The 144,179-nt window shown below is 36.1% G+C and overlaps 3 protein-coding genes across 4 annotated transcripts; 2 read left to right on the top strand and 1 right to left on the bottom strand.

Annotated features, from left to right (window-relative positions):
* Positions 1-18,464: 18,464 nt before the first annotated feature.
* robl (dynein light chain roadblock) lies at positions 18,465-52,020 on the top strand. Its single transcript, XM_090383752.1, has 4 exons — positions 18,465-18,542; positions 42,550-42,625; positions 46,199-46,366; positions 51,947-52,020. Exons 1-4 carry the CDS (start codon positions 18,537-18,539, stop codon positions 51,988-51,990), a joined length of 294 nt encoding a protein of 97 aa, XP_090239878.1. The 5' UTR covers positions 18,465-18,536; the 3' UTR covers positions 51,991-52,020.
* A 6,710-nt stretch (positions 52,021-58,730) lies between these two features.
* Positions 58,731-84,703, bottom strand: ppl (glycine cleavage system H protein, mitochondrial). Of its 2 annotated transcripts, XM_090382756.1 has the most exons (5): positions 84,516-84,703; positions 66,404-66,483; positions 64,061-64,124; positions 63,287-63,418; positions 58,731-58,933 (listed from the first exon to the last, which is right to left on the bottom strand). In XM_090382756.1, exons 1-5 carry the CDS (start codon positions 84,643-84,645, stop codon positions 58,836-58,838), a joined length of 504 nt encoding a protein of 167 aa, XP_090238882.1. In that variant the 5' UTR covers positions 84,646-84,703; the 3' UTR covers positions 58,731-58,835. The 2 variants fall into 2 exon arrangements, with proteins under 2 accessions (XP_090238882.1, XP_090238883.1); XM_090382757.1 differs by lacking the exon at positions 63,287-63,418.
* Positions 84,704-96,186: 11,483 nt separating this feature from the next.
* Positions 96,187-142,788, top strand: LOC150078637 (glutathione synthetase-like). Its single transcript, XM_090382726.1, has 12 exons — positions 96,187-96,352; positions 104,461-104,641; positions 108,141-108,216; positions 118,601-118,740; positions 119,147-119,189; positions 124,945-125,018; positions 128,203-128,364; positions 134,103-134,169; positions 136,685-136,876; positions 137,449-137,530; positions 142,221-142,410; positions 142,616-142,788. Exons 1-12 carry the CDS (start codon positions 96,247-96,249, stop codon positions 142,737-142,739), a joined length of 1,437 nt encoding a protein of 478 aa, XP_090238852.1. The 5' UTR covers positions 96,187-96,246; the 3' UTR covers positions 142,740-142,788.
* The last annotated feature ends 1,391 nt before the right edge of the window (positions 142,789-144,179 follow it).

Genomic DNA, 144,179 nt, shown 5'->3' on the forward strand with positions numbered 1-144,179 from the left:
ACAATGCAATGTTGAGTCTGTTTGGTGTGACATAAGCACTTGGAAAAGAAAAATGAGAGTAGGTGTGTGTTATAGGCCTAATCAGTCTGATGAGTATAATCAGCAATTGTGCAGAGAAATATTGGCCAGTAAATTAAGAGTGTCTTATAATGGGGGATTTTAATTTCCCGGATATTGACTGGAATTCGTAGGTTGGTCACTCACACACTAGCAAGGCTTTTGTGGATTTATTCGATGATGGTTTTCTACAGCAGCACGTTTGGGAGGCAACTAGAGGGAGTAATACTCTTGATCTGATTATTAGTGGTGATTCTTAATGCATCAAGAATTTACAGATAAAGGATCCACTAGGTGACAGTGATCACAGTGTGCTGAAGTGGAATTTACTCAGAGGTAACTATCATCAAATCTAAAGAGAAGGATTTTTGCTTTCGTAAGGGTGACTACGGTGGTCTGAGACAGTATTTAAATTGTATACAGTGGAACCAATGGTGATATTTCCAACAGCAAATTCAAAATGGGAAGCATTCAAAGAATTAATCATGGAAGCTACTAGGCTTTTCATACCAACAAAAAAATATTATTCAAGATTTAGGCCTAAATGGATGTCAGATGAACTAATTCGACATGTGACAGAGAAGAAAAATGCATGGGATACATATAAATTAACATGTGACACAGAAGGCTATGATAAATATAAGCTGGTTTGTAAACAAGTTACAAAGGAGGTTAGGCAGGCGAAGGCAGATTATGAGAAATCTTTGGCAAAGGATGCAAAGAAAAACAGCAAAGAATTCTTTACTTATGTAAACTCTAGAAGGAAGGGGATGAATCAGATTGGTCCACTTGATATCGATGATTCAACTGTTAATGATCCTGCTCAGGTAGCTAACAAACTAAATGAATATTTTGCATCGATATTCACACGTCAGGAGTTATTCAGGGAGGGGAATGCCAGAGGTGAATTCAACTCTGGCAGTAAGCTAGATAATCTTGTAATAACAGACTAAAGTAGAGGAGAAATTGTTGAAGATAAACACAAGAAAGGCACCTGGGGTGGATGGAATCTATTCAGTTATATTAAAGGAGGTGGCAAAGAAAGTAAGCAAACCCTTAGCCATAATTATGAGAGCTTTCCTGGACTCAGGGGAGGACCCATGGACTGGAGATGTGCAAATGTGACCCCAATCCACAAAGGAGGATCAAAGGGAAACACAGGTAATTACAGACCTGTTAGTTTAACTTCTGTTCCAGGATTAATGGGGGCCACTGGTTAAAGAAGCATTGCAGGATCATCTAGACAAGACTTCAGTTAAAGCTCGGATACAGCATGGGTTTGTTAAGGGGAAGTCTTGTCTGACTAATTTGATTGCATACTATGATGTAGTCACAAAGGAACTGGATGCAAAGAATAACTTTGATATCATATATTTGGATCTTAGAAAAGCCTTTGCACAAATTGGAGCAGTGTGGCATTGGAGGCAAATTGCTGCTATGGATAAAGGGATGGTTGAGTGGGAGAAGACAGAGAGTGGTGATCAATGGACACTGCTCTTCATGGACTAATGTTATTAGTGGAGTCCCTCAGGGTTCAGTGTTGGGTCCATTGTTGTTTTCTGTATTTATAAATGATATTGATGATGGTATATCAGGCTTAATGTCTAAGTTTGCAGACGATACGAAGGTTAGCACAGTTGTTAATGACAGTGCACTGCTGCAACAGGATCTAGAAAAGTTGAGCAGATGGGCTGAGAGGTGGCAAATGAAGTTTAACATTGTCAAATGTAAAGTACTATATATGGGAAGCAGTAATCCCAGAGTAACGTATCAACTCTGTGGTACCACACTGACGGTAGGGAATGAAAGGGACCTGGGGGTGGTTATGCAGGCAAATATGAAGTTCTCTGAGCAGTGCAGATGGGCTGCAAGAGTAGCTGTATTGTCAATGATATATAGGAATTTTTCTAGCAGGGATAAGGAGGTGATTATTCCCTTGTATAAGGCAATGGTCAGGATACATCTAGAGTACTGTATACAGGTGTGGAGGCCTCATTTCAAGAAGGATGTAGAGCTGCTGGAACGAGTACAGAGAAGGGCAACAAGATTAGTGAATTGAACAAAGGGTTGCTCTTATGAAGAAAGGCTTAAGTTTTGCAAATTACAGTGTCTGCAGACTAGGCACCTGCGAGGTGATCTGATTGAGGTGTATAAAGCCTTGAATGGTTTTAGCATGCTCAATACAGATGGGATTTTTCCTCTTGCTCAGAATAATCGCCCGAGAGGGCATAAATTCAAATATTGTGGAAAGACGGTTGTAGGATAGATGTGCAGAAGTTTGCCTTTAACCAGTGAGTGGTTGATTGCTGAAAAAAAACTTCCATCTGTCGTAGAAGTTTATAGCTTAAATAGATTCAAGGCAGAACTTGACAACCATTTGGAGTGAGTGGATGGGTGAAATAAGGGGGGTTTTTTTTGGGTGATGCTATATAAGCTTGCTTTCTTGCATCATGTGCCTTTACCAATGCTAAAAATCAAGGTACAATTTAGATAATTCAGCATAAACTGTTAACCTATCTTGAGGTTAACAATTTATACCTTTTCAATGATATCTAAAGTTGTGTGAATCTAAGTCAAGGAGTATACAATTAATTACTTTTTGATAATGAATATAATTATTTACCATATTTAGTAATCAGCCTTGAGCTATGACCACTGAAATGTGTGTGCATCACTATACTCATCACTTGGCTATGTTCTGTGCTTAATTTTATCTGAGCCTTTTGCCTTGCCTCTGGGCTAAAAAAGCCAATTTCAACTTTCTCCAAAACGTTTAACTCTCTTAACAATGACTTCATTATTTGTAAGCTTTGTAAGAATCCAGAAATTTGTAAGCTTGACTACTGTTCCAATAGTCGAGCTTACAAATTTCTGGATTCAGGTGAGATCCATAAGGATCTCCTCTGCCTCCAGAAATGCTCTCATAATTATGACTAAAGGTTTGCTTACCTCTTTTATTGCTTCCCTAATGTAACTGAATAGATCCCATCCACCCCGGGTGTCATTAAGTGTTTGTCTACATTTCAAAATGAGCCACTGACCAAATTTTCTGCATTTTTTTCATATATTGGCAAAAATTCTTGTATGAGCATATTGTGAAATGGAGAAAATTACTGTTCATGTAATGGCTTCCATGCCATTGCAGATGTTTATGCTACCTGACAAGCTTCTTTTACTTGAGGTAAGAGATACTTGTACAGCACAAAGTATCTCTTCATCAATATTTGCAGTTCGTGCAAATCTGCTTCCACCATTGTTTACTCATAATGGTTTCAGCATACACAAGTTGTCTCTTCGCTGGATAATTATTTTAAGATTTGATAATCGTCAAGTTATAAATCTCAACATATTTGCCATAACTGGTAATAAATTCTTACGAACCTCGCCATTAATTTAGGAATGCCAGAAAGGGTTGGTGAAGCATGAGAAATCTTGCTGTGGAGACAAGATTTCTCATGCTTCACAACATGTTTTACAACTCAGTAAAGATTTATCATAGTGACATCTGCATATCCTTCCAAAATGTAGCTCAGCCTCTTATATCGAGAATCTGATATAAACAAAGATAAAGTGCATTGTCTAATGTAGCTAATGGTCAAGACCGAGAATGCTTTAGCCACTCTTTAAGTGGACAATTACTGCTAAACATGATTAAAGATTGTATTCTTGTTGTAAACTGTTATGAGCTTGTGGTTGTGTCAGAGTATAGAAAATTTTTTTATTATTATTATCTATACATTAAAACAGTTTTCCTCCTAGTGATATTTATTTGAGCCAATGGGAGAAGAGGGTGATTCAATTATGTCACTACAAATGCAATTAATTATTGACAACTGCGTCCATAAAGTTCACTAACCTCGTGCATATGATCTCTATAACATTTGATGTTCCATTGTAATGTTTTTTTTATATATATTAATGAATATTGTATACAGTATTTGTTTATTAATACTGTATACAATATTAGTATAGTAAATGGTTTATTATTTTGTAAATATTTTGTCCTGCTCTTTCAGATGCAATAATATTCCTTATGTATTATGGAACCCTTTTTTATTTTGGAAGCCTTTTCTTAAATGACCTATGTAAATGCTGGTAAACATTATTTACCAGCATTTATAGTATGAAAGCAAGGAAGATGGCGATAATTGACAGGTGAAGGCACTTCCCTTTTCTGATTGTTTTGTGGCATCGAGGTGTGGTGTGGGCTTAGCTTAGGCATGGCGTTTATCCCTCCATCCCACTGTTTTAAAATGGGACAATGAGTTCCCGATTTAAAAACAGCGGAAAATGGGGAAAACACCCTATGCATATCAACATAGGATGGGCATGGAAAGCAGGGAAAGAGGAACAAAGCATTGACTGGCACCTGCCAGTCAATGCTTTGTTCCTCTCCGTTTGTCGAAATATGGGAGTCACAACTTGTTAATCACTGTTTTGCTTACTGCCATGTTGGAGAGTGTACACTGTTCCAAATTTTACCATAATATTTATTTGACCTAGAGAACGCCATGCATTACAAATGCACAAGTCATTACATAGGTCATTTCCTGATTAGATATCGACCATTGCATTTAGACAGATGTAATTTACATAGAAAAGATTTGACTTACTCCGTATACCTCTACATTTTACGTAGAAAAGCATGTGCTGGGGTGGGCGAGCAGGGGAGCAAAGCCCCCTAGTTATTATTATTATTATTTAGAATGATTAAAAGTAAAGTGTCACCTAAAAATTTAGAAGGACAAGCAAAATGCAAGATTTTGGCCTCAGATGAAACCACACATTCTTGATGACAATCCATTACTTGCATAAAACTTGACTGTAAGGAGTGCACTGTCTAAATTTTGCATTTTTGGGGGACTGTTGATAGAAATATCTGAAATCTCTACCTCAGTGTCATAGTGTCTTCTTTTGTTTTGGCATGACATATTCATAGTGAACTCTTACAGTCATACTGTAGAAGTTGTCCTGAAAGACAAAATATTTCAGAATAATCTAAGATCTACATTCACAAAGTTTTTAGGGTAGGAAACACCAGATGTACACAAAGTTATAACTGGGAGATAAATGATCTATTATAACAAAATAAAGTGGAAGGGAAATTGCTGATGCTAAAAAATTCATGGATATCATTCATGATAAATAAGGCACCTAGGGATTTAGCATTAGCATTAGTAGAGGCATTTGATGCAAGAAAGCAAGCTTATGCAGCATCAGCCAAAAAAAAAAAAAAAAACCACTTCCACTTCACCCCTCTGTTCGTTCAAAATACCTGTCCAGCTGAGCCTTAAACTTATTTAGGCTATCAACCTCCACCACAAGGGATGGAAGTCTGTTCCACCAACCAACCACCCGCTGGCTAAAGACAAATTTCCGCACGTCTATCCTACATCTGTCTTTCCTCAATTTGAATTTATGCCCTCTCAGGTGATTATTCTGAGCTAGGGATGATGGGATCTATCCAGATATATTAAATGAAGCTGCAAAGAGGTAAACCTTTGGCCATAATTATGAGCATTTTGGATTCAGGAAAGGTTCCTATAGCTTGGAAGTGTATGCATCTCTTCTATTCACAAAGGGTGGGTGGTCAAAGGTCAATACGAGCAATTATCCACCAGTAAGCTTGACCTGTCAAAAAAAAAATGGATTCAGTGGTTAAAAAAATATTACAGAATGAACATTAAACAAATCAGCATGAATTTATTAGGGGAATCCTCTCTGACCAATCTGATTAGCTACTATAACATGGGTGCAAATAATTTTGATATCATTTATTTAGATTTATCATTTCCACACAAAAGCCTGCTGTACAAATTGGAGCACTAGCATCAGAGAATTTATTCTGTAGATAAATGGATGGTTCAGTGGCAGAAGACTGGTTACAAATGGGCACTGCTCTTCTTGGACTAATGTTATTAGTCAAGTCCTTTAGACATTAATGCTGGATCCTTACTGTTCACAATGTGGAAAATGAATGAGACTGACCTGGGTATAATTGTGCAATCTGGTATGAAGTTCTCTTAACAATGCATACAGGCTGCTAAAACAGCTCATGCAGTTCTGTCAATGATATCCATGAATTTTACTGATAGGGACAAGAAGATGATTGTCCCATTAGGAGGCAATGGTATGCAACCTCTTGATTACGCATACTTTTCTAGAAGCTTCATTTTGAGCAGTTGAGATTAGAATTAGTCAAGACATATGATGCAAGAAAGCAAGCTTATACAGCATCAGCCAAAAAAAAAAAAAAAAAAAAACCATTTTGTCCATCCGGTCACTCCAAATGTTTGTCTAGTTCAGCCTTAAATTTATTTAAGCTATCAACTTCAACAACAGATGGGAGTCTGTTCCGGCAAACTTCCACACATTTATTCACCAACTGTCCTCAATTTGAATCCATGTTTCCTCAGGTTCTTAGTTAGCAAGCAGAAGTATCCCATCAACATTGAGCTTGTTCAAACCATTCAAGGCTTTATACACCTCAGTCAGATCACCTCCCAGGTGCCTAGTCTCTAGATGCCGCAACTTGCAGGACTTAAAAAAAAGCCTTTCTTTGTAAGTGCACCCCTTTATTCCTCTCACCAATCTTGTTACCCTTCTCTGTACTCTTTCTAGCAATGCTACATCCTTAAAATGAGGCCTCCAGACCTGTATGCAGTACTGAAGGGGGGGCCTGACTGTTGCCTTACAGGCAATAGTCAAGCCTTATACAAAGGGATAATCACCTTGTCTCTGCTAGCAAAATTCCTATATATCATTGACAAAACCCCATAACCTGCTCTTGCAACCTGTCTGCACTGCTCAGAGAACTTCATATCTGACTGCACAATTACCCCCAGGTCTTTCTCATTCTCCACCTCCCTGAGTGTAGACCCGCCCGGTATGTTTCTCTTGGATTACTGCTACCCATATGCAGTACTTTGCATTTGTCAATGTTAAACTTCAGTTGCCACTTCTGAGCCCATCATCCTAACTTTTTTAGATCCTGTTGCAGCAGCATACTGTCATTAACAACACTGCCAACCTTTGTGTCATCTGCAAACATCGACATTAAGCTTGATATACCTTCATTGATAAATACACAAAATAACATGGACATTAGTCCATGTAGTGCAGTATCCATTTATTACCTCCCACTGAACCATCCCTTTATCCATTACTGCAACTTGCCTTTAATGCTATACTACTCCAATTTGTACAGCAGTCTTCCATGTGCAACAGTATCAAAAGCTTTCCTGAAATCCAAGTATATCATATCAAAATTATTTTTTGCATCCAGTTCCTTTGTGACCACATCGTAGTATCCAATCAAATTGGTCAGACAAGATTTCCCCTTAACAAACCCATTCTGTGTCTGAACTATTACTGCAGTCTTGTCTAGGTGATCCTGTATCACCTCTTTAACCAGTGACTCCATTATCTCAGGAAGAGGCCTATAATTTGTGTCACCCTTTGAACCCCCTTTGTGAATTGGGGATGCATTTGTCTCCAGTCCATGGGGACCTGTGGACTGGAGATGTACAACTTGACTAACTTCCCTTGCCTCCTTTAATATAACTGGATACATTCTATCCACCACAGATGTCTTTTTTATGTTTAACTTCAACAATTTCTCTTCCACTTTGCTCTCAATTATTACAAAATCATCCAGCTCACTGCCAGAGTTTAATTCCCCTCCCTGAATAACTCCTCATGTATGAATGTAGATGCAAAATATTTATTTAGCAACTTGAGCAGATTCTTCCCCTTCCTTCTAGAGTTTACATAAGTAAAAAACCCTTTGATGTTTTCTTTGCATCCTCTGCCAAAGATTTCTCGTAATCTGCCTAACCTCCTTTATGACTTGATTACAGACTAGCTTACATCTGCCGTAGGCTTCTGTGTCGCCTGAAAGTTTATATGCATCCCATGCATTTTTCTTCTCTGCCAATGAGCCTCTTTAATTCATCTGACATCCATTAAGGGCTGAACCTTGAGCAGTATTTCTTAGTTGATACAAAAAGCCTAGTAGCCTCCAAGATTAAGTCCTTGAAGGGGTATCATTTAGAATTCACCTTTGGTAACGTCATTTGATACCACTGTATAGAATTTAAAAACAGACCATTCTAGTCACCTGTATGAAAGCAGTGAAACAAAGTTTTGGGGTTTTTAGACACATCAGCAACTTAGGCAGTCCATATTTCACAGTATGTAATGTGTGTTTACTGTGGTCGATTTTTTGCTTTGCTGGACGGAAAACTCGCGTTTCCTGGAGAAAATCATGCTACCATCTCCTGAGACTGACTAACAGCCATATTAAAAAGACCCATAAAAATTCCTCACTTCTTTGATGAGATTCGAACTCCTCTCTTTTCCTTCTTGGTGTGGGGAGAATGGAGATAATACAACTGTGCTCCTCACAAGAGCAGTACAAACGGTTACTCATACCATAAGAATAGTTCTGCAAATTTTAGAGGCTGGAAACTAAGCACTTGCAAGGAGACCTGACTGAATGGCATTAAACGGATTGGATAAACTTGATGATGTAGGCTTTGCACCACATGCCCATACTTAGAACAATGTTGTTGATAAGTTCTTGCGTTAACATTGTCCATTCCTATGTCAGCTCCATTTCAGCTGGTGGGTGTGGATTTGCCACTAGGCATCTCCCCAGAGCATCCATATGTGTTCGATGGGATTTAGATCGGTAGAACGGGCAGAACAATCCATATGAACAATGTCCTCACTTTCCAAAAGCATATCAACAGCTGCAGTGCGATGGGTTGTGGCGTTATCATCAAACGCGAACTCAGGCCAATGGCACCTTGGAACAGACGCACATGGGGAAGGATTACATCAGTAGAGTAGTGTGCAATGGTTACAGTACCGGCTTCCAGTATCTGGAGTTGTGTACGTCCATCCAAGATAACGCATCCCCAGACGAGAACACCTCGACCGCCATATCGATTCCTTTCAGTGATGTTTGCAGGGTGATGCCGTGTGCCAACCTCTCACCAGCTTAGCTGACGTCCAGAATTGCTGCTGAGACAATCTATTGCTATCAGTAAAGAGTACCTTAAGTAAAGATTTTGTGGTTGTAACCTTTAAAAATAGTGTTGGTCCTTACGTTTTGCACACCAGTATATTATTCAAGGGGGAAAGGAGATAGGCAAATATAGTGGTTTTTTTTTGGGTGATACCTTATAAGCTTTTCAACAGGATCTAGAAAAGTTGAGCAGACGGGCTGAGTGGTAGCAACTGAAGTTTAAAATTGACAAATGTAAAATACTGCATTTGAGAAGCTGTAACCCCAGAGTAACGTCTCAACTGTGTGGTACTACACTGAGTTGTAGGAACAAAAAAGACCTGGGGGTAATCGTGCATGCAGATATCAAGTTTTCTGAGCAGTGCAGACGGTCTCATAGTGTCTAATCAATGATATACAGGAATTTTCCTAGCAGAGATAAGGAGGTGATTATCAGCTTGTATAAGGCAATGGTCAGGCCACACCTTGAATATTGTATACAGATTTGGAGGCCTCATTTTGAGAAGGATGTAGAGTTGTTGGAACGAGTACAGAGAAGGGCAATAAGATTAGTAAATTGAACAAATTGTTGCTGTTACGAAGAAAGGCTTAAATTTTGCAAATTAGTGTCTGGAGACTAGACACCTGCGATGTAATTAGCATTAGCATTAGTAGAGGCATTTGATGCAAGAAAGCAAGCTTATGCAGCATCAGCCAAAAAAATTAAAGTAAAATAAATAAATAAAAAATAACCACTTCCACTTCACCCCTCTGTTCGTTCGAAATACCTGTCCAGCCGAGCCTTAAACTTATTTAGGCTATTAACTTCCACGACAAGGGATGGAAGTCTGTTCCACCTACCAACCACCCGCTGGCTAAAGGCAAATTTCCGCACATCTATCCTACATCTGTCTTTCCTCAATTTGAATTTATGCCCTCTCAGGTGATTTTTCTGAGCAAGAGGAAGAATCCCATCAGCATTGAGCATGCTCAAACCATTCAAGGCTTTGTACACCTCTATCAGATCACCTCGCTGCTGCCTAGTCTCCAGACACTGTAATTCGCAAAACTTAAGCCTTTCTTCGTAAGAGCACCCCTTTGTTCCATTCACTAATCTTATTGCCCTTCTCTGTACTGGTTCCAGCAGCTCTACATCCTTCTTGAAATGAGGTCTCCAGGCCTGTATACAGTACTCCAGGTGTGGCCTGACCATTGCCTTATACAAGGGAATAATCACCTCCTTATCCCTGCTAGAAAAATTCCTATATATCATTGACAATACACCATGAGCTACTCTTGCAGCACGTCTGCACTGCTCAGAGAACTTCATATCTGCCTGCACAACCACCCCCAGGTCCCTTTCTTTCTCTACCACTGTCAGTGTAGTACCACAGAGTTGATACGTTGCTCTGGGGTTGCTATTTCCCATATGTGGTCTGATTGAGGTGTATAAAGCCTTGAATGATTTGAACATGCTCAGTGCTGATGGGATTCTTCCTCTTTCTCAAAATAATCGCCTTAGAGGGCATAAATTCAAATTGAGGAAGGACAGTTGTAGGATGCATGTGCGGAAATTTGCCTTTAGCCAGCAGGTGGTTGATTGTTGGAACAAACATCCATCTGTCTTTGTAGAATTGATAGATTAAATAGATTCAAGGCAAAACTAGACAAAAAATTTGGAGCTAGTGGATGCGTGAAATGAGAAGGGTTTTTTTTTTTTTGGGTTTATGCTATATAAGCTTGCTTTCTTGCATCATGTGCCTTTGCTAATGCTAACAAGATTGGTGAGGGGGAACAAAGGGGTGCTCTTATCAAGAAAGGCTTAAGTTCTTTGCAAATTGCAGCGCCTGGAGATTAGGCACCTGCGAGGTGATCTGATTGAGGTGTATAAGGCCTCGAATGCGTTGAGCAAACTGAATGCTGATGGGATTCTTCCTCTTGCTCAAATTATGAACCTGAGGGGGCATAGATTCAAATTGAGGAAAGACAGTTGTAGAATAGATGTGCGGAAATTTGCCTTCAGCCAGCGGGTGGTTAATTGGTGGAACAGACTTGCATCTCTTGTTGTGGAAGTTGATAGCCTAAATAAATTTAAGGCTGAGCTCGAGAGGCATTTGGAACAAATGGAGGGGTGAAATGGGAGGGGTTTTTTTTCTTGGATGATGCTGCATAAGCTTGCTTTCTTACATCGTATGCCTCTGCTAATGCTAAGCTTGTTTCCTTGCATCATATGCCACTAATACTACTGCCAAATATCTAATCATAAACCGACAGAGAAGCCTCAATAAAAGTTGCTTTGGTAACTTTTATTGAAGGCATAAATTCTCAAAAACAAAAACTATCACAAAACTTTTTTATTATTATTTTTAAACTGCCTTCGGGTTTCAAAATCAAACTGCCGCGAATATAAAGAAAGCCAACACGAGAACCACGTCAAACTTACCGGACAAACTGCTTTCCCGCTATTGCAGTTTCTCCCTGCATTCCCGGTAAATAGATGGTGCGTATTATCGTAGTAGCAGTAGAGTTGAGAACGATATATTGATTGGCACATAGGCATGGTAGACGATAACATCATGGCGTTAAGTGATTGATTGACGTTATGATACGTATGTATACATCTTTCTTTTTTTACCTATTATTTCCTAACTTAATCTTAAAAGATAGAGTAGGAAATATGAAGAAGAAACAAGGGAGCCTTTTAGCATTAGGATTAGTAGAGGCATTTGATGTAAGAAAGCAAGCTTACGCAGCATCAGCCAAAAAAAAAAAAAAAAAAAAAACACTTCCACTTCACCTCTCTGTTTCGAAATACCTGTCCAGCTGAGCCTTAAACTTATTTTGGCTATCAACTTCTACGACAAAGGATGGAAGTCTGTTCCACCAACCAACCACCCGCTGGCTAAAGGCAAATTTCCGCACGTCTATCCTACATCTGTCTTTCCTCAATTTGAATTTATGCCCTCTCAGGTGATTATTCTGAGCAAGAGGAAGAGGAAGAATCCCATCAGTATTCAGCATTCTCAAACCATTCAAGGCTTTAGCATTAGCATTAGCATTAGTAGAGGCATATGATGCAAGAAAGCAAGCTTATTCAGCATCAGCCAAAAAAAAAAAAAAAAAAACAACCACTACTCCCATTTCACCCCTCATTTCGTTCGAAATACCTGTCCAGCTGAGCCTTAAATTTGTTTAGGCTATCAACTTCAACAACAAGCGATGGAAGTCTATTCCACAAACCAACTGCACGCTGGCTAAAGGCGAATTTCCGCACATCTATCCGACATCCGTCCTTCCTCAATTTGAATTTATGCCCTCTCAGGTGATTATTCTGAGCAAGAGGAAGAATCCCATCGGCATTGAGCATGCTCAAGCCATTCAAAGCCTTGTACACCTCTATCAGATCACCTCGGCGATGCCTAGTCTCCAGGCTCTGTAATTTGCAAAACTTAAGCCTTTCTTCGTAAGAGCAACACTTTGTTCCATTCACTAATCTTGTTGCCCTTCTCTGTACTCATTCCAGCAGCTCTACATCCTTATTGAAATGAGGCCTCCAGACCTGTATACAGTACTCAAGGTGTGGCCTGACCAATGCCTTATACAAGGGAATAATCACATCCCTGTCCCTGCTAGAAAAATTCCTGTATATCATTGACAAGACACCATGAGCTACTCTTGCAGCTCGTCTGCACTGCTCAGAGAACTTCATATCTGCCTGCACAATTACCCCCAGGTCCTTTTCATTCTCTACCACTGTCAGCGTAGTACCACAGAGTTGATACGTTGATCTGGGGTTACTGTTTCCCATATGTAGTACTTTACATTTGTCAATGTTAAACTTCATTTGCCACCTCTCAGCCCATCTGCTCAACCTTTCCAGATCCTGTTGCAGCAGCATAGTATCAGTAGTGTCCTTAACAACCCTGCCAACCTTTGTATCGTCTGCAAACTTGGACATTAAGCCTGATACACCATCATCAATATCATTTATAAATACAGAAAACAACAATGGACCCAACACTGAACCCTGAGGAACTCCACTAATAACATTAGTCCACGTTGAGCAGTGTCCATTGATTACCACTCTCTGTCTTCTGCCACTCAACCATCCCTTTATCCATAGCAGCAATTTGCCTCGAATGCCACACTTCTCCAATTTGTGCAGCAGTCTTCCATGCACAACAGTATCAAAAGCCTTTCTAAGATCCAAATATATAATATCAAAGTTATTCCCTGCATCCAGTTCTTTTGTGACTACATCATAGTATCCAATCAAATTGGTCAGACAAGACCTGCCCTTAACAAACCCATGCTGTGTCTGAGCTATAACTGAATTCTTGTCCAGATGATCCTGCAGTGCTTCTTTAACCAGTGCCTCCATTAATTTTCCTGGAACCGAAGTTAAACTAACAGGTCTATAATTACTTGTGTCAGCCTTTGATCCTCCTTTGTGAATTGGGGTTACATTTGCACATCTCCAGTCCATGGGTACCTCCCCTGAGTCCAAAGAAGCTCTCATAATTATGGCTAGGGGTTTGCTTACTTCCTTTGCTGCCTCCTTTAATATAACTGGATAGATCCCATCCACCCCGGGTGCCTTTTTTATGTTTATCCTCAACAATTTCTCCTCCACTTTCCTCTCAGTTATTAGAAAATCATCTAGCTCACTGCCAATGTTTACTTCCCTACGACATTTCCCTTCCTGAATAACTCCTCATGTGTGAATGTAGATGCAAAATACTCGTTTAGATTGTTAGCCACCTGAGCTGGATCCTCAACTGTTGAACCATCAACATCCAGTGGACCAATCTGATTCATCCCTTTCCTTCTTGAGTTTAAATAGGTAAAGAACTCTTTTCTGTTTTTCTTTGCATCCTTTGCCAAGGATTTCTCATAATCTGCCTTTGCCTGCCTAATCTCCTTTGTGACTTGGTTACAGACCAACTTATATCTATCATAGGCTTCCACGTCACCCATTAATTTGTATGTATCCCATGCATTTTTCTTCTCTGCCATATGTCTCATTAGTTCATCTGACAACCATTTAGGCCGGAACCATGAACAATATTTCTTGGTTGGTATGTAAAGCCTGGTAGCTTCCAAGATTAGTTCCTTGAATGCTTCCCATTTTGAATTTGCTGTTGGTAACATCATCAGTTGGTCCCACTGTATAGAATTTAAATACTGTCTCAGACCATCATAGTCGCCTTTACGAAAGCAAAAACCCTTCCCTTTACCTCTGATGGTAGTTACCTCCTTGAGTAAATCCCACTTCAGCACACTGTGATCACTGCCACCCAGTGGTTCATTTATCTGCAGATTCCTAATGCATGAAGAATCACTACTGATAATCAGATCAAGAGTATTACTCCCTCTAGTTGCCGCCCGAACATACTGATGTAGAAAACAATCATCCAATAAATCCACAAAAGCCTTGCTAGTGTGTGAGTGACCAACCCACAAATTCCAGTCAATATCTGGGAAATTAAAATCCCCCATTATAAGACTCTCTGATTTACTGGCCCATTCTATTTCCCTGTACAGTATCTTATTATACTCATCAGAGTCATTAGGCCTATAGCACACTCCTACTCTCAATTTTGATTTACCTATGCTTATGTCACACCAAACTGACTCAACACTGCACTGTCCAGCGATGTCAACTGGCTTCACTTCCTTGGATTTTATGTGTTTTTTAACTAATAGCATAACCCCTCCTCCCTTCCTATCCTATCTATCCTTTCTGTAGACGTTGTACTCTCCAAATTCCAGTTCCGCATTCCTTATATCTGTGTGACACCACGTCTCTGATATCCCAACAATATCTGCCTTTGATGTTTTGAGTAATACCTCAAATTCATCAAATTTATTTACTAAACTCCTAGCATTAGTGTACACGCAAGTATACATGCACCTGTTTCTATTCTTAGCTACCCTAACACAACCCATGTGTTTACTTGTATCACAATGAGTTCCAGCAGTCTCTGAAATATCCTGCATCTTGTTTTTCAGGCTTCTGCTCATTCCAATAGCAGCAGTGCAAGAATCTCTTTCACCTCTGCCCGTGGCTACTGTTAATCCATTTGTCTTTGTCTCCCCCCAAGCTAGCAGTTTTCCGACCCACCTAACACTGCCTCGATAGCATCAGCAAATATTCTTGCACCCTTTCTATTTAAATGTATCCCATCCCTGTAGAAGCAATCTCTCCTGTTAACAAGTACAGTCCAGGCTGAAAAAAATTCTACCCCTTCAGCCTTGCACAATCTTTCCAGGGCCGAATTGATCGACAAGGCTCTCATCATATACTCCCTCCTATCGTGTCTGGGCAGAATTGCAGACACTTTCAAATTCAACCCTACTTCACGGCTTTTTTTCAACAGTGACCTGTACTTGTTACGTAATTCCGCTTTATACAACTCTATCAGATCACCTCGCTGGTGCCTAGTCTCCAGACACTGTAATTTGCAAAACTTAAGCCTTTCTTCGTAAGAGCACCCCTTTGTTCTTCACTAATCTTGTTGCTCTTCTCTGTACCCGTTCCAGCAGTTCTACATCCTTCTTGAAATAAGGCCTCCAGACCTGTATACAGTACTCTAGGTGTGGCCTGACCATTGCCTTATACAAGGAAATAATCACCTCCTTATCCCTGCTAGAAAGATTCCTGTCTATCATTGACAATACACCATGAGCTACTCTTGCAGCCCGCCTGCACTGCTCAGAGAACTTCATATCTGCCTGCACAACCACCCCCAGGTCCCTTTCATTCTCTACCACTGTCAGTGTTGTACTACAGAGTTGATACGTTGCTCTGGGGTTGCTGTGTCCCATATGCAGTACCTTTACATTTGTCAATGTTAAACTTCATTTGCCACCTATCAGCCCATCTGCTCAACCTTTCCAGAACTTGTTGCAGCAGCATATTGGCAGTAGTATCCTTGACAACCCTGCCAACCTTTGTATCGTCTTCAAACTTGGACATTAAGCTTGATATACCCTCATCAATATCATTTATAAATACAGAAAACAATAATGGACCGAACACTGAACCCTGAAGGATTCCACTAATAACATTAGTCCACGATGAACAGTGTCCATTGATTACCACTCTCTGTCTTCTCCCCCTCAACCACCCCTTTATCCATAGCAGCAATTTTCCTCCAATGCCACACTGTTTCAATTTGTGAAGCAGTCTTCCATGTGCAACAGTATCAAAAGCCTTTCTAAGATCCAAGTATATAATATCAAAGTTATTCCCTGCATCCAGTTCTTTTGTGACTGCATCATAGTTTCCAATGAAATTGGTCAGGCATGACTTCCCCTTAACAAAACCATGCTGTGTCCTAGCTACAACTGAAGTCTTGTCTAGATGATCTTGCAGTGCTTCTTTAACCAGTGTGTCCATTAATTTTCCTGGAACAGAAATTAAACTCACAGGTCTATAATTGCTTGTGTCAGCCTTTGATCCTCCTTTGTGAATTGGGGTCACATTTGCACATCTCCAGTCTGTGGGTACCTCCCCTGAGTACAAGGAAGCTCTCATAATTATGGCTATAGGTTTGCTTACTTCATTTGCTGCCTCCTTTAATATAACTGGATAGATCCCATCCACTTTTCCTATCCTGACCTTTTCCTATTATTTCCTAGCCTAACATTTAAGGTCAGGTTACGAAATATAACGAAAAATTCGGAAACCTGTTCCTAACCTATTCTTTAAAGATGATCCTTTAAAGCCATTAAAGGATAGCTTTTAAATGCTGATGGGATTCTCTGTCTTGCCCAGATTACAAACCTTAGGGGCCATAGAGGCAAACTGAGTAAAGACATTTGTAGAAATCTGCCTTTAGCCTGCAGGTAGTTGATTGTTGGAACAAACTTCCATCTGTTGTTGTGGGAGTTGATAGTTTAAATAAATTCAAGACTGAACTAGACTAACATTTGGAATGAATGGATCAGTGAAAAAAACATTAGCAATAGTTGCCTCAACTATTGCTAACGTTTTTTTTTTTTTTTTGGCTGGTGCAGCATAAGCCTTAGGCTTTCTTGAACCATGCGGCCATTACTAATACTAATACTAATCACTTCCAACATTTACCTTGTTCAGGACGGTAACATCATTCACGATATATCTTCTTTTAGTGAGGATGAAGTTGATTTCATTAGTTGTTAATCAGCTACTCCATGTCCACTTTCTGTTCACCCTTTTCTTAAAAAGTGTTCATTACTGACATTCCTTTTGATCGATCACATTTGCAATACTAGAAGTACTTGCTTCTCGTTTTAAAGTTCCTTTTTTCAACCTCAAATCCATGGTTATTTACTTTAATAATAATATTTCAAAATACTGATGATTATCAAAAAAAAAATTATACAAGGAGATGGGTTATGATATCGGTTCGATTTCCCCTCCCTTCATACCCATGTCCTCCAGGCTAAATCGCATACGAATGTCATATTAGACCACTACCTTGCTACTTTCTCGTAGATGTCATTGCCTCTACGCATGCTGTACTTTATTATTATTATTATTATTATTATTAGCTATATGGTGCAAGGAAGCCTGAGGCTTATGCTGCACCAGCCAAAAAAAAAAAAATTTCCCAAATTACCCTAAGAGAGATAGAGAGAGAGAGAGAGAGAGAGAGAGAGACAAAAGTAGAAGGGAATCACCAAGAAAGAGAAGAATAATGATATCCAGCTCAGGACCCTGGGTGTGCCAAGCCCATACTCACCAGATGTGAGCCCCCGGGGTTACTTCTCTATGAAAATGGCACAAAAGTGGTGTACGCTACAAATATACAAAATTTATTTATTTTATTTTTTAAATTATTAATCACGATTTTTCACGGAACAGTGGTTATCACATTCGCCTGACACGAGGAGTGTCCCAGGTTCGTGTCCTGGCAGGCACAGTGTGTTTTTTAACCCCAGGGGCTTATATCTGGTGACTATGGGCTTGGCACACCCAAGGTCCTGAGCTGGATATCATCATTCTTCTCTTTCTTGGTGATTCCTTTCTACTTCTCTTTCTCTCTCAGGGTAACTCGAAATTTTTTTTTTTTTTTTTGGCTGGTGCAGCATAAGCCTCAGGCTTCCTTGCGCCATATAGGTAATAATAATAATAATAATAATAATAACATCTCACGGAATATTAGTGTTCCGCAGAAAGCAGTTTGGGAAACGCTGCCGTACAGTGTAACAGTCTAAAAATATACAGTACAGTGTTAAAAAAAACACAAACACACACGCACAAAAACGAACATCATTCGTTGTGTCAGGAATAAACATAATTTCAAGAATACATAGGCAACAAGGGAAGATGAAGGTGTAAAAAAAAAAAAAAAAAAAAAAAAAAAATTCAAGGATCCCTACACTGAAACTTATTCTGTTAGGTGGCGCTCAATGCAAAAAGATATTGTCATCAGTGAATTAACTTGTTTTAGTATTGGGTGTATAATAGGTGTTTTTAAACATGGCTGTAAGTAAATTGTTTCTAAAATATACTGATTTTCACATATTCGTATGATAGAAGATAGTGCAGAATAGCTAAAGTTAATATTTGAGTTTTTGGTATGAAATGTGTGGCTGCATAATTTTATATGGATGATTTTGTGTGAATATACTCTTATGGTTTGCATGGATTTTATCCTATTTAAATTATCTTATCCATGCTGTTTTCAGATTAAATACATTAAAAAAGAAAAAAGACGAACACCGTCATAACTTGTTACAAAACAAGTAGTTGCTGCCTAAACACGTTATCTTATACCGAAATGACAAGTATCCTCCTATATGTTTGATATTAGTAATGGGATTGTCAGTGTTGCAAGAAAGTAATCCACACCCGAAACAAGTCAACATGAAAGGACGCAATAGTTTTTTTGTATATTTTTTATATATTGGGCTGATATGAGTGAGTTTTGTTCATTAAACACTTAAGACATGGCGTATGCTGTGTTTTAGTCCAGGTTGTTTGCACCACTGGAGGGTTTTCTTACACAGCAAATGTAATGTATTAATACACTCTGTTATCATATACAGGTACCGGACCATTTATACGGCTTCCAGAAATCCGGCTATTTTTGAAACTGGCTAAGTTTCGAATCTGGCGGGCTTTTTTTGACAACGTGCAGGTGCGGAATATAGCAACCGTAAATCGTAGCAATCAATCGCACGTCAGTTTTAGTATGACAGCTACTGTGTGCACTTGAGGAAGAAGGGGGGGAGACAACAGAGCAAGAAGGCATCAAGGACTCTAATGTAACATACCTTGGGTCTGTTGATATTAGCTTATTTACTTTAGAGGAATTGAGAGCCGTTTCTAAGAAAATTAACAAATCGTAGCAATCAATCGCACGTCAGTTTTAGTATGACAGCTACTGTGTGCACTTGAGGAAGAAGGGGGGGAGACAACAGAGCAAGAAGGCATCAAGAACTCTAATGTAACATACCTTGGGTCTGTTGATATTAGCTTATTTACTTTAGAGGAATTGAGAGCCGTTTCTAAGAAAATTAACATTTCCAAAGCTCCGGGAATCGATTTAGTAGAGAATATCGATGTTCTTAAAGTGATTGAGCTTTATCCTAACATCTTGTTAAACTTATATAATAAATGCTTACTTTCAAGGTACCTTTCCTGGGATCTGGAAAGTTGGGTTGACCAAGCTGTTAGTTAAGCCGGGTAAAAAACCAAATGACCCAAGAGGGTATAGACCAATTTCGTTATTGGCCAATCTTGGCAAAGTTTTTGAAAGATTGTTATTTTTAAGATTGAACCAAGTCATGGATAAAAATGGTTTGACCCTGCCTTATCAGTATGGTTTCAAGAGAGGGCATTCTACGGAGGATGCCATTAATGATCTCATGAATTTCACAAACCAAGCAGAGGATAAGTATGTGTTAGCCATCTTTATAGATTTTACTGGAGCTTTTGACATGGTGTGGCATGAGAGTATTCTGTCTGCATTAAGGGGGTATGCAATGTCCAGATTTATTGTATAGGACGATACAGAGTTATTTGTATTGTAGGAAAATTATACTGAAAGCTAAGCATCTACAGTTTAATAGGAATCTTTCGAGAAGGTGTCCTCAGGGGTCTGTATTGGGCCCACTTTTTTGGAACTTAGTACTTAATTTATGGCTAGAACAATCAATTGAAAATCTGCATAAGATTGCTTATGCAGATGATTTGGTTTTATGTGTTACTGGTAAATCCAGGGCTGTGCTTGAAATAAGAGTGGCCCAGGTATTAGAAAGTCTAGTGTCGTAGGCTGATCTGCATAAACTATTGATATCTACAACTAAAACTGTTATGATGCTTCTTAAGGGGAAACTAAATTATGCGCGACCGCCAAAAGCTTTAATTAAGGGGAGGCAGATTCCCCTAGTATCTGAGGTGAAATATCTAGGTATAAGAATTGATGATAGATTATCATTTTTCCCACATTTAAATTACTTACACGAAAAAATTAAAAAATTTAGTGCAGCAATAATTCGATTAACTAGGTCAGATTGGAGGTTGAAAAGGAAAGTTTTAAATTTATACTACAAGGCAGTCTTCTTACCCATAGTTACGTACGGAGCATCAGCATGGTACTTCAGAGTTACTAACATTAAATTTAAACAGAAATTGTTATTGATTCAGCGCTCAATGCTTTATGTTATTTCTAATTTGTGCAGAACAGTCTCAACGAATGCTATGCAGGTTTTGGCCAGGCATTTGCCTCTAGACTTGTACATTGTGTATCGGGCCCTTTGTTATTATTTAAAAAAAGGCATAGTGGTTTCTTTCATGAATATTACATCTGATGTCACTATAGAGATAGCTAAAGCTAAGAAAAATGTTCTAGCACAGTTGATTGGTATGTGGCAACAGAGATGGGATCTTAATGTAACTGGGGAGGTGACTAGATTGTTTATTCTAACAGTTAAATTTACTTATGGTAGTAACAACAAATGATTTTTTCCTTCTATGGTAACATCGTTTATTTTAACTGGCCATGGCTCATTAAATTTTAAACTACAGTTGGTCGTCGACTTACGACCGACTTCTGTTCTGACTGACAGGTCGTAAGTCGATCTGGTCGTATGTCGGTCATAAATTTATTAACAGTATTTTTTAACCTTTCTAATCTTTTTATTATCTTTATAATTTATTTTTATCATCTTTTATTTTTCATTTTAAATACAGTAATGCTTTTATCTTTTACTTCGTTTCTACGCCTAGGCTATCTCTCTCTAGGAGGTTAAATTCAAACGCTCTGTACATTTTAATTGGTTTATTATTCATACTGTTTATAAAAAATACAAAACTACGATCTATAATTACATATACAGTATTGTCATAATTTGAAAAATAATACTGTACATAATGTACTGTAAACACAAAAATACAATCTAAAATTAATGTAAAAATTAATACAAATGAAATTTACAAAATCGAATTTTTTGTGGTCGTAAGTGCGGGCGGTCGTAAGTCGATGACCAAGTGTACATTACTTTGGTCTAGTCAGCTCTCCTTTATGCACTTGCGGTCAACCTGAGACTTGGAGTCATTTATTATATGATTGTAGTTTGTATGTTCAACTTAGAGAAAGGCTAAAAGTGGAGATTGGTAATTTAATTAGAGGCTGTGAAAGTGATCTTATTGCTAATCATGATAAATTTCAAGCACTGCAAGAGTTCTGTGTAACTCTTTTTCAACGGAGAAGACATTGGAATAATCTAATGATTACTAATTAAGATTTGGTTATATACATTTTGATTATTTGTATTTTGTTTTGTTTTTTTTTTTTAGTTTGTTTATATATATGTATATATTTTATTTATGTATATTTTATTTATTTATTTATTTGTTATTTTATTTATTTATTTATTATTTTTTTTGCTGGCTCTCAGGTGTGGGCAGCCTGAGAGCGGGATTGCTGGCACCCTCCGGTATAGCACTACTTCCGGTGGGTGCGGGATTTTTGTGCATGAGACACTTAAAATAGAAGACCAGGCCCAGCACCAAGTGAATATGGGTGGCCATTAGGGTCTCTTCGCCACCGGGGAGCGGCTGTGCAGGTGACAGCTTCTCCCTGATGGCAAAGAGACCTTCCATACAGGTCTATTTTGCAGAGGCTCTGCACAAAGTCAACTTTATCAGGTGGAGATAGATGGAAGTCTAGGTGCCACCTTAGACAATAATAATAATGCTGTGTGCACTTGCTCCTCTACATTTATTTGTTCCAATTGTAATTTTCATTTAATACCATGTCTAAAAGGAAACATTTTGCGCTCAGTATATTGAAGGAAGTAGAGTTATTTATGAGGCTTGATAAAGGTGCTTCAGTGCGGCATTTGAGTTAGGAGTATGGTGTTGGTACATCTACTATCTATGATATCAAGAAACAGAAGGAACAGATAGTTAAATTCTATGGTGACAGTGATGTGCCTAAATTAATGGACAAGCGAAAAACTTTACACCAGTCGAAGAGTGTAGACCTGGACATAGTGTTGCTTGAATGGATTAGGCAGCATCAGAGTGAAAAGTTTCCACTTTATTGTTTCATTATAATGGCCCAAGGTAAACTTTTTCACGAGGAATTAAATTTGACAACTCCATGTGAATCTGGGTGGTTCAACAGATTTTAACAATTCATCTGGGTGGTTCAACAGATTTTAACAAAGGCACGGCATTTGCAAGCTGAAGGTTTGTGGAAGAAAGGCTTCTGCAGATCACAATGCTGCAGAGGCTTATTTAGATGAATTTGCCAAGTTGGTTTCTGATGAGGGACTGTCGGCTGAACAGGTGTAGATGAAACTTCTTTATTCTGGCGTTAAACACCAAGGAAATCGTATGTAACACCAGATAAGTCAGCACCAGCAGGGTATAAGGATTCCAGGGAACGACTTAAGATTCTTGCATATTCCAATGCAGCCGGCTCCCACAAGTGCAAATTACTCACTGTTAGTAAAAATCAGAATCCTAAGGCATTTAAGGGAGTCCGGGTGTTTCCTGTGATTTATAAGGCAAATAAGCAAGCTTGGATTACAACACAGATTTTCACCGATTGGTTTCTAAAGAACTTTGTGCCTGACACCAGGGCTCATTGTAAATCTATGGGACTACCTGATGACTGCAAAATTATTTTAGTGCTTGATAACTGTTCTGCACACCCTTCTGCTGAAGTTCTAGTCAAGGACAATGTATGTGCTGTTTACTTGCATCCCAATTGTACTTTGCTAATTCAGAAGAATAGACCAAGGCATTCTTCGTGCGTTCAAATGCAGGTACAGGGATGTATTTCTGCATAAAATGCTAGACACTTGCAACAAAGGTACAGGTATAAAATAATTTCACAAAGCATTTAATGTTAAAGATGCACTTTGGAGTGCAGAAAAGTCCTGCTACAATGTACCCAAGGATACTTTGATAAACGGCTGGCATAAACTATGGCCATCTAACTTATTTCTTGATGATGAAACTGATTTTTGTGATTTTCGTATGTCTGGTGAGGAAGAAATAGTGAATAATTTATTGGAATATGCAAAAGGTTTGTCATGTGAAGTAGCCAAGTCGCTTGATGAAGGGGCTATACAAGAGTATATAAACATTGATGGTGATGCTCCAGTTGTGCTCCAACTCGCTGATAGTGAAATTGTAGATATGGTAATGAATGCTGATAAGAACAAATCAGATGAGTGATGGTGATGACAGTGCACTGAAAGAAGAGAAAGTGTCTATAGATAGGTGCCTCAGCCTGACTGAGGAACTGATTTGGGAAATGGAGCAAAAGAGCTTTATCAGTGAGCAGCATATAATGTGGATGTATAAAATACAAAAGGTTTTGAAAAGCCAAGTATATGAAACAACAGAATCTGCAGGACAAATTTTGGCACCTCCGTAGCCAGGTGGGCAGGAGCAGCAGTGCATAGCACACGCTTCTTGATTAGACCAGGGTTCGAGCCCGTGACCACCAAATACGGAGGATGCAGAAAGGTCAGGGAATGACCACCGCATATCCCCAGAGCAATATGGCCTTAGTTGCTAATGCTCCTTAAAAAAAAAAAAAAAAAACAACAAATAATAACAGGACAAATTTCCAAAGATCAACCAGAAACTTTCAAGTGAAGTTCAGCCTGAGCCTCAACCTTCAACTTCAAATATCTGTGTTTCTTCTCTTCCTGTACCTGTCACCCCAGATGTTGAATTGTCTTCAGATGATGATAAGTGGATTAATATTGATTAAACAGACCCTGCTTTAGAAGTGTATTAATTTGTATATGTAAAATACAATTTATTTTTTTACTTTTCATTGTTTATTTTATATTTTAAGTATATATTAAGCCTTGGTCCGGAAAATCCAGAAATCCAGGTTGCCTCCGGTCCCAAGCTTGCCGGATAAATGGTCTGGTACCTGTATAACCCATCACAACCTGTTTTTTTTTTTTTTTTTGTTTTTTTTATTTACAATATAATACAAATATAACTTTTATATTGTCATATTAAAAATATTAAACTGTTGTTCTAACCTTTCAACAATTTTTTAACTGTTGATTGAACATACATGGGGGTCATTAACAGTTAATCTGACAGAGTGAATTGGAATTTTACATCTACCTTTGCAAAAAAGGAATTATTTACAGAATAGAATGCCTGAAGGTTATCAAACTCTAAAAGAGAGCTAAATAATTTTGTGATAACAGAGGAACGTGCAACAGAAATTGTTGAAGCCCAATATAAAAAAAAAGCACCTGGTGTGGATAGGACTATCCATTTATATTAAGGTAAGTCATGAGAGAATTTTTGGATTCAGGGGAGAACCCTGTGGACTGGGGATATGCAATTGTCTCCCAAGTGACATGAGTGATTACAGACCTGCTATCTTAACTTCCAGGGAAAATAATGCAGTCACTGGTTATAGAAGTAAGTTTGAAGCAGTGTAGCATTAAGTGCAGGGTACTACTATGGTAAAGGGATCGTTGAGTGGGTGAAAACAGAGTGGTTATCGCTGGACACTGTTCTTCATGGACTATTGCTATTGGTGAAGTCTCCCAGGATTCAGTGCTGGGCCCTCTGTTGTTTTGTATATTTTTTAATGATGTTGTTGAAGGTATAGCAGGTTTAATGTTTAAGTTTGCAGACGAATAAAAGGTTGGCAGGGTTGTTAATGACAGTAATCAAGGTATACTACTGCAAAAAAATCTAGAAAAATTAGACAGATGGGCTGACAAATGGCAATCATTATAAATATACTGTTTGATAAATGCAAGGTACTGCACATGCAGTACCTTGCATTGCGCAGTCAATATATTTATAACGATTATTGTACCAGTTGTATTGGTTAATTGATTAATGTATCAGGAACTGTGTTTCTATACTGTTGTGGACAAGTATAGAAACACAGTTCCTGATACATGGTCAGATATAGTCCCCCTGATGAATTACTTGACCATGTATCAATATTTACTTCTGCTGACATCAGATTTTGCATTTTTGTCATCCCTGTATTCGACTTATTTACTTATAACTAAATTTGCCTACCCATATCTGATGACTACTCTACCACCTTTTTATTTTACTTTATTATTATTTTTTTTTTACGTTGTTTTAATTATTTGGTATTAATGTTTTTTACTTTACAGTTCCTTCACCTCCAAATTAGCTTTGCAATTCAGCTCATAATTTTCTTAATTCATTGTTACTTTTAGGATATTAACATTCTTTTGACTTTTTCAAATCTACATTACTTCTTTTTTCCATTCTTGCCCTTCGAGTGCAGGGATAGTGGAATGATGGAGGTGAGAATTACACTTTGTGTAATTCTCACCTCCATCTGTGCAAACTTTGTCAGACTTATCCATCCTTACATGCTTATATGTATATTTATATATATAACCGATGTTAAGTTTAAAATTAAAATCAAAACATATGCCAGTAGTATCTGGCATATATTTATATTTGTTTTCGTAATTTTTCTAACTATGTCATTATTCAAATATATACATTGAAACTTCCCTTTAACGGACAGCCACGGGAACGAGAATTTGTCCGTTAGAGAGGTGTCCACTAACAAGAAGTCTGAGGGAGAAAAAAAAAGAAAGAAAAATCGTTAACGTTTAATGTAAAATTAAATTAAAATATATACAAATTTTGAACAATATTTTTGTAAATAATATACAATTACATAAGAGATAAAGAAAAATCGTCAAACATTTAATGTAAAATTAAATTATATACAGATTTTGCACAATATTTTTGTAAATAATATATATACAATTGTGCTATGCATATTATGACTTTATCTTAAGAAAAATACATACAGTAATCACTTATTTTCTTCTGCACCTTCTTCCGGCTGATAAGTTTGTTTTCAACATTGTTTGGAGTGAAGAAACCATCGAAAGTCCTTCAGTATCTTCTTCAGCGGCGAAAAACATTTTTAAACGATTGATTTGTATGAGTGCTTCTTCTATTTTCATCGGTGGTTCGTCGTTAATATGTTCTTCGACAGAATGACCTCCTTCCATTTCTTCATCCTCATGAGGAACTTCTTGAACAATATCGATGATAATGTTGTTGATATCTAGATCACCATCTTCTGTAGTGAGGTTTGAGTCTATATCTTTGTAGCCAGGGTCATTTGTAGCTGAAGTATCGTACATTATCAATAGATATTGAAGTTATTCTTCTTCTTGTTGCTCCACATTGCTGTTCACAACTTCAATTTTTGTGTTTGAGAAGCCAGACTTTACAAAACAGTTCATGACAGTTTGTTTTCTAATTGCGTTTACTGAAGAGGAAATCCATTGAATCGCATCTAGGATGCTGATTTTCTTTGCAAGGTCACTCGCACATGTTACATCGTTCATGTTTGCAATGAGATGTCTTAAAACACGTTTTCTGTAGTGAAGTTTAAAATTTTTTATATCCCTTTATCCAAGGGCTGACACTCTGCAGTTGTGTTTGGTGGCAGAAAAATGATTTGAATGTTGAACAATTCAATGTGCAGGTGAGATGCAGCATTATCCATGAAAACAATAATTTTTCTGTTTTGACGAATCATGTTTTGGTTAAAGTGACTTATCCATTCGCTCATGATATCTCGTGTCATCCACGCTTTTTTATTAGACTTCCAGTCAACATTCAAAAGATTCAACTTTATGCCCTTGAAACAACGAGGATTTTGTGGTTTTCCTATAACAAGAGGTTGTTCAAAGTCTCCCAGCATATTTGTACACAATAGTACAGTCAAGCGTTCCTTAGAAATTTTTCCACCCTGGCACTTTTCGTTTTTTAGACTCATTGTTTTTTCAGGAAGAGCTTTAAAAAACAACCCTGTTTCGTCACAGTTGTAAATATCCTTAGCTTCAAAATCACGACATAAATCTTCCAATTTGACGGTCCACTCTGTTACAACCCCAGTATCAACAGATCCACCTTCACCACTTACGGTTTTCCAAGAAATTTTATGCCGAGTTTTGAACTTGTCTAGCCATCCCACAGAAGCTTTGAACTCATTTACTCCCATAGATTTCGCAACCTCCAAAGCCTTTTCCCTAATAATAGGCCCATTAATGGGAATTTTTTAGCACTGCGCGACAAAACCACTCATACGTAACATTGTCAATTTGAAGTCCAACAGTTTTTGAGAATGATTTTTGAACCTGATCATTTCCGTGTTGCCAAAATTGTTTAAGCAGTTCATTTTTTTCCCTTTAGGATGTCGCTTACCTGCGTCTTCTCGATTTTGAATTTTGCAGCGAGATTGCGAACACTATTTTTTTGCTGATCATACGCATTAATGAGTTCGACTTTACCTTTTAAAGTTAAATGTTTACGAGAAGACATTGTGCACTTCACACGACACTGAACAAAACTGAAAACTCAAACTCAAAAGACAAAAGGCCGACCAAATTGCCCCCCCCCCTGCACACACCGAATTCATCAGAAGTTTTACACGTGCCTTAAAATTCTTGAAAAAGGGTTTAGAACCGCAATGTAAACCTTGATAAAATTTAGAGAATCGGAAATAGAAAATAAACACACGATTGAGGCAATACGTGGAAGAAAAGTTCCTAGAAAAAGGGCCGTGAGCTCGCCCGCTGTCCGTTATGGGGAGATCAAATTAAGTGCTAATCTAAACGAAACAGTGCAGATTGCCTGTCCATGTCCGTTACAGAGAATGTCTGCTAGACAGAAGCTGAAAACACGTTAAAACCAATAGAGGAGAGTTGGGGAATTTGAAAATATCCGTTGTAGAGAGATGTCCGTTAGAGAGAGGTGTCCGTTAGGAGAATTTTCACTGTATATATATAAATATATGTGGGTATATGCCATATAAATGCTCTGCTTTTCATAACGTTCACAGAGTATACCTTCTGTTAATTTTACAACTACGGCACTGCCCTTAATGCCACATTGCTCCAGTTTATACAGCAGTCTTTTATATGAAACAGTATCAGAAACCTTCCTGAAATCCATGATATCAAAATTATTTTTTCATCCAGTTCCTTTGTGATCACATCATAGTATCCAATCAAATTTGTCAGACAAGACTTTCCCTTAACAAATCCATGATGTGACTGCAATATAATTGCATTCCTGTCCAGATGGTCCTTCATTACTTCTTTCATGAGTGACTCCATTATTTTCCCTGGAACAGATGTTAAGCTGATAGGTCTGTAATTACTCATGTCACCTTTTGAACCCCCTTTATGCATTAGGGAAAAATTTTCACATCTCCAGTCCGTGTGGATCTCCCATGAATCCAAGGATGCTCTCATAATGATGGCTAAGGGTTTTCTCACCTCCTTTGCTGCCTCACTTAATATGATTGAATAGATCCCATCCATCCCAGGTGCCTTTTTTATGTTCAGCTTTGACAATTTCTCTTCCACTTTTCTTTCAGTTATCACAGTCATTTAGCACCCCATTGGAGTCTGATAAGCTTCTGACATCCCTCCTCTAAAGAATTTCTCATGTGAAAGATGCAAAATATCTATTCAATTTGTCATTAAGCCTGAGCAGGGTCATCAACAGTTAACACATTGACATCAAATGGTCCAATGTAATTCAATCCTTTCTAGTGTTAACATAAGCAGAGTAATCTTTGCTGCTTTTCTTGGCATTCTTTACAAGACTTCTCATAATCTGCCTTAGCTTGTCAGAGCTAAGGCAGATTATGAGAAGGTTATTATAAGGAAGATTATGAGCTTGTGACTTGATTACAGACTAATTTATATCTACCATAGACTTCTGTATCACCTGATAATTTATATGCATCACATGCACTTTTCTTCTCTGCCACGTCTCATTAATTAATCTGACATCCATTTAGGTTTGAACAGTATTTCTTCATGGAGTATGAAAAGTCTAGTAGTCTTCTTTGATTACATCCCTGAATGCTTCCCTTTTAGAATTTTCTGTTGGTAACATCATCAATTGGCCCTACTGCATAATTTAAGAACTAAGATCACTGTATCACCCTTATAAAGCAAAAGCCTTTTTCTTTATCCTTTACAGTAATGTCTTTAAAATTCACATTAGTACACTCTGATCACTGCCACTCAGTGGATCTTTTACCTGAAGATTCTTAATGCATGTGGAATCACTGCTGATAACCAAATCAAGAGTATTGCTTCCTCTTGTTGCCTCTCTAGCATGGTGCTGTAGAAAACTGTCATCCAAGAAATCTATGGAAGTCTTGGTAGTGTGTGAGTGACCAACCCACAAATTCCAGGCAACATCTGGAAAGTTAAAATCCCCCATTATATGACATTCTGATTTACTGGCCTACTCTATTTCTCTGTATAGCTGTTTGTATATGCATCAGAGCCTATAAAAACTCCCACTCTCAATTTTGTTTTCCCAGTGCTTATATAACACCAGACTGACTCAACATAAGAGCATAACCCCTCCACCTCTGGCTGTCCTTCTTGTATACATTGTACTCCCAATATTCAAATTCAGCTTAACTTGTGTTTGAGTGACTCCACTTTCCCTACAATGTCTGCATGTGATGACTTAATCAGTACTTTAAGTACATCAAACTTATTTACAATGCTCCTAGCATTAGTGTACATGCACATATTCTTACTCTTAGTTACCCTTACACAGCCCATGTATTCACTGATTTCATGATGACTCGTGGCACAGCCTAAAATTGGCTGTGCCACAAGTCATCTTGGCACCTTGCTTTACAGGTTTTTGCATCTTCCAATAAAAGTAGTGCAAGAATCACTGCTTTATCTGTAGTTTTTGTAATATATATCAGATCACATCCTTCCACTGTTTCTTGTTGATTTCATAATCAGCTGATTTGCATATAATTGATTATGTCCCATGCTCATCACTGCTGAGGAGGGGTACACGGGAAGATCTGATTTTATTTCCAAATTAAAATAAAAATTGTCACTATGGATTATATGTATGTACAGTAAAATCTCGTTAATACAAACTCGGTTTGTACAAAGTACTCATTAATATGAAGCACATATCATTCCCCTGTGAAAGGATAGGCTTTTCCATGTAAATATATTCACTTATTACAAAATTCGGTTAATATGTATTACAAAGTTCGTTTTCACCACGTGAGAAATAAATATTGTTATTTTGTACGTTATACAAATCTTGGCACATCTGTCTGATTATTGTCCCTATTATTGCCTCTGGCCATCTGGTTCCCTGCTTCCCGAAGGATGGCACTGACTTGTTATTAATTACTTTTGTGTAAACAAAACCAATTTATGGTAGCTATAACATAAGTGCCCTCTGAAAAACATCATTGTGATAGATGAGATGTTAATTAAATTAACAAAAGAATGAAAAACAGTTTTTTTTAAGTTGTTTACATACACTCTCTCATTCTCCACGGGATTAAGGTCAGTTTCAATTGTTACGCTAGTTCAAAGTCTTTTGCTACAGTATACAGTAGTCTACTTTTTTGTGGCGTTTTATCTGAGCTGATGCCTTTTCGGAACTTGTCTTTAAATTAATTTAAAGTTTGTTTATATTAAATCCATCTGGTACTGTTATGTTTACAAAACGTAAACTGACGGGATTAAGCCTAGAAATTAAACTGAAAATTATACAACAGGCTGATAGGATTGAACTTAGAAAAACGGACATTGCAAAGGAATACAACATCCCTTTATCTACAATACTGAAAAAAGCGAAAAAAAAACTTGAAGTGCATGACACTGGAGCAGCGATTTAAAAAAAAAAAAAAAAAAGGAAACAAATTCCTGGTTCAAAACACGAGGAGCTTGAAACAAAACATTTTGAGTGGTATCAACAAATACATGCATCTAATTTGCCAATATCAGGTCCGATTTTGCAAGAAAAGGCAAATTATCTAGCTCACCAACATGGAATTAGCAACTTAAAATGCAGCAATGGCTATCTTCAAAGATTTAAAGACAGGTATAACTTGGTTTCTTGAAATGTTTGCAGCGAGTCTGGATTAGTCGACAAGAAAAGGCTACAGACTGGTTGTGTTCTGTGTGGTCCATTCTTGAAAAATATGAGGATATTTTTAATCTTAACAAAACAGGTTTATTTTATAATTTGCTACCAAACAAAATATTGCTATTCAAGGAGGCTTGTTATAGTGGAAAATTAAGTAAACAAAGACTCACTGTTCTGTTATGCTACAATTCAGATGGCAATACAAAACTATGTCCACTAATTACTGTGATTGGTAAGTTTTCCAAGCCAAGATGTTTTAAGAAAGTTAATCAATCTTCCCTGTGATTTTGTGGCCAATAGAAGTGCTTGGCTTACTGTCAAAATTTTTCAGTTTTGGTTATCAAAAGTGGACAGAATGGCTTCAGAAAAAAGGAACATTTTGATGATTTGAGATCGTTGTACAGCACATTCGGCTTAGACACTTAAGTTGACAAATATACGGTGTTGTTTTTAGCTTCCCATTACCACCAGTTTTATGCAGCCACTGGATCAAGGCATTATTTATAACCACAAAAGAGCACACAGAGCCTGCCTGATAAGGAACTTGATCCACAATGAGGGAGGGAACAATCTTACAGCTAAACTGGATTCTATTGGATGCTATCTGAAATCTTGTTATTGCTTAGAACATATTGCATCAAGTGTAATAATCAACTGCTTCAGAAAAAGTGGCTTTGGAGAGAATATCACCGAAAAACATGGTGCAGCAGACAAATTTGATAGCAACATTGAGGAATGGAGAAATTTGAAGGAGCATATGGATTTTGTTGGAGAATTTGAAGCGTTTGTGAAGGTGGATGATGAAGTTGCTACCACAGCAATGCCAACAACAGAAAAGCTGCTGAGCACCAACAAAACTGATGTTTTTGTTACTAGCGACAGCAAGCAAAAGTAAAGTGTGTGTGTGTGTGTGTGTGTGTGTGCGCGCACACACACACACACACACACACCTAAACAAATGCCCAAAATGTGTTGAACATAATAGAGAATGTGTTGGCCTGCAGTAACGTTGATAAAGAAACAACTATTGCATTTTATAATACCTCTGCTCTAGTTAAAAATGCATATAGGACAAAACACTATGCAAAGAACATTGAATTCTTTCTTTAAATTAGATTAATTTATCAAAAAGTTAATGGATTGTATGCCTCATTTTATATTAAGATTAATTCTTTTATGTGATACTAAATATTTGTATATATCGAAACATATGTCGATCAATTCGGCCCTGGAAAGATTGTGCAAGGCTCAAGGGGTAGAATTTTTTTCAGCCTGGATTGTACTTGTTAACAGGAGAGATTACTTCTACAGGGATGGGATACACTTAAATAGAAAGACTGCAGGAATATTTGCTGATGCTATCGAGGCAGTGTTAGGTGGGTCGGAAAACTGCTAGCTTGGGGGGATACAAAGATGAATAGATTAACAGTAGCCACTGGCAGAGGAGAAAGAGATTCTTGCACTGCTTCTATTGGAATGAGCAGAAGCCTGAAAAACAAGATTCAGGATATTTCAGAGACTGCTGGGAGTCATTGCGGTACAAGTAAACACATGGGTTGTATTAGGGTAGCTAAGAATAGAAATAGGTGCATGTATACTTGCGTGTACACCAATGCTAGGAGTTTAGTAAATAAATTTGATGAATTTGAGGTATTGCTCAAAACATCAAAGGCAGATATTGTTGGGATATCAGAGACGTGGTGTCACACAGATATAAGGAATGCAGAACTGGAATTTGGAGAGTACAACGTCTACAGAAAGGATAGATAGGATAGGAAGGGAGGAGGGGTTATGCTATTAGTTAAGAAATACATAAAATCCAAGGAAGTGAAGCCAGTGGACATCGCTGGACAGTGCAGTGTCGAGTCAGTTTAGTGTGACATAAGCATTGGGAGATCAAAATTGAGAGTAGGAGTGTGCTATAGGCCTAATGACTCTGATGAGTATAATAAGAAACTATACAGGGAAATAGAGTGGGCCAGTAAATCAGAGAGTCTTATAATGGGAGATTTTAATTTCCCAGATATTGACTGGAATTTGGGGGCTGGTCACTCACACACTAGCAAGGCTTTTGTGGATTTATTGGATGATTGTTTTCTACATCAGTATGTTCGGGCGGCAACTAGAGGGAGGAATACTCTTGATTTGATTATCAGCAGTGATTCTTCATGCATTAAGAATCTGCAGATAAATGAACCACTAGGTGGCAGTGATCACAGTGTGCTGAAGTGGGATTTACTCAAAGAGGTAACTACCATTAGGGGTAAAGGGAAGGGTTATTGCTTTCGTAAAGGTGACTACGATGGATTGAGACAGTATTTAAATTCTATACAGTGGGACCAACTGATGATGTTACCAACAGCAAATGCAAAATGGGAAGCATTCAAAGAACTTGTCTTGGAAGCTACTAGGCTTTACATACCAACTAAGAAATATTGTTCAAGGTTTAGGCCTAAATGAATGTCAGATGAACTGATGAGGCATATGGCAGAGAAGAAACATGCATGGGATACATACAAATTAACACATGACACAGAAGCCTATGATAGATACAAGTTGATCTGTAACCAAGTTACAAAGGAGGTTAGGCAGGCGAAGGCAGATTACGAGAAATCTTTGGCAAGGGATGCAAAGAAAAACAGCAAAGAGTTCTTTACTTATGTAAACTCTAGAAGGAAGGGGATGAATCAGATTGGTCCACTTGATATCGATGGGTCAACTGTTGATGATCCTGCTCAGGTAGCTAACAAACTAAATGAATATTTTGCATCGACATTCACACATGTGGAGTTATTGGGAGTAAAGTGGAGGAGAAACTGTTGAAGATAAACACAAGTAAGGCACCCGGGGTGGATGGGATCTATCCAGTTATATTAAAGGAGGCAGCAGAGGAAGTAAGCAAACCCTTAGCCATAATTATGAGAGCTTCCTTGGACTCAGGGGAGGTACCCACAGACTGGAGATGTGCAAATGTGACCCCAATTCACAAAGGAGGATCAAAGGCTGACACAAGCAATTATAGACCTGTGGGTTTAACTTCTGTTCTAGGAAAATTAATGGAGGCACTAGTTAAAGAAGCACTGCAGGATCATTTAGACAAGACTTCAGTTATAGCTCGGACACAGCATGGTTTTGTTAAGGGAAAGTCTTGCCTGACCAATTTGATTGGATACTACGATGCAGTCACAAAGGAACTGGATGCAGGGAATAACTTTGATATTATATACTTGGATCTTAGAAAGGCTTTTGATACTGTTGCACATGGAAGACTGCTACACAAATTGGAGCAGTGTGACATTGGAGGCAAATTGCTCCTATGGATAAAGGGGTGGCTGAGGGGGAGAAGACAGAGAGTGGTAATCAATGGACACTGCTCTTCATGGACTAATGTTATTAGTGGAGTCCCTCGGGGCTCAGTGTTGGGTCCATTATTGTTTTCTTTATTCATAAATGATATTGATGATGGTATATCAAGCTTAATGTCAAAGTTTGCAGACGATACAAAGGTAGGCAGGGTTGTCAAGGACACTACTGACAATATGCTGCTGCAACAGGATCTGGAAAGGTTGAGCAGATGGGCTGAGAGGTGGCAAATGAAGTTTAACATTGACAAATGTAAAGTACTACACATGGGAAACAGCAACCCCAGAGCAACGTATCAACTCTGTGGTACTACACTGACAGTGGTAGAGAATGAAAGGGACCTTGGGGTGGTTGTGCAGGCAGATATGAAGTTCTCTGAGCAGTGCAGACGGGCTGCAAGAGTAGCTCATGGTGTATTGTCAATGATATATAGGAATTTTTCTAGCAGGGATAAGGAGGTGATTATTCACTTGTATAAGGCAATGGTCAGGCCACACCTAGAGTACTGTATACAGGTCTGGAGGCCTCATTTCAAGAAGGATGTAGTGCTGCTGGAACGAGTACAGAGAAGGGCAACAAGATTAGTGAATGGAACAAAGGGGTGCTCTTACGAAGGAAGGCTTAAGTTTTGCAAATTACAGTGTCTGGAGACTAGGCACCAGCGAGGTGATCTGATAGAGGTGTATAAAGCATTGAATGGTTTGAGCATGCTCAATGCTGATGGGATTCTTCCTCTAGCTCAGAAAAATCACCTGAGAGGGCATAAATTCAAATTGAGGAAAGAGAGATGTAGGATAGACGTGCAGAAATTTGCCTTTAGCCAGCGGGTGGTTGGTTGGTGGAATAGACTTCCATCCCTTGTGGTGGAGGTTGATAGCCTAAATAAGTTTAAGGCTCGGCTGGACAGGTATTTCGAACGAACAGAGGGGTGAAGTGGAAGTGGTTATTTTTTATTTATTTATTTTACTTTAATTTTTTTGGCTGATGCTGCATAAGCTTGCTTTCTTGCATCAAATGCCTCTACTAATGCTAATATACTGTACAATATTTTCATTTCTTTTAGTTCATCTTAAAAATAAAATAAAATCTTTAAAAAGTGTGTTATTCCTATTACTGTATTGTTAGATAAGGCTTTTTTTTTTATAATTTTTATATTTATTATTTTATGTTATTTTATTAATTTAAATTATTTAAATTAATAACAGACTCTCGATTAATTGGGATCGGATTAAATTTAAATTAATTATTTATTTTTGATATTATTATTATTATTTATCTTTATTCTAAGATATACAGCAGACTCTCGATTAATCGGGATCGGATTAACCGGGACACTTCGACTCCAAATTAAAGAAACAAAAAAAAAATCAACTAGAAATAAAAAAATTCAAGTAATAACTAGAATAGATATAAACAGATATTTTGCAAGTCGTAAATAAGTGAAAAGCAGCATTTTAAGTTGTCATTGGGAGATTAGTGTACCTATTATCTTACAATCCTTGTTTTGTTTAGAAATCGCGAAAATGATGGGAAAACGCAAAAGAGTTGCGTTTTCAGTTAAACAAAAACTTGAAATTATTCAAAAGTTTGAAAACAGTGCATCTGTTAAATATCTAAGAAATCATTATAATAAAGATGTATCAAAATGGCCAAACATTAATAGGTATCGCACGGAATTCAGATTTCTCAATAATAATATAGTAGTAATATGTTATTAGTCATTCCCGAGTTATGTAAAATTCGACGAACTAAGAAGTCCTGGAACGTATCATTACGTATGTCGGGGACTTTTGTATTTTTGGATTAACCGGGAAATCGATTATCCGGGATTTGATTTTTACCATCTATCCTGGAAAATCGAGAGTCTACTGTATAATATAGTATGTGCCAATAAAAAAAAAAAAAAAAAGGTAAAATTTTGACACTTTTGGGGGAGCCCTTGTTATTACAAAACATGAAAAATTTAGGTCCTCAAACTTTGTATTAACCAGATTCGACTGTATAAATAATTATCACTGCCATCCGTTCTGACTTTAGGCAATTATTATTATGAGCATCACCATCAGCCATTTTCAATCCACTGCAGGATAAAGGCCTCTCCAGCAACTTTCTAGTTCCTTCCATTTACAACCAACGAACTTGTGAATTTCATCTTCATTGTGGATTTCTTTACTTATATAAACTAACAGGAAGGGGATAAATCAGATTGGTCCACTTTGTATCGATGGTTCGTCTGTTGATGATCCTGCTCAGATAGCAAACAAACTGAATGAGTATTTTGCATCTACATTCACACATCAGGAGTTATTAAGGAAAGAAAATGCCAAAAGGTTATCAAATTGTAACAGGGTGTTTAATGATTTTGTAATAACTGAGAGCAAAGTGGAAGAGAAATTGTTGAAGTTAAACATAAGAAAAGCACCTGGGGTGGATGGGAACTATCCAGTTATATTGAAGGAGATGGAAAAGGAATTAAGCAAACTCTTAGCCATAATTATGAGAGCATCCTTGGACTCAGGGGAGGTACCCATGGACTGGAGAGCAATATGGCCTTAGTTGCTAATTCTCCTAAAAACCAAATAACAAACTCTAATAAAGGAGGTAGCATTCTCATATATTTTCTTCAAAATCATAATATATGGGGTATCTATGCCTTGTCTTTCCAGTGCCCGAAACATTGCCTTATGCTGTATAGAGTCGAATGCAAGGCATAATGGTGTTTTATATTCAGTTGCTTTCTCCGTTATTTGTAATATTATGTGAGGGTGATCCATAGTTGAGAATCCTGTCCTAAAGCTAGCTTGCTCTTTTGGTTGATTCTTATCAAGTATTCTTTCTAATCTGTTAGTAATGACCCTGGTGAACAACTTGTAGATGTGGGATAACAAGTTAATTGGTCTATAATTTCCAATTTCTGATTTATCTCCTTTCTTATGCAGAAAAACTATGATTGCATTATTCCACTGCTTAGGCGTCACACCTTTTCTAATGTACTTTGTGAAGAGCCTTGCCAGTTTTTGTGTTATGTCTCTTCCTCCCAATTTTAACAACTCTACAGTAACTTCATCTTCCCCTGTGGCTTTCTGATCCTTCATTTTCTTCAATGCATGTTCTGCCTCATCAGGAAGGATATCGGGTATGTCGTATATGTTACTAATTTGTGATCCGTCTTCCCCACTGCCGGCATCGCTCCCTTGCTTCTTGTATAATTCTCTATAATAGTCATCTGCTATTTGAATTTTGCCATCTCTGCTATATATAAGTAGTAAACCATCACTATTCTTCTGTTTCAGTATCATTTTTCTTTCTGTATTACTGCTCATGGCTGCTGATTTAAGTCCTTTGTTTTCCCTTAATGCTTGTTCCACTTTTCTTGTGTTAAATCTTATATCCTCTCTGAGTCTCTTTTTAATGCCTTTGCATAACTCAGTATACTCAATTTTATCCTTGTCAGTGTTTATGTTGCTCTTCATTTGTTATCTTCAGTTCATCATGAGAAGTGTTTCTTGACTAATTTTTTCTTCTTTGGATTTCTTCTTACCTATAGGTTTCTTGGGCTTTATCACTTTCATAAAGTTGTAGTATTCCTCATTAATATGTTGGTCCTGAACAGTCTGCAGAAGCTCAAACTTGTTCTTAAGTTCCAGTACATACTGCTTTTTCTTCTCTTCTGTTATCTCAAAGAATTTGTATTATTTACTCAAGTAGGTTTTTTCCTTTCTTTTCTTACATCTATATCAAGTCTGCACCTTACCATTCTGTGATCACTTTCAACATTTACCTTGTTCAGGATGGTAACATCATTCACGATATATCTTGAGTTAGTGAGAATGAAGTTGATTTCATTAGTTTTTAATCCATTTGGGCTGTTCCATTCTTAAAAAAAAGTGTTCAATACTAACAGTTTTCGAGATTCTGCAAATTCCACAAGTCGTTCACCTCTTTCACCAATTCCAAAATTTCCTTTAGGTCCAAATTCTGCACTCTTTCTCCAACGTTAGCATTAAAGTCCCCCATAATGATAGTGTAGTGGGTTTTCTGCTCATTAGCATTAGTAGAGGCATATGATGCAAGAAAGCAAGCTTATGCAGCAAAAGCCAGAAAAAAAAAAAAACAAAAAAAAAAAAAGAAAAAAAAAAAACTTCCACTTCACCCCTCCGTTCGTTCGAAATACCTGTCCAGCTGAGCCTTAAATTTATTTAGGCTATCAATTTCCACAACAAGGGATGGAAGTCTGTTCTACCAACCAACTACCCGCTGGCTAAAGACAAATTTCGGGACATCTATCCTACATCTGTCTTTCCTCAATTTGAATTTATGCCCTCTCAGGTGATTATTCTGAGCAAGAGACAGAATCCCATCAGCATTCAGCATGCTCAAACCATTCAAGGCTTTATACACCTCTATCAGATCGCCTCACCGGTGCCTAGTATCCAGACACTGTAATTTGCAAAACTTAAGCCTTTCTTCGTAAGAGCAACCCTTTGTTCAATTCACTAACCTTGTTGCCCTTCTCTGTACTCGTTCCAGCAGCTCTACATCCTTCTTGAATACAGTACTCATACAGTACTTCTTGAATACAGACCTGTATACAGTACTCAAGGCGTGGCCTGACCATTGCCTTATACAAGGGAATAATCACCTCCTTATCCCTGCTAGAAAAATTCCTGTATATCATTGATAAGACACCATGAGCTACTCTTGCAGCCCGTCTGAACTGCTAGAACTTCATATCTGCCTGCACAATAACCCCCAGGTCCTTTTCATTCTCTACCACTGTCAGTGTAGTACCACAGAGTTGATATGTTGCTCTGGAGTTGCTGTTTCCCATATGTAGTACTTTACATTTGTCAATGTTAAACTTCATTTGCCACCTCTCAACCGATCTGTTCAACCTTTCCAGATCCTGTTGCAGCAGCATAGTGTCAGGTGTCCTTAACAACCCTGCCAACTTTTGTATCGTCTGCAAATTTGGACATTAAGCTTGATATACCATCATCAATATTATTTATAAATACGGAAAACAATAATGGATCCAACACTGAACCCTGAGGGACTCCACTAATAACATTAGTCCATAATGAGCAGTGTCCATTGATTACCACTCTCTGTCTTCTCCCCCTCAATCACCCCTTTATCCACAGCAGCAATTTGCCTCCAATGCCACACTGCTCCAATTTGTGCAGCAGTCTTCCATGTGCAACAGTATCAAAAGCCTTTCTAAGATCCAAGTATATAATATCAAAGTTATTCCTTGCATCCAGTTCTTTTGTGGCTGCATCATAGTATCCAATCAAATTGGTCAGGCAAGACTTCCCCTTAACAAAACCCTGCTGTCCGAGCTATAACTGAAGTCTTGTCTAGATGATCCTGCAGTGCTTCTTTTACCAGTGCCTCCATTAATTTTCCTGGAACAAGTTAAACTCACAGGTCTATAATTACTTGTGTCAGCTTTTGATCCTCCTTTGTGAATTGGGGTCACATTTGCACATCTCCAGTCCATGGGTACCTCCCCTGAGTCCAAGGAAGCTCTCATAATTATGGCTAAGAGTTTGGTTTCTTCATTTGCTGCCTCCTTTAATATAACTGGATAGATCCCATCCACCCCAGGTGCCTTTCTTGTGTTTATCTTCAACAATTTATCCTCCACATTACTCTCAGTTATTACAAGATTATCTAGCTTACTGCCAGAGTTGATTACACCTCTGCCATTCCCCTCGCTGAATAACTCCTCATGTGTGAATGTCGATGCAAAATATTCATTTAGTTTGTTAGCTACCTGAGCAGGATCATCAACAGTTGAACCATCGATATCAAGTGGACAAATCTGATTCATCCCCTTCCTTCTAGAATTTACATAAGAAAAGAACTCTTTTCTGTCTTTCTTTGCATCCTTTGCCAAAGATTTCTTGTAATCTGCCTTTGCCTGCCTAACCTCCTTTGTAACTTGGTTACAGATCAACTTATATCTATCATAGGCTTTTGTGCCACGTATTATATGTATCCCAAGCATTTTTCTTCTCTGACATATGTCTCATTAGTTCATCTGACATCCATTTAGGCCTAAACCTTGAACAATATTTCTTAGTTGGTATGTAAAGCCTAGTAGCTTCCAAGATAAGTTCTTTGAATGCTTCCAATTTTGAATTTGCTGTTGGTACCAGTATACAGTATACAGTTGGTCCCACTGTATAGAATTTAAATACTGTCTCAGACCATCATAGTCGCCTTTACGAAAGCAATAACCCTTCCCTTTATCTAGAAGACTCAATTTTGCTGTACATTTCTTCAACCTCTTCGTCATCATGGCTCGATGTTGGTGTATATATCATTATAACCTTTAGTTTGTAACTCTTAGAAATCCTGAGTATTAAACTTGACACTCTTGGTGATGTACTTTTGAATTTCAAAATGTTATTTTTTATATCTTTATGGACCAGAAAGCTAACTCCACCTTCGCTCCTTTCACTGTTTCCATTGGTGTACTGCAGATTTCCTCTTGATAAACTTAGATAAGTGATTATTTCTTCTTGTTGTTTCAGCCAAACCAGTGATATTCAAATTCACATTTTCTAATTCCTTTTCCAGTTCTAATATCCCATCTTCACTGATGAGCGATCTTACATTGATTATGAGCATGCATTGTATTAAAGTGCATTGTGAAAATCAGTTTTTAATTAAAATGGATACAAGTAATTATACAGATTAATTATATCCGTAATTGTGTGTTATTTAATTAAGTTATAATTGAAATATTTATATATCCTTCGTGAGAGTATAGTGATTTCACACCTTTTCTTTATTGGAAGGGGTCTGAGCTCAAATCCCATCAGAGAGAGGAATTTTTTTAATCCTACTACCTTCCTCCCTCCAGCTAAGATTGGCTAACCACAGCGGTGACTGAAGTTGGCTGATCTAAGCCAGAAGGGAGTAGGAAATTTTTATGTGAGATATTCCAGGTTTGTGTCTGCATAATACACCTTGGCCTGTAAATACATTCATCCTATCATTGAACAATGTGTTTTCCATCAAATGTACTGAGCATTGCTTGAGTGTTCAGTTACCATTTACTATCTTTAATTCTAAACATGGAATGTAAAGTCATTTCATCTTTTGCACTCTAAAACCACACTGTTCATTCCTACTACCTTCCTTCATTCAGCAGTAATTTACACTACTTTTCAAGAAGTGCAACCCATTTTCTCCTATTAAATTTTCATAAAGAATAGCATCACAGGTACTGAAGGTGTTAAATCGAACTGGCTATTACATTGAGCATGAAGTGTTCAAAGTAACACGAAGAACTGGACTATGTAATTAAAATAAAGTAGTTTGTGTACTATTTAATTATTATTATTGTTTTTATTATTTTTGTTTATTGAAAAATGAAGTTTTCAGCTAATAACTAGTGTTTAAATCTATTTGATATTTTGCAGTAGGTGGCATTTTATGTATTATTTCACCGTGGATTAGAATAACACCCACGTTTAATTTTTAAATGGATCATAGTCCTGTCCAGCTGATTGTAGTGGAAGTATAAGGTGATTGCTGTTCTGCTTGTACTGCACTAAATTTATATATTACTGCTTTGTGCTGTGCAAATGTGAAATGTGTTCTCCGTTAAAAAAAAAAATGTTTTTATAAAATAATTATATATTTATTATTTTAGTCTGAAGTGGAAGAAACACTAAAGCGGATCCAAGCACATAAAGGAGTAGTAGGAATCATTATTCTAAACTCTGAAGGTTGGTTTTCACTTTTTTTTTTTTTTTTTCTTCTAGCTTTGCAGTACTTGGAGTAGTTCACAAGTTATTCTTAAAATAGTATAATAAATAAATGGGTATTGAAATTATTGTATCTACACATTAATTATTTTTAGTGCAAAACGTAGCCTATTGTTCGAGTCTCAACAGTTGTTCAACTCACAAGTCTGAACGACACTGCCACAGCTATTTCAATGTAGTATGCATTAATAAAAGCTTTGGAGACTGCTGAACTAGGTAATGTAACTATGAATTATTACCAATTTTAAATTACAAACCTGGGACAACTGACCTAGACAAATTACTTTCCCAAGACCCATAATTAGTTAACATAAGAAATCAGTAACTTTAAAATAAATTAAAATAGACACATTTACATTCCCAGCTCAAACTGACCGGAATTCCGTTGAATTTCGGTTAACACTAAGAAAATGCATTAAATAGATTGACTATAACACAAGTAACATACAACAAACACTTAACCATTTTTCCTAAATAGTGCCAATGGTAAGGTTATGAATTTAAAAAAAAAATCCAAAGTAGAGGTAAAAATTGCCAATTTTGATGATTATTTCTTTTTTGCAGCAAAAATCAGAGTATCTGGTTTTTACCTGGACAGTGTAGTATTTTAACTGTCTGCTAAACAAATTGAGCAGATACGGAATGTGTAAATTCCCACATATCTCTAATTGATTATTTTCTTATATGTTTGTTAGTTTAATTTTAGTTACTTTTCAAATTTTCATTACAGGTGTTTTCTCAAGATTTAATAAATTTTGCAACCATTGTTGTTTAGGTAGAACTGTATTCTGTAATCTTTTATTATCCTTATATAGTTGTTTTATTTGTGAAATAATAAGAGGAGTTTACCTCAATATAGTACGTAGAACACTTCTGTATGATACTCTCCAGAAATTAAAACGAAAAAATCGAAAACTTACATTAGAGTAAAAAATAAATAATTAAAAACCAATTTAACACAATTTAAATCAATTTAACACAATTAACAATCAATTTAAATTGTGTTAAATTGGTTTTTAATTATTTATTTTTCATTCTAATGTAAGTTTTCGATTTTTTTCGTTTTAATTTCTGGAGAGTATCATATGGAAGTGTTCTACGTACTATATTGAGGTAAACTCCTCTTATTATTTTACAAATATTAATATCAACGTAGAAAGTATTGAGTGTTACATCTGATTCATACTATCTAATAGTTGTTTTATATACCTCTTAAAATTAATAAAAGCTGCACAATCAAATTTAAATCAAAGTTGTAGAATTATTGTGGATATTGTTTCAGTTTAGTATCATTGTATTTTAGAGTAGTATTTCTTACTATAATTTATCTGCCTTCAAATGAGATGTTTTGTGTGTGTTTCTGGAAATGTTTATGGAAACCATCCAACAAGCCTGTTTAACTCCCAATAACATACATTTTGTAGGGCTGAATTAAAAATAGAGGAAGAATGAGATCTAGGTGCTATGATATTGGCAGGTATGAAGTTCTCTTAGCAGTGTAGATGGGTGGCCATGATGTCCTTATTGATGATTTATCAAACAGTAGCATATAAGAGATAAGAAGGTCATAATCCACTATATGAGGCATTTGTAAGACCATACTTGATTAAGGTGTTTAAGGCTTTGAATGGGCTGAGTAAACTCAATGTGTTTTGTTCCTTTTGCTTAGCTTTGTGGTACAGACTTCACACATGGGGGGGGGGGGAATTCAAATTGAGGAAGGATGGTTGCAGGATAGATATGCAGAATTTGCCTTCAGCCAGTGGATAATTGATTGTTGAAATGAATTTCCATCTTATGTTGTAGAAGTGGGCAGTTTGAATAAATTCAAGGAAGAACTAAAATAAATTATTAGAGGGAATGAATAATACTGAGTTTTTTTTTTTTTTTTTGGTTGATGCTCTATAACAGTGTAAATTTGTAGTTCTTTCATAATGGAAATATTTAACCAGTAAAGTAAACAACTCAGTTTGATTTTGAATAATATATTAAAATAAAATATTGCATTGTTACTTTTTTTTTTTTTTGCCGACCGGGCTAGCCGGGTGGGTAATGTGCCTGCCTGGCAACCCAAAGGCCGCGGGTTCGATTCCCGCCTCGGGCTTGGATCAAAGTACTACAAAAACCTTGGGAGGTGCATTATGGCCACAGAAGCCTATGCGCCAACAACTACAAAAAAAAAAAAAAAAAAAAAAAAACATTTTTTTAAAAATCCTTTGACATACATTTAGTAAGTACCCAGCTTTTAGAAAGCCTATCATTAGTATGATAGGATTTCTGAAATAGTCATTTATAAATGCCTAAAAAATGTTGTAATCATCTGTAAGCTTATAGATGAATATTGCTCATTATTTTTATTTTATTTTTTTTAATTATGGTTAGTACCATTCTAAGTTCAATAAACAGACAGAAAGGATGTGGATCTATTGGAATGAGATTATTGAGGGGGAACAAAAGAGTATTCTTATGAAAGAATTCAGTTCTGCAAGGTGCAGTATCCGAAAACTAAGGCACCTGTGAGAGGATCTGATTGAGGTATTTAAGGCTTTCAGTGGATTGAGTAAGCTAAATCTCGATGGCATCCTTATTCTTGCTGTCGTGTCTGGGCAGAATTGCAGACACTTTCAAATTCAATTTTAACTCATGATTTTTTGCCAACATTGCCCTGTACTTGTGAAGTAAGTCCTCAGATCTCCTTCTCTTAATATCATTAGTGCCAGCATGTACAACTCTTATTTAGTTATGCTGAAGAATTTATCTTGTTGAATTTAATCTCATTGGGCAGCATAGTTTCATCAAGTTTGTACTCCAGCCTGCTATGCTATCTGTGTCTGTGATTTTTTTCAGATAGGTGAGTTAACTTCACTTGCTGGCACCATCTTATTGCTGCCAAAAATTCAGATTTGTCCTGTGGTAATGCACTGTGAGGACTTTTTTAAAAAAAGTTGCCAAGAATGTTATGGGACTAGTATGAGACTGTGAAAAGTGTTCTTAGAACTGTAAACTGACTCATGCTACTTAACACTTCAAATAGAATATGGCAGCATATTACCCTATGCTGTTTTTATTGTATTTTATTGTCAAAGTACAGTAGAAATGTTAATGGAGTTATGCCTGGTCCCAAGACCTTTTCAGTAAAATTTGCAGATACTATGTACATAATATTAAGTTTACCTTTTGTTGACAATAGCAAAGAACTAATTTAATTTTGTTGCAACTTTGTCTCATGTTGTAATTTTCAAGCAATTAATTTGCTGTTCACTTCCTCTCTATTACAAGCAACTGATTATATTTTTTAGTTGCAGTTAAAATTCATGAAAAGAGGATAAAAGTTATGACATTTGTATAATACCTTTTTACCTTTTAATACTGTTAAGCTCCTGTTTCGGTTTTCTTTACTCTGTTATACCTGCACTTATAATTAATGGGAATTTCTGTGCCATTGTTCTCATATTCTAAGAGAAATTTATCAGTTTGTTGCATTCTTGATTTTGGAAATTCATCAGACTGAAAACTTCATTGTGTTGTTTTTAGGTGTTGCCATAAAAACTACATTGGATAATTCTACTACGGTACAGTATGCAGGATTGATTAGCCAGTTGACAGATAGGGCACGAAGTACTGTGAGAGATATTGATCCAACAAATGATCTAACTTTCCTGAGAGTACGTTCTAAGAAACATGAAATTATGATAGCTCCGGGTAAGTGTCAGATGAAAGAAAATCATTTATAAACTATAGGGAGATTCAAAATTCATGCAACTCTTAATTTTAGGTGCTAATTAATCATTTATAACTTGGTGCAGTTTTTGATTCTAACTGCTATAAAAGTAAACTGCAGCCATTATCAACCCACTGCAGGATGGAAGCCTCCTCAACAATTCATGCTGAGGGAAACGGACCATAATCTGCCACACTGGTCCAGTGCGGGTTGGCAGATTGACTGTATTTAGCAGTCAGGGGCTTGAACCCCGACCTACTCAAAGAGCGTGTGCTACTGCACTTCTGCTCATGACCATTCGGCCACGGGAACTGCTATAGTTCCCGTGGCTGAAAATTAGGAGCACAAATCATCCTCAGATGTCCAGCAGTTGTTTGTGAGCTTTTAGCCTAACTAGTGGTGTTTTTTTTACAGTGAAAGGCAGCATGTCATTTTTCTAGGCACAGCACACATTTGTATTTGAACATCCACAATCATTGGATTTGTGTTCTTTGAACATCTAACTAGTGGTATTTTGTGTGTTAACCTTTATGTATTGGAAGAATTTAAAAATCAATATCAAATAAAATTTCAACAATAACTGTTTTATGTCAAGTCTCGTCAAACATGGTGAAAAGAGTTTAGCTTACATTTTGGAAGAAAAACTTATTGCAATTTCTATTATAATTTTGTTTATAATAGTAATTAAGAATAAAACTGAAAATATACTGGGTTACACTGCTTTTGAATCACTCTATGGAGATTAAAAAGTTAACTTTTTTTTTAACATAGACAATCCTTGACTTGTTACTCTGCACTTTTGTCACTAGTGAATTGCCAGCCATGTTTATGCTTACATCAGTCTGCTTTTTTATTTTTTTAGAAAATGTTTCACCAGCCAGTACAAACAAAACAAAAAAAAAAATAAAATAATTTATATCCATGATATTTTTAAAAATCAAACCATGTCATTATTGTATAAGCAATTTTTTTAACATATACTTACAGTAGTCTAACTGCCACAAGTATACTTTTAAAAATTAATGGAGTCCTCCAAGAAGCAGTGTGCTACTACTACTATAGCATGCTACTTCCTAGAGGAAGGACTCCATTACTGTGTGTGTGTGTGTGTGTGTGTGTGTGTGTGTGTGTGTGTGTGTGTGTGTGTGTGTGTGTGTGTGTGTGTTGGGAAATCTACAGAAATTCATGTCTAATAGTATCATATAGTATTAATATTGGCCTTAAAAACCAGAGGCTTTTGCTGAATCAACCAAAAAAAAAAAAATTCCATATTCCTTCACAGAAAAATGTAAATTTTTCCAGTTCGGCTGGCCTTTGAATTTTTTAAATTATCAGGTCTTAACAACCCATGGAGGCAATTTATTGTTGGTTATGATGTCGTTTAATGTGGAAAATTTTGCCTTTTCATTTTACTATCCCCACCCACCCTAAAGCCTTATATACCTCAATGAGGGGGTCCAGAAAATTTACCGCTGCGTCAGTTTATCACATAAACAATTTACCACCAGCAATTTACTGCCGCGTCAGTTTATCGCATTTTACCGTCTAGCAGCAATGAGATGTGTTTGGTCAAATCATAAAAAAATATTTTTTATTTAAGTTTCTGCCTTAAGCTATGATTAGCATATTTTTGGAATTCTATGAACTGTGAGGGAATAGTACAGAAATAAAAAAAAAACACATGTATGGAAATATGTAATTTAATAGGTAGATTATGTATTTTAATAGTTACATGTATCACAAAAATAGTAAAAAATCCATTATTTGAACAATATAATAGTTGGTTAATTTTAAACTAAACTAAACTAATTATAACATTATGTATGCTATAGTACACTGCAAAAATTAAACTAATTATAACATTAGTTTAATCTAACATTAAACTAATGTTATAATTATAACATATAACATTAGTTTAGTCTAGTCTAGGAAAATTTATCGCCGAAAGTTTAAGAAAATTTATAAACAATTTATAGTCTACAAATGATCACTAGCGTATTTTATCGCCGGGCAATACATATAATTTATATAAATTTATTGGTCATTTTAAATTGAAAATATGGCTTTTCTATAGTGCAGTTAAAAATGGAAGTTATATGCTAGGTATACATTTCCTAGAAATACATACGATTGCAGGTGCTTTAATTTAATTGCCTGTTATTTTCCAAAATTGGAATTAGGTAGGTACCTACTTAATTCCTTTAACTTAGTGGAAGTGATCCAGGTGACAAAAAAAAGAAGTATCGCGATTGTGATTTATGAATTAAAAGGCTTGTTAGTGCATACAATGAACGGGGTGATATTGTTGATTATCTAAGAGGTATAGCGCATAATATTTCTTATTAATAATTTACATACTGTGTTGTAAATATTAAAGTTTCTTAGTAATTAATTATCCCAACGTGACTGATTCTGAAGATTGCATAAACATTCATTTTGAATTTTTGCAGTGTACTATGGCATACAAAGGGTACTAGGAAAGTTTTGCAATACAGCTTTGTTTATTTAATTTTTTCAAAGTAATTTCCTCTACATTCAATACACCTCTCCATCCTCCGAAACCAATCTTTAAACCAGTTCTGCCAAGTTTCACTAGGGAGTAAAGCACACTTGTTGTCCCAAGCCCGTAGAAGGTCCTCATCACTGGAAAACTGCCTCCCTTTTAGCTTCATTTTCACATGCGGGAACAGTGCAAAGTCGCAGGGAGCAAGGTCTGGACTGTAGGGAGGGTGCTCGAGAAGTTTCAGTCCTGTCGTGGTCAAATATTCGGTGCAGGCTTTGGCGCGGTTAGCTGGAGCATTATCGTGATGGAGGTACCAGGTGTCCATTCTTGACTTTGGCCGCAGGTTCTTCATAGATCCAATGACTTGAGGCAGGCATTGTTCAGTATACCACTTAGCTGTGACTGTCTTCTGCGTGTCCAAAACGACACGTTCCACAATTCCACTCGATTTGAAAAATACAGCTATCATTTTCTTCTTTACAGATCGGGATTTTCTGAAAATTACGGGTGTGTCGTCATCATCAAAGACCCAAACTTTGTTTTGAGCCTTGGTCGGCAGATCGTAATAGTACAGCCAAGTCTCGTCACCTGTCACGATGTTGTTCACATACCAAGATTGTCCCTTATCAAACTTTTTTAACATCTCCCGGCACCCAGAGAGAACAAAGTTTCTTCACGTGCAAATGATCTTGCAGAATCGAACGAATTGCTGGTGCATTTAGGCCCAAAGTATCCTCTATCTGTTGGTAGGTCACTCGCCTGTTTTCGTCAAGCATTTTCCTCACAGCAGTAACGTTTTCCTCCATAACTGACGTTCGTGGCCTTCCCGGCCTCTCAGAATCCTCCAGAGTAAAATTTCACCTTTGGAATTCTCTATACCACCTGAATATCGTTGTACGATGTGGACAATCATCATCTAGTGCAAGAGTCATTTCTTCTAAGCACTGGTCTATGGTTAAACCACGCACGAAATTATACCGCAAAACTGTCCTTATCTCATTTCGTGACCACGATGCCATCGCAAACACTTAACACTCTCACTACTAATGAATAACTGAGCCCATCGACTTGGCGCGGCGGCTACTATGCACGTATGAACATGTCTCAACATGCAGCAACAAGCAGCTTCCTGTGATTCATTGTTGCGTCATATTGCAAAACTTTCCTAGTACCCTTTGTACATAATGTTATAATTAGTTTAGTTTAAAATTAACCAACTATTATATTGTTCAAATAATGGATTTTTTACTATTTTTGTGATACATGTAACTATTAAAATACATAATCTACCTATTAAATTACATATTTTCACACGAGTTTTTTTTTTATTTCTGTACTATTCCCTCACAGTTCATAGAATTCCAAAAATATGCTAATCATAGCTTAAGGCAGAAACTTAAATAAAAAATATTTTTTTATGATTTGACCAAACACATCTTATTGCTTCTAGACGGTAAAATACGATAAACTGATGCAGCGGTAAATTTTCCTAGACTCCTCAATGAGATCCTCATGTAAAGTTAACTCTCCTCACATGGGCACCCTTTGCCAAACTCACTAAGTATATTTCCAGTTTTTGAGTCTTCTTAACAGCTTGCTTTTTTTTTTTTTTTTAAGATGTGTTCTGCAAACCTGGATACAGTTTTCCAGATGTAGTTCTCACAGTTACCTTATAAAATGGAATTCTAACTTCCCTATCTACAAGCAGTTGTTTATAACTTGACAGGACACTTCCCTTTCTTTCTGTTTTAATTCAGCCTCTCCACATATGTTATTTTTCAAACCTAACTACTGAAGTTAAACAGTTTCCACTGACCAGCCCCGAATCCTATCCAAATTGGTTTGAGAGGCCTGTTAGCAGCCCCTTTTGTATTAATGGATTGAAAATGGCTGATGATAATGATCCCACAGGAAAGATTACATATCTCTAATAAGGATTGCCTTGACTTCTAATCTCTCTTGGCATAAGCACATCACAAATATTGCTTCCTCTGCATCTAAAAAGCTGGGTTCTCTCAATGTTACTTTTAATTCTTCAACTTTTCTTCTGAACAATTCATTCTGTACAAATCTGCCCTATCACGAAATATTGTTCCCATATCTGGGGCAGTGCCCCCAAAAACCTCTTAGGCTTTTTAGACTCCATTCAAAAGTGGGCAGTCATGCTTTTTCTGTAGCTTCCATGGGCACTGTTCTTCTGATTATCTTCTCTAATTTCCCCCTCTTTCTCTTCCAAACCAGTCAACATTCATTTAAAAAAAACTGTCCAACTTTTCTTCTTCTTCAACTTTCTGAAGGACCTTCCTTTACATATTTCCTGAAAATTACAGTTCTACAGAAATTCAAGTCTAATTCAACATGCATCTTCTTCTGTCTTCTCAACCTTTAACCCACACACGGTACTAAATACTATCTATAGGTTTTATACTTTGTTTGGGGCTTTTATTTAAAAAAAAACCCAATTTCCTTTCTGATTCAGATCATCAATGTGTATGCCTGACAATACACATACAAAATCCATTTTAACTCACTTTATAAAAAGGTACCATTTATGATATTTAGAAAAATATGGTATTAAAAAAATCAGTATCTTTTGTCTGTGGAAAGGTAGACAAAAAATTAATTTGCTATTTGGAATGCATTGCAAACAGTTATAATTTGGTAACAAATATAGCAATTTAAATAGTATGGAATTTGTAGATTTTCTTGCCTTGCTATTATGCCTTGTTTGATGTCAAGTTAGACAACTCACTTGTGTTTCATATCAAGAAGTATGATTTGAATTTCGGTTTCAAATTATAACTTTCCAAATGAACTGTTTTTGAAACATCAAAAAGACTGGTGATAACCAGGTTTAATTTTGTTAATACTAAGGAGAAACAAATGCATTTTATGTAACCAACCTATATTGTAAATTATGGAACATATGAGTGCAAGTGAATCACTAAGCCAGTTTATCTTTAGCATTTCAATATACTAGAGAAAGTTTCGGGTACTGAATATTTTAGGATTACTTTATTTTAAATGCCTAATTTTTTTTTTTTTTTTTTTCTTTCAGAGAAAGATTATCTACTGATTGTAATTCAGAATCCGAGTGAATGACATAAGATTAAAGGTTTTTTTTTTTTTTTTAAATAGTGGATGAGGGCAATCTTATTTTTTTGAATTAGCATTTTTCTGTACCAACCTCTTTTATATGTAAATATGTTTTTATTTTATTTGGTTACATTTTGTATTTATAGATGTTGAAGAAAAGCCTGTTCCTTTCCTTTTATGATTGTCAACTAATTGCTTTGTCTTAATCTAATAATTATGAATAAAGTTTGCATAACTTATTAGCATGTTTTAACAGTCCATTTTTATAATATTCAAGCTTCCAAATCTGCTCTACTACAAATCAGATACCTGCTTCAGCTATAGAATTGGGAAGTTTTTTGCACATGTTCTCTGAGAATTTTGGACAAAATGAAAATTTTTCTGACTTAAATGAAGGAGGAACAACATTAGATCCTCTCTAAACTGAAATAACACAGTTTACTTTTGTTAATTGAAGATATTTTTTGGACCAAAAGGAAATTTTTTTTTAACTTGGTTAATGTTACCCAAAATTCCAGTGTGTCTCATCGTCCAAAGGTACATGCTGTGCTGTATTAATTTTTCTCTCGCTGTAGCTGATGAAACTATAATCAAATTGGACCTTCTGGGGTGGGGGGGAAAAAACTTCTTTGTGTGACCAGTTCATTTCACATCCTGCAGAGGCAAGAAAAGGTTGGTTGCCGAATTAAACATGGAGTTAGCTGTAATTTTTGTGCTTCATATTGAGAAGTATGATTTGAATAGGTGCTTATGCATTTCTTTCAAGAAATGGGGAAATCAACAGTTACCCAGATCAAACTAAAAATATCATTGAAAAAGTTAGTTTAGACATTGCTTTAGTAATAACAAATTTTTGACAATTCTACCCAGACTAGAATGCCAAAACATTGACAGTAGCAATAAATTCTTGGCATCCTATGATGGGTAAGGATTTTGTTCTATACTGTGGCATTTTGTTTAGTAAGGAACTTAACTCTGCATTTCAAATATATACAATAAATTATATTTTCCCAAAGCTTTCCTTCAGAAATATTGATACATCCTATCATTCTGGAAATTTTGATATAAGTAACCTAGTTCTGTAGAGGCTAAGGTAAAAAAAAAAAAGTGATACCAGCTACAAGGGCTGATTTGGAAGTTAGGTTATTATTATTTATTTATTTTTTTTTTTTTAGAAAACTGCCTTTTGTAATAGTGGAATGTTACATAAATAAAAGTACTTTCTTGTTTGTTGATTAAACCCAAATGGCTGCTATATGAAGTATGCATAGTTATTACTTCTAGATTGTTTTTGATGTAATCAATTCAAATAGCTCAATATAACACTCTACATTGCCACATGCACATAATATTGGTTAGTATTGTGAATGCAAGGTGCTTTTTCATCCACCATTCAGTCCTAACATTGTTCCTTCTGACTTTTGTCTAAATATTTTAATAAAACAGAAGTGATAGGGATATTTTATGAAGTTAAACAGTGTCGAAACAAGATTTAATAGTGGCATGAATGCACTCATTTCTATGGTGGGACAAGTGCTTGAATGTGTTGGGTAACTGTTGAAATGTACTTTAGTCTTTTTTTTTTTATATATATACAGTCGATTCCGGTTATTTGGGACACATCGGGACTAGTGCATTTTGGCCCAATTAAGCGGCTGCCCCAATTATCCGAAGTTTCACGTAAATACAGTAGTTAAAAATACAATGTACCCCCCCTTTACAATTAGTTCACTGTACAATCAAATCACGTTACGACGAACTCACCATAGTAAAGTACCGTTCACTATACGATGTGCAGTAAGCGCCGGTCATTGTGATCACGTTTGTGAATTGAATTTTAATTCTATTAAACAGCGATTCTAATTAGCGAAAATAGGAGGAATATTATCCACAGGCTATAAAAGTAAAGATATATTAAGCACAAATTTACCCTTTATTACTTTACCAATTAAAAAATTAAATGATACGGGGAAATTCGGAAGAATATACGTGATAATCGGAATAATTAATACGTACTGTAATATGTACATACTGTACTAACTAAACTAGTTGACATTTCTGTTCACTGACATTTGTTGGTGGGGGCTGTAATTTAAAACTGTAAAAAGATAAGCAATCAATAACAAAAAAAAAAAACACTACACACAAATTGCAAGTAACACAATACGCGCAAGTGGGAACGGAGTAACGAGTTACAAAGCTTTAAAAATAGGAATGAAGAGAAGATTCTGAAAATTATTTATTTCTTTTTTTATATGATTGAAGATTCCATGGAAGTGTAACACGTTTTACCATAATAACCCACAGAATTCCAGCTGTCAGTATTATCGCAAATTCAATAAGATCGAGTGTACTATCCGTTTACGATAGATTGCACTAACAGAAAAGCCCAATAAACAGGTGACTGCTAATTGTTTTTATTGTTTTATGGTTGTGACCTCCAAAAATCCGACCAAACTACGTGGTACGGTCAGAGAAAATCTTAGGGTAATCTCCAGTGGTGCGGTCTCCTGCCCCGATTAAACGGCATTTTGTCCCAATTAAGCGAAGTAAAATCTGGCTATTTTCTCGATTGGGTTCTGTTTTTTAAGATTTGCCCCAAATAAACGGCTGCGCCAAATAACCGGAATCCACTGTATATATATAAAAAAAAAAACCTTACCAAATCGTCTAAAAAAGATGAACAGAGCTGGAGGGGGGGGGACAAAATAATGGAAACACCTGCAATAAGAGTTCCAGATATGTGCTGATATGGCGTCAGGCTCCCTTTGCTTTTAAAGCAGCTTGTACTCCAAGGAATTAATTTTAATAAATCTTAAACTGTCTTAAGAGAAATATCGAGCCATTCTTCATGGAGGAATATTTCAAAGCTCCTTGAGTGACCGAAGGTGGAGGAAACCTTACTCTTCTCTCTAAATATGCCCGCAGTAGCTCATAACATTTAAATGCAATTCAATTGTGCAGGACATGGGAGATGACATCTGTTTCATGCTCCTCAAACCAAGTTGGATATATCTGGCTGTGTGCATTGGAGCATTACCACCTTGAAATATGCAATTGTTTGTGGAAATATGCAGTTGTTTGGGAAATCATGAGAAACTTACACCTGATCACTCAGAATATCAAGGTAATCAGTGGCAGCAATTTGCCATTCAGGGTGATGATAGGACCTAAAGAATACCAAGATATTGCTGACCAAACCATTGTTGATCCTCCATGTTTGACAGTTGGCGCACTATAGCCTTAGATGCTGATGCGCCATAAAAATCCTAATAACCAACCATGTTTGACAGTAGGATGATAATGCACTTCCTTTGGTATTTGCCAAATTAACTCTCCCTGATGTTGGAGAAAGTGCTGAATGATGAGTCATCTGAAAACTTTTCCAGTCAATGAGTGTCCAGTTTAAGTGCTCCTTACACCATTATATCCTCTTTCTAGCATTACCATCAGTAACTTGTCTTACGGTTAACCACTCTGCCATAAATTTCAGCTCTATGACATTCTTCTTGAACTGTTTTGCTGGAAGCTGGTTGCTGAGACTCAACATTAAGTTCTTCAGTTATTTTTGAAGCAGTGGGTTTATTTTTTTCAGGCTACATTCCTTTTCAGTATCTGGCAGTTTCTTTCAGTCAGCTTAGATTTACTGCCACGATTCATCCTGCCAGATTTTGTTTTTCACGAAGTAGGGAATGGATAACACTTTCAAAACACACTGCTCAACAAAATTAACAGAGCACGTAGAAAATGTGGCATAACTCATGCAGCTTGAGATGAAGCTGGACAAAATTTAGTATGGTGGTATACCACAGAATAATGATGAAATATGACACAGAGAAACTTTGGACAGATGTAAGGGATATTTATAGGGGTTGCATGAGAATTACCAAAATGGTCACTTTACAGAAGTCGATACAAGATGCTTAAAAATATGGCTATATGACACCAGTATGACATATGATCTCCAGTAGTAAACAGGCCTGACAGTGGTTAACCATGCTTGATATAAGAGTGTCTATAAGATTTTGTGGCAACAAATCCCATTCTTCCACCAGCACAAACCTTAGCTCACCAAGTGACCAAGGAGTCTGTGTGCAGCACAATGCCCAAGGGCATCCGACACATGTTCATTTGGATTCAAATCTTGTAATCATGCTAGCCACGGCAGTTGTTAGATATCTTCAGTTTCAAAATATTCCTCAACCACTTGAGCTCTATGTACAGTGGTGTTGTCATGCATGAAAAGAAAGTCTGGGCCAACTGCATCCCTAAAAAGTTGCGTATAGGGTTCGAGGATCTGTTCCGGTACCTCTGCACAGTTACGATACCCCTATCAAAATTGTGAAGGGGGTGCAGCCTTTGGTCATTATTCTGCCCCACACGAGAACATTGCCTCCACCAGAAGTGTGCCTTTCTCTGATGTTGGAGGGATGGTACCACATTCCTCATCATCTCCAGATAAAATGTCTAGAATGTTTTTTAGGCTAAAATGGGACTCTGAGAACAGAACTGTACCCCATTTGTCAGGGCTCCTAGTCACATGTTCATGGCACCAGTTTCAGCAAACTCTGCAGTGGTTTTGGGCTACTGGAATACAAACCACTGGTGTAGCTTTCCTCTTTACACAGTCCAGTTAAAGATGTTTTCACCTGTGGCCATAGCAACCTTAAGAGAGTTGGTGACAGGACATTGGTAAGGTTCCATCTTGCTCTTAGAGCCAGATAGTGGTCTTTCCTTGTAATGGTTCCTGAAACTGCTTCCATAATGCAGAGACGACATTTTGTGATCAATTTAGTCATGCCATCTCCAATGGCCCTGCTTCAAGTCATCCAACTGCCCACAATCTCAAAGAATTGTCTAAATGATGACTTACCATCCTGAGTACTGGAGATGTGGCTATCCCATTGAGCAAGCCAAAAAAATGCGAATTAAATGATGTGGCCATAACCATGTTTTTATAGGCATGAATATTAATAGTATTCACCATATAGTGCAAAGATGGCACAGGCTTTTGCTGCACTAGCAAAAAAAAAAAAATTTTAGATAAGAAAATACAAATTATATGCTTCTCTCCTCATACAGGTAACTATTCAGTTGACCTTTGAACAAGTTGGTCAAGTTATTCCATTGCTGGAACAAGTTGACCTGCAAGGGCAACTTGTTTCAGCAATCAGTGACTCACTAGCTAACAGAAAAAACTTCCTGCAATCTAATCTAAACCTCAACTCCTGTAATTTGAATTTATGACCCTTAGTTCTAGAATTCTCACTGTTATCCTCATTATAAACCCCAATTGGTTCACCTCTGAAGTGCCTGGTTGCCAAGCCATAATCAGTCTTTCCTCATACAGTCCTGCTGATCTCACCATTCAAGTTGTCAGTCTTTGGACCCTTTCAAGAAGCTCAATTGTTGTTTGTTTGTTATTTGGTTTTTAGGAGCATTAGCAACTAAGGCCACATTGCTCCGGGATATGCAGTGGTCATTCCCTGACCTTTCTGCATCTTCCGTATTTGGTGGTGACGGGCTCTAACCCTGGTCTAATCAAGAAGCGTGTGCTACGCACTGCTGCTCCTTCCCACCTGGCTACGGAGGCGCTTTCAGACAAGGTCTCCATACTTGAATGCAGTATTCCAAATGTGCTCTTACTTTACATTTACTGCACATTATGCAATAATTTGCATATGTAACTCTAAGGTGGTAGATCACTTTCTTATTGGATACTATGAATTTGCATGCCAGGATGCCTATTAATATCAAATATTTGACATTGTTCACAATAAAATATTCATGAAAACATTGTTCTGTTAATTTTGTCAAGCAGTGTAGGTGCTCTGAACGCATTATATAAATCAACAGTTTTTAGTCACTAATGCTTCTACAAAACATGCACTAAATAAAAAAGTAGTCATTTACTTCATGTATCTTTTTATGTCATCTCTAAATAAACATTAGCTTTCATTTTACTTCACAATACTACCTACAAGAAACAAAATCATCACTGCATGTTTAAATACATCAAATAGTCACTTCAAAAACTACTGCTTTCATATCCAGATTTTCCACTATTTTATCCACCCCTGTACATAAACTACATATAGATCATAGCATCTGCATAAAATGAATATTATGAGATTTGTTAAAAAAAATTTCTATAAATTTAGCTGGTAAATTAAGAACTTACATAACAAAGAATTTATTTTAAAACAACATTTGGATTATAGTTAATCACAAAATACAGCCTTTAAAATATCAAATCTTATTAATTAGAACTTAATAATTGACATCTTAATGACTGTAGAACGTTATCTAATAAAGCCAAGGAATTAAAAATAATTTTTAATTCCTTGGCTGGTGTTGGTCTTTAATTATTGCAGTATGGAATTTCCCAGCCCCATAGGCCTGTTTGAAGTTATCTAATAAAGAACAGAAAAATTACTTTTTCATCTCTAAAATCTGAAGCTTATTTGAACAAATGTGAAAAAACAGCATCATCCAGAAGAAAGTTAAATTCATATTTATATAAATTGATTTAGGTCAAATTTAATGAACCCAGTTACAGGACAAGTAGCAGGTATGTTAAGTTATCAGGTCTGTAATGCATCCTATTCCTTAGATACAAACAAAATTCACAACTTAGCTGACAATGACAATTTAATATTTCACAATATTACAAATAACTTCAAAATGTACCACATAAGTAGGTCTTAGGATACCTGTGGGAAAAAAAAAAAAAAAAAAAAGCCATCTTCAGCACATTATCTTATTTCTGTCAATTACTAGAAATTGAGACTAGTTTTTGCCACCTTCTGTCCCCAGCAGAAAGATGTAGCAATGTATGAAATATATACAAATCAATCCTCCAGTGATTTAAGATATTTTTCATAAGCATCTTCGTTCATTAAGGAGTCCAGCTCTTTTGGATTAGATAATTTTAATCGAAACAACCAACCTGAAAAAAATAAAACTTTTTATTAAATTTCAAAAGGTAAAAACAGACTCCAAGGTTTATTAATTATTATCCTCAGGAGAAAAAGAGAATTTCCTACAGAGGCACATTCAATTAACTATAAATCACATTAGACATCAACATTTAAGAGCCTCTTTCGGATTGTTCGTCAGAAACAACTGATTTAAAAAATAACTGTACAAGTGTAGGTTTCTATAATTCTCAGAATTTAATTACATACTAATTTTAAATCTCAGGAAATTAATTTGGGTTACCAATTATTTACAATCTTGTATAAGCTGAAATAGGCCTCTCTGCCTTTTATAAATATAAACAAATTATATAAACAACCAGGTGGCAATCAACATTATATTAATTTCCTAAGATTCAAATTAAATGTTACATTTTCTTTTTATCAGCTTTGCTGAGAATGAAATCTCAAAGCAAGTTCAAAACACTAACACTGATTGCAGTTTTATTTAATTTAGCTAACTGTGAATGTGCCTTTGAGTAGGAAATTTTCTGGCTAACCAATGGTAACACTGTTTATCAATTGACAATTGTATTAATTAGCCAGCACTTGTAGTCCTGTTAGTTTCTCATTAAGTTGTTTAGAAATGCTACTTAAATTGAATTGTTTGGCTATATTGAGTACTGCAGTGATAAGTTATTGCTAAACAATTTAATGTTTATTGATTGTTACTATGTAATGCCCTTCACAACTATCAGTCTAATTATGACAGAAATTGCATCATATACAATTTGACTGCCACCTATGTAACTGAAGGTAATCCACTGAAAAGCAGAAATATTTCATGTCTGAATATAATAAGTAAGTAAGTAAGTAAGTTTATTTTAGTGATATAGCTGCGACTGCAATCGTACAGACATTAGTTAACTTTGAATGTGCAGGAATATGGAAGTTCCTACCTCAAACTACATTTTCTTTTGTATTTTGCAAATGCAATAAAAAAAAAAAGTTAATTTGACAGAATGCACCAGATCAACTGTTCATAATTTTCTTATTGCATTGGTAAATACATGTAATTTGTAAAATAATAGTTTGGGAAGCTTACTGGCAACAAATCAGGAATGACGGCAACTCCCACCTACAGCCAGGATATTTCTGAACCAAATCAACTAATAGAAGTATACCAGGATTAGGAACAATAACTTATTCAGGAATTTTCACTTCAGCAGGTTGATTTCCCCCTCCCCCCTGATTTCTCAGATTTTTTTTTTTTTTTTTTTTGTGTGAAGTAAAAGATGAACACAAAAGAATTGTACCCAATTACAGGACCCAGCTGACTGTTGGCAAGTCAACAAATCTATTTTGTACTGTATAATCTTAACTAACATTGCTATTCTCCATGAAATACCAAACAAAGCCGCCACAATTTACTGATTAAAATAGTTCCTCCCAGATCAAAAGCCAACCAATTGGTTGGCTTTTGATCTGACACCCAAAAAAGTTTTCAGAAATTTATCTAAACAGTATTACAACAAAATATACAAATGATAAAAAACAGATTAATATACATTTGTGCTTTTCACTTTCTTTTAGTTATTGTTGATTGATCTCTACCTAAATACAAATTGTCATTCATTACATTGAATGTTTTGTAGAGCCAGGTTTGGCAAGTGAGCAGGGGTCCTGTAGTAGTATTAAAGAAAAAGATGAAGAACGTAGTGTATTAAAAAAAAAAAAAAAAACGGGGGGGGGGGGGGGATTTTTATTTAGCCAGTCATTGTGATCACTTTTACGAATTGAATTTTAATTCTATTAAACAGCAAGCGATTCTAATTAGAGAAAATAGGAGGAATATTATCCACAGGTTATAAAAGTAAAGATATATTAAGCACATATTTACCCTTTATTACCTTACCAATTAAAAAATTAATGATACGTGAAATTCGGAAGAATATACGTGATAGTCGGAATAATTAATACGTGCTGTAATATGTACATACTAACTGAACTAGACATTTCTGCTCACTGACATTTATGGGTGGGGGTTAAAATTTAAAACAGTAAAAAGATAAGCAATCAATAACAAAAAAAAAAGGCACACACAACACGTGCAAGTAAGAATGGAGTAACGAGTTACAAAGCTTTAAAAATAGGAATGAAGAGAAGATTCTGAAATTTTTTTTTTATATGATTGAAGATTCCATGGAATTGTAAACACATTTTACCATGATAACCCACAGAATTCCAGCTGTCAGTATTATCGCAAATTCAATAAGATCGAGTTTACTATCCGTTTATGATAGATTGCACTAACAGAAAAGCCCAATAAACAGGTGACTGCTAATTGTTTTTATTGTTTTATGGTTGTGACCTCCAGAAATCTGACCGAACTACGCGGTACGGTCGGAGACAATCGTAGGGTAATCTCCAGTGCTGCGGTCTCCTGCCCCGATTAAATGGCATTTTGTCCCAATTAAGCGAAGTAAACCCTGGCTATTTTCTCAATTGGGTTCTGTTTTTTAAGATTTGTCCCAAATAAACGGCTGCCCCGATTAACCAGTGGCCCAAATAACCGGAATCCACTGTACTTTGTGCCAGAAGTTGGCACAGAGAAAATTCTTTTATCCAGTTCCTTAATTTAAATGCGGGTCAGGGGAGGAGATGATCCCTGTTTAGTTAGCTGATGAAAAATACTTCCATCAAGTTCCTCATATTGATAATGCCCAATCCACAGTTTAAATTGTCTCTTGCTATGAGAATACTTCTCTATATACCAATAATAGTCCTTGTACCTGTTCCAAGCAGCAGACAAATTTGTGAAATGAGGTCTCAAAACCAGCCATCAACACTTGAAATGCAGCTTAACTAATGATTTAAGTTGGCCAACTATAAAGTAGTGACAGTGTGGTGGAAAATAGTGCAATTTTATTTAACCATAAAAAGCAGTACTACAGGTCTTCAATACACTCTTATGTGGATAGAATTAATGATACACAACATGATACAGAATGCTGTAAAAGTATTCTGTCCGTAGATTTGTGTATCATCCTGCACATGAAACTTTTGTCCTTTAAAGAATCTTTGGTGAATGGAACGAAGGGTTGTTCTTAGAAGAAAGGCCTAAGTTCTGAAAATTGCAGTGTCTGGAGATTAGGCACCTGCAAGGTGATCTGATTGAGGTATACAAGGCTTTGAATGGTTAGAGCAAGCTCAGTGCTAATGGGATTCTTTCTCTTGCCCAGATTAATTGCCTGAGGGTGCATAAATTCAAGTTGAGAAAAGACAGTTGTGGAATAGATATGCAGAAATTTGCCTTTAGCCAGTGGGTGGTTGACAGTTGGAACAAATTTCCATCTGTCGTTGTGGAAGTTGATAGGTTAAATAAGTTCAAGGCAGAACTAGACAAACATTTGGGGTAAATGGATGGGTGAAATAGGAAGGGGGTTTGGGGGGGCTGATGCTGTATGAGCTTGTTTTCTTGCATCATCTGCCTCTGCTAATGCTAACTTCAATATAGAGACATATTTTGAATCAGCCAGAAAGAGATAGCAGTTACATATGTTAGAATGAAATACCAGGTACAGAACAAAGAATTGATTCATCTCAGAAAAGATGATGGGGTGGGCCTCTTCAGTATTTATTAAAACCTCACAATTAGCAATACATGCTGGTATAAAGGTAAAGAGTCATACAGTTGGAAGATCATGTCAGGCATCCATAATTTGTGCCAATTGCTGATGGGCCCAAGAGATGCTAGGACATGGCATACCAGTCTTAGTCTACCATAAATAACTGCTGGCTACAACACAGAGTGAAAATGCAAGACTGGCTGTCAAATCTTCCTGGAACAGTTGTTTTAACTTGTGGCACACCACGCTGTGGTATTCTCTACCTATGGTGGATGGTTTGAACCTCTGACAGTGACAACACCATACATGCTTCTGGGACACCACTAAGTGGTGTCCCAGATGCTGGAAGAAAAAAAAAAAAAACCTGTGTGATGAGGACATGTACACAGACGTGCCTCTGCAAATAGTCTTCCAATGATTTTTATGGTAATTGGATGTTACATGGCATCGAATGGTAACAGCATAGCCTACCAGAACCTGCCCTGATTACAAGATGCTTGCATTGTGTGGATTCTTTTGTCCACAGCATACTATTGCTTTCCTCTAAGCACTACATCCAACAATGACAAATTGTTGCAGCATCGTAGCCATTCTTGTAATATGTGAATTTAACAGCTAATAAGACAGGGTGGGGTGAAATGCCAGCAAACTTTGTATATTCAGATATCTGTAGCACTAAAGAATAATAAAAATATTAAAGTAAATTTTAAAAATTTGTATTTTAAGATATTAAAAATAAAGTAAATTTCTGTTTACCTTTCTCATAAGGTGATGTATTAAGAAGTGAAGGAGTCTGTTCTAGTTCTGAGTTGCATTCAGTAACACTTCCAGATATAGGACTGATTATGTCACTAGCTGCCTTTACACTTTCTATTACTCCACACTCCTCTTTATGATGGGGGGGGAAACAAAGTTTAGTTAATATCACACACAAACTGAATGTAATAAGCAAGATATTCAGGCTAAGCTATCAATACAAAGCAGTCAAGGATTACTATATTTCTTCAAAATTATAGATATGAAAAAAAAAAAAAAAAACCAAGATGATATTATTATTCAGATATATAAAAATGTCAAGCAAAGAAACCCCCTACTTCTGAAATGAATGCAAACTGATTTTATTTGAAGTTTAAAAAAAAAAAAAAAAAGTTGCATGATGTTCAGTATGCTTGTTTAACTGTTAACAGCTGGCTGAGTGCAGTTGCGTTGTCTCCTCACATTATAACTGTTATATTTGTCTTTATTTTTGTTTCTAATAAACTTGATTTTGGTTTATTTCTGAAGATCTGAAATTAAAAAATCTTTGTAAGTTTTTAGATTAAAATGAAGATGGGGAATGACTGTCCCATTGAGGAGAAAGTAATTGATTACGCAAAATTTTAATTTAGAAATTATAAAATCTAAGTGATAATACTTTAATAGAACCACTGTGTGTGTGTGTGTGTGTGTGTGTGTGTGTGTGTGTGTGTGTGTGTGTGTGTGTGTGTGTGTGTGTGTGTGTGTGTTGAAGAAAAAGAAACCTGTACTTACCATTTTGTGTAACTACAGTGTCCACAGCAGGAAGCTGTACAAAAACAACTTCTCCTAAAGCATCCTGCAAATATAGTAGTTATATTTAAAAGATCTATTGACTCAACAGGGTGATAATTTTTACAATAAAATTAGATCACTTAGTTGTAGTAACAACACTTTACATTAGTCACATTAAATGTGACTCTGTCTTCCTACAGTACTAACTTAATACTAGGGCTTACAATACCAGTCAAAATCTTAATACTGGTATTTCGGTATTTTTAATTTATGAAACCGGGATACCGGTATTCCAAAAACAAACATTTTTCTCAATAAATTTTGATGACAATTAGGTACAATAAAGTCCTCGCCACAATTAGGTACAATAAAGTAAGGGAAAAAAAACAAGTACTGTAATTACTTGAATTCATGTTTTAAATAAACTTTTATTGCAATAATAAATATTCTGAAAAAAGTCATTAAAATACAATTCTAAAAACAAAAAAAATACATATTGTTACTGCAAAGTTTAGTTATGTTTAAGCATCCACACTACCTGTCTGAATAAAGTGAGCCCTTGAGAAACATAAGCAATCAATAGTATGATCATTTAAAATGGATCTAATTTTGGTACATACAGTATTTGATTAACAGCAGAAAACACCCTTTCAGATTCTATTTTGGTATTTTTTAATTCTATTTTGCTATTTTGGTAACTGAGATAATCGTAGACGATATCAGTCCATATTTTCTAGGCTTTGAACTTTTTTAGCAAAAATAGTTAAGTATTTCATTAATTTCCGACTCAAGTTCATCTTTTAAAATCTCACTGGAGTCAAGCAATTTCTTATTTTGGAAAGAATTTGCGGAACACTGATGTTCTGTTCCATGTTGGTCTTCCATGGTTGAATTACATTCATCATTTTCTGAAGGAGAAAAACGTTTTATTAAGCTAAGTATAATTTTCACTATAGTATCTTTACTGAGTCTGGGAGAGAGCAAAGAGTGTAGTTAAGGAATTCTTCACGTATATAAATGCAAAGAACAGAAGGACAAATCACATTGGACCTTTATGTAATGGACAAGGGACAGTATTAGATACCATAGCTTAAGTGCAGATGAACTTAACAGTTACTTTGCATCGATATTTATATAAAAAACCCTTTGTGTCAATGAGATATTATGGAAGTGAAGTTGAAAAAATGTAATTAATGATGTTGAAATTTCAAATGATTATTTAATGAGAACTTTCGTGCCTACAGGCGAGTAAGGCTCCTGTGGTTGATGGCATATACCCTATAATCTTAAAGGAAGCGGCAAGTGAGTGCATTGAACCATTAAGGCTAGTTATGACAGCATCACTGGACAGGAGAGATCCCATTGGATTGGTGTAAATTGGAACATGAAGGCGGTTCTAGGAGTGTAATGGGAAATTACCGACCGGCCAGTCTAACTTGAGTAGTAGGGAAATCATGGAGGCAATGATCAAGGATGGAATTCAGGATCATTTAGATGGAAATGGATTTTTTCTGTAGGATACATAGCATGGTTTTGTAAAAGGAAATCATGTTTAATTAATCTGGTTATATTAAACATGAGTGGTTACTTTATAAGTTGAAGCAGTCTGGAATCATAGGGAAAATCCTTAGATGGATAGTACGATGGCTTGAGGGCACCAGGCAGAGGGTTGTGTTAAAGGGTATTCCTCAGATTGTGTTATGTAAGAAGCGGGGTTCCCCAAGGATCCATATTGGGAACACTGTTATCTTAAATGACATCTATGAAGGGATAGAGGGCGTGAGGTCTAAACTTGCAGATGATGTAAAGATCAGTAGAGTAGTTAATGATCACCACCAAGCAGAGCTTCTTCAGAGTGACCGAGATAGACTTCCGGGATGGTCAGAAAAGTGGCAGCTGTGCTTTAATTCAGCAAAAATGCAAGGTCTTATACCTGGGGAACAGCAACCCCAAATCCCAGGGGCTCACATCTGGTGAGTATGGGCTTGGCACACCCAGGGTTCTGAGCTCTCTCTCTCTCCCATGATTTATCAAACATTTGCTAGTAGAGATAATGATGTCATAATCACATAAAGGTGCTTTTATAACCTTTGTGATTAAATTTAAACAATTATATATTTTTTAAAATTAATACTGAAAAACCAGTATTTTTGTATCAATACCGGTATTTCAATACTGGAAAAAAATGACTGGGATCCTGGTATTCGAGATCCCGGTATTGTAAGCCCTACTTAATACTGTGTGGAAAATTCAGTAAATTTTATATATATATATTGAGATGCTTTAGTACAGTCAAACCCAGAGGGAAAAAAAAGTTAATATTTAATATTACCAGACTCCTACCTGTGCATAATTTGATACCCCTACTGTGGCATTTTCTCCTTCAGCTAAAACCCATTCATGTTGATCCGAATATCTCCTGGCTAAACAAGAATGAGAAATAAAAAAAATTGCATGTAGGCAGCACTTTTAATAGAAACTAAAGTCATATCCAGTCTGTAGAACAATCTACAATCTGTAGATTGTAGATGTTTTGAGATTTATCAATAATAAAAGTACTGGTAAAAGCATCACTATTGCTACTATTTGAGGATTGAGTTAGGATAAGAACAATCACAATATGATACATCTCAAGAATCTAACTTTTGCTAATATACTTTAATATCAAATTTAAAAAAAAAAAAAAACTGAACTCTGTATCGAAATAAGGGTCTGGGACCCCAAGTTTATCAGAGGAACTGGCTCCTGATGCTTTCAGCATACTGCCCCCAGAACACAATCCAAATGTTGCAATGAACTGCCTATTTTTTCTCAAAATTTACAGCAGGAGTATCGTTTCTTAGCAAGTGTAGTTATTCTATTTAGAGTGTGATTGGCAAAGGGTTAATAAAACTAAAGCATCTGCTATCAACTTAAGGTTTCAGTGATACCTGCATAACAAAACTACAGGGTGTATTCAGTTTAAGAAATAAAATTAAGAAATATTCCCTGAAAAATCATAAACTGTATACAGGGCAGGATGAACAAGTAAGTCTGGAGTGTACATTTAATTGGGTAAGGCCCACTGTAGCTGTGCCAGATGAATACAGCTGCAGGAAGATCAACTGTGGCTTATAGGCACCTCCATAGCCAGGTGGGAAGGAGCAGCAGTGCGTAGCACACGCTTCTTGATTAGACTGGGGTTCGAGCCCGTCACCACCAAATACAGAGGACGCGGAAAGGTCAGGGAATGACCACCGCGTATTCCCGGAGCAATATGGCCTTAGCGGCTAATGTTTCTAAAAACCAAATAACAACAACAACTGTGGCTTATATACAGGAGTGGACACATAACTGTCAGTTTGTCTCTTTGAATAGCTGATGAAAAGGTGATACTTGACATTATGAAACTCCACCACACACTAAGTGATCATTTTAAATGAGAGCCCATTTAAAAGTAATGTTCTTTATGACACGATCTGTCACAAAAAATGTTGAATGTCATTACTGTCATGATCACAGTATAACCAAACACTATGGCATACACAGAAACACTACCTACAGTGTGTAGTATTTGGAAACATTGCTTTTCAATTCTTCCAGTGTATGCAGAATTACTGTCTTTGACAGCCCACAAAACTAAGTCCAATAGCAGAAAATCTAGTGAGCATGGTGGACATATTCATTTTGGAATTATGCAATCTCCAAACACTGAAAATTCCAGAAATCCATTACTGCACAATTAGGAAAAATTCAATTACATTGAACCAAATTACATGCACATTAGCATTAGTAGAGGCATATGATGCAAGAAAGCAAGCTTATGCAGCATCAGCCAAAAAAAAAAAAACTTCCACTTCATCCCTCCGTTCGTTCGAAATACCTGTCCAGCTGAGCCTAAAATTTATTTAGGCTATCAACTTCCACAACAAAGGATGGAAGTCTGTTCCACCAACCAACCGCTGGCTAAAGGCAAATTTCCGCACATCTATCCTACATCTATCTTTCCTCAATCTGAATTTATGCCCTCTCAGGTGATTATTCTGAGCAAAAGAAAGAATCCCATCGGCATTGAGCATGCTCAAACCATTCAAGGCTTTATACACCTCTATCAGATCACCTCGCCGGTGCCTAGTCTCCAGACGCTGTAATATGCAAAACTTAAGCCTTTCTTCCATTCACTAATCTTGTTGCCTTCTCTGTACTCGTTCCAGCAGCTCTACATCCTTCTTGAAATGAGGCCTCCAGACCTGTATACAATACTCAAGGTGTGGCCTGACCATTGCCTTATACAAGGGAATGATCACCTCCTTATCCTGCTAGAAAAATTCCTGTATATCATTGACAAGACACCATGAGCTACTCTTGCAGCCCATCTGCACTGCTCAGAGAACTTCATATCTGCCTGCACAATTACCCCCAGGTCCTTTTCATCCTCTACCACTGTCAGTGTAGTACCACAGAGTTGATACGTTGAGTGACATCTGTCATGTACAATTACTGATAGCATACTGACTTTTACTGATGCATGCATTTCTTCAATTTGTAATACTCTGGCTTTATGCAGTGGGCATTCCTGTTATCAACGAGCTGGCATCCAATTGCATGCGTTTGTGGGTTTTTCAGTTTGCATTTTGCTCACCAGCAGGTAACAGGAGTTATGATTTCAAAAATTAAAAATATGTTCTAAATATACAAAATGAGTTTTTCAGTTGTGTTCAGAAAACATTCAAAATAGGAGGGCTGTTCAATAAATTTAGAATGATAATTTTTTTTTTTTTTCATGGCATAATTTTATTAATCATCCATATTTTGACTTTCGTTTTCAAAGTAGTCCCCACTGAAACAGACTTACTCCAAAGTTTCTGCCATTCTTCAAAAATTTTGTGGTGGAAGCCATTTTTTGAGAATTGCCTCCAATGTCTTTAACAACTTGGTCTGACTACTGGAAACATTTTTTTTTCACAGCCCCTTCTTTAACTTAGTCAATAAAAAAAAATAAAAAATTGCAGGTTGCAAGGTCAAGACTGTAGGGTGGATGAGGAACACATTTGACATTAATGCTGGCTAAGTACTCAATGACAGTATGAGCCATGTGAGGTCTTGCATTGTCATGGTGCAACAGCCACCCACCTGCATGAAGTTGCAGTTGTTTGCAATTAATGCAATTTCACAAGGTGTACAGTACAATTCTGTAGTAACGTCCCATAACAATCATATGACATGGCACAACATGCTGATAAACTATTCCTTGAATGTCCAAAAGAGATGACCATAACTTGTCCTACAGAAGCCACAACATTTGCTTTTTTCAGTGTTGGCAATGATGTAGACTTCCAAACAGGGCTTTGTTCCCTACTCTCTGGGTCAAAATGATGAAACAATGAAGTCATGTCTCACCCGTTATTATCACCTTGTGCAGAACTTCAGTAACCATCCGTTGCAGCTCCTGACAAACCTTCATGTAAACTTGCTGTTGCTCAGGTGTGGACAGTCTTGGAACCCAATCATGCATAAACGTGTCATGGAGAATTCAGTATGTGCTTCCTACTGATATTCTGAACATCTCTGCCAGTTGCCTTACTGTTATGCAACAATCTTCTCTCACGATTACAGAAGCAACATTTGTGATTTCTGTGGTGACAGCAGTGGTTAGTGCTCCAGACTGCCAATATTTGTGATTGAATGACATCCTTCTTTCTTTAAACATTGTAAACCACATGCAAGCTATGCTACATGGAAGCATAGATTTATCATATGCCTCTTAACATTTCATATGCTTCAGCTGATGTTTTCTGGAGACAGAAACAAAATTTGAGAGCAGCATAAACTTGACCAACCACCAAGGTCACACCCTGTGCACAAGTCAACTGCACAGTTGCTATGTGATGCAGCTTGGTTTGGTCTTAAATTCCACAGCTCAACTAGAAATAGTAAGCAGTACGGTTGTTCATAAAAACAAATATGTATATGACCATTCTCTATTGAACAGCCCTCATAAAGGTGGCATCTAAAACATGAACAACTAAGTATTATATTTTTGCTGATTTTACAAATGCACAAGTGTGTACAATGTGAACATATGCACAGAGGAAGGTCAATACTTTGCAGGGCTGGCGAAGGGTTAATCTCCTTCCTCAGTGAGGTGTCCCAGTTAATGAACTATGTCAATGTACCAAAGTGATTACAGTTTCTCTGAAAAAGATGGACCCAACCATCTTTGATAGATCACTGCACACCATAACCTAATCTTCACAGGGTGTAGGGGAGAGTTTCATGTTATATGGCATTTCCTCTACACCACAGTGAGATATTCTGAGAGTTTACATACCCAGTTAGATGAAACCAAGCCTCATCGGAGAAGAAAATTAATGTCCAAGGGTCTTTGTCCACTTTTTCCAGTAACCATCCACAGAGCTTCATTTTACACAGTGTGATAGCAAAAGTTGCTACGTAGCATGCATTTGGTATAGAAACAGCTGTGATTTGCTCACTGCTGCATGGCAACTATAAGACATTCCCTTTTGGTGTACAAGCCCCCATAGCAACTTATTTGGATTGCTGTCAAACTCTCCCTAAAGTGTGTACCTGCAAACATGACTCAACGTTCAGTCTCCCACCCCCAAACAGTTTCAAAATCTTCCATATCACAAATTTTCATATACCCAGTTAGATGAAACTGAGTATGTATACAACGTTGAAATTGCCTACAAAAATTACTAAGTGATTATTTTAGGCAATCATAAAAATCGCTTAACAACCATTGTGAGGTAACATTCCACCATAAAAACATACCTCTCTATGCTGAATGTCATGTTCAATTACTGCTTGCACGCACTATGCTTAGAAGACAAGTTGTCTAACCTAAACATAAAGACACCTGGGATAGATCAGATCTATTCAAATACATTAAGAAAGGCCACAAAGGAGATAAGCAAACTGTTAGCCATAATTATATGAGCATCCTTGAATTCAGAAAGTGATCCCTATGGACTTTGAATTAGAGATAAATGTATCCCTAATTCACAAAGGGTAATTAAAGAGTAACATGATTAATTACAGAAATATTACCTTGAATTCTGCTCCAGGGAAAATAATGGACTCGGTGGTTCAAGAAGTAATGTAGGACTAGCTAGAGAGAAATGCAGTTATTCTGCAGTTGCAGCATGATTTTTTAAAGGGACAATCTTGTCCATCCTGATTGGATGCTATGATGCATCCAATGAACTGAATTGAAATGCATCCAAGGAACTGAATTCAAAAATAAATCTGACATCATATAATTAGGTTTCAGAAAGTTTTTGGCATAAAAGACTGCTGTACAAATTGGAGCAGTGTGGCATCAAGAGCAAGTTTCTTCTATGGAAGAAAGGTTGGTTGAGTGGAAGGAGATAGGGTGGTTATTAATGAGCACTGCACTTCTTGGACTACTGTTAATTAGTGGACCTCCCCAGGGTTCAGTGCTGGGATCATTGTTATTCTTAATATTTATTAATGATAAATATTAAAAGGACATATTTGTTGTTATTTGTTTTTTTTTTTTTTAGGAGCATTAGCAACTAAGGCCATATTGCTCCAGAAATATGCGGTGGTCATTCCCTGACCTTTCCGCATCCTCCGTATTTGGTGGTGACGGGATCGAACCCCGGCCTAATCAAGAAGTGTGTGTTATGCACTACTGCTCCTTCCCACCTGGCTACGGAGGCGCCAAAAGGACATATCAGGCTTAATGTTGAAGTTTGCAGATGATGATAAGATGCAGGGTGGTTAATCAAAGTGATTAGAGTTAGGCTACTGCAACAAAATCTACAAAAATTAGGCAGATGGGATGAGAAGGGTGAATGAAGTTCAACACTAACAAATGCAAGGTATTTCATATGGATAGCAGTAATCACAGTTTAACGTACAAACTGTGTGGTACCACACTAAGGGTAGTGGAGAATGAAAACAAGTAGGTGGTAATTGTGCAGTCAGATATGAAGTTCTCTCAGCAATGCAAACAAGCTGCCAGGACAGCTTCATGGGGTTTAATCGATGAAGAAATTTTTATAACAGAGATAAGGAGGTGATTATCCTGTTGTATAAGGCAATGGTTAGGCCACATCTTAAGTACTGCACAGAGGTCTGGAAGCCCTGTTTTTGGAGGGATGCAAATCTGTTGGAATGGGTGCAGAGAAGTTCAATGAGATTAGTAAGGGGGAGTAAAAGGATGCCCTTACCATGAAAGGCTTCAGTTCTACAAATTGTAGCTTCTGGAGACTAGGGACCTGCAGGAATATCTGACTGAGGTATTTAAGGCTTTGAATAGATTGAGTAAGCCTAGTGTTGATGGAATCCATCTTTCTCAGAAAATGCAATGAGAAGAAAAATTCAAATTGAAAGATGGTTGCAGAATAGATGTGTGAAGTTTGCCTTTAACCAATGGGTGGCTGATTGCTGGGACAAGCTTCCATCTGTTGTTGTAGAAGTGGATAGTTTGAATAAATTCAAGGAAGAAATATACAAACTAGTGGAGGGGATGGATAGTTGAAATAGGAATTTTTTTATTTATCTTTTTGGTTGAAGCTTACTTTCTTGCAACATTTGCCACTATTAAACTAACTCCACTCTTCATAGTATACAGGGCACTGACGCTCTTTAAAAATTACAGCTGTGAATTACAGGCTCCAAAAAAGCGATAAGTGTTTGCCTTTTTATTTAGCTAATTGTTAATTTTATATTGTGCTTTATATGTAGTCTTATAGTTACGCTGATTATTTTTATTTTTAATTTAGATAAAGAGTTTTTGTAGATTACTACTTAATATACGTAAAACCGTTATTTCGTTCGAATCTTGCAGCCATTGTTTTTGTATAGAGTAGTAGGCAATTCAAATTTTTAATTGTGGTAACTAGGTAGCTCTAACGTATAATTATATAGCGTAATATGCATCACTGCATTTAGAATTATACAGTATTAGATAGCGTAGTATTGACAATTAATTAAATTTATTGATCTTATTAATTTAAAATATCATGCTCCAGACTAGAGCAGCAAAGCAACGAGCACAAAGTGGCAGGAGTGCTGTGACTCAGGAGAACTGAGGGGGGGGGGGTTGATTCTACAATGCGTCACAGCCTAAAAAAATGTGCAACTTGTAAATTGTTTGCCAAACTCTCTGGAACAGAACATGATCGAGCCAAGGAGGATGTATTTGTGTGTGCCAGTGCAGAGAGTGTCTAGAAATTAGGCATCAACTCAGCATTCTACTAGGCGTCTAGGAGAGCTTGAGGTGTACGGTAGATGCCCTCGAAGAAATTATTTTGAGGGGCCCGTCAAGCTCTCAGCTGCCCAACTCAATGCCAGAGCTCACTTCTGGGCATCAGACAACACAGCGGCAATCTCCAAGGCAGAATGCGCTGGTCCCAAAGGAACTAGTTATTGTTGGTGACTCTATTGTCAGGGATATGGGGATTATATTGTGTAAAAAGGATAGATGGAATAGGACCAGGGTATGTCTGCCAGGGGCAAAAGTTGATGAAGCTGTAAAGAATATGTCCTCTTTTAAGGGAACAAAAGGTGATATTGTTGTACGCGTTGGCACCAATGACATTAAGAGTAGGAAATCTGCAGATTTACTTAACAAGTACATGTCAATGTTGCAAAAAAGTCGTGAGTCAGGGTTAAATTTGAAAGTGTCTGCAATTCTGCCCAGACATAAGAGGGAGTACATTATGAGAGCCTGTCAATCAATTTGGCCCTGAAGGGAATGTGCAAGGCTCAAGGGGTAGAATTTTTTTCAGCGTGGTCTGTGCTTGTTAACAGGAGAGACTGCTTCTACAGGGATGAGATACACTTAAATAGAAAGGGTGCAAGAATATTTGCTGATGCTATCGAGGCAGTGTTTGGTGGGTTGGAAAACTGCTGGCTTGGGGGATTCACAGACTAAAAGGTTAAAAGTAGCCGCAGGCAGAGGTGAAGGTGATTCTTGCACAACTTCTATTAGAATAAGTAGCGACCTGGAGCGAGGGGGCTGGGGGTTTCAGGGACATGGCAGTCATCGTGAAACAGGTGGGTATATGGGATGTGTCAGGGTAACTAGGAATAAAAATAGGTGCATGTGCTAGGAATAAAAATAGGTGCATGTATACCAATGCTAGAAGTATAGTAAATAAATTTGATGAATTTGAAGTGTTGATTAAGACATCAAAGGCGGATATTGTTGGGATATCGGAGGCGTGGTGTCACACTGATATTAGGAATGCAGAATTGGAATTTGGGGAGTACACTGTGTACATAAAGGATAGGAAGGGAGGAGGTGTCATGTTGTTAATTAAGAAAAACAAAATCAAAAGAAGTGCATCCAGCTGATATAGATGAACAGTGCTGTTGAGTCAGTTTGGTGTGACATAAGCACTGCGAAAGCAAAAATAAGAGTAGGAGTGTGTTATAGGCCTAATGACTCGAATGAGTACAATGAACAATTCTACAGAGAAATAGAGTGGGCTAGTTAATCAGAATGTCTTATAATGGGGGATTTTAACTTCCCAGACATTGACTGGAACTTGTGGGTTGGTCACTCACACACTAGTAAGACTTTTGTGGATTTATTGGATGATTGTTTTCTGCAGCAGCATGTTCAAGAGGCAACCTGAATGTAATACTCTTGATCTGGTTATCAGCAGTGATCATTCGTGTATTAAGAATTTGCAGATAAAGGAACCACTAGGTGGCAGTGATCACAATGTACTGATTTGGGATTTACTTAAAGATATAATTACCATCAGTGGTAAAGGAAAGGGTTTTTGCTTCCGTAAAGGTGAGTACAGTGGTCTCAGACAGTTTTTAAATTCTGTACAGTGGGATCAACTGACGATGTTACCAACAATAAATTCTAAGTGGGAAGAGTTCAAGGAATTAATCGTGGAAGCTACAAAAGGTTTCATACCTATTAAGAAATATTGTTCAAGGTTTAGGCCTAAATGGTTACCAAATGAACTAATGAGGCTCGTGACAGAGAAGAAAAATGCATGGAATGCATATAAATTATCAAGCGACTCAGAAGCCTATGGCAGATATAAGCTAGCCTGTAATCAGGTCACAAAGGAGGTTAGGCAGGCGAAGGCAGTTTACGAAAAATCTTTGGCAAAGGATGCTAAGAAAAACAGCAAGAATTTCGTTACTTATATAAACTAAAAGGAAGGGGATGAATTTGATTGGTCCACTTGATATTGATGGTTCGACTGTTGTTGTTCCTGCTCAGATAGCAAACAAACTGAATGAGTATTTTGCATCTACTTTCACACATGAGGAGTTATTAAGGTTTGAAAATTGCAGAAGGTTATCAAATTGTAATAATGCAGAAGGTTATCAGACTATTGTAATAACTGAGAGCAAAGTAGAGACGAAATTGTTGAAGTTAAACGTAAGAAAGGCATGGGTGGATGGGATCTATCTTGTTATATTAAAGGAGGCTGCAAAGCAACTAAGCAAACCCTTAGCCATAATTATGAGAGCATCCTTGGACTCATGGGAGGTCCCCACAGACTGGAGATGTGCAAATGTATCCCCAATTCACAAAGGGGGGATCGAAGGGTGAAATGAGTAATTACAGACCAGTTAGTTTAACTTCTGTTCCGGGTTCTTCTGCAAGATCATCTAGACAAGACTGCAGCAATAATTCAGACACAGCATGGGTTTGTTAAGTGAAAGTCTTGTCTGACAAATTTGATAGGATATTATGATGTGGTTACAAAGGATCTGGATGCAAAAAATAATTTTGATATCATATATTTGGATTTCAGGAAAGTTTTTGACACTGCTGTGCATGGAAGACTATTGTACTAATTGGAACAGAATGGTATTAAGGGTAAGTTGCTACAATGGATAAAAGGATGGTTAAGTGGGAGAAGACAGAGGGTGGTAATCAATGGGTGCTGCTCTTCGTGGACTAATGTTATTAGTGGACTCCCACAGGGTTCGGTGTTGGGTCCACTGTTTTGTATATTTATCAATGATATTGATGAAGGTATATCAGGCTTAGTGCCAAAGTTTGCAGATGATACATAGGTTGGCAGGGTTGTTAATGACAGTAATGGCAGTGTGCTACTACTACAACAGGATCTAGAAAATTTGGGCAGATGGGCTAAGAATTGGCAACTGAAGTTTAACCTTGAAAATTGCAAAGTACTGCATATGGGTAGAAGTAACCCCAGAGAAATGTAACAACTGTGTGGTACTACACTTAAGGTGATAGAAAATGAAAAATACCTGGCAGTAATTGTGCAGTCAGATATGAAGTTTTCTGAGCAATGCAGACAGGCTGCCAGGGCGGATTATGGGGTTTTGTAAATGATAATATATAGGAATTTTGCTAGCAGGGAGAAGGTGATGGTCAGGCCACGCCTTGAGTACTGCGTGCAGGTCTGAAGGCCTCATTTTAGGAAGCATGTAGATTTGCTTGAGCGTGTACAGAGAAGGACAACAAGATTGGTGAGGGAAATGAAGGGATCCTCTTACCAAGAGAGGCTTAAGTTCTGCAAATTGCAGTTGCTGGAGACTAGGCACCTGTGCAGTGATCTGATTGAGGTGTATAAGGCCTTGAATGGGTTGAGCACGCTGAATTCTAATGGGATCCTTCCACTTGTTCAGATTACGGGGGCATAAATTCAAATTAACTCAGTCTAAGGGGACATAAATTCAAATTAAGAAAAGACAGATGTAGAATAGATGTGTGGAAATTTGCCTTTAGCCAGCAGGTGGTTAATTGCTGGAACAAACTTCCATCTGTCGTTGTGGAAGTTGATAGGTTAAATAAATTTAAGGAGGAACTGGACAGGCATTTGGAGTGAATGGTGCGATTTTTTTTTTTTTGGCTGATGCTGCATAAACTCATACACTTGCTTTCTTGCATCACATGCCACTACTACTACTATTACAGCATTAGAAGCAGTCAAATGATGCAAGCAGGGGTGTTCCTAGAGTATGTGGTGCCCGGGTTGAAATTTGGCACCCGGGCACCACATACTCTAGAAATGAAATTTGGCACCCAGTAAATTTTTTAATATGTGTATGTAAGTTTCAGGTTTTCAGATGGCCCTTGTACATTGGCACCTGGGTGCAGTGCACCCCTTGCATCCTCAGAATGGCCCACCCCTGGATGCAAGAAAGCAAGCTTAAAGCACCAACAAGAAGAATAAAAAAACTTTCTGGGGGGGGAAACAAGTTCTCATGTTAATTATGATAGGCTAGCCTGGCTAAGTGCTGTGTATACAGGGTGTAATGCCAGTACACTAAATGTATTATTTTTTGCATATCAGGAGAATTGCAAGGATTAGAAAATTGTTAGTAAAACAAATTCAAAATCCTTTAAGCTTCAATTTTTATTCACACTTTTATATATATAATTACAGCATAAAATGTGCTACATAATTGACTACTACTTCACTGACAGGGGATTCAGAGGTAATTCAAGTTCAACCCCCCTGCTTAATTTTCAGCAGATTTCTAGCACCTCTTCTGATATGAAAGGAATGTTCCTGTTTACGTTCATTAGTGCTACAAACCTAACCCTGATGACTCACTCTAGCTGACTCTTAGTTAATGGAGGGGGCTCAGAGGGCCCACCCATCCCATAGAGCAATTCCAATGATGTGGTTGCCACAGTCTCTTCTATCCAACATAAGAGTACATTAAAATTTGAAAATTACAGAGTCTGGAGACTAGGCATCGGCGAGGTGATCTGATAGAGGTGTATAAGGCTTTGAATGGCTTGAGCATGCTCAATGCCGATGGGATTCTTCCTCTTGCTCAGAATAATCACCTGAGAGGACATAAATTCAAATTCAGGAAGGACGGATGTCGGATAGATGTGCGGAAATTTGCCTTTAGCCAGCGGGCAGTTGGTTTGTGGAATAGACTTCCATCACTTGTTGTTGAAGTTGATAGCCTAAACAAATTTAAGGCTCAGCTGGACAGGTATTTCGAACGAACGGAGGGGTGAAATGGGAGTAGTGGTTGTGTTTTTTTTTTTTTTTTTTTTTTGGCTGATGCTGAATAAGCTTGCTTTCTTGCATCATATGCCTCTACTAATGCTAATTTGGGACTAAATATTATGCTTCTAAATCCACCTATCCATCCCACTCCTACCATTTGTCTAGTTCTTTGAATTTATTCAAACTGCCCACCTCTAAAAATCTGTTTTAACAATCAACCACCCACTGGCTGAAGGCAAACTTCTACATATATATATATCCTGCAACCATCCTCAATTTAAATTATGCCCCTTCACATGTGTAGTCTGAGCAAGAGGAAGAAGGCCATCACTACTGGAATTGCTCAATCCATTCAAACTCTTAAAAACCCACAATCAGATCATATCACAGGCATGTGGTCTCCAAACACTCCAATTTGCAGAAATGGAAGCCTTTCTTGGTAAGACCACCCTTTTGTTCCCTCTCTGCACCCATTGCAGCAGATCTACATCCATCCCAAAATGAGGCCTCACGCACTGAAGATGTGGCTTGACCACCATCTTATAATATGGGATAATTGCCTCTTTATACCTGTACATTAATAACAAAGCTCCATGAGATGCTCTGGCAGCCGGCCTTCACTGCTCAGATAACTATATCTGACTGCACAATTACCCAGGTCTTTCTCATTTACACTACCTAAGTGTAGTGCTACACATAGGCAGTACCTTGCATTTGTCAATATTAAACTTCAATTGCCATTTCTCAGCCCATCTGCCTAATTTTTATAGAACTTGCTACAGTAGCTTACCTTTATTACTGTCATTAATGATCTGACAACTTTTGTACTATCTTCAATACTTGGACATTAAGCCTGATATACCTTCATCAATATCATTAATAAACAATGGGCCCAACTGCACTAATAATATTAGTTCACAAAAAACATGTCTGTTAATAACTAATTTTCCAACTTCTCCCACTCAACCATAGTTTTATCCATAGCAGAAACTTGCCCTTAATATCACAATGCTCCAATTTGCAACAGTACCAAAAGTTTTCCCAAAATCCAAATATATGTCAAAATTATTTTTTGCATCAAGTTCCTTAGTTACTGCATCATAGTATCCAATCAGATTTGTCACGCAATCTCTCCTTTCATGACGAATAAATGTACTTAGTTGAGAAGCATTTAAATGCTTCTCAACTAAGAGCATAACTCCCTTCTGTGTTTTTTCTGTACAGTGTACTCCTCATATTCAAATTCTGTCTGAATGTTTCCACTATCCCTACATCTTTGATGACTTGATCAGTATTTGAAATTCATCCCAAGTGCTTCTAGCATTAGTGTACATTCAAATATACATGGACCTTCTTACTCTTATTACCCTAACACAGCGTATGTCTTTACTTGTTCCATGATGAACAGCAGCAGGTATTGAAATCTGACACTTTTTTCAGGCTGCATATGACAGTACAAGCTGTGCAATAATCACTTTTGCCTCTGCCTGTGTTAATCTGTTAGCACATGTAGTAGTAATAGAGGCATGTGAGCTTATGTGCATCAGCAAAAAAAAAAAAAAATTCACACAGCCATTCCCTCTAAAAGTTTGTCCAGTTTCTCCTTGAATTTATTTAAGCTATCAACTTCCACAATGATAGATGAAAGTTTGTTCCAGCAATTAACCACCCACTGGCTAAAGGTTTGTAATCTGAGCAAGCGGAAGAATCCCATCAGAATTCAGCATGCTCAACCCATTCAAGGCCATATACACCTCAGTCAGATCACCTCGCAGGTGCCGCACCTAGTTTCCAGCCACTGCAATTTGCAGAACTTTAGCCTTTCTTGGTAAGAGGACCCCTTCGTTCCCCTCACCAATCTTGTTGCCCTTCTCTGTACATGCTCAAGCAACTCTACATCCTTCCTAAAATGAGGCCTCCAGACCTGTACACAGTACTCAAGGTGTGGCCTGACCTATTGCCTTATACAAAGGGTTAATCACCTCCTTTTCCCTGCTAGCAATCCCCCCCCCGTGCCAGTAGTTTTTCAACCCACCTAACACTGCCTCAATAGCATTAACAAATATCCTTGCAACCCTTTTATTCACATGCATTTCACTCATGTAAAAACAGTCTCTCCTGTTAACAAGCACAGACTGTGCTGAGAAAAGGTTCATCCCATGAGCCTTGCACAGTAAAGGACAAGGTCTGCAACATGTACTCCCTCTCCTATCATGTATTGGAAGACACTTTCAAATTTAATCTTGTGACTTTTTCCCAACACTGTCCTGTACTTGTTAATTCCTCATATCCCCTACTCTTAATATCTTTAGTACTAATGTGTACAACAGTATCATACCTTTTGTGTTCTTAAAAGATGATATCTGCTCCACAACATCATTTGACCCCAGGGGCTCACATCTGGCGAGTATGGACTTGGCACACCCAAGGTCCTGAGCTGGATATCATCATTCTCCCTCTCTGTCTTTGTGTGTGTGTGTAATTCAGAAATTTTTTTTTGGCTGGTGCAGCATAAGCCTCGGGCTTCCCTGCACTACATGGCTAATAATAATATAATAATAAATCTTTGTGCTCTTCGAAGACATACTCTGGTCCTAGTTCACCTATCTTTTAGCATAATATATTTCTCGTTTCCCTAACAACAGTCATTGACAACCCTCCTAACAATAACTAGCTCCTGTGGAACACTTTCTGCCTCAGGATTTCATATGAAGGCAGGTAGTCTTTCACATAACCTTTTTATATAGTTTCATTATTAGAGCATTGCTGGTGGCCAGGATAGAGGGGGGAATGGGACTGATGGAAAGATTTCCACATAACAAAGACAATCCATAATATCACTGAGATCTCAATTGAAGTCCCTTGTCTTGTATGAAAAGTATCTTGGTATTGACTGTACCCAGAAGTTCTGTATGATTGCTGGCTACTAACTATGAGTATGTAACTATGTAATAAAAGACAAAACTGTCCTTCAGTACATAGTTTGGAGGTGAGTGCCCAATGAAACTGAAGACATTAGTCACAACCTCAGCCTAATTGTAGAAAGGAGTGAGGAGTCATATGGATAATGTGCAGGTTTTGCACACATCCCACAATAAGTTCCTTACCAATGATTTACTGCAGGAGGTAATCCCCTTGTTGTCCTTGAAAGAGAGAGAGAGAGAGAAGTTAGAGCTCATACCTGTGGAAATTTCTACTATCCAAGTCATTGATAGGGCACTTCTACTTCACAATCAGCACATAAATTTATTGGAGGAGCATGATAATAACTTTTGACAAGAGGATGCTATAAAGCAAGGTTGTAACTTATGAGTACTATAGACATATAGTTGTATAATAAGCAAAAAAAGCCATTCAAAGCTTTTGGCACATTTGTTTTTTGTAATTTTATTGCTTCTTTAATATTAAAGAAAAGTAAAATAGTATTTTTACTTTAAAATTTTGCACCTATATAGTATTCTAAAAAAAAAAAAAAAAAAAAAAGTACCATCTGGGAAGATTGCTTGATGCCAAATTTCCAGGTAAACATCTCCCCCACCTTAAGTGGGAATTATTAGAGCACAATACCACCCATTCACATGTTTCAGTTTATAGTCTTGTGCAATCTTTAATTAATTTGTGGTTCCTTCAATTTGCAAAGTTAATCACCCACAATATTTTATTACAAAAAAAAGAAAATTACTAAACAGGAACCTAGAATATAGCATTTGAAATATTTAAGCAGGCTTTGATTAGCCTTTATTTTAAAAATTGTTATCAGAGGATTTTTAATAAGGCAATTAAGTTACTGTTAAAAACAATCTCAAAGAAGAAAATCAAAAAAAGCTTAAAAATATAATCAGAATAATAAATTCACACTTTTCAATATAAATGGTTCCTGTAATATTTAGTCCAATATTCTGTATTTATTTCTTGTGCACTGAATGAGAAAATAACTTTAAAAAACCAAAACGTACATGCATATTACCACACACTCCTAAAAAATAAAAAATCTATCAAACAAATAATGGATTTCAGCGGGCTTTTTTTTTTTTTTTTTTTTGTAAAAATACAGAAGAATATTAAATAGGCATTGCAATACAAGAAAAAAAAAATTAAAATAATCAGATTCATATGTACACAAAAAAGTAGTGGAATGCTCTTTTTTTGTGTACATATGAATCTGATTATTTTAATTTTTTTTTTCTTGTATTGCAATGCCTATTTAATATTTTTCTGTATTTTTACAAAAAATAAAAAAAAAAAGCCCGCTGAAATCCATTATTTGTTTGATATTGCTGTCTTGATACCCTTACAAATACATTTATGTAGGATAATTTTTATCTCATGCAAGTACTGAAATCAAGTTTTTTGATTATTGCCTAATGATTAATAATAATTGCTGGAGGAACCAAAAGTCGGGACAAGTAAACTAGTGTTAGTCATCTAGTTTACTTAGCATGACCAACTAGTTTATCTGTCCTGACTTTTATTTATAATATATATATATATATATATATATATATATATATATATTTTTTTTTTTTTTTTTTTTGTAAAACAGATAAAATTACTAGTCAGAAAAGATTAATCCCATCAGAAATGATTTAACATTACATTTGCCTGAGAATATTCAAATTCAATAGACATAGCATAAAATGGTACCTGTCATGACAAATTAAAATTTAAAAACAAAATTAGCAGTGAATATCTGCAATATACAAATGCAAAATTCACTGCCAATTTTGTTTTTGAATTTTAATTTGTTGTGATAGGTACCATTTTATGCTATGTCTAGTGAATTTATATATATATATATATATATATATATATATATATATATATATATATATATATCTTATCTCTTATTTCTTTAATGGTGCATGTAAGCCAGAGTGTAAGGGTATAATCTAGCTTAATGGAAAACATCCAAAGAGGATAAAAATTATAAACCAAATATTTAAATTTTGCAAAAAAGTGAACTCTTATATGAATTACTTAGATTTTCCAGGTATATTTATTTATTCTCCAACTTTTTTGTCTTATATTTTTCATTTTGTTGCTATGCCACTGAGCTCCTTTCAGCACTGCTCAGGCACACTTACACTTCTGCTTTCTTATTATGATAACCATCTGAGATAGCTAGCAGTTTTCTTAACAACTCCTTATCGGAAGCATCAATAAGTACCAAGTACATATCACCTTTGTTTATAATGTCATATAACAGCAATAAACTGCCTTGGAGCCACTTATTAGCTTTTTCATTCAATAAAAGAAAGAAAACATTTAAAATGACAAAATAAATGTTCCTGTATCTTTTTTTCCTTAAATTTCTTTGGAAATGATTCCCTTAATCCATTCAAATTTTGACATTGTTATTATACTAACATCCTTTACTAATTATCTACATTTGGATGAAGCAAAGAGATAGAAACAGAACTTGAAAATGTGTTCTTAACTTTTAATATCTATTGCCGCAACCCAAGTAGTATTTTAATATCAAAACATTTACCATACCTGTATAGTACGTTCTGAAGGTCAGTTTGTCTGTTTTGTAGGTTTAAAAACAGATTGCAAGAATTTTCACACAAAAAATTCTTGCAACCTCCATCTAAGATCAACTAACTTTACAGCACCACACAGATTTCCCAATTATCATATGAATAAGAACCTGCAACTCTGACTGCACATTGCATTCTGAGTCCACGAATGCATTTCTTTGAAGAGTTTCCATCTATGCAAATCAGAACATAATTGGACTTCCCTAGCAGAGACAGAAAATATAATTTAAAGCAGGGATTTGCATCAAAGCAGTAGTCTAATTGCAACAGGAACCCCTTGCACTGGAGCTATTTTATCCCCCTTTGTTTTTGCACTCAAATTCAGTTTTCTAAAAGCATTTCACAATGCTTTTAGAGCAAAGTTTCGCCACATTCTCTCTATTAAAAAGAAGCGAATTCACTATTGAATATAACCCCATCCCTTATAAAAAATTAATATGAATTATTACTAAATATCCTTTTTAAAAACCACGCGACATTAGACACTAAGCCGCCTTGATTCTTTCCCCCCCCCACGGGGGAACACCTGACAATACGATGTCTCTACTTATTCCCGTATTTCCAAATTGCTTAACTCTATACTACCCTAAAAATATGCACACCCCTACAGATTTCTACAAATCGCTATGAAAAACAAATCCCGTTTGGCACTATTATCTCCTACGCCAACTGCTGGGATCACGACATTCCCAGTACCAATGGCCTTGCCGGGACAAACTCTTGTACTTTGTTCCATAATTCTCGAAGATGCATAACCAAACGTACGATTGCACTAGAAGGGAGAAAGGAGTGAGTTCAGTTTATTTTGGTATTCGCGAGGCACGACAGTATTCTGATTTCATTTCTTTGTTTGTTGTTCAACATGTGATCGCCCGAAGTCACCTTAGTCCAATAAAACGAGGAATACAACAACGCGGGAAATTAAGATTACGCAATTTTAATATTCACACTACTTTTACTTACCGGAATGGACGCAGGCCGATATCGTAACCTGACGAGTATAAATCCGATTACAAATAACACGTCGAACTTTTAAAAACGATGGCGTATTATTGGACACTCCACGTACGAATGCCCGAAAAACGCAAGCCATTTTCCAGGTTGAGGAGATACTTATTGCGAGAGACCAACACCACGTGTCTGAATGAGATATGGATTGCGTAATCATAATAGAAGTATGCTTTAAGCAAGAACAATAAAAAAAAATGCCAGTGCAATTTTCAGCTACTCCTCTAATAGAAGTATGCTTTTAAGTAAGAACAATTAAAAAAATAAGTCAGTGCAATTTTCAGCTACTCTAACAATTCTATGTCTACTTTTTTCGCCTAAAAATGCAAAATGAATTATTTGTAGTGAAAGCATATTTTTTTTATTATAAAATACTTTAATAGTTAGTTATTTGGTTTTTAGGAGCATTATCAACTAAGGCCATATTGCTCATGGATATGCGGTGGTCATTCCCTGACTTTTCCGTATTGGATGGTAACGGGCTCGAACCCGTTACCTAATCAAGAATGTGTGTGCTACGCACTACTGCTGATCCTCTTCCTTCCCATATGGCTACGGAGGCGCCACTTTAATATGTATTAAATTAAAATTAAAATAACTAACAAAAAACACAAAAAAATGTAGTATATTAAATATGAAGTCTATAACTGGTTGCTATTTATTTTTTTTTCTTCTTGTTTTTGTGCTAAAACAACCAAGCCAAAGTGTTCAACTCATGGGCCAATTGCTGCCTATTCCTATATATTGTGCAGCCCGTTGCCAGATGCAGTCCTAAATCACTCTGCCCATATTATAATCCAATTCTTCTCCAAGTTCATCAAGCCAAAAATTCTTTATGCTTCCCCTGTTTGCACTGTTGTGGCCAACACAAATTTCAAAAAGATCTCTTCTTTTTGGATAGTGGTTTCTTAAATGAAACCAAGAGAGACAGGGCCAGTTACGAACCTGTCTCTCCCAGGACTTTCTTGGTTGACTGTCTAAACTACTATGACTTTTCACTTTCAATCTGGTACAATAACTTTCCTTTCTTTGCAAAACTGTAAAACTCTGACAATGATTGCCCAGAGATGTGGGAAGTCATAGCTTGGAGAATTCCTAGGAAGACTGCAAGATCCAAACCAACACTGGTCCCTCCACTAACACGACTCGGTTTATTAATCGAAAAGCACTTTCCGTTCAATAATCTTCTTTATTAAAGCACTAAATCTAGATCCTGTCTTAATAGCTAAAAACAAAACTGTCCTGTCACAAACGGCCAAACTTATTCTATTTGGTGGTAACGGGTGTGGTAATCAATGGACACTGCTCATTGTGGACTAATGTTATTAGTGGAGCCCCTCGGCGTTCAGTGTTGGGTCCATTGTTGTTTTCTGTATTTATAAATGATATTGATGGTGGTATATAAGCTTAATGTCCAAGTTTGCAGACGATACGAAGGTAGGCAGGATTGTTAATGACAATACACTGCTGCAACAGGATCTAGAAAAGTTGAGCAGATGAGCTGAGAGGGGACAAATGAAGTTTAACTTTGACAAATGTAAAGTACTACATATGGAAAGCAGTAATCCCAGAGTAACGTATCAACTCTGTGGTACTACACTGACAGTGGAACAGAAAGAAAAGAACCTGTGGATAATTGTGCAGGCACATATGAAGTTTTCTGATCAGTGCAGACGGTCTGCAAGAGTAGCTCATGGTGTCTTATCAATGATATACAGAAATTTTTCTAGCAGGAATAAGGAGGTAATTATCCCCTTGTATAAGGCAATGGTTAGGCCACACCTTGAATATTGTATACAGGTTTGGAGGCTTCATTTTAAGAAGGATGTAGAGCAGTTGGAACGAGTACAGAGAAGGGCAACAAGATTAGTAAATGGAATAAAGGGTTGCTCTTACGAAGAAAGGCTTAAGTTTTGCAAATTACAGTGTCTGGAGACTAGGCACCTGCGAGGTGATCTGAATGAGGTGTATTAAGCCTTGAATGGTTTGAGCATGCTCAATGCTGATGGGATTCTTCCTCTTGCTCAGAATAATCACCTGAGAGGGCATAAATTCAAATTGAGGAAAGACGGTTGTAGGATAGATGTGTGGAAGTTTGCCTTTAGCCAGTGGGTGGTTGATTGCTGAAACAAACTTCCATCTGTCGTAGAAGTTGATAGCTTAAATAGATTCAAGGCAGAACTTGACCACCATTTGTAGTGAGTGGATGGGTGAAATAAGGGTTTTTTTTTTTTTTTTGGGTGATGCTATATAAGCTTGCTTTCTTGCATCATGTGCCTTTGCTAATGCTAATGCTATCATATGGCTCAGTTCGGCAGTCTCAAGCGACGTTAGCATAGTTTTTACCATGGTTAGCCTGGAAATTGAGTTTCCAGGTAGTAAGTAAAAGCAGTACTTACTACCGCGATTAAAAAAATTTTGTTCTAGTCTAATAAATATCCAAATAATATCTTTTGAAGTTATCATTTTTAAATAACCTTAATCCATCTAGTAAGCCTATCAATCATTTGTACATTTCTGACTTACAATCTTAATTGCTTCACTGACCCTTTCATATCAATTTACATATGGGCAGAGCTCCATTGCTTAAAGTTTCCCTGTGAAGTACGTAAACCAAACAAGGCTCATCTACACGGATGAATTTAAGCTGTAGGGTCATGAGGTGCAGAATCAACAGGTATACTTTGCAGACACCTTCCCAGAATAGGAACCCCTCCACTCCATTTCCAGAGAGACCTCCATAAAAGAAGAGCCCTTGTAGTGCATAACTTCTCCTTCGGTTAATTCTATAACAACTATGCATATTGGTGTCAGCAGTAGTTGCTGCTCACTATACGTTCTTACCAATGTGCTGTGACCCTTTGTAACCTTCCACTGTTTGGCTTGAGCTCGGGAGATCTACAGGGTGTCCCAAAAAGGTGTAACCAATTTTAAATGTTTGTAAAAAATGTAATTTTAATGATAGAAACACAAAACCTGCTCTAAATGTGAGAAAAACAGTTGAAGTTTTTACTGACATTCAACATGTGCACCCCTTTTCACACGAACAAAAAGGTGTAATCAATTTTAAATCAGCAATACAAACATGTTGGAGAAAATGGAACAAGATGAACGTGTAATGACACGGATTTGTTTCACGGACGAGTGCACACTTCATGTTTCGGGAAAGGCGAATAAGCAAAATGTCAGAATTTGGGGGACTGAAAATCCACACTGCGCGCAGAAGTATCAGCGAGATAACCCAAAGGTGAATGCGTGGTGTGGCATCATGGTTGATCGTGTTATTGAACCCTTTTTCTTTCAAGAAGCGACTGTGAGAGCGGATAAATGTAAAGTGTATTCGTGTCTAACATCACCAGGTGTTCCCCCCCCTCTCCGCGTTGCTTTCATTGTGGGTGTAACAGTTCACTGCAAAGGCCAGATATTTAAAAGTGTATGGATATTGTATGAGTGTAGTGTCGTGTATCGTTGTTCTTCTGGCCATTTAGCCACTAGACCCCAGCTGGGGCCCAACGTGAGAGCGGATAATTACCAGGACCTTTATGTGTATCCTCAATTTGATGAACTACCAAATGGGGTTATTTTCCAACAGGATGGAACGCCGCAACATTGGGCTTTGAGTGTGAGGTAGTCTCTTGATGACAAGTTTCCTGGCCGTTGTATTGGGCGTGACGATCCCATTGCGTGGCCATTTAGCCGCTAGACCCCAGCTGGAACACGATCACCAGATTTATTCCCTTGTGATTTCTTCTTATGGGGATTCATCAAAGACACGGTCTACAAGACCCCTGTTGCAGACATCGCAGACTTAAAGCGCAGGATTACAAATGCAATTACCATGATTAAGCGTGACATCCTTGAAAAAACATGGTATGAACTTTATTACCGATTAGATATTGTTCGTGTGACAAGTGGTGCACATGTTGAATGTCAGTAAAAACTTCAACTGTTTTTCTTACATTTAGCGCAGGTTTTGTGTTTCTTATCATTAAAATTACATTTGTTACAAACATTTAAAATTGGCTACACCTTTTTGGGACACCCTGTATTTTGTGTGAATATGGCACAGGTATGGACAGTATGTTTCATATTCATAATAAAACTTAAGGTTCGTGTTCTTATATTTTGTTTATGGGTTTAAGTCCCAAAGGCAACTAACTAAGGCTATGGAGGCATCGGTATATTATCCATAAATTGCATTTGTATGGTCGATTTTTTTTGGTTTGTTGGACAAAAGAAAAAAAAAAAAAACACTCAGAGGGGAAAATTATGCAAGGTTGGGTGCCCAACCCTATATGGAGCGAGTTGTCTCAATTATGAACGGCTACTGGACAAATTAAGGCAATTAAGAGCAATGTAAACTCAATAAACAGTAAAACTGCGGTAAGGATGAATTATAAAGAAGACTTTTATGAATTTCTTGTATGACTGTTTTAACAGCGGCATGGCATAGAAGCAACAAGAGGAAACCGTATTCTTGATCTGGTTATCAGAAGGATTCTTCGTGCATTAAAAATCTTCAGGTAAAAGACCCACCAGGAGGCAGCGGTCACAGTGAGGAATTTAATTAAAGACATAACTACTGTCAAGGGTAAAGGGAAAGGCTTTTGCTTTTGTAAGAGTGACTATAGCGGTCTTAGATAGTTTTTAAATTTGTTACAGTGAAACCAGCTGATAATGTGCAAGAGCAAATTCTAAATAGGAAGTAATCATAGAAGCTACTAGGCTTTTCATACCAACGAAGAAATCCCATTCAAGGCTTAGAACTAAATGGATGTTTGTAAAATTGTCTTCATTTTACTTTTCATTTGCCCTTGAGAGCTGTCACCCCACCAAGTCGCCCTATACTCTTACCACTACTGTACTTGTAGGGTGATATTTACTTCGTATTGAAGGCTGTTCCCTGTTTTTTTTAGCCTATGCTCGTTGACGCCGCGCTAGGGAAAACAGCAGTTGAAACACTATTCTACCGTTATGAGTCCGGCTGGTTCACAGCAACAGTCGTCACTCGATCGGATTGGACGAACATCATGGATGTAGTATTTATAAAACGATGAGAAAGTATATGACTTTCGTCGGAGAAAAGTGAGTAATGTCAATTAAAGAACATATTTTACGGTGAAATATGAACCAGATAACTACGGGGTAATTGTTGTCTGGAAATTCCTTCTGTAGGAATGGACGAACTTTAGATCTAGTGACTACCGCTGGGCAGTCTGAAAATGCCACTGCATGCAGATGTGAAGTTCCTCTTTCTCCTCATAAATTCCATCTTTTACTGTGTCAGGTCTCCAAAATAACAGTCCCTGGGATTTTCTTTTCCATACGAAATTAGCCTTTTGACCACTAGAAGCATTGGGAACTCAAAAGGGGGGGGGACATATATATATGCAGATGGCAGACAGAGAGGGGGGGGTTAGAGCGCGGACGCAGAGAGAGATAGGACGGAAAACGAGAAGGAGAAATCTAGAGAGAGAAACAAAGAAAGCCGAACCCTGAGTAAACTTTCTTCTCTTCAGGCTATCTCACCAAAAAGGACGTCTTGAGAGTGTTGTGCCGCTGGCTCCTGCTCTTAATCATCAAGTCCTGAAGATACCAAAGTTTATTCTGGTAAGCTTCACCCTATGTTTGCAACACGATAGCTAACAGAATGAAAGTGTCGAGAGTTATGACTTAACCCCTTATTTACTAAAGTCCACTGACAAACAACCCTCCTCCTAGGAACACATTATGGTAGCATCTATTATACCACACTTAGAAATTAGAGTTTAAGGTTAACAAAATCCATTTGTAGTAATGAAACTTCATCAGTTATGATTGTTAAACTGATATGGCACCTTACACTTGTATCCAGATACTCGAATAGCGAGATGATTGTTGGCTCCATAGAGTAGGAGAAGCAGTGCTAATTAAAGATTACGTGAAGAACGCAGACAAGCTTGTACATATGCATTATTATCCGATTAAGCTATTGTTTATTCATTAATAATAGGTAAAGAGTTTTTATTTTACTATACGAAAGATGCAACAATTTGATTCTTATATCTATTTGTATGCTATGATTAATAAACGATGCTTTGTTTGATCTTCCTTGCCTCTAGCCATTTTCTTGCTACACGTTATCCACAGCACGAGTTTTATATTAAAAGAACCACGTTATGCGGCATTTTAAGGTCTAACTAATAGAAAGATTTCAGAATGAATAAACACAACGCCGATTTTGATGTTGCGAGTCTATTCTCCACGATTCAGAATACATCTTGAGAACACGACATTGTTGTCCTAAAATATAAACCATTAGTTGATCATTTAAAACACAGGTGTTTTCTGGAACATCAATACCCGAATAAACTTGCCCGGAAACCTTATTGTATACATTGAATAATAGTAAGAGTTGATTGCCTTAATTCCCATTTAATGAATGATGTCCAGCAGAAGAACCCCTGTGGAACATGTTACATGCAGAGAAGAAGGATGCATAGCAATTATCAGGTGATGCTGAAGTCAATGGTAGATATAAGCTAGTCTATAATTAAGTAACCCCAGGGGCTCACATCTGGTAAGTATGGGCTTGACACACCCAGAGTCTTGAACTAGATATCACCATTCTTCTCTTTCTTGGTGATTTACCCCTCTCGCTCTCTTCCCCCCTCTCCCTCTCAGGGTAACTCGGAAATTTTTTTAGCTGGTGCATAAAAACCTCAGGCTTTTTGAATTGAATAGATATTTTACATATACTTTCACACATGAGGAATTCTTTAGGGAAGGGAATGTGAGAAACTTATCACACCCCAATGGGGTGCGAAATGACTTTGTGATAATTGAAATAAAATTGGAAGAAAAATTGTTCAAGTAGAACATAAAAAGGTCACCTGGGGTGGATGGGATCGATCCAATCATATTATGGGAGCCAGCAAAGGAGGTAAGCAAACTTTTAGCCATAATTATGAGAGCATCCGTGGATTCAGGGGAGGTCCCTATGAACAGAAAATGTGCAACTGTATCCCAATTCATAAAAGGAGATCAAAAGGTGACGTAATTACAGATAGGTTATCATGATGCAGTGACCAAGGAACTGGATCAAAAATAATTTTGACATGATATACTTGGATTTCAGGAAGGCTTTTGATACTGTTGCACATATACGACTGTTGTTCAAACTGGATCAATGTGGAAGAAGACAGAGAGTGGTTATCAATGGACATACTCTTTGTGCAATAATGTGATTAGGGAAGTCCCACAGGGTTCAATGATGGACTGATTGTTCTTTTAAATATTTATTAATATTTTGATGAAGGTATGTCAGGCTTAATATCTAAGTTTTCAGCTGATACAAAGGTTGGCAGGGTACATAATGACAGTCATCAGCATATGCTACTGCAACAAGGTCTAGGAAAATTTGATGAGCGGATCGAGAAGTGGTAGTTGAAGTTTAACATTGACAGAGGCAAGGTACTGTACATGTATAGCAGTAACCCCAGAGTAATTTATCAACTGTGTAAAGCGTGTTAGCTGTCTGAAGGCATCAGGGGTTCCCCCATCTTCGCATTGTATACTCTGTTTGTGTATCACGGTACTCTGGGGAGGTCAGAGATTTAAGTTTTTGGGGAGTGAAATGTCGTGTAATGTTATATTCTATTATTGTTCTGACCATTTAGCCGTTAAGCCCCTAGTGGGACCATCATTCCCCACGAGGCGGCAGGTCAGGCACTCAGTAGATTTTTTAAGTACTCTGGCAGGCCCTGCCACCTAGTTTCTGAAGATTTAGCATTAGCATTAGTAGATGCATATGATGCAAGAAAGCAAGCTTATGCACCATCAGCCAAAAAAAAAAAAAAAATAAATAAATAAAAAAACTCCCACTTCACCCCTCCGTTCGTTCGAAATACCTGTCCAGCTGGGCCATAAATTTATTTAGGCTATCAACTTCCACAACAAGGGATGGAAGTCTGTTCCACCAACCAACTAACCGCTGGCTAAAGGCAAATTTCCACACATCTATCCTACATCTGTCTTTCCCCAATTTGAATTTATGCCCCCCCCCAGGTGATTATTCTGAGCAAGAGGAAGAATCATATCGGCACTGAGCATGCTCAAACCATTCAAGGCTTTTTACACCTCTATCAGATCACCTCGCCGGTGTCCAGTCTCCAGACACGGTAATTTTCAAAACTTAAGCCTTTCTTCGTAAGAGCAACCCTTTGTCCCATTCACTAATCTTGTTGCCTTTCTCTGTACTCGTTCCAGAAGCTCTACATCCTTCTTGAAACGAGGCCTCCAGACCTGTATACAGTACTCTAGGTGTGGCCTGACCATTGCCTTATACATGGGAATAATCACCTCCTTATCCCTGCTAGAAAAATTCCTATATATCATTGATAAGACACCATGAGCTACTCTTGCAGCCCATCTGCACTGCTCAGAGAATTTCATATTTGCCTGCACAATTACCCCCAGGTCCTTTTCATTCTCTTCCACTGTCAGTGCAGTACCACAGAGTTGATACGTTGCTCTGGGGTTGCTGTTTCCCATATATAGTACTTAACATTTATCAATGTTAAACTTCATTTGCCACCTCTCAGCCCATCTGGTAAACCTTTCCAGATCCTGTTGCAACAGAATAGTGTCAGTAGTGTCCTTAACAACCCTGCCAACCTTTGTATCGTCTGTAAACTTGGATATTAAGCTTGATATACCATCATCAATATTATATATAAATACAGAAAACAATAGTGGACCGAACACTGAACCCTCAGGGACTCCACTAATAACATTAGTCCACGATGAGCAGTGTCCATTGATTACCACTGTCTTCTCCCAATCAACCACCCCTTTATCCATAGCAGCTATATTCCTCCAATGCCACACTGCTCCAATTTGTGCAGCAGCCTTCCATGTGCAACAGTATCAAAAGCCTTTCTATGATCCAAGTATATAATATAAAAGTTATTCCCTGCATCCAGTTCTTTTGTGACTGCATCATAGTATCCAATCAAATTGGTCTGGCAAGACCTCCCCTTTACAAAACCATGCGTTTGTGTCCGAGCTATAATTGAAGTCTTGTCTAGATGATCCTGCAGTGATCCTTTAAGCAGTGCCTCCATTAATTTTCCTGGAACAGAAATTAAACTCACATGTCTATAATTACTTGTGTCAGCCTTTGATCTTCCTTTGTGAATTGGGGTCACATTTGCACATCTCCAGTCCATGGGTACCTCCCCTGAGTCCAAGGAAGCTCTCATAATTATGGCTAAGGGTTTGCTTACTTCCTTTGTGCCTCCTTTAATATAACTGGATAGATTCCATTCACCCCTGGTGCCTATCTTCAACAATTTCTCCTCCACTTTACGCTCAGTTATTACAAGATTATCTAGCTTACTGCCAGAGTTGAATACACCTCTGGCATTCCCCTCGCTGAATAACTCCTCATGTGTGAATGTCGATGCAAAATATTCATTTAGTTTGTTAGCTACCTGAGCAGGATCATCAACAGTTGAACCATCGATATCAATTGGACCAATCGGATTCATCCCCTTTCCTTGTAGGGTTTACATAAGTAAAGAACTCTTTGCTGTTTTTCTTTGCATCCCTTGCCAAAGATTTCTCGTAATCTGCCTTGGCCTGCCTAACCTCCTTTGTAACTTGGTTACAGATCAACTTATATCTATCATAGGCTTGTGTGTCCCGCGTTAATTTGTATGTATCCCATGCATTTTACTTCTCTGACATATATCTGATTAGTTCATCTGACATCCATTTAGGCCTAAACCTTGAACAATATTTCATAGTTGGTATGTAAAACCTAGTAGCTTCCAAGATAAGTTCTTTGAATGCTTCCCATTTTGAATTTGCTGTTGGTAACATCATCAGTTGGTCCCACTGTATAGAAATTAAACACTGTATCAGTCCATCGTAGTCGCCTTTATGAAAGCAAAAACCCTTCCCTTTACCCCTGATGGTAGTTACCTCTTTGAGTAAATCCCGCTTCAGCACACTGTGATCACTGCCACCTAGTCGTTCCTCTATCTGCAGATTCTTAATGCATGAAGAATCACTACCGATAATCAAATCAAGTGTATTACTCCCTCTAGTTGCCTCCCGAACATGTTGATGTAGAAAACAATCATCCAATAAATCCACAAAAGCCTTGCTAGTGTGTGAGTGACCAACCCACAAATTCCAGTCAATATCTGGGAAATTAAAATCCCCCATTATAAGACTCTCTGATTTACTGGCCCACTCTATTTCCCTGTACAGTTTCTTATTATACTCATCAGAGTCATTAGGCATATAGCACACTCCCTCTCTCAATTTTGATCTTCCAATGCTTATGTCACACCAAACTGACTCGACAGTGCACTACTCAGCGATGTCGACTGGCCTCACTTCCTTGGATTTTATGTGTTTCTTAACTAATAGCATAACCCCACCTCCTTTCTTATCCTGTCTTTCCTTCCTGTACACATTGTAATCCGCAAATTCCAGTTCTGCATTCCTTATATCTGTGTGACACGACGTCTCTGATATCCCAACGATATCTGCCTTTGATGTTTCGAGCAATACCGCAAATTCTTAAAATTTATTTACCAAACTCCTAGCATTGGTGTAAACGCAAGTATACACCAATACATGCACCTGTTTCTATTCTTAGCTGTCCTAACACAACCCATGTGTTTACTTGTATCGCAATGTCTCCCAGCTGTCTTTGAAATACCCTACATCTTGTGGTCCCGGTTGCTGCTCATTCCAATAGAAGCAGTGTACAAGAATCACTTTCACCTCTGCCACTGGCTAATGTTAGTCTGTTAATCTTTGTATCTCTCCCCCCCCCCCACCGAATCTAGCAGTTTTCCGACACACCTAACACCGCCTCGATGTCATCAGCAAATATTCTTGCACCCTTTCTATTTCAGTGTATCCTATCCCTGTAGAAGCAGTCTCTCCTGTTAACAAGTACAGTCCAGGCTGAAAAAAATTCTACCCCTTGAGCCTTGCGCAATCTTTACAGGGCCGAATTGATCAACAAGGCTCTTATCATATACTCCCTGCTATCGTGTCTGGGCAGAATTGCAGACACTCTCAAATTCAAATTATTTATTTCAAATTATTATTATTATTATCGATATGGTGCTAGGAAGCCTGAGACTTATGCTGCACAAACCAAAAAAAAAAAAAAAAATTACTTTCTCAAGTTACCCTGAGAGAGAGAGAGAGAGAGAGAGAGAGAGAGGGGAATCACCAAGAACGAGAAGAATGATGATATCCAGCTCAGAACCCTGGGTTTGCCAAGCCCATACTCACCAGATGTGAGCCCCTTGGGGTTAATTGCTCAGTTCTACGCAGTTCTATTCTCTGCGTAAATTGTATAAATTACTCAGTTTTTCATTCGGTTATGATGTCGCACAGTTAAACTGCGCATTTTAACTGAGCGTGTATATGGGGGCCTTTAGATTTGTATAGATACAGCCCTGCTTTGAAACTCCCACTAATTCTGTTTTGTTGTATTGTTATTTTGGACAGTTTGGTGGCGCTGGTGCTAAACATGTGGTCACGTTTATCGTTCATGCTTTACTGTGTTATGATTACTGCTTGTTTACTGTACGATACTTGAGAATCGTTGGTTCGATTATCAGCTGTTGTAGTTGATATTTTGAGAGTTATATATTTACTCATTTCGTGCAGTACGATGAATACTTCGGACTTTTCTAAAAAAGACTTTTTTCACTTCCCTATTGAGGAATCTTTACTTGCAGATTTGAGCGACAGTGCTAAAGATTTCGCCTTTCTCACTGGTAAGCGGATTATTGAAATCAAGTACCGGTATTGTTAAGAAAGTTGCGGAAAGATCTATAAGAATATCGAATATAAGAACTGATTCTTCTCCCATACCTGAAATGAGAGTAATTAGTGTTCACGCATAGGGACAGATCTGATTATCAGCAGTGATTATTTATGCATTAAGAATCTGCAGATAAAAACAAGGCCGTGCAAATAGGGGATGCATTAGACGCGACACACCAGGTGCCCCCCGATCTAGGGTGCACCAATCGAGGGAGCCATCAAAGGCTCGACATAAATAAACAAGGCCCTCCTTTTGCATCCGAGGTTCCTAAGTACCTTTTCACCGCCCTAGATAAAAGAACCACTATTTGGTAGTGATCACAGTGTATTATTAGCCATACAGTGCAAGGAAGCCTGAAGCTTATGCTGCACCAGCCAAAAAAAAAAATTCGGAATTACCCCTAGAGAGAGAGAGAGAGAGAGAGAGAGAGTCAGAAGAAGAATGATGATATCCAGCTCAGGACCCTAGGCGTGCCAAGCCCCTACTCACCAGATGTGAGCCTTACTTAAATATGGAGGTGTAACCACCATCAAGGGTAAATGGAAAGGTTTTTGCTTTTGTAAAGGCAACTGTAGTGGTCTCAGACAGTTTTTAAAGTCTATACAGTGGGATAGCTTCCTATTTAGAATTTGCTGATGGTAACATCAGCAAATTCTAAATAGGAAGTGTTCAAGGAAATAATCATAGAAGCTACTAGACTTTTTGTACCAACTAAGAAATGCCATTCAATGCTTAAAGAAATCTATCTATTTATTTATTTTAATCTATTCACAGAATATAAGAAAAATTACACAAATAGTTACAATAAATACAAGAAATATATGGGAACATTTTGTTCGGTTCATTAAGCAGGGCAGATGCCGAGAACTCCATAAGGTTACGAAGTTGGTTGACTTGCTTTCTACGAGCAGATAGAAAGCAGGTTGAACAGCACTTATAGACTGTCCTGGGACCGCCATTAACTTGCTTACTGACTATGGACCAGCAGCTGTTGTCAGTTCTCGTTTTACTAGATTCCAGCAATGATTCCAGCAATGACCAAGAATAGTCAACACAGGCAAGCAGTAGCATACATTTCAGTTGAATGTTGTTTGAGACTGTGGCACTGTGAATATAGTTAATGGTGAATATTTTTATCAAATTGATTACTCCTCTGATCTATGTGGTTATGCCAAAGTATAAAATTCAAAGAAAGCAGAGAAATATTCAGAATTTTAATCTTATTTACTATTTTTACATGGTAGTTAATTTTTATGGAATATATTTATATATTTTTATTAAAATACATATCATAATGATATTGTCAGGGAAATGGGGAAATATATTGTGCAAAAAAAATAACCCCAAGGGCTCACATCTGGTGAGCCTGGGCGTGGCACACCCAGGGTCCTGAGCTGGATATCATCATTCTTCTCTTTCTTGGTGATTCCCTTCTAGTTCTGACTTTTGTTCTCTCTCTCTCTCTCTCAGGGTAATTCAGATTTTTTTTTTTTTTTGCTGGTGCAGCATAAGCCTCGGGCTTCCTTGCACCATATAGCTAATAATAATAATAATAAAAATAAAAAGAATCGATGGAATAGGATCAGGGTATGTTTACCAGGGCAAAAGTTGAAGATGTTGTGGAGCAGATATCATCTTTTAAGGGCACAAAAGTGATATTGTTGCACATTGGCACTAATGACATTAAGAGTAGGAGAACTATGGACTTACTTAACAAGTACAGGTCAATGTTGAAAAAAAGTCACAAGTTAGAAATTTGAAAGTGTCTGCAATTCTGCTCAGACATGATAGGAGGGAGTATATAAAAAAATAAATTTTTTGTTTATACTCCAGGACGACCAAACGGTCAGAGGAGTTCACAAGATAGACAGAATACAAGAAACAGCACCATATTCATTAGTCACGGGCTTGAACACCGGTCACTCAAGGCACTTGTAGTTACACACCCACTCGGCTATAGCGGCCATTGAAAGCCTTGTCAATTAATTTAGCTCTGGAGAGATTGTGCAAGGCTCGTATGTTAGAATTTTTCTCAGTGTGACCTGTGCTTGTTAACAGGAGATACTTCTTCTATAGGGATGGGATACACTTAAATAGAAAGGGTGCAACAATGTTTGCTGCACCCTTTCTATTTAAGCAAAAAAGTTTGCTGATGTTATCAAGGCAGCATTAGGAAAAATTGCTAGCTTTGTGGGATAGATACACAGAATAACTGATAACTGAATCAATAGCCACAAGCGGAGGTGAAAGTAATTCTTACATTGTTTCTACTGGAATGTGCAGTAGCCTGGAAAGCAAGGTGTTGGGATTTTAAGGCATACTGTGAGTCATCACAGAACAAGTAAATACATGGCTATATTAGGGTAACTAAGAGTAAGAATGCGTTCATGTACACTAATGCTAGGTGCATAGTAAATAAATTTGATGAGTTTGAATTAGACGTGCGGAAATTTGCCTTTAGCCAGCGGGTGGTTGGTTGGTGGAACAGACTTCCATCCCTTGTCGTGGAAGTTGATAGCCTAAATAAGTTTAAGGCTCAGCTGGACAGGTATTTCAAACGAACAGAGGGATGAAGTGGAAGTGGTTTTTTTTTTTTTTGGTTTTTTTTTGGCTGATGCTGCATAAGCTTGCTTTCTTGCATCAAATGCCTCTGCTAATGCTAATACTACATATAGGTAGCATATTAATGTACCAAATGTGTGGTGCTACATGCTGGTTAGTGGAAAATGAAAAAGTTTGGCAGTAATTGTGTAGACAGGCTGATAGGACAGTATGTCTGGTTTTGTCTATGAAAAACTGGAAGTTTGCTAGTAGGGATAAGGAGGTGATTATTTCATTGTATAAGGCAATGATCAGGCCACATCTTGAGTACTGCATACTGGTTTGGAGGCCACATTTTAGGAAGGATGTAGAGCTGCTGGGGCAGTTACAGTGAAGGGCAACCAGAGTAATGAGGGGAACAAAGGGATGCCCTTAAGAAAAAAGGCTTAAATTCTGCAAATTTTTGAATCTAAAGATTAGGCATCTACAAACACAAGGCCAAACACAAGGTGAGCTGATAGAGGTTTTCAAAAGGCTTTGAATAAATTGAGCAAGCTTAATGCTGATGGGATTCATAATCTTGCTCATACAATGCATCTGAAGGGCATAAAATGAATTTGATAAAGGATGGTTGCAGAATAATGTATGGAAGTTTGCCTTTAGACAACAGGTAGTTGATTGCTTGAAGAAACTTCCATCAGGTGTTGCATGTGGAAGTGGTTAGTCTGAATAAATTTAAGAGAACTAGACAGCTGTTGGATCGGATAGCTGAGTGAAAGGGAAGGGCTTTTTTTTCCCCTCGACTGATACTGCATTAGCTTGCTTTCTTACATCATTTGCAGCAACTAATATTAATAGTAATTAGTAATAGTTTAACACATTTTAACTAATGATCTGTCATTTCTGGAAATGCTCTTTTGAAAATGTTCTTTTCTGGAAATACTTTTTTGAGATACTTTTTCCCATCATGGCTGTTACTGCCATCACTACTGGAAAATCTTTTTCCTTTAATTAAATTTTTTAAAGTAGAAAAGTCAAGGAAGTTAGAGGGGACTAAATTTGGCAAATGACATTTATGTTCAAACTGTGTAATATCCTCAAGAAATTCATTTATTTGTTCCTTGTACTTACTTTGGTGCACTATGGCCATAGTTTTTTTTTTTTTTTTTTTTTTATGTAAACCCCAAACACGAGAGGTATTAGAACCTATAGTACTTAGTACCGTGCTTGGGTTGGAGGTTGAGAAGACAAAAGAAGATATTTGTTGACATTGGACTTGAACTTCTGTAGACTGTAATTTTCAGGAAATGCTAATGATGGAAGGTTGTTCCAGAAAACTGCAGTTGAATGAATAAACGAGGAAGGTGAAATTTTGTTTCTATGAGTTTGAAGTTGGACAGTAAATGGATGTTGGCTGGTGGCGGCACATGTTCGGACTGTTTTGAAAGAGAGAGCAGGAATTGTAGAAGCCAATTCAGAAGAACAGTGCCCATGGAAATATCCATAGAAAAGGCATGCAGCATAAACAGTACGTCTATAAGACATTGACTGGAGAGACTTTGTTAGAGATGAATCATTAATTAACTTAACTGCCCTCTTCTGAATGGAATCAAGAAGCCTGAGAGAGGTTTTGGGGGCACCAACCCAAATGTGGGAACAATATTCAATGGTAGGGCGGATTTGCGATTTATACAGAGTGAGCAACTGTTCAGAAGAAAAATAATGCCTAGAGTGAAAGAGAAAACCAAGTTTTTTAGATGCAGAGGAAGCAATATTTGTAATGTGCTTGTGCCAAGAGAGATCAGAAGTCAGGGTAATCCCCAAAAGAGATATATCATTTTGAATAGAAATCGGAGTGCCACCAAAGATAAGCATAGGAACAGAAGAATCCTTTTTGCGAGATATAAGACAAGATTGAGGTTTAGAAGGTTGAAACCAACTAAGTTGTCTTTGCCCCACTGGAGAATTACCTGAAGATCCGCATTTAAGGAATTGGTAGCAGATTTTTGAGAAGTTGAAGCTGATTGAGCAGGGCAAGGTTTCTCAAAATGGAAAGTGGAATGCAATGTGCTATCATCGGCAAAACTATGGATAGGATTTCCAGTCAAAGGAAGAAGGTCATTAATATACAAGAGGAAAGGAGTGGGAGAAAGAACTGAACCTTGGGGGACACCTGCATTAGTGGAGAAGTTAGAAGACAGAGGGCCATCTACCATCACCCTCAGTGAGCGATCAGAGAGAAAACTGGATAACCAATTACAAAAAAACAGTTGGCAAACCATAAGATGGAAGCTTGTTTAGAAGACCATTATGCCAAACAAGTTTGAAAGCCTTTGAGATGTCAAGAGCAACTACTTGTGTTTCACCGAACCTTTCCATTGAATTAGTCCATAAATGGGTAACATAAGCCAGTGGATCGACATTGACGGAATCCATACTGGTGATCGTTGATCAGACGGAAGGGTTCTAGGTAGTTTAAGAAATGGCGGTTAATTGATTTCTCCATTACTTTAGAAAGAGTAGAAGTAATTGCAATGGGATGATAATTGAATGGGAGGGATTTGTCACCCTTTTTAGGAACTGGCTGGATATGAGCAAATTTCCAAGCAGAAGGAAAAACACCTTTGGAATAAGAAAGTGAAAAAAGGCGGCAAAGAATAGGAGTAAGTTCAGGAGCACAGGTTTTGAGAACAAGTGGAGAAATACCATTGGGACTTGGAGCTTTCTTAGCATCAAGATTCGTCAAAATCCTTCTGAGATTCTTTTGACAGAAGACCACAGGAGGCATTGAATGGAGCGTGTTGGGAATGGTGGGAATTGTTCTGCCAAGATCATTAATACATGAGTTGGAAGAAAAATGGGATGCTAGCAGGTCAGCTTTATCCTTGGCTGAAGTGACAACAGAACCATCTGGTTTGGACAGAGGTGGGAGCAGAGATGGGCAAAAGTTGCGGCCAATAGCTTTGGCAAGAGACCAGAATGCTCGGCTACCATTAGGGCAAGAAGCAAGTTTTCGACTCTTAGCCTGTTCAAACCCTAGTTTGGACTGATTAATAACTGCTTTTCAATTGTTGCGAGCTTTGGTGTAGGCAGAAAATGAAACTGAAGAATTAGAAACAAGCCAATTACGATATGCAACATTCTTATCTTGAACAGCCTTAGCACATTTATTGGAAAACCAAGGATTAGATAAAGGACGAGATTTTAAAGAGGAGTGTGGGATAAAGGATTCCATTCCTGCAAGAATAATTTCACTGACACAATCTGAGCAAACGTTTACATCAGAATTTTTGAAACAGTAATCCGACCAAGGAAAAGAAGAAAAGAAATCTCGCAGGTCATCCCATTTTGCATTCTTGTAATGCCAAACAACACGAGGTTGGGAATAGCCATGAGATAAAGGTTCCATTGGAGAAGAGACAATCACCAAGTTGTGATCTGAGGTGCCTAAAGGATCTCTCACTTCGACCTTGTACTTAGAAAGGTTGTTTGTGAGAAAAAGATCAAGCGTGTTGGCTGTATGGTTAGGATTATCCGGTATTCTTGTATGTAAATGAACAATCTGTGCAAGGTCATTAGTAATTGCAAAAGCCTCAGCATCTTGACCACCGATCGAGGTAGCCGGATGGGTAAAATGTCTGCCTAGCAACCCAAAGGTCGTGGGTTCGAATCCCGCCTCGGGCTTGGATCAAAGTACTGCAAAAACCTTGGGAGGTGCATTATGGCCACAGAAGCCGATGCGCGAACAACTCCCAAAAAAAAAAAAAAAAAAAAAAAGCATCTCGACCAGCTGGGTCGGTGTGACTAGAAAACGGAAGCCAGGGAGTTGTGAACATTAAAATCACCAAGGAAAATTACTTCGCTGTTTGGAAAGGAAAGTTGGACTGGAGAAAGTCGAGTTGCAAAGAGAGGAAGTCAAAGAGCTCCAAGTGATTAGTGGAGTTGGGAGAATGGTAGAGACAACAGATGAATTTGACACATTGAGGTAGAGAGATTTTAAGCCAGAGAAGATCAAAAAGAGGAGATTCCAAATTGCCAAGTCTCTGACAGGGAATATCAGAATGGACATATGCACAAGTACCACCTTTGATGCGAAAGGAATCATACAGCGAATAATTTGGGAATCTGAGATGAGCAGTAGTTGAATCAACCGATAACTGAGATTTTTCAGAAAAAGTACATGGGGTTTGGCAGACTGCAAGTGGAAATGGACATCGTTGAGATTAGAATTGAGACCATGTATATTTGTGAAATGAATTAGGAAGTGTTTGGGAGGTTTAGATCTTTTTGCAGATAAGCTTGCTCTATTAGTTTGACAATTAATGGTGTATTCAATAGTAAGAAAAAGTGGATGTGACATGCTGTATGAAGTAATGAAATTTTTGGATATGGTATACACATGGTAAGAATATACCCAGATCCTTGACATAATGTGGCCTCGACAATGCTCCCCGCATACACACTACTCTGACTCCCTCCAGTCACTATCTGGCAGAGTAGAGGTAGCAAGATTATACACTAGCTGATCCGGAAGCCTCCTAGAGAGTTACCAATAGGTTCGGTCCGGTGTACTAATTAGCGGCCAGCCTGCGAAGACCGTTTTATAGTTGTACCCTTGAAATCTAAGGAATATTGGATCTCACCACGATGTTCATAATAACCTCAAAAATCATCAATCATACTGCATGATGGAAGAGACAGGGAAGGGTTGACCTGAACTTAGCTCTAGAAACTAAACATGGGTTCCACCACTTCAAGCCTCCAATAAGCAAAGTGGTGGTATTGCACTGGTTGATGAGAGTCATCTGCCACCTAGCACTGCCTGGTAACATAGAGGGGTGGCATTCCTCCATGTTGTGTGGGCACCACCCCTCGACTCCTGCTTACGTTGGTTCATACCTGGGTGGTCACCCACCATGTACTTGTGCATGGAGGTTATACCCAGGATTACTAGCAGTCTCACCATCGTGAAGGTGCAAGCAGAGGATTTGGCTGTCACAGACCATCCGGACTTCGCCCAAATTTGGTTCACTTGATTTGAGTGTCACCCAAATATCAGTTCCATTAGCGTTTTAGACTCCCAGATAGCAAGTACAGCTTGTCTGGCATATCTGAGAGAATGCTTGTGACAACGTCAAGGACCAACAAGTTGCTGATGTATCCAAAAATTCTTAAGTAAACAATGTACCTATTCAGTTTAATAAAGAATAATGTAATAATAAAAATAATGTAACATAGTACATTTGTGATATTAATGATATATATTTAATGCAAGTGTAAAGAATTCAGTATTTTGTAAGTTATATCAGTAATTTTTCCTTGTGCTTTTGTCATTTTCTTTGGCTTCTTATTCTTTTCTGATATTTAATGCTTTTTTTATATATTAAGAAGTTAAATATATTTAAACTTATATTTATTACAAACTTTTTGGAAATAATTTAAAAAGATTTCAATTGTTAATGTTATTAGTTCTACATGGTTGAGCATTTAGTAAATCTTTGTTCTTTTATAATTTAGGAATTGCCATGAGAATTCCAGAACTTCCCTATGATGCTAGAGTTTTCCTTCCTTTCTGTCTAAGGCCATCTCCTTTCCCTCGTCATTTGTTTCATTTTGCCAAGTCTATACAGACTGATATTAATCTTGCTATTCATAATGCCTCATATGACTTTGACTTCATGAAACAAGCTTTGAAGGGGTTTGTAGAGTTTAACATTTTTCATTTTTAATTTAATTTTTAATGAGTGTATATTAAAAATAAAATTTAAAAATATTTAAAAATTTAAAAGTATATTAAAATTTAAGGATAAAACAACAGAATGATGCATGGGAGCAAAGCTTATGTAGTATGTGCTAGTAAAAATGTTCCTTACTCTCATATTTTGCCTATTTCTTCCAAGTACTGTATATGCACCATCTCTCCTTAAATCTTTATAAAATTTCTGATTCTTTCAGAACAAGTATGTTTGCCAGTGCAGAAAAAGCCTGTGGCTTCCTTGTACTATATGGTGAATACTATTCTATTACTACTACTATATCTTAATAAAAGCAAATTTCTTTATCTAATTTATAGTTAAATTTCCTTAATATGAATCTATGCTTCTCATTTGCACTATCTTAAAAAGAAGAAATATGCCCTCCACAATAAGATTAGTTTTAATTTTTTTTAAGACCTTAAGTACTTCAGTCGGATACCCATGTAAATGTCTGATTTTTTCAGTCTTTCCAGCTTACAGAAGTCTGAGGTTTCCTCCTGTAAGAATATTCTTTTGTACTGACAATTAATCTTGCTCTCCTCTTACTGTTTCAAGCAAAAGAATATTTTTTCTTGGAAAAAATATGAAATTTCCAGACCTTATTACAGTATTTGAGAGAGAGAGAGAGAGAGAGAGAGAGAGAGAGAGAGAGAGAGAGAGAGAGAGAGAGAGAGAGAGAGAATCAAATTCTTTGCACCTTCACAATGATGGGACTGTTAGTAATCCTGTATATATCCAGGGTTTCTAAATCCTGAAAAGTTCTGCTACTCTGTGCATTCAAGAACAACCAACAAGTTCCAGTGTTATTGATCTCTTGAATGGTTGCCTCCTGACAGTTGAACTAGAGAGTCTGACAAGCTTCAAAGCAGAATTGGATTGTTAGTTTTTAGAGTGGGCAAATTTTGATCAACTCAGGGATTTTTTTTTGGGTGCACAATAAGCTTGCTTCCTTGAGTCATTTGACCTTACTAATGCTATCAAGTGAATTTTATCGTTCAAAATATTACAATGAATAAGCTAATATGTTAATTGCCATGAGATGCAGTGTTTGTCTCATTTTTTTAAGCATTAGGTCATATGATAAACATTTGTTATAGTTCGCTTTACTGTTCGAGCAACATAATTCTACTGTAGTGTCAAAGAGAGCATATTCTTTAATGTAAAATGAATCTAGATGGCCTGGCAAACTCAAATATGATTTTGGTTTCAATGGTCACTTTATCAATTAATTTGTTAAACTCTAATATAGTAGTTCATAGTTTGAATAATTTGTTTGTTTTGTTTATGGTTTGTTTACATAAGCAAATTGTTATGTTTACATAAGTTTAAACAAATTTAGATAAATTATTGGTAATAATGAACAAAGGAAAGGTTTTTTTTTTGTTGTTGTTGTTTAAGGTGCTATATAAGCATTGTGCGTCCTTGTTGCCAATACCAATATTATTACAGTAAAACTAATTAGAATTTGATGATGGTTGTGGATTCTGTGTCAAATCCTGTCATCGGATGTAATAAAGAACTAATGATGAAGCAAAGCATTAGCATTAGTAGAGACATATTATGCAAGAAAGGAAGTGTATTTAGCATCAGCCAAAAAAAAAAAAAAACCCTCTTCCCATTTCCCTCATCCATTCACTCTAAAAATTTGTCTAGTTCAGCCTTGAATTTATTTAAGCTGTCAACTTCCACAACAACAGATGAAAGTTTGTTCCAGCAGTAAACCATCCTCTGGCTAAAGGCAAATTTCTGCACATCTATTCTACAACAGTCTTTCCTCAATTTCAATTTATGCTCCCTCAGATGCAGAATCTGAGCAAGAGGAAGAATTCCATCAGAATTCAATGTGCTCAAACAATTCAAAGCCTTATACACCTCAATCAGGTCACCTTGCAGGTGCCTAGTCACCAGATGCTGCAATTTGCAGAACTTAAGCCTATCTTCGTAAGAGCAACCCTTTGTTCCATTCACTAATCTTGTTGCCCTTCTCTCTACTTGTTCCAGCAGCTCTTCATCTTTCCTAAAATGAGGCCTCCAGACCTGTATTATGCAGTACTCAGGGTGTGGCCTGACCATTGCCTTATTCAAGGGGATAATCACCTCCTTATCCCTGCTAGCAAAATTCCTATATATCATTGACAAGACCCCATGAGCTAACTCAGAAAACCCCTGCTCAGAAAACTTCATATATGACTGCACAATTATCCCCAGGTCTTTTTCATCCTCCAGTTCCCTGAGTGTAGTATCACATAGTTGGTATGTTACTCTGTTATTCTGGCGTTACTACTACCCATACGCAGTACTTTACATTTATCAATGTTAAACTTAAATTGCCACCATTCAGCCCATCTACTCAAACTTTCTAGATCCTTTGCAGTAGCATACCATCTTTACTGTCATTAATAATCCAACCAACCTTTGTATCATCTGCAAACTTTGACATTAAGCCTGATATACCTTCATCAGTATCATTGATAAATACAGAAAACAACAATGGACCCAACACTGAACCCTGGGGGACTCCACTAATAACATTAGTCCACGAAGAGCAGTGTCCATTGGTTACCACTCTCTGTCGTCTCCCACTCAACCATCCCTTTATCCATAGCAGCAATTTGCCTCCAATGCCACACTGCTCCAATTTGTGCAGCAGTCTTCCATGTGCAACAGTATCAAAAGCCTTTCTAAAATTCAAATATATGATATCAAAATTATTCTTTGCATCCAGTTCCTTTGTGACCACATCATAGTATCCAATCAAATTGGTCAGACAAGATTTCCCCTTAACAAACCCATGCCGTGTTTGAACTATAACTGCAGTCTTGTCTAGATGATCCTGTAGTGTTTTTTTTTAACTAACAACTCCACTATTTTCCCCTTAACACTGGTTAAACTAACAGGTCTGTAATTACTCCTTTAACCTGTCATCCTCCTTTGTGAATTGGGGAAACATTTGCCGATCTCCAGTCCGTGGGGATAAGGATGCCCTCATAAACATGGCTAAGGGCCTCCTTTAATATAACTGGAGAGATCCCATCCACCCCAGGTGCTTTTCTTATGTTTAACTTCAGCAATTTCTCATCCACTTTTCTCTCAGTTATTACAAAATCATTTAGCTCCTTGCCAGAATTTTATAAACTTCTGGCATTCCCTTTCCTGAATAACTCCTTGTTTGAATGTAGATGCATTATTTTCCCCGATTTCCCCCACAAGATTCACTGTGGAATCCAGAAATGTTACTGATTGTTAAAAAGTTGTATTGTGTCATAGTTTATTTTACTCATGAGAATATTTGCTACTGTTAATAAAGTTCACTCAGTAACAATTCACATGGTTTTTTTTGTGTTATTTTATATTTTGCTGCATTGAATAGATAATAATATTGTTTTCAGTAGTGTAATATGATGGTTGAAGGGCTAATTTATTCTCTCATATTTATTTCAGTGTAATAGAAGTTGATGACTTTACTGCACGGATTTTTAAGGTCTATGAAACTGTTTTTAAGGAGAGACCCTCACAGGTATACAAGTAAATTTTTGCCATAAAGATTAACTGAAAATAAATAGTTGATTCATTAAAATTACTTAATTAAATCAGCTGTAAATTATTTTTTGAAAATCAAAAAGTATTTTAAATACAAGTATTATTGGTTTTGTGTTCTGAAATAAAATAAAAATATTATACAGTAGAAGGTAAAGGTACCAGCAGTTGATACTCTAAGAGTGCAGTTAAAAAAAAATTTTGTCTGTCTTCAATGTTGTGTTATTAACACAAAAAAATATATATATTTAATGGTTCTTCATAAAAGCTATACTATTTGAATATTTTTATGAAAAAAAGAAAGTTCCAATTAATAAAAAAACAAAAATGATATAAAGTGACAAATGACATAAGTAAATATTGTAAATGTTAGTAGTTGACAAATTTATGCTTGTAATTGACAAAACACATTTTGGTATCCTTGCACTGATTTTTTTTTTTTTTTTTTTTTTTTTTTTTGTTATTAATTATGCACTTCAATTGAATTTTCAAATTTATATTTCAGATTACTTCTTTTTTTACAAATGTATTTTTTTTAATTATCTGGGAAAATCTGTTTATTACAATAGCTTAATGCAATTACTCCAACTTCATTGTTTTAAAATACTTCTTGAATGTAAATGTTGCAAACATGTTCATGCTGCTTTAATTTTTTTATGGAATGACACTAAAACAAATTCTCCTTATTTATTACAAGATTCTTCTGTTTTGGATTCCCTGTTTCAATTAAATATTTGGATTCCCTGTCTCTCTTACTACAAGATTTCTCTCCTGATTTTTTGTGATTGTGGAATATTTGCACTACCTGATTCATCATTGCTTATCATTATATTATTCAAATTGTATATGGGAGAAATCTAAATAAATAGTTTTCTCCCCTCTACAGTTTATTTCAGCTTCAATTCTTTGTTTCTTTTTGACATTCTTGGTTAAGCCTGATGACAGGATTCAACGTGGAATTTGGAAGAGTTGCCAGTTGTTAAGTAGTATTATGTGGAAGTTTGGCCTCTTATTGTAAATTGTTAATCTTTGTATGCAATAAAATTCACCTGATAACAATTCACATTTTTAATTAGTGTTATTTATATGTCACTTTAATTTCATATGTCACTAATTTGTTAGGAATAGTCACATAATGTCCTTCTCTGGACCCATTAGAAGTTTTTTAAACACGTTCAGAAATGAATAGAGGCAAAAGTTTCACTGTTATAGATGACTCCAGAACCAGGATCCATAAATTCAAATTATGGGAAAAGAGATTTTTGCCAGACTGTAAGTAAAAAGCAGGACTAAACAGTGAGTGGAACCTGCCAATCACTGCCTTCTTCCTGATTTTTAGTTGAAGTATGGAGGGGTACCCAAGATCTGAATTTTTACCAGGCCCTTTCCTAAGTAAGACATTTCATTTTAGCCAGAAAGTTGTTAATTACTGGAATAAGTTATCTCCATGGGTAATTGATGCTGACACCTTGGAGAAATTAAAAAGTTAGCTGGCTAGTTACCTATGTGAGAAGAAAAAACATATGGGTTGTTTATTTTCTTTTTTCTTACATCTTTATTATTTATTTTTGTTTTCTCTCTGTACATTAAAAAAGTTTTCCTCCTAGTGATATTTATTGGAGCGAATGAGAGAAGAGGGCGAGGCAATTACGTCACTACAAATGCAATTATTTTATTGACAACTGCCTCCATAATGTTCACCAACCTCGTGCATGTGTTTCACTGTCTAACATTTATGTTCCTTTGTACCAATTTTTGTATATTAATGAATATTGTATATTTATAAATAGTTTAATATTTTGAAAATATTTAAAATATTTGTATAGTCTGTAAATATTTCAGTTAAATATTTTATTCCTGCTCTTTCAGATGCAACAATATTCTTCATGAATTATGGAACCCAAAGCAAAAGGCCTTTGGCTAAAATCTATTATTTGGGTACCACTTGTTTCCGTGCAGTGGGCAGGGTCGTAGAATAGAGTGATTGTATGGTCGAGTTCTCTGATTGAGTGATTATTGTGAATGTGTTTTGTTTCTGATTGTTTTGTGTCATGAAAGAGGGGGTGCTTAGCTTAGGTTGGGTGTTTATCCCCCATCCTGCTATTTCAAAATTGGAAAACGAGCCGATTTTAAAACAGCGGCAAGTGGGAGGGGGATAAACACCCTAGGCATGTCAACCTAGGGGACTATGGAATGGTACCCAACATCTGAATTTTTACCAGGCCTTTTTCTAAGTGACCTATGGAAATGCAAGTAAATAATTACATAGTGATATTTATTTGACCTTGAGAATGCTGTGCACTACAAATGCACAGGTAAATAATTACATAAGTCATTTCCAGATTAGATATTGATCAGCGTGTTTCAACAGGTGTGTCTTTTATGTAGAAAAGCATGCACAGGGGTTAGTGAGCAGGGGGCACAGCCCCCTAGTTATTTACACACCTGGGCCATAGGTCATTCACTTTTACGCAGAAAAGATTTGACTTACTCCGTCATACTTCTATATATTACTTAGAAAAGCATGTGCGGGGGTTGGCGAGCAAAGGCGGAAACCCCTAGTATTTTATTATTTTATTTTTTTGCTAGTATGGAAAAGGCTGTGGCTTCTTTGTACTATATCCTACTATTTGTTATTTATTTATTAGTTATTTTATTTATTATATTTGTGCTATTGCAGTACGCTTGATGTCTTTTGAGGTTATGATGGACATCATGGTAAGATCGAATCTTCCATACATTTCGAGAGTATAACTCTAAAATGGTGTTTGCAGGTTGGCCGCTAGATAGTTCATGGGACTGAACCTCTTGGTAACTCTCTAGGAGGCTTTTGAACCAGCTAGTGTATAATCTTGCTACTCCAGATAGTGACTCGGAGGGAGTCAAAGTAGTGTTTATACATGGGGGCATTGTCAAGGCCACGTTATGTGAAGGAATTAGGTATATTCTTGCCATGTGGACACCATATCCAAAAATTTTATTATTTCATACAGCATGTCCTCTCCACTTTTTCTTAATACTGAATTCATCATGAATTATCAAACTAATAAAACAAACTTATCTCTGAAAAGATCTAAACCTCCCAAACACTTCTTCATTCATTTTAAAAATATTCATGGTCTCAGCTCTAATCTCAGTGACGTCCATTTCCACTTAGTCTGCCAAATCCCATGTACTTTTTCTGAGAGAATCTCAGTTATCGGTTGATTCAACCACTGCTCATCTCAATAGTCTGAATTATTTGCTGTATTGCCTTTGCTTCAAAGGTGGCACTTGTGCACATGTCCGTTCTGATATTCTCTGTTAGAGACTTGGTAATTTGGAATCTCCTCTTTTTGATTTCTCTGGCTTAAAATCTCTTACCATATTCTGTTAAATTCATCTGTTGCCTCTGTCATTTTCTCCCAATTCTACTGATCACTTGGAACCTTTGACTTTCTCTCTTTGAAACTTTACTACTTTCTTCAGTCCAACTTTCCTAACAGTGAGGTAATTTTCCTTTGTTATTTTAACATTCACAACTCCAGCTGGCTCCCGTTTTCTAGTCATATGGACTCAGCTGGTCGAGATGCTGAGACTTTTGTAATTACTAATGACTTTACACAGATTGTTCGTTTACCTACCAGAATACTAGACAATCCTAATCGCACAGCCATTGATGTTTGATGCTTGATGTTTTTTTCACAAGCAACCCTTCTAAGTACATGGTTGAGGTGAATGGTCCTTTAGGCACTTCAGTTCACAACTTGTTGATGGTCTCTTGTCCAATGTAGTCTTTCTCTCTTGGCCATTCTCGACCTCGTGTTGTTTGGCATTACAAGAATACAAAATGGGATGTTCTGCAATATTTATTTTCTTCTTTTCCTTGGTAGGATTACTGTTTCAAATCTTCTGATGTCAACGTTTGCTCAGATTGTGTCAGTGAAATTATTCTTTTAGGAATGAAAGGCTTCGTTGCGCACTCCACCTTAAAATCTCATCCTCTATCTAAAACTTGGTTTTCCAATAAATGCACTAAGGTTGTTCAAGGTAAAAATATCGCATTTGGCTTGTATCCAAATCTCCAGGTTCATTTTCTGTCTACACCAAAGCTCGCAACAATTGTAAAGCATTTATTAATCAGTCCAAACTAGATTTCAATCTAAGAACTTGCTTCTTGTGCGAATTGTAGTTAAGCATTCCGGTCCCTTGCCAAAGCTATTGTCTGCAACTTTTGCCCATCTCTAGTACCCACCTCTGTCAAAACCAGATGGTTCTATTGCCACTTGAGCCAAAGATAAAGCTGATCTGCTAGTATCCTACTTTTCTTCCAACTCATGTATTGATGATCTTGGTAAACCACTCCTACCATTCCTGGTACAGTCTATTCAATGCCTCCTGTGGTCTTCTGTCAAGAGGATGTCAGAAGGATTTGAACAATCTCAGTGCTAAGAAAGTCCAGGTCCTGATGGTATTTCTCCACTTGTTCTCAAAACCTGTGCTCCTGAACTTACTCCTGTTCTGTTTCACCTTTTTTCACCTTGTTCCAGAGGTGTTTTCCTTTCTGTTTAGAAATTTACTTATATTCAGCCAGTTCCTAAAAAGGGTGACAAATCTTTCCCATCCATTATCATCCCATGACACTTACTTTTACTCTTTCTAAAGGAATGGAGAAATCAATTAACCGCCAACTCTTAAAATATCTGGAAACCTTCCATCTGATCAGTGATCACCAGTATGGAGTCCATCTGGCTTATAGACAAATGCAATGGAAAAGTTTGGTGAAACTCAAACTTGACATTTCAAATGATTTTGATTGTGTTTGGCATAAAGGTATAAATAAGCTTTCATCTTATAGTTTGCCAACTGTTTTTTGCAATTGGGTCCAGTTTTACACAGAGAAATGACTTCTCCACTAATACTGTGGATCCTCAAGGTTCAGTTCTTTCTCCCACTGTTTACCTCTTATATATTAATGACCTTCTTCCATTGACTGGAAATCCTATCCATAGTCTTGCTTATGATAAGCACATTACATTTCATCTGTCAGTTTGAGAAACCTGGTCCTACACAAACAGCTTCAGCTTTTTGAATATCCACAACCTATTCCTTAAATGCTGATCTCCAGGTAATTCTCCAGTGGGGCAAAGGTAACTTAGTTGATTTGAATCCTTCTTAAACTGGGTCCTCTCTTATATCTCGCAAAAAGGACTCTTCTGCTCCCATGCTTATCTGATTTCTAGGAAAGATTATATTAAGGATTACTCTGACTTCTAATCTCTCTTGGCATAAGCACATTATGAATATGGCTTCCTCTGCATCTAAAAAACTTGGGTTCTCTATTGCTCCCAGCTTTACTTTTCTTCCAAACAGCTGTTCATTCTGTACAAATCATAAATCTCCCCTACCATGGAATATTGTTTCCACACCTGTGGCAGTGTCCCCAAAACCTCTCTCAATTTTCTATATTCCATTCAGAAGAGAGCAGTTAGGTTATTTAATGATTAATCTGCAACAGATTCTACTCCGTTTCACTTTCTGCTGCATGCCTTTTCTACAGATACTTCCATGGGCACTGTTCTTCTGAATTGGCCTTTATAATTCCTGATTGCTCTTCCAAAGCAGTCCAAACACGTGCTGCTATCATTCAACATTCTTTTACTGTCCAACTTCAAACTCACAGTACCAGCTTTTCTTCTTCTTCCTAATTTATTCATTCCACTTCTGTTTTCTGGAACAACCTTCCTTCATATATATTTCCTGAAAATTACAATCTACAGAAATTTAAGTCTAATGTCAACAAGTATCTTCTTTCATCTTCTAACCTTCTAACCTTCAGCCCATGCATAGTACTATGTACTAAAGATTCTAATACCTCTTGTGTTTGGGATTTTCATAAAAAAAAAAAAAAAAGCTAATGCTAAATACTGATTCTTTTTGTTTGCAGTGTGTTTTTTGTAAAAAATTATTGGCCTTATACCTGAAAGTGATTTATTGAAGTTTAATATTTGCATTAATGTACAAGCCCACATTTATGAAAGCCATTGTGAATATGGTTGGTGTAATTCTTTCTTCCAAAACTTTCAAAGTAATTGGGAAAAAATCTTACTTTTTCATTATGGGGAAAGCTATTTTTATTAATTCGCCAATAATATATTATTTTTTTTCCAGTAATCTTTGAAAAATAAAAAAATGTATGTAGCATTTGTGAAAAATTGCTATAAGAATTATGCCATTAACTTCACAGAACTTGATAATGTATGTACTTAAATAACAATAATATGGATTTGGTTACAAAAATTAAGTACTATAGCATGCCATACAATTACAGAAGCCTATGGTTTTAATTTATCCATTCTCTAAATTCCTGAATATTGTAGTACTATCACAAGAAAAGAGATGAGATGTTATTGAAATTGCATTTAAAAGGATTTCAACAAGATAATGAATAGGAACAGAGACCAAATTTATTCTCCTTCCCAGCATTTTCTGCTCGGTTTCACAGGAAACAAATTTCCAATCACAAGAGAGGCTCTTCTCTACCTAATAAGCAGGATAGACCTGTTTTCAGCACCAGCAGAGCTCCAGATGCAAAGTAGCAAGCAAGAAGTACAAGTAACCTTTGTCTGTTCCCCCCCTCCAACCCACCCACCCCACCCACCCACCCACACACACACAGTATAGGATTAAGGCACGGCCTAGTAGGGCCCTTGCCCAGGGCACCATTCTTAAAGAGGCACCAAAAACAGAATGACAATGAGGCAAGAAATATATATATATATATATATATATATATATATTTCTTGGATAATATATATATATATATATATCCTTAGTAAAAGGGTGCTGAAAAATCTTTCTGCCCAAAGTACAGAAATACTTTGGTCCAGCTCTGCACACATACCACATCCAGGGCTGACATCACCTTACACAGTCTCCTCATCCCCCTCTTCTGCCTTAGATGCAAGTGTGATTTGTGCAGAGGACATCATGAGAGCCCAACATGCATAGCATTCTGTAAATATTTCTCTTCTGTTCCAGTCAGAATTCAAGGCCAAAGAACACCATATAAATGCTTATATGTAAATGCAAATCTCTTATAAAATTTTAATATTTATCTAAGGCCATTGATGAAGGAGTGAAATGTTCCAAAATATTTGGTATGTAATTATGTAAAAAGTTAATTAATTTTTTCTAAATTATGTTCCCATGATGTAGTGTCGGTGGTTAGTTTTCATAAAAGTCAGGCACACTATAGCCACTGCAACTTATCTGCCACTAAACATTCATAACACACATGCATAAAAGGCAACCCAATCTAGACGAGTGGTCAAGTGCGAGGGTGCATTAGCATACATTTGATGGGCATTGGTCCAAAACCTGTGTGACAGCTAAATATGGTTGAACAGTTTAGTAAACTAATAATGGTCATGCCAGAGTTTTAATTTTGAAACATTAAATTATATTTTATCTCAAAAGCCTGTTTGGCATTAGCATTAGTAGAGGCATACGATGCAAGAAAGCAAGCTTATGCGCCATCAGCCAAAAAAAAAAAAAAAAACTTCCACTTCACCCCCTCCGTTCGTTTGAAATACCTGTCCAGCTGAGCCTTAAATTTATTTAGGCTATCAACTTCACACCAACAAGGGATGGAAGTCTGTTCCACCAACCAACTACCCACTGGCTAAAGGCAAATTTCTGCACATCTATCCTACATCTGTCTTTCCTCAATTTGAATTTATGCCCTTTCAGGTGATTATTCTGAGCAAGAGGAAGAATCCCATCAGCATTGAGCATGCTCAAACCATTCAAGGCTTTATACACCTCATTCAGATCACCTCGCAGGTGCCTAGTCTCCAGACAGTTTAATCTGCAAAACGTAAGCCTTTCTTTGTAAGAGCAACCCTTATTCCATTCACTAATCTTGTTGCCCTTCTCTATACTTGTTCCAACAGCTCTACATTATTCTTCTTAAAATGAGGCCCCCCAGACCTGTATACAGTACTCAAGGTGTGGCTTGACCATTTCCTTGTACAAGGGGATAATCACCTCCTTATCCCTGCTAGAAAAATTCCTGTATATCATTGACAAGACACCACGAGAGTTGATATGTTACTCTGGGGTTACTGCTTCCCATAAATGACTTTACATTTGTCCATGTTAAACTTCACTTCATTTGCCACTTCTCAGCCCATCTGCTCAAATTTTCTAGATCCTATTGCAGCAGCATACTGTCATTAGTGCCCTTAACAACCCTGCCTACCTTTGCATCATTTGAACATTAAGCTTGATATACCCTCATCAATTTTATTTATAAATACAGAAACCAACAGTGGACCCAACACTGAACCCTGAGGGACTCCATTAATAACATTAGTCCAACAAGAGCAGTGTCCATTGATTACCATTCTTTGTCTTCTCCCACTCAACCATCCCTTTATCTCTAGCAGCAATTTACCTCCAATGCCACACTGCTCCAGTTTGTGCAGCAGTCTTCCATGTGCAACAGTATCAAAATCCTTTCTGAGATCCAAATATATAATATCAAAGTTATTCTCTGCATCCTTTGTGACCACAACATAGTATCCAATCAGATTGGTCAGAAAATACTTTCCCCTTAACAAAACCATGCTGTTGTCAGAGCTGTAACTGAAGTCTTTTCTAGATGATCCTGCAGTGCTTCTTTAACCAGTGCCTCCATTAATTTCCCTGGAACAGAAGTTAAACTAACAGGTCTATAATTAGTTGTGTTGCTCTTTGATCCTCCTTTGTGAATTGGGGTCACATTTGCACATCTCCAATCCATGGGTACATCTCCTGAGTCCAAGGAACTCTCATAATTATGGCTAAGGGTTTGCTTACTTCCTTAGCTGCCTCCTTTAATATAACTGGATAGCTCCCATTCACCCCGGTTGCCTTTCTTATGTTTATCTTCAACAATTTCTCCTCCACTTTCCTCTCAGTTATTACAAAATCATCTAGCTCACTGCCAGAGTTTAATTCGCCTCTGGCATTCCTCTTCCTGAATAACTCCTCATGTGTGAATATAGATGCAAAATACTCATTTAGTTTGTTAGCCACCTGAGCAGGATCATCAACAGTTGAACCATCGATATCCAGTGGACCAATCTGATTCACCCTCTTACTTCCAGAGTTTACTTAGGTAAAGAACTCTTTGCTGTTTTTCTTTGCATCCTTTGCCAAAGATTTCTCACAATCTGCCTTTGTCTGCCTAACCTCCTTTGTGACTTGGTTACAGACCAGCTTATATCTGCCATAGGCTTCTGTGTCATCTGCTAATTTATATGTATCCCATGCATTTTTCTTCTCTGCCATATGTCTTATTAGTTCATCTGACATCCATTTAGGCCTAAACCTTGAACAATATTGCTTAGTTGGTATGTAAAGCCTAGTATCTTCCAAGATTAATTCTTTGAATGCTTCCCATTTTTAATTTGCTGTTGGTAACATCATCAGTTGGTCCCACCATATAGAATTTAAATACTGTTTCAGACCTCCGTAGTCGCCTTTAGACCCCTTATGGTGGTTACCTCTTTGAGTAAATCCCACTGTGATCACTGCCACCTAGTGGTTCCTTTATCTGCAGATTCTTAATGTATGAAGAATCACTACTGATAATCAGATCAAGAGTATTACTCCCTCTAGTTGCCTCTCAAACATGCTGATGTAGACAACAATCATCCAATAAATCCACAAAAGCCTTGCTAGTGTGTGAATGACCAACCCACAAATTCCAGTCAATATCTGGGAAATTAAAATCCCCCATTATAAGACTCTCCGATTTACTAGCCCACTCTATTTCCCTGTACAGTTTTTTATTTTACTCATCAGAGTCATTAGGCCTATAACACACTCCTTGCTTATGTCAACCAAACTGACTGAACACTGCACTGCCCAGCAATGTTGACTGGCTGCACTTTCTTAGATTTTATGTGTTTCTTAATTAATAGTATAACCCCTCCTCCCTTCCTATCCTGTCTATCCTTCCTGTACACATCGTATTCCCCAAATTTCAGTTCTGCATTTAAAACCCTTAATTTATGACAAATCAAAATATAAGCATGCCCTAGTATTAGGTTTATCAAAGAAAATTTGCTGAACAGAAAGTTAGGGCTTACTGTGTAATTTAAGATATTTGATGATATCATTACATGTATTTCTATAGCATATTATACTATTTATATAACTTTATTACCAGTTTATTTTTATTACAAACAAACTTATTAAAATACTTTGTTACTCTTTCACTATTTCTAGTATCTGCCTCCTGATATTCTTTGTATAGGTAGCTTACAATCATTTATTACATTTATATTGAAATTTTTATATTAAGTGAATTATTTTCCTTTTATTTTCTTACAAAGACACTTAGTTTGGGGATGCTGAGGAGTGATTACATGCTGGATGTTGGGGATGATCAAGAAATATTATTAAAACAGGTTGAAATTAATACCATAGCATCAGGATTTGGTGGTGTGACCTCTAGGCTGCAAGGATTATATAAGTATGTGTAATTATTTTCAGTAGTTATCCTTGCTTTTCATATTCATATTGAGATTTGATATTTATATTATTGCTGCAGATTTCTTTAAATATATTCCTTCCAATATTTTCTTATTTGAATTGTATGTTGTTGTCAAGGCATTGTAGACTGAAAGATGTTTTTCTAGTATCTTGTAAAGGAATTAGTGATGTGTTAAATTGCATAGGAAAATTTGAAACAAAGTAATCTGTAAACCATCTATTTCAATTTTATTCCATTCTACTTGTGGTAACACCACATACTAATGATAACAGTGCCTCATTTTTTAAATTATTTTTATTTTTTGGTTTTAATTTTATGCTTCTACTGTTTTTGTGAGTTTGTTGTTTTGCATTTTTTAAAATATTTTTAATTTGGTTTCTTTCAGATTTGTTCTAAATAAGTTGCATATGAAAGTAGTTGAAGATGATGTAAGTAAAACAATGAACCCTGCATATATTTACATTCTATTGAGCTTGAAATGCTTTTCAGATTCAATAATAGCAATAAGTCTTGTGAATTTTTCATTCATAATTCTGCATAATTCTTTGGCAAATATGCTTCGGGCAGCATAATTCTTTGGCAAAAATAAACATTCTGAACAGTATTTTGACTTATGCAACAAGATATATGTGCAATTAAAGGCTGATACAAGTGACTCATCATGAATATTGCATGACCTGCTGTAAGTAGGTTCTGCAACAACAGGTCATCAATGAACAGTTTTTGAGAATACATCCTATACAGTGGCGATTGCCTAAGCGCCAAAAAAGGTTTTTGGCCCTTAGGCAAGAAATCATTTTGGGCCCCTTATTTTCATTAAAATAAATTTTAATTAGGTATAATATAAAAAAAAATGTTGAATCATTTTAATTACATAAATATGTATTTTATTTATGATTTCTTTATAATTTTACAAACATCAAAAACATAAATTAATATTACAATATGATACTACTTATTAAATACAATTTTACAAACAAAAAATTATACTATAGCTAATAAATTTACAAAAAAAGTAAAAATGTTATTTTTAGCACTTTTCAATTTGCAAAATCATTAATAAAATCCATTTTACTGGCATATTTGTGCTCAATAGCCAACATTGCACAATCTACTTTGATCAATAGCATTTCTTTTATAATATTTTATTATTCATAATTTAATAAATGATCTTCTTTTGGCAGAGGCAGCTGGCAGTGTAAAAATAACATAAAGTAAAAATTTCTGAAAAGTCAAATAAAAAAATTGTCTGATAGACATGTCTGCTGATAAACCTTGTTTAATAAGTGTGATTAAATTACAATATTGAACAGCAGTTGGGGGGGGGGAGAGAGAGGGTACAGATGAATACTTTTTTATGAGATTTTCACACTCACTTAATATTCAGCATTTGACATATTAATTATTTTTTTCGGTTCTAGTATTGCACAATAATTTTTTACTAACTTCATACTTTCAAAACAGTTTTTAATTTTTATTATAATTTTGTCTAAAACAGTAAAAAATACTGATTTTAAAAAAACTAATCTCTATTATCAAACAAAAAAATCTGAAAATCTGAAGCTAATTCATTGTATTGCCTTTTAGTTCTACGTTGTCGTTTGTTTTCAAATTTGGGATCTACCCCCAAACTCTTGGCAATTTTCTCAGATTCATATTTAATTTGTTCATATGAATTTCGAATGTTTTTTATTGACTCGATCCAATACAGAAGTACATTCATCAAGGTCTATATCATGCTTCTGTACAGTTTTTGAATTATAATTAATTTTGCACACACGTTATTCAAAAATATACAAATGAAATTAAAATCAAATGTCATCATTTGCTTCATTATTCTAAGCGCTTCATCTCAGTCTGCTTTTTAGTTGATTTAAGATTCATTTCTGTCAAAGCTTTTATAAATATCTGCAAAACAAACTTTCACAGCTGTTATAGACTGTAATCTACCAGACCAGTGAGTAGTAGGGTTGAGTTTTTTTAATGTAACTTCAGATTCCCCAGTAAATTTAGAAAGAAGATCCCATCTTTTTGTACTATTTTGTACTATTTTCCAAAAAAATTATACAAAATTTGAAGAATGTCTAAAAATGATGAAACGTTATTACAAAAATTTATGCTATCATTAATAACTAAATTTAAATTGTGACTTCACAATGAATGTACTCTGCATTTGATTGGATCCTTTTAATGCGTGGCTGCACACCATTATAAACCCTACTCGTGGAATTAGCTGCATCACATCCCATCCCTGACTATAACATTTTTAAATGGGAATATTTAATTTGTGTAATATTTTCATTATATTATCCGTCATAATTTCTGCCAAATGATCATTCATGTCATAGAATCCTAAAAACGTTTCACAAATTTCAAAATCTTTGGATTTTTCATTTTCATTTTTGCCACGAATTATGTGAACATGTCATACAATAACACTAATTGATCTTTTTTTGTGAGATCTTGAGTAGTATCCAAAATTAGTGAATAGAATGGTGCTGAATTAATTTTGAGTGTAACACTTTTCTTTTGTTAATTTGGTTTCTTTTGTTAATTTTTTACCTGAACGTTCTATTAACTCATTTTGGATAGTGGGGCTTAAATAAGTTACTGAACCAGATGGCTTATTAATAATTTGTTTCATTACATCATCATAGTAGGAAAGTAAACGGACTTGCGATAAAAAATTGCTGTTGTAATCTTCCAAAAATAACCGTTCTAGTACCATTTTCCAAAATGAGGATTTGTATCTTACTTGTTCCTCAAGTTCCTTTATCAATCGTTGCATTCTTTGCCACATTTCATGTATAGCACATGCCACAATATGATGTTGAGAAATACTGAGTTTTTATCTGAAAAGATAGATTTTTCCAATCTCGTAGTCCGGAGTAGCAAAGCCACAAACGAGAAAATGGACAATATGTTGAAGTACATATTGTAGTACGTGTCACTAAAACTTCTATTTTGTTGTTCAGGATCCCTTGGAAATGGTCCTTTAGGTCTCTGAGGTGACAAACTCATGTTTCTTTTTGTTACATCGGAAATGTTGATGTCCATGTATTTTCCAAGATTGTTTGAGGGAATAAACGGTGCAGTGCGTTCAACACTAATCTCCGACAAAGGCATATCTATTATTGTTGAATTGTTTTCGTTTGATGACCCTGCTTGATTTAAATGATCCACAGATATATTTATACCAGCGGCATTCTTTTCTGCATTTTCCGATTCAATACTGGTCTTTTCTTTACCTTCTTCTGGATATAATTCATTACTGTGTTTTGTTTGGTTTTTTTTTTGGGAGCATTAGCAACTAAGGCCATATTGCTCTGGGGATATGCGGTGGTCATTCCCTGACCTTTCCGCATCCTCCGTATTTGGTGCTCACGGGCTCGAAACCCAGTCTAATCAAGAAGCATGTGCTATGCACTGCTGCTCCTGCTCACCTGGCTACAGAAGCGCCTACTGTGTTTTGTAAAGAAATTATCTAACTTAGGTAATTTATTGACTGCTTGTTCTTTTGCTTTCTTCATTGTTCTCTTTTTGGGCTCCATTCTTTCCCTTTTTCTTTTTATCCATTTTTAACTAAAATTTTTATTCATTTAATTTTAAACTTTATATTTTAAATACAAATAGCAATAATAAACAAATAGATTTTTGTATGTCAAGTGCTGTTTTGATAATGACTTGAACTTGAACAAACTTGAATTGAAATTAATCAACTAACAACTTTTGACCACCGTATATGGCTAAATGTTCGTATACAGTGGGGCCTATCCCTCTGTCCTCCTGTCAAGTTGGGGAATCCCAAACACCATACGATATGACACATATATATATATATATATACAGTAACTGAATGGGTGTCTGATCACTATACAAAGTTGCATTTGTAAAAGCAAAATAAAGACTGCCGCCACCTGGGTTTGTTATGTTTTGGCGATAAGATATAAGAATTCCTTCCTTATTCTAGATGTATAACATTGTTGAGGAGCTCAGTGAGAAAAATATTTTCATTACATGTTGCATCTGTTTATAGACCCTAGCACAGTAGGGGTGGCCTCTACTTGTATCTGTTTATAGGCCCTGGTGAAGTAGGGCTCCTAGGCTTTGCCTACTTTTACTATATGGTAGCTATGCCCCTGATCCTGTAGACTGACAAAGCATAGTTCACATGGGAGGGCATTTGTAACTATATGCATTACTGGTTGTGCATAAATCTGCCCAACTATGCTTCAATGGGGACTAATAATATATGGGTCACTATTTTTGGATACAAAAATCAGAGGCCCTATTCACTCTCCATTTTGTCCATTTTGTAAGGAGCATTTTTTTCTGTTATGTAACCAGACTTGCCCGTTGATGTACCCTTGGTCTTGTGGCATACAATGTGGTGGTTTCAATGGTATGGTGCATTTTAGCAATACTATCCACTATCACCTCAATATTCCCTGAGAAATGGATAGGCCATGGCTGTCCTATATTCAGATCTCCTGATCTAAATTTATTGGATTATTTTATGTGGCCATTTGAAAGAACAGATTTATGCTGATGCTATTAGAAGATTTAGTCACACGTCTGCAACTATCATTGTGGATGCCTTATATTAGACATGTACATTGCAATCTGCGCTGCCATGTTATGCTTGCTGTGACATGCACAAAAGGCATTTCAGACATCTGTTGTGCAAGCAAACCCTGTACAATCAACACCAAAAGTGTAATGAATAAATTGTTACTTTTATATTTGCATTTTGTAAATTTCTCTAACCACTCCTATCTTACAAAATATAGTAATATTCTTCTTGCCCTCTTTTATTCTTCTTGTTCTCTTTTATAAACTCTTGACTCAGTCTGGCCATCCCAAATTATAAACAGAAAATTTATTTGTTATGCTTGGTCACTTGTTATTTAAAATTATTACAGTTATTATTACCTTTTTTTTTTAATAAAAAATGAAATATTTTGCAAGAAAATGTCTGAGAGGAGATTTTTCACCAGAAAAATGAAAGGAGATTTTAAATATCACAATGCAATTTTTCATTGCGTTGTGATATTTACCTTGATGGTATTTTGGAATCAGAAGTATAAACCTTGGCACAGTTTTTCTGTAGAATTTATAAAAATTGAGAAATTCAGTGAGTTTTTTTTTTTTAATCTCCTTTGTGATAACAAAACTAATTAATTTTAAGAGCATCATTAATTCCAGACATTTTGCCAAAATTATTCTGGAATCAAATTCTTGTGGGAAAAATGGCAAACCCCAGCTTAGTTCTCGATTGTTTATGTGAATTTTGAGTTTACCCGTACTATATTTATCATGTTTTCTATTTAAAAAAAAAAAAAATCAAATTCAAGTTTTGCTTCACTCTTAACAAATGAGCTCACCTTACAAAATCAAGATTATTGTACTGGCTGTGCAGGTCATTTTATTAAGATTAATTAAGTTAAAATTAATTTAGATTTTTTGGAATTTAGATATTAGTTGTTTTGTTTTTTTTTCAATTTTTTTCATTATTTAAAACTATTTCTGATAAATAGTTTTAAATATTTAGACTATTTTATGGGGTTAATAAATTAGTACCACTGGTGAACATGCACTATTTATAAGTGAAGCTTAAATGAATTTCTATTATGTCTATTTAATTAGCTCTCAAAGTATTGGAACATTTTTCAAAACATTTGTTTTTTTTTTATGATAAACTTATCTAACTTTTATTCACAACCCATTCCATGTATTCTTAACTTTATAATACTTTAAAACTTTTGTTCAAGTAGTTTAGATAACTGATTTATGCATATGTGAATGAATAGACTAAAAATATAATGCTTCTTAAGTGTTATATTTTGATGTATAAAATAAAATATAAGTAGTATAAAAGCAAAAACAATCTTTTGTTTTTGCTTTTATACTACTAAAGTAATTGCAAATAATTTATCACATCCTAATCAATAACAGTGTAAATAAAAACATAACAGAATAAATTAAAATTTTATTACAAAATTTATTTATACAAAATGTTGAGTGGCCTTCCATACTGTAGAAAAACTAGCAAGCACATTTGATAGGCATCATATGCAAGCTGTATGATAAAAACAAGTTTTATTTATTTATGTATGAAAGAAGAAGTAGGTGCTTTTCTGAGTTTTGATTACAATAATATATCACTTCTAGTGATCTTTGCAGCTTCCACTCAGTGATGCTGTCTATCAGTTAGCGCAAGGAATGATATCTGCATGGGAAGCATATGGTCAGCCGGAGTAAGTATTAGCTATTTATTCCAAACTGCTGCAGTTGTATCTGTTGCATATTACATTTATTATACTAAATATTTAGACTCAAGCGTTTAGGGCATAAGCCTCAAGCTATGAAGGAGTCTAGACTATGTATAAATATAGTGCAAATGCATCAGGAATACATAGCTATATCTGAATAAATCAGATTATTCACAATATGAGATATAACTTAAAACGATGCCATTTTATTAATAATCTGATTTATTCAGATATAGCTATGTATTCCTGATGCATTTGCACTATATTTATACATAGTCTATACTAAATATTATAATTTATGTTATCATTAATTACACTATGTAAAAAGAAATATTTATATTTAACTGCTTCTTATTGTGTATTTATGTGCTGAATGCAATAGTCATTACATTCTCTCTAGTGTGAATATTTTGGTGGCATTTGAAGGCTTTATATTTTTATGACATTTATATGCATTACACAAATTTATACCGTTCCGTTCCAAAGTATGAAATATATAAGAAAAACCAGTCTAAAATTTTGTCTATGTATGTATTATATGTACCTTCATAATATGACTATGTACATAGTGAAATGCAAGCATATGGCATCGAAATGAAAATAAGAAACAATTTAATATTAAATGTAATATTTATTAGAAATTTCAAACAAATCTTTCAAACCAGTGCCTTTGCTAGCAAAAAAAAACTTATCCCGCCAGTGCTATCACCAGTTTCGCTAAAGTGTTGATAAAGGAGTTTTGCCTTTTCACGAATGATGAGTGAACTTAACGGAATTTTATTTTGAGTTCGGTCTTCTATCCACAGATTTAAAGCCTTTTCCATTTTTTCTAATTTAACATCACGAGTTACAGAGCAAATTTTTGAAGCAATTAGCACGTTTTCATGGACACTACAGCGGATTTTTTCTTCCAATTTTTTGATTGATCGTACCGTTGACTCTTTGATTTTATAATGTTTTGCCACTGAGGAGACACTTTCACCATTAGAAATTTTGTCTAATAACTCAATTTTATTCGCTAATGTCATCCCCTTCTTTGATATTTTCACATTTCTTGTTATTCGTAGCCATATTTTTGTACGGGTTAGAAAGAACTTGTCCACAATAAAGTCACTTCGTCCGTTAACACACTTGAAAAAGTCTGTTTTACACTGCAAAATGGTAGATTTATCACTTTTGTAAGCATATCAATTTATAAATTGATAAATTTATTCAATTTAAAAGCAAACGACGAAAACTTCCATTACAAGCGCATAACACATACTAAACTAGGATTAGCGAAAAACATCCACGCTTGCGATTTTGTCACCCCTCTCCCCCACCCACTGAGCGCTGTTTTTACCGGGAAAGATAATTTTAGCCACTCCCATGTTTTTTTTTATGGCGGATAATATTCACGGCGCTTTAAAATTCACATTTTTTTAGGTTTCATTTTATATTAAATCAGCGATCGCGAATACGCGAAACCGCGAATACAGATACCGCAAATAGCGGGGGTTTACTGTATTTTGAAGTTGAAGTTAACTAACAATATAAGTGATTTTTTTTTTTTTTTTTTTTTTTTAATATCTATATTTTAGTATGCTTAGTTCTAAATTCATCTACTCTGAAATTGTCTGATTTGTGAAATTTGCAGATTCAAAAATACTGCTGAAATAAACTATAATCAAACATTGTAATAACAAAAAAATTCACTACTGTACAGTATATAGTATTGTACATAGCATGTCACTTTTAAATTTTTCATCTCTGCTCACTTCTTCTAGAATTACATATCGAATCTAGAGAATTTGCATACCTTAACTCATGCTGTGAGTTCACATGTAATCCTTTTGTTTACACCAATGGAACTAAATTGCACTGCAATCACTAATGATTTATTATATGAAATGTGATTTCCCTACAAAGGTGTTGTACATTTTTATGTCATTACATATATTTCTGGGCAAGCCATTGATGCTATGCAAAAATGAAATTATGAATTACCCAAATTCACAAACATTAAAAATTGTAATCTTCACATACACTGCTGTTATTAATATTGCTACATTGCATTTAACTCAATTCTCTCTTCCCTTTCTACCATTCTTTTTTTGGATTATTATTCATATATATATATATATATATATATATATATATTGTTGTTTGGTTGGTTTATCTAGTTGAGGATATAATGTTTATTCTAATAAGTATAATGAATGGCATTTATTTTTTATTCTGTGGAAATGAAAAAATAATTATGCATTTATTTTAATAAGTAAATAAAGGTAATTTAGTATCACTAAAGTAGAAAAATAATCAAAAATTATCTAAAAAAAACTGTTCATTATAAAACACTAATATTTTGAAGATAGTTATGTACATTGTCTCCAGAATGAAAATTACACAATTAAACCTCCTAGATTAACATATTTGCCAGATAAGCATGATACCATGAAGAATTTTCCATGTATCTGACCTGTGTTGTTGTAGTTAACAATAATTGATTATGTGGTTGGGGGGGGGGGGGGAAGATGCCATTCACCTTACAATATAATCCAGAGTTTTTACTATCTAGTAGTAGATATGACACAGTGGACTACCAGTCACACAACACACTCTTAACCTATGTCTCAAATTTGAATTCTGTTTGACAGAGATACTCTGCAAGTTCCTGCCCTGTCAACTTCTTATAGTGTTTCCATTACATTTAAATAACATATCAGAAACCAGGAAAGGAAGGTTTTTTGTGTTTTGGGGAATTACAAGTCTTGCTGGAAACAATTACATGACAACCAGTTTATGGACTGTTAGGTTACAAAGAGAACAAACAAGCATATTATTTGCTTGTACTACACTAATGTCAGGAAAACAGTAATTAAATTGGAGTAATTTGAACTATTGATTAAGTCATCAAATGCAGACATATCAGAAACATGTCACCATGTTTCTGATATGTTATTTAAATGTAAACATATTTATTGTTGACACATGCATAATTTAATTGAGAGTGAGCTACACAGTGTAAACCTGTGTCAGTGTGGCTTTGTTAAGAAACTTAGTTTTATTAATTATTGAAATGAAAATCATTTTAAACATGTTGTAAGAAGAAATTAAATGTGTATTGTCCCAAAAATTTGCAATACTTATTGAAATCACTTCTGATTATAATTCTCTTTCTCTGTCAAAGTGCAGTGATTCTCTTTATGGTTGAAGATATGTCATACAACATTTGTGACCAGCGAGCATTGGAATTTGTCATTTACGAATTGCGTAAGGATGTTGATGTTATCAGGCACAAATTTTCTGATGTTCAGCAGAGAGGAAAACTTCATAACAATTGTCTTTTTATGTGAGTAATATATTTTTCTCATGTTCTAATAAACATGATTGTTGTAAAGCCTTGAGAGGGGTTTTGTAGAATCAGCAACATTTTACTTATTCAAGTTAAAGTAGTTGCCATAGTTAATTATGCTTAATATGTAAATTTTTATCCACCCATTTCCTTCCCTCCATATAGATGCAGCCAGATTTCACTGAATAATGTGGCTAAGGCAAAAGTAAACTGCATACTGTGGTTAATTGAACCATAGTTTCAGACATAGTTACAACAAAAATGCAATAAGAGGTTAGGTGAACCAATTCATATGAGGCTAGTGTTTTTTTTTTTTTTTTTTTGAATAACTCATGGTAGAAAGGTAGTTGAAGAGGCCTTTAAAAATTCCTACAATTTTGACAGTTTCAATTCAGATCTCTCCCAGAAGCATAATCACTGGATAAACCTCTGTAGAACTGTATTAAAAATATAAAAGGCTCTGCAGTGGATGTTTTACCAGAATTCATTGATACAGTTAATTAATAATTAATTATTGATTTATTCATCACAAATGCCCTTGCCATTCACCTATTTTTTTCATAACTGTGGGGAAAAATTATAGCATTAGTGATTAAAGATGCAGTGCAAGGTCACATACAGTATATTGTAACAGTATTATAGAATCACAACATAGTTTTTTAAAGAAAGATCTTGTCTGACCAGTTTTACAGAAATGACAAAAGAACTAGATGCAAGGAATAACTTATAGATATTTATTAATCTGTATGCATTTCCACCACCATTATGCTCATTATGGTAATTGTATATTTTATAAGCATTATTGATAAAGGACTATGATTTGATATTCCCTTTAAAAGGGACATATAGTATGTAATCAATAAAAAATAACCTAATATAGCTATTAAAATTAAGTGGTATTATGAATTTTGATCTGTATCATTGATATTTTTTTGAATTGAAGAAGTACAGTCATAAAAAATTCTTTAAGAAGTACAGTCATAAAAAATTCTGTCAGTGTTTAAAAAAATATAAAAACACCATTTGTTAATTTTAAATTGAGTTTCAGTTCTAGCTTTGATTTTTTTTTTTTTTTTTTTTCATTTAACAGCTGCAGGATTTGGATATGAAATAGTTGGGAAATGTTTTTTTTTATTTTTTGCATAATAAGACTACTGTTACCAAAAATATTATTTACTCTTATTGTCTGATATAGCATCAGAATTTTAAGAATAAAATAACTAAAGCAACAATTTTTAATTATTTCTTTCCTTTTTCCTAATCAAAAAAAATTGATAACCAACATTGTGTTTGTTAACCAGCATATCACAACATTCTGTGGTGCCTCCATAGCCAGGTGGGCAGGAGCAGCAGTGCATAGCACACACTTCTTGATTAGACCGGGGTTCGAGCCTGTGACCACCAAATACAGAGGATGTAGAAAGGTCAGGGAATGACTACCACATATCCCCGGAGCAATATGGCCTTAGTTGCTAATGCTCCTTAAAACCAAACGACAACAGCCGGTATCCTGCAGTGGATTGAAAATGCCTGCAGATTTATTACCTTTGTAGAAAAGCAAAAAAAGCCATTAATTCCAAAATTTTATATTTCTATAAATCAATATTATTTGGTGATATAAATATATATATATATATCACCAGATAATATTGAAGATATAATTGATACTCTGTTGGATAAATAATAAGTAATTACATGAAGCTGTGTGCATTAAATAAGCCAAAAGTGGATTAATGATATTTTATATATACACATATTAACTAAAATATATAGATATAAAAAATAAGTAAAACTAGCTACCTTCTTTACACGTTGATAGGTACTTTGATGGGGACCATCCCCTGTCAATGCATAAATAAAAAATAATTAGTGGAATCACTGTCTGCTTCTGTGTACCTCATACCAGCATTACATAGGCCTAACTGTGAACTCAAAAAGTAGCTTATGATGGAGTAACATTATAGACAATAATGCTGCTCCATTACATCCATGCTACTCCATTATAATTCCCCATTACATCCTTTCATACCAGATCACAACAAAATTAGTTTAATGTTTATTCCTAATTTTCCCTAATGTTTATTAAAATACATTAAAATTTTTTATAATTATTATTTATGCTGCTACTCATTATAAGCTGCTTTTTGAGCTTTCACAGGTCAACTATGTAATGCTGGTATGAGGTTCATGGAAACAGATAGTGTTTCCACTAATTATTTTTTATTTGTGCATTGATGGGAGAGTGTTGGGGTTGGTCCTCATCAAAGTACCTATCAATGTGTAAAGACAGTAATTAGTTCTATATATTTTAATTAATATGTACATATATAAAATTCAGATAATCCATTTTCAGCTTATTTAATACAATAGATTCATGTCATTACTTATTATGGTCCAGCAGTAGTACCAATTATATCTTCGTTACTAGCAGGTGATATATACACAATTATAGGAATACATATCAAATTTAGGAATTAATAGCCTTACTACAGAGGTAATATGTATGTACTTGGATTGTGTAGTATTCATTTCTGCAAATGGCATTAGTGACCACTAATGGAATAATTTCTGTTGCAATTGATAATAGCTGTAATTACATTATGTTATATATATAGACAAGTGTAATTACAATGGAATAAATTAAGAATGCCTGCAAAGTAAAAGCAGATTACCTGAAAATAAATAATAAAACTAAGATTAACATAAAAATAAAAATAACATGAAAGTAATAAAATAATACTTAATGCTGTAGGTCCTAAGATTTTAACTACGTCTTCAAGAAGTCAGCAGCCAAAACCGAAGGAGCCACAGCAATAAGCAAGGTCTCTGTTTCTGTTATGATGTATATATATGAAACGTATACATCATGGCTGACCCGGAAGAGACCAAAAAGGAAGGAATAACAAGAATATAATTCAAAAATAAATAAATAAAAGTAAAATGCAGAATTATGCTAAATTAAAACTGATAAATTCTGTTAAAGAAAAAATGAATGAAAGTTTGAAAGAAGGCAAAATGCCCAGTTTCAAATTTAAACAAAATAAATTTAATATGAAAGAATAAAGTCAGGTTTTGGCAACTTACTGTAGGATCAGATTGGAGTTGGTGAAATTAGCAAAGTGTAGCGAACATAGGGCTGTATATATATATGGGGTGTTGAGAATCATAGTAGTGTAAATCAGTAATTTTATATATATGAGCTGTTCATATTCCCGCCTTCTCTAGGTGTCCACTGTTTAGTTTCATAGTAAAGTAAGTCAAAGTTGCAGTTCTAACCAAGATATGTCAGCACTTATTTTGAATAGTTAACAATATGAACAAAACGTTTAGAATCATAGAAGTCTGACATGCCATTCTGTTCCTAAACAGCATGTATGATGAAGGTTATGTTTCTTGTTTGTTTGTGTTTTTGCAAGATGACTTTTCATATTTCGTATTTCACTTTTTTCAGGTAGCAAGATGTCTTTAAGTCAATCTCAATAAATGGGGGATTTTAAGTTGTCTTTTGAGTTGAAATCGCGAAAGGGAATATGTCAAGAGGTAACCAAGTAGAAGAAGCATGCCAGGAAACTTCCTTCAGACCTAGAAAATGTAAAAGGAAAGAATCAAAAAAGAGCTGTAGCCAAAAGACTTCACAATTCAGGTCAGATGTATGTGAACTCCAAAGGAACACAAGTCGAGTGTAAATGGTTTGAAAACTTAGATTGTGGTTGTAAAAAATATGCATAAAGTTGTTAACAGAAGAGGAAAGGAGAAAGCAATGTGATAATTTTATATCCATGGTTGATTTTTCTCGACAGAATGCATATTGAATGAATATGAAAGTCTTTACATCATGAACCTATAAAGCAAAGGTGGCCTCGGAATGGCAGTTAGGGAGGAAAGAAATGTACAAATCTATCTTACAGAAAAACCACAGTATGTGTTTGTAAAAAATTCTTTCTCTACACCTTTGATGGAAGGTGTGACAAGAGCTTTAAAAAAAAGTAAGGAAGGGGAAGTCTGCAGGAGAAGATTTAAGGGGTAAACATGTACTGTAAGGGGTAGTAGCACAAAAGATAACTGACAAACAAAAACAGTTACTTAAGGATCACATTAATATTTTCCCAGCATTTCAAAGTCATTACACTTGAAAAGATAATCCGAACAGGAAGTTCCTTAGCCCTAACTTGAACAAAAGAAAAATGTATGTGCTTTATTGCGAATGGTGTGAGCAAAGAGAGACTGCACCTCTTAAAGAGTATTACTGTAGACATGTCTTCAACACAGAATTTAATTTACATTTTCACCTTCCTCGAAAGGACACTTTCAAGGCCTGTGGCAAGTATAAACAGTCGATTGATGTAGAAAAGGATAAAGAAAAGACAGGTGATTTGGAGGGGCAACATGTTTTGCATTTGGCAAAAGCAGAGCATGCAAGAAATCAACTAAGGGCAGTGGTGTAGCTACCATGTAGGCAGGCAAGGCAATTACCTCCGGGCCCGGGGCCCTTTAGGGGAATGGCGTCTTTGGCTGTCTCCTCTTTTTGCAATTTTCATTAATTAAGTAGGGGCCCGACATGTTCTTTGCCTCCAGGCCCGAAAAAGTGTAGCTACGCTACTGACTAAGGGGTTGATGGGGAAAAGGCCCGAGGAAAATCTGACATCTATACAATCATGATAGATTTACAAAGAGCCTTGCCATTCCCAAAATTAACTGTTTCTGAGGCCTACTATAAGCGCAATATGTACTGCTATAATTTAGGTTTGCATGATGTCACAAATAACCTTGGCTACATGTACGTTTGGGATGAGACCAGTGTTGCATCTAGAGGTTCTCAAGAGATTGCTTCTTGCCTGACTAAACATATTAAGTTGAACAAAAAAAAAAAGCATGTGATGATATACAGTGACACATGCACTGACCAAAATTAGAACATCAAGGTTAATGAAACCGATTCAAGAAACTTCAGTTGAAGTCATAGAATTCATGGTTTCTGGCCACTCTTACCTTCCAAATGACTCAGACTTTGGGCTGATTGAGCAAGCTGGAAAAAACAAGATTATCTATGTTCTGAATGGATGATATAATACTATGAAGTCTGCCAGAAGACACAACAGGTTTATGGTTGTAAAGATGCAACAAGATTGCTTTTTGGAAAACAGAAGCTCTTGAAAAAGGCATAACAAAACAGAAGAAGAATGTTGAAGGCAAAAATGTAAACTGGTTGAAAATACAATGGCTCCATTATGAAAAAGTAAAACTCATTCACGATTTTCTACAAGTGTACATTGGATGAAGACATCCCTAGAACTAAATGTCAAACCCAATAAGGAGGGTCAACCTAAGAGCTTGAAAAGTACTGAACAAGAAAAGTTGTATGATGGTCCTAGAGTGCTGAACTTTCTAAAGAAAAGAGACATGCTATATCTTCTCAAATAAATCCGTCCAGTTCACCATGCCTTATTTAAAGATATTAGAATCTCAAAAAAAGTTGATGATCTAGATCACTTCTCTGACTACAAGGAAGAAGAAGATAAAGCATAAACAGTAGTTTGTTTGTGGTGATAGTGCTTTATGATTATCAAATTAGTGATAACTTTAATTCCTTTTTTTTTTTAAAAATGAGAACATTGACAAAAAGCAACTATATATATTTTTTTTCATTAGCTAATGACATAAGTTTAAGCTTTTTTTTTTTTTTTTTTTTTGCATTTTTCCAATACTGATAATAAATTTTTTTTTTTTTTCTCCAGAGATGGAAAAGAAGTGGCTGTAGTATATTTTCGTACTGGTTATGTTCCCGAGCAGTATAGACCAGAAGTAAGTTAGGAAGTGTGATGACAAGAATACAAAACTGTACAATAGTCTTTCAGCTTACAAACTTCTAGTCTTATAAACAAGGATTTCTGACACCAAATTTTATTTTCAAACTTTTACTCAACTTCAGCAAGACTTTCTTTTCACTCTCACCATTGCTTTTGTTCCCCAACTTCATACAAATTAGAAATGTGCCCTGCCATAGAATATTTTCCCAAATCTTAAATGGAATAACTTGGAGAGGTCCCTAAAACCTTTCTTGAATTCTTAGACTCTATACAAAAGAGGCCAGTAATGTTAATTAATGAGACCTTGCTTACACACTCACTCTGCTCTTTGTCATTTAGAACACAGACACAGTTTTTGCTAAGCACCATTTCTGCAGATATTTACAAGGGCACTGGTCTTCTGAATTGGCATCTAATTTCATTGCTCTCTTTTAGATAGTCTGTCCCTGTACATTGACTAGTCAACATCCATTCATATTTCAAATTGAAATGAACCAAACTGACTTTTTCTCATTTATTCCTCCTTCCCCTATGCTTTGGAAATACCTTTCTTCTTATGTATGAAATTCACTTCTTATGTGAATGAAAGGCATAGCCTTATTTTGTACTCATTATTGACAAACTAAGTTTGCTACTTAGTACATCGATTTCATATTGTAGAATCATTCTTCCATGGGCTACCATGTTATTGCACTACTCTAAATGAAATGTGGAGAAGTATATTGCTGTTTTATTTAAAGTGTGTTTTTCAGGTCTTCAGTGTGCCAATCCACTGATGAGATCCCAAAACCTGAATCTGGGTAGTCCATACATACTTCAAATAAAACAGCCATATACTTCTCTACTGTGGTAGTGCAATACCAAGGTAGCTCGTGGCAGAGTAACTACTGTGTAGGGTTGTTTTTTTGGCTGATATGAGATTGATGTACTAAGTAGCAAATTTAATTTGCTCAATGCTGCATACAGAATAAGGCTATGCCCTTCATGTTATATAGTTCTCATAGCACAAGGCTTTAGCCATAAACCCATTTGATTTCACTTTGGTAAGGGTGGTCACATTTATAAGTGAACTTTGATGATAGGTAGGTTTATGCTAAGTTTAGCCGTTCTTCACTTTCCTTAAATTGGTCCTAACTTGGAAATTTTACTTAAGAACAAAAGTTATATTTGTGTCCAAGAATTTTTATAGTTTAAATAATATTTTAGACACTTTGGGGCAACAATAACCATAATCTATAATAGTCAAGCTGGAACTCTATGTAAGTTGGAATTTCCCTATATGCTTATGCAGCATGCACAACTATGTGTGCTGCATTTGATTGAAGCAAAAAAAAAAAATGTTTGACGAACATGAAAATGGAATTATTTAATCAATTTTTCCACGCACAGGAAAAATTGGAAAAGTGTGCTTAAAAATGTACAATAAAAAGATTAAGACAGGTGCCAGTAGAAACACCTCAGAGACACTCACTTCTGAATCTGATTTTCCATCATTAATAATAGCTTTTCCATCTCCAATATAGCACCTGAATGCTGTTTTGTGATCACTGTTGGTCCTTTAACACAGAGGTTCCCAACAGGTGGTTCACAAAAGTGTTCCAGGAAGTTCGCACTAAAAATTCTGTAATGGTCCCACCCTAGTTGGTAGAAGGAATTTATTTTCAGTTTCTTACCAATATAATTTTTCCGATTAGTTTGAATTTATAGTCCCCAGTGAAAATTGCGATTTCATTTATTTTATTATCCCTTTTAAGGTCTTATAGCTTTAATTAGAATTGTACATATTTTAAAATAATTGCTTTGAATTTGAATGAATAGTATTAATAGTTTTAAAACAATGCTACTAGGAAGAAAGCTTATATAGTGTCAGCAAAAAAAACCAAACTTGCTCATCTTATCTGTCTGTCCCATCTAATAATATGTCTAATTCTTCCTTAAATTTATTTTCAAATTATCTACTTCCACAACACCGGATAGAAGTTTGTTTCAACAATCGCACATCTATCCTGCATCTATTCTTTTTAAATTTATGTCTTGTGTGTTGTCTGAGAAAGACTAAGGAATACTATCAGAATTTATTTTACTCAATCAGGATTCATATTGGTTGAGTAAAATATTGATCTATCTTTTATACAAAAATTATTCATATTCAGCAAACATATGTTTGCTGAATATGAGTAATTTCTGTGGGTAGAGGTAAAAGGTAGATTAGATTCCTTTTCTTCTTCATCCATGTGGCAAGATATTCTATTAGCTATACTAATGATCTTTACATTCTGTAAAATAAACAGTTTTCAAGATAATTATAATTCCAAATTTCAAAATTATACACGATATGAATATGCTGAAATTCAGCTGTATTTTTTTTTTTTTTGTTTAGATGCTTATAAAGAATTTTTCATGAACTTGTTTAATAATAATTAACGTCATTTGGCTGGTTTGAAGTTGTTTAAATCATTCTACCATCATTTCTGTAGAAGGATAATTACTTGTAATTTTTATTATTTCAGGACTGGGAAATGAGACTAATGATAGAAAGATCAAGAGCAGTTAAATGTCCTTCTGCTCATTACCATCTTGCTGGGACAAAAAAGATTCAACAGGAATTATCTCATCCAGGAGTACTTGAAAAGTTACTCACTGATGAGCAAGCAGTAGAAAGAGTTTTAAAGTGCTTTGCAGGACAGTATTCCCTTATTTTGGTGAGTTGATTTGTCACATTGCTTGAGAACATCAAGTGCTTTTTTGAGATGATTTCTTTTAGGTCCTAGAGTTAATTTTTTTTTTAAGCTTTATATTTCTTTTAATCTGCTCACATTTTAATGGGAAGAAGTATATTGAACTGTGTCTCATATCCAGGTTGATTTTGTTCCTACTAACTTCTTATCACCTGGTAATAATAATTGTCTCAGAAATGAGCTTATGTTCTGTTTACATGAGTTTAATTATTCATCATTAATAATTAGACTTTGAGGAAACAATAAGATTTTCTCAGTAAAGAATTTTCTTATATTATGACAAACCAGTGAAATTAGGATTATAAATGTACAAAATATTTCTGTTATCCTAACAGTATTTTGTAAAATATTGTTAGCAGAAAAGTCTTTAATAATCCTACTGAACACTACAATAAAACAATAGCATTTTATTGTAGTGTTCAGATAAGTTCTTCTGCATTGTTTTTATGTAATTCATGTTTTTACAGAATCTTGCCAGAAGTGTAATTAATAAAATTAATTTTCATCAAATTTATTTTTGCCATTATTATTTTCAGAATGATGAAGGAAATCAAAATGTTTCAATGGCTATAAAAAATCCAAATAAATATGTAATGAAACCACAAAGAGAAGGAGGAGGTAAGTTTAAATCTTTATTACTTAATTTATATGCTTGATTATTAGAAACATACTAGTTTTGTGTAGGACCTTCATTTTCTCCCACTGATCAGTGATTTTCATTAAGAGTTGCACGTTGCATGGGCTAAAAAACTGGAATAAATCACAGGGGGGAACCCTACTGGGATCAACTAACTATGGTCCTGATTAAAGAAACCTTTAAAAAACTTTTTTTTTTTTTCACCATTGCATTGCAGCATTTTCTATCATTGTTGCCATTTGAATTTAGATATTTGGATTGATTGGAATAAAAAGTTTAAAAATAATTTATCCTGTCTCTTTATTTTATTTACTAGTTTTTGAAAAAGAAAAAAAAAAAACATTGTTACAGCATCATTCTTTTCCATTTGTGTTTGACCAGGAAAAAGAAAATTCAGTGAGAAATATTCCTGTGCAGTAGTGGTTATTAAGCTTCTAAAAGTTTATGTGAAAATTACTTTATACAGCCTCTTATATTACTGTTTTTAATTTTGTAATTTATCCATTATGGGTGTGGTTTTCTACCAGTAACATTATTTATTGGAGAAGGGAGTGTAACAGGCTAATGAGAATTAATCATATATGGTTAAAAGGTGTGTGAAAAGTTTTAGGACTACATTCATAAAAAAATTTAAATCTCAAGGAAAAAAATTTATTACTATTTAATCTTCAAAGTACATCCCTCATAACTTGAGACGCCTCTTTGCACGGTTGTACAGCTTCTGGATGGCTCTGTGGACCTTGACCTTGTGGAACCCTCTGTAACTCCCTCATCATGCTGGTTTGGATCTCTGAAACACTGTCAAAATGGTGCCCTTCAGGTGGGATTTCACTTTGAGGAACAGAAAATAATCAACAGGTGCCATATCCAGTGAATACGAGGGATAGTAAAGCACTGTAAAGTCCTTCCATGTGAGAAATAGCTTGACGATGGTTGTGTTGTGTGGAGGTGCATTGTCGCGAAGCAAGAACCACTCACCTGACTTGGCCACATCTGGCCTAACACGCCAAATTCTTTTCAACTGTCTTCAGATTCGATTGTCTGTCCTTGTGCACAAATTCTTTGTGTACAACATGCGAATCAAAAAAAGCCACCAACATTGTTTTGGTTTGAGGCTTTTAGAACTGGAGTTTCTTCGGCCTTGGTGATTTTCTCCAACTCATACAGCTGATTGTCTTTTTGTTTCGGGTTTGTATGCAAGCACCAGGATTCATCACCAGTTGTGATTTTTTTAAAAGGTCGATCTCTGTCTGCCATCGCAATCAAATCTCAATGCTCAGCAACTCGTGGCGCCTCTGTAGCCAGGTGGGCAGGAGCAGTAGTGCGTAGCACCTGCTTCTTGATTAGACCGGGGTTCGAGCCCGTGACCACCAAATACGGAGGATGCAGAAAGGTCAGGGGGAATGACCACCACATATCCCCTGAGCAATATGGCCTTAGTTGCTAATGCTCCTAAAAACCAAATAACAACAACAACATCAGCAACTCGTTCCTCCTTCTGTTCCACTGTAAATGCATGCAGTATGAAGTGCGAGCACACTTTCCTTTTTTTCAAATTTTTAACAACAATCAAATGCATAGTATCCTTGCTGATCCAGAAAGACAGGTGATGATTTTCCATTAATGGTTGCCAAACATTTTCAATGGACAGGTCTGTACAAGACTGGGGTGAGTGACCACTCCGTGCATCATCCTGAACACCTTTCTGCCTTTCACAGAGCTGCCCATATGCGAAAAATGTTGGATCATGATAGTGCTTCATGTCCAAAAGCTGCACTGACCATTGCAACTGTTTCAGTTGTACTTTTTCTGGCTTTAAAATAAAATTTTATCTCCTCTCTTTGCTCAGTCCTTGAATCCATGATGTGGTTTTCCTGACAACTTAAACACAACTTTCCAGTAGAATACCTTTGTGCACACTGATGAAACTTGGCACAGGTCCAGTGCAGACTTGATAGTGAATAATTTCAACAGTGGCCAATGTGTGGCACTAGTAGTGTCGTTTAAAAAAAATCGGTCCTAAAACTTTTCAGACACACCTTATATGTATAAATCTAAAAGATGTGGTGATATGATGCTTTCATAACCTAGATGATGATAACTAGGTTATGAATTTTTTTTTAACTTCTGCCATTATTAACTCTTTTGAAAGTCATTTCCCAGACAATATGTAAGGAGGTTGGAGTAAATTTTTTTTTTTTTTTTTTTTTTTTTTGGATTTGGAAGTTTGTAAAAATTGCAAAATCTCTGTATATAAATCTTGCTAAATATAATTTTATTTATTTTTTATTTTGTCACCAAACAGTAGAGTAAGATTATTGACAAAAGTAAAATTGAAATTTCATTTAAACAGTCATGAAAATGAGTTTTTCATTTACAGTTTTAAAAAAAAAATTTAAACTGTAAACAAAAAACTTGTCATTACTTTTTTTTTTTTTTTGAAGCAGCTATATCTGTATATTGCATGTATATTATTTGCTTCAACTTTATTTTCTGGATCCAAATTTTGGGGAATTTCTTCAGTTTGAGAAATTGTTAATACTGCCTTGAAACAACCATTGAAATGTATGTATGCATTCATACTCCTTTCAGTCCATGCATGAAAAAAAAAGTAATATATGTGTAATGATATATTCATAAGAATATATCATTACACATATGATATATTCATAAGAGCAGTAGACTGTCAATAAGACAGTTTTTGGCTTATTGACTAGGGGAGGGGGAAATATAAGAAATATTCATAAATGCCTGTATTATATGCATTTAATGGATAATGATATATGCCAAGTGCTTAATTCTCTTATTGCTGAATTAGAAATGTAAAACTCAAATTGCAAGGACTGTTATAATTTATACAGTTCATCACAAGTTAATTCTGTATGACAGTGTCTTAGTATTGGAGGGCTACTTTTCTTTCCTATTACAGATTTATATACTTTCTATTAGAATTTTGTAGTATGCTAGGTTGACTGAGAATTGATCTTCTTCTTAGGATTTATTCCATTATTACAATGGTTCTCCTCAACCTAACATCAAAAAGTCATTCCTTTATTCTTTTTTTTTTTTTTTTCATTTTCTTCTATCTTCCCAATTTCCATCCACCAGTCTCCTTCTATTCATGGCATCTCTCACACCCTCTGTCCACATCCTTCTTGGTCTTCCTCTCTTTTTCCTTCTCCATGACATAAAAATAAATAAATAAATTTTCTGTTTATACTCCGGGACGACCAAACAGTCAGAGGAGTTAACAAGATAGACAGAACAGAATAGACAGAATACAAGAAACAGCACCGTATTCAGCGGGCTTGAACCCGGGTCACTCAAGGCACGTGTACTTATGCACCCGCGCGCCTGACCACTAGGCTACGGCGGACATCAATTCCATGGCTGCTCTGGACAATCTGTCATCCTCCATTCTCTTCACTTGGACAAACCACTCCAATCTTTTCTCCTCTATTTTATTAATGATGGTTTTTTGGGCATTCATTGTATTCCTTATCACTTCATTTCTAACTTTTTCAGTCCTACACTTTCTTGCCGATCTTCGCCAAAAATCCATCTCAATGGCAAGTAGTTTATTTTTTTGTCTTACGGTTAAGGTCCAAGTCTCACATCCATATAATAAAACACTTTGTAATATTGCATTATATATTTGATGTTAGTTTTGTTAATAATATTTTTATTCCAAAACACAGAATTAAGCATTCCTATGACCTTTCCACCTTCACCCAGTCTTCTCTCAATTTCCTGATCAGTCAGCCTAAATAATTGCACCCAGGTATTTAAATTAATGTACAGTTTTCACCTGTATTCCATCTAAATCCATAACCTCCTCACTTCGATTCATGTACTCTGTCTTATTAAAATTAACTGTCAGTCCCCATGTTTTATATTTTTCTAGTAACTTTTTGCCCATGTAGTTTACATCATCATTGTCCTGTGCTACCACAACTTGGTCGTCTGCAAACAGTAGATTGTAAAGGTACTTATTTTGACCAAGGGGAACACCCATTGAACTGCACTTCTGTGACCATGGTCTTAGAACAACTTCCAAGTACAGCTTAAACAAAGTAGGTGACAAGTAGTCCTTGAAGTAGTCCTTTGGAAGTCTTAAATTTTCTTGATATTTTTGAACCAATTTTTATAAATTGACAGAATTTACAAGAACAATACGTGCTGTGTATATCTTGTAAATTCTTCTGATTATTTCAATTAATGGCTGGCTTATTGACATTTTTCCCTACCCTTCCACAGAAGATTTCTTGGCACATTATGATATGCTTTCTCTAAATCTATGAACAGCATACCTACATCTTGGTTTGTTGCCTGACATTTTTCCAGAATTTGCTGAACAGTGAATAAATGGTCTGTACAATGAGCATCCAGTCAAAAAGCCACACTGTTCCTCAGAAATAACAATCTCTTGTTCCAGTTTTGATTTTTATCACTTTTCCAAATAGTTTAGCAATAGAGCTCATAACACAGATTCCTCTATAGTTGGAGCATCTTCTGCTGTCAGTAATCTTCTTCTGAGAATTTATTACATTTGATATATTTTTGGTAGATAATAATGAATTGGTTGATGTGGTCAGGAGAAAAGGAGATGCACATCTATAAAAACTTTTTCTAATATCAATTATGAACAACTTCCGTATTGTTTTTTATTAGGCAATAATATATATGGTGAAAACATTAAAACCATTCTTAAAGAAGTTGGATCAACAAGAGAACGAGAACAATATATTCTTATGGACCGAATTAATTCACCACCTGTGCCCAATTATATTATTACTAGAGAACAAAGTACAGAGCCCTGTCAAGTTGTTTCTGAGCTAGGCATATATGGAGTTATTATAGGGTAAGTTTTAAGGTTAATTTTTAATTACTAAAAACAATAATGCTGCAAGTTTTATTTCTTTTTTGTGTATCTGTTAAAAGACAGCTTAAAATAAATTTAAAGATTTTAACTGCAGCCATTAACTTTTGAGAACAAGATTCCACTGTTTTTTTTTAAACTTGAAGGCTTGTTTCTGATTATTAGAACTATGTGTTATTTTTTATAGTAATAAAGATGAAGTTATAAGAAATTATGAAGCTGGTCACTTGTTAAGGAGTAAAAAAGTAGATATAAATGAAGGGGGGATTTCAGCTGGCTTTGGAGCTCTTGATGCACCATATCTTGTTTAAGAAGAATGTAATTAATATTTTATTTAACTTGAGAAATATCATATTTTTGATATTCTATTTCAGGAACTGCATTTTTGATAGATTTTTTTTTTTTTGTTTCTGCACAGAATTATATATAATATTTTGGTTATTGTGAACCAGAGTTGTAATGCTCAATACGTTCTACGTTGATATCAATATTTGTAAAATAATAAGAGAAGTTTACCTCAATATAGTACGTAGAACACTTCCGTATGATACTCTCCAGAAATTAAAACGAAAAAATCAAAAAACTTAAATTAGAATTAAAATCGAAAAACTTACATGTAAGCTTTTCGATTTTTTTCATTTTAATTTCTGGAGAGTATCATACGGAAGTGTTCTACGTACTATATTGAGGTAAACCTCTTATTATTTTACAAATAATATTTTGGTGAAATGTAAATACATTTATATTTTTTTAAATTCATTTTAACCCATTCTCTCTCTCTCTCTCTCTCTCTCTCTCTCTCTCTCTCTCTCTCTAGAAAAATATAAATCATGGATGAATCTAGCTATTTTATTTTATTTGAAATAAAATCATTAGATATTGATCACTTTGTCCTCAGCCATGTTAACATTGATTTACAGGATAATTAAATATAATCCTTTTTTTAATTAGAAAAATTAAACTGAGATTTTTAAACATCTGTTACTAAATGATTGTTATCCCCTAGTAACAAAGTTTTATCACAATACAGTTTGCAAATATGTAATTTAATGATTTTAAATACTTCGGAAACTTATGATTGTGATTGTTGGTGCCGGGGGAAATGACCATTATGTAATATTGCTGAGAGTTGTAGTTTAATTGATATTGATGCAATAAATTCCTTTCTCTATTCTTTTTAGTCACACATAATTTGTATAAAGTAGTTTTGATAAATCACAATAGACATTTGCAAGGATATTTCTAACAAAGATATTAAGGAAAGTTTAATAGTTTAACCTTTTTTGACATTCCAGAAAATAAGTACATTGTGATATTGAGATACAGGGTAAATTAAAATGATATTTAAAAAAATATATATATATTGATATTAAACTAATAAAAATACACTGAAAAGTGTGCAAGTGATGTTTAGATAGACAAAAAGTCAGTTTCAAGCTAATAGAGCCCAACACTATCTTTCATGTGGGGATGCTGAGATATGTTTTTAAGACATATCTCAACTAGAAAGGCAAACTACATTTATTTCTTATAAACTGTCAATAGTTGTCATTATTTAAATCTTTTAAGCTGTAAATATGTCATAAAACCATGTGTTTTATTTCAATCAGATGGTAGGCACCAGTTACAGTGTTCCTATAAGACACTCCTTGATTAGTGGGGTGTAGAAAAGGTTTTATTTTATGGGGCTATGTGAAAAAATAAGGTTTATGTTCTCTACTGCCAAAAAACTGGATAATTTAAGGCTAAGG

Source organism: Mastigoproctus giganteus, chromosome 10, assembly GCF_048544385.1.
Source record: "Mastigoproctus giganteus isolate SK-2022 chromosome 10, ASM4854438v1, whole genome shotgun sequence".
Classification (NCBI taxonomy): Eukaryota; Metazoa; Arthropoda; class Arachnida; order Uropygi; family Thelyphonidae; genus Mastigoproctus; species Mastigoproctus giganteus.

Bases quoted from the DNA above. Each gene is read 5' to 3' on its own strand.
- robl (XM_090383752.1), top strand. The intron at 42,626-46,198 runs GTTGGTTTTCAC...TGTTGTTTTTAG, and splicing joins CATTATTCTAAACTCTGAAG to GTGTTGCCATAAAAACTACA. The intron at 46,367-51,946 runs GTAAGTGTCAGA...TTTTTCTTTCAG, and splicing joins TGAAATTATGATAGCTCCGG to AGAAAGATTATCTACTGATT.
- ppl (XM_090382756.1), bottom strand. From the start codon at position 84,645: ATGGCTTGCGTTTTTCGGGCATTCGTACGTGGAGTGTCCAATAATACG. The intron at 64,125-66,403 runs GTAGGAGTCTGG...CTATATTTGCAG, and splicing joins GGGTATCAAATTATGCACAG to GATGCTTTAGGAGAAGTTGT. The intron at 58,934-63,286 runs GTAAACAGAAAT...TATTTTTTTCAG, and splicing joins TACATCACCTTATGAGAAAG to GTTGGTTGTTTCGATTAAAA.
- LOC150078637 (XM_090382726.1), top strand. From the start codon at position 96,247: ATGAATACTTCGGACTTTTCTAAAAAAGACTTTTTTCACTTCCCTATT. The intron at 118,741-119,146 runs GTATGTGTAATT...GGTTTCTTTCAG, and splicing joins AGGCTGCAAGGATTATATAA to ATTTGTTCTAAATAAGTTGC. The intron at 119,190-124,944 runs GTAAGTAAAACA...TGATCTTTGCAG, and splicing joins TGAAAGTAGTTGAAGATGAT to CTTCCACTCAGTGATGCTGT.